Source organism: Selaginella moellendorffii, unplaced genomic scaffold (genome assembly GCF_000143415.4).
Source record: "Selaginella moellendorffii unplaced genomic scaffold, v1.0 SELMOscaffold_23, whole genome shotgun sequence".
In the NCBI taxonomy this organism is placed as follows: domain Eukaryota; kingdom Viridiplantae; phylum Streptophyta; class Lycopodiopsida; order Selaginellales; family Selaginellaceae; genus Selaginella; species Selaginella moellendorffii.
Genome location: NW_003314284.1, coordinates 1,220,020 through 1,349,065, shown reverse-complemented (window position 1 = coordinate 1,349,065; position 129,046 = coordinate 1,220,020). Strand labels below are relative to the sequence as shown.

The following is a 129,046-nucleotide window of genomic DNA, read 5'->3' as shown; positions in this document are numbered from 1 at the left end:
GTTGTTGTTGTTGCTGTTGCTGCTGCTGCCCCGACGGCATCTCCCCGGCCGCTGTGTTTGGCGCGATCCGGGACTGTAGCAACCGAGCGCGCTCGGCAAAGTGCTTTTGCCTGGCGCGGTCAATGTGCTCGTACTCCTTTTTCAGCATGACCTCCAGCTCACCAAAATGCTTGAGCTTTGTCTCGAGCTTTTTTAGCTGGCAACCAACGCAACAAGCATTATAAAGGAGGATATACAAAAGACGACATTTTTCTTCTCCCGTACCTGGTTCTCGATCACACTGGCCACTAGACGTTGCATCTCCCGCTCCTCTTGGTCGGCCAGTAGCTTTGCCTTGACCGCTGCCGCTGCAAGAGCTGTAGCGGCTGCGTTACGGATGCGCTCTGCGGAAGGAGCGTTCTGATGACCAGACTCGTCTGCCTTCTTCTTCTCTGGCTTGGCTTCTTTGTCGTTGTCTGTTTGATCTGCTAGAAAATCCAAAGCAGGCGATTATGAGAAACGCCAAGGACCAAATGCAGTCTTACCGCCACCATCCTCTATGTGTTTCGACTCATCCTTTGGTGCCTCGTTCTCATCCTTTGTTGGACCATTTGACCTGAGCCAAAAAACCTTTTATGACCAATCCCATTTACGGAATAAAGATGACAACCTGTCCAATGAAGGTGGAAGAGGAATTGTGGCAGGATCATCCAAGATAAAAGTAGCTCTGGCGGCCAGTTGCGTGGCAGGATCGCCTTCGGACAGCGCCGCCAATGCAGATTGTGCAGCAGCAGCTGCGACTCGAGGACCGACCATTGCAGCGAGAAAGGCGACCTGTAAAATCACAAATTACTTCTCTTGATGCCAAAAATGGATGAAGACACATACCTGCGCCATTACCGGATTGCCAGCGTCAGCGAAAGCTATCAAGCCGTCGGGACCCGATAAAGAGTCCTTAGATGCTGACGCCTCCATTATGGCCTTGAAGACCGTATCCTCTCTTGCTGCCAGCTTTCCGTCTTCCTCGGTGTGCTTTGAGGCCGCAGTGATGCTTGCGGAAGCCTCGACATCGTCCAGAAAGGAGTCTTCAATAGGCATTTTTATGAAGTGAAGTATGCACTGAGCCTTTGACTTGGTCGCTACATGCTCGGCAATCTCGTTCCAGTTGTCGCCGAACATCTCCAACGCCTCGAGCAGCAGTAGAGTTTCTTGGTCCGTCCAGCCACCATCATCGGAATTAGCATCCGACAAAGCGTCCAATCGGATGAAATCGGATGTCGACATGCCCGGGCCAAACTTTCCATCATTGTAGCAATCCGGACACAAATCAAAGTCTGCCTGCCAAAATGAGGATAGAATTAGTATAGGTGGTGGAAGAAGAAAAAATGATCACTCGCTAGCTATAGGAAAAGCACCTGTTTTTGGCAGTGATAACGCCGCTTGGAGCAGTCGGCAGAGCAAGCATTGCAATGGTACTCGACTGCCGGACCTGGTGTCGATGCCAAGGCTTCCGAAACAAAAGTTTCGGCAAGCGCAGCGACAGGATCCAAGTGAGTCTGGAACGTAGACTTTGTAGGAGTCTCAAACTGGTACAGACTTCCAAGAGGGCTCACGGAATGCGGGACAGCATGTAGCTCCCCGGCATTGTTTTCTTCCACCTTTGGAGGCGTTCCCTGCCAAGCAGGATAAGACTGTCCCGGCCTTGTTGTTACGTGATAGTTGATGAGCCCCCAGTGGTCAAGAAACTCAATGATGCGTCGGACAGAATTGAGATCGCCGACCACCAAGTCCTGGATGTCCGAGATCGCCAAAACCTTCTCTGGATTCTCCCGGTATTTCTGTATGAGAAAGTTCCTGTACTCCATGTAGAGCTCCGGCGTGTTCATTTTGGTCTTCCCGTTGAAAAACTCGGGCAGGCCACGCTTCTCGAGAGTGTGAATGCCAGTCCACGAAAACCATCCTAGAAAACAATCCAAAGTATTAAGTAAGACGTCGCGAGACGATAGGATTTCTTACCTGCGTGAGTTGGAACGATGTGTGCTTGCTGCTTGAGCTGCTTGTGCTGAGCTAGCGATGGAGCCTTGGGAAGAACAACCGGAGTAGAAGAAGAAACTGTGCTGGTATCATCACTGGGCGCCTCATCCGGCACGACGAGCTGGCCGTGTGAGATGTTCTCAATCTGAACGACAGCGTCAGCTCCAGGAGCTCGAGACGAATCGAGCTCCCTGTCCGGATTATTGACGGCCTGCTCGGCCTGGACGGTAGCGGCGACGGCCGGATGGGGCTGCCCAATCTTCTGCTTGGTAACGCTAGGAACCTTGGACACCGTCTCGCCCTTGCCAGGGATCACCTCCAGTGGCTGCCCATTCGCCCCCACGGGAATGGGGGACCTGGATCGCGTGTTTGGCCGCTTCGTCGGGGCGGAAGCCTCTGGAGGAGTGCCCTGCCTCCGCTTCAACATGGCTGAGAGCGCCGAGAATCTCCCAAAACCATCACCACCGAAATCTCGACCAAAACCTCTACTCTGTTGCTACGGATGCCATCGATGACGAGGAATGCGGCCCTGGAGATAGAATCGCGCGGAGAAGACTTACAGAGGGAGCTATGGCGGAGCGCTGCTCCCTTGTCACGGCTGCTCGCTTGCCTGCCGTCGCCGGAGAGGAGAGAGAAAAAGAGCCCTAAATTATGTTACAAAATAACTTTTATTTCTAAACGAATCCAAAGCTTCACGCACAGTGCGTGGTTTCTCGTTCTCTCTCTTTTACTACGCATCTCAGCCGCTACCTGTGGACGAAGATCCGACGGTTCACATACGAACACCTACTAAAAGGAAAACATCGTTAAAAGAAGAAAGATGGACTAACGATACCTCTCTATAGCTATGTACAAACGCCGCAAAAGAGACTCTCTCAGGAGGACAAGCGTACTGCCATCTCCTGGAGAAGCGCTCGCTTTTGGGAAGCATTTATAACTCCACCACACTCGGCGTTCTCGAGAATCTCTGTCATGATCGCAGCGGCGTGGTCTCTAGCATCTTCTTGCGTGCGCTTGAGCATGAAAGCCTTAGAGAAAAACCAAAACGGGAAAGGAAGGAATCAGTCCCTCGGCTAGATCGAGAAAAGAGAAAAGAGAAAAGAGAAAGGCGGAGAAAAAATCGAAAACAATTCTCTGCCCTTGTACCTGTCCGTGGTGTGATATCTCAAACGTGCACGAGTGCTGGATCCAAGGCTCGCCATCGATCTGTACAGGATAGCTAGCGGACATCCATATCTTGATATGACGTCCTTGTCCAAGCCTCCGAGCACGGGACAAACCAACCTGTCAAAGGGAGAAAACAAGCAAGCTGTGTGTCAGACAAGGCACGAACTCTCTATCTCTCCCTCGTACCTGCAGCTTTCCCAGATGCCAAGTCCCACAAATCCCGACCACTTCAATTATCTTGTCGTGCATGAACTGCGGCCCAAACTCGTCTTCGTGCTCCTCTTCGTTCTGCCACAAGTCCACGCCGCCCATGTAGCTGCCAATGTTTGTGAACAAAACGCCTTCCGTGTCCTGTCACGTTAAGAGACGAGGAGCTTCGACTTGCGAAAGAAACGCTCAAACAAACCTCTGGTATGATGATTTCCGAGCCGTCGACCTCGACACGGAGGTGCCAGGGGAGATCAGAGCAAGTTCTGTCCACGATGTCTTTCGCACCCTCCTTAGCATACAGCATTTTGTTGAGGAACTGTACGTAAGAACACAGCTTTAGACTTGATATCATAAACTGCCAGGAGAGAGTACCTGATTGTAAAACTTTTCTGGATTCCCTTCACGAAGCATGTGGATATCTAGAGCCACTTTTGCGTCGCACCCGATCCCTACATGGCAACCACCATCGTATTAGCAATACAAACGAAATGCAGTGAAGAGAACGTACCGAGGTAGTTATTCAGGTACTTCTCAGCCACAATCTCCTCTCCCGGCTTAGAGTAATTGTCAGAGATGCGAACAAGCCATCGATCAAGCATCGAAGCCGCTCCATGATCAACCTCGTGTAGCATGTTGTAAAGTCCACCTTGCCTTCCAACGGCAGCATATCCTCCCCCCCACGAAAGAACTCTGGCTAAGTCGTTCCCAGTTCCTATCGGCAAAATGGCTACGGGAGGAGGAGACTCGTAGTTACGTTTCTCAATCTCGTCCAAAACCCAGCCAACCGAGCCATCCCCGCCGCAAACCAGAATCCGAAAGTGCGCGAAGCCTTTGAAGAACTCCAATCCCGCATCCGGTCCCTGAGCCTTACTAAGCTCAAACACCTGCATCAACCACGAGCAAGAACACGTCCGTAAGGCACCGTCCAATGCAAAAGGAAAAACTCACTATCTAGCTGAAACGCATGCATAATGACCCTGAAAGAAGTAAAGAACGAGCCATACAACCTGTTCGTGCCAGCTGAACGTTCTGCCGCGTACGAAAAACCAGACTCAAGCATCCTGACTGTAACCCGACGCCCAGACTCACCCTGTTTATAGCAGTACCGAGTCAGTGTTCCTACGTTAACAATGCAATAAGCTCTGCACTTCTAAAAGCCGGCCGCGCAACGCAAACACCACACCAGCAGGCAAACTCAAGAAGACGTCGCGTACCTGGACGGGATTGAGCAGCATGTTTAAGTGCCGTCGAAGAGCCGTCCCATGCTGAGCTCCACTCTTGCGATTGATAAACACGAGCAAAGGCCTCGCATCCCCCGGAACTTCCACCAGCTGATACTTTTGCTTCGCCGAGGGACCGTGTACCACCTCCAGCTCGTTGTTGAGCTTTCCATTCGTCACCTCGTCAACTTCCTTAAGTTCTGCCGAGCTGGTTCGCATACTATCTCCATCAGAAATCACTCCGTCGGTGGAGATCCTCGAAGCCTCGGAGGAGCTCGAAGCCAAAGCGTTTACATTTTCACTCGACCTCTTCCCCTTTTTCCTTCGTTTCCTGATCTGTCCACGCACGGACGAGGCCAGCTCGTTGGCTCCCTGAGTTATGGAGCTGATAAGCCCGACCATCCTCTTCCCGGCATCTTTCACCCACAGCGGCGAGACGATCAACCTCTTGTGCATCCCAAGATCACAGAGCTCACTCGAGTTTTTCGAGTGGATGGAGTGGCAATCCACATGAACTAGGCGCTGACACCACATACACCGCCAGATCGCGCTTCCACCCAAGAACGACGCGTTGCAAGGCTCGTCACAGTGCATGCAGTAGGCCCTGTCCTCTGGGATATCATCCACGTCCATCCACCTCTCGACCCACTGGTGGAGCAAACTAGAAGAGGACCCGGCCATGGCGACGCTCTTGCAATCCTTGGCCGCGCTCTTGGAGCAGCCCAGATGCGATGCCACGCCGCAGACGAGGCAGCGGTGGAGCGAGTAGACCGCGCCGGAGGAGACCGAGGAGAGGGATTGCGAGGGAGTGATGGTATCGAGGCAGACGAAGCACGTCGATGGCCGCGGCCGCGAGCTGCTGGATTCCTGGCTCCAGATGTGCGCGGTGCTTGGCGCCCTGACCCTGCCCCTGGATCGCCGCTTGGCGTGAGCTGCGGCCTTCATCCACTGGATAGCCAGCTTGCGCTGCCACTGGATCGCAACATAGACGAAAAAGCCCGCCAGGAGGAGCGTGGCGACGAGCCAAGAAACCGCGGGGAGGATCGACTCGCCGGGCCGCGCGAGCGATGGGAGAGCGAGGCGAGGGAGGAAGTAGATCGGCGCGGCGCCATCGTCCTCCTCCATCGCGCAATGCCCGCAAACCCTAATTCCTGACCCTGGAAGAAAGAGAAAGAGGCCACGTCACTGCCTACGTGCCTTGAACAAAATAAATTCTTCCAAATAGAATATGCTCCCAGGAGAGCCATTTTTTAGGGTTTTGGCGAGAAGACAATGCGTGGCGCTGCCGCGCAGATCTGAGGCGCTGAGCTGAATCCGCCGGCGTCGCGCTCCCGAGATCTCTCGTCGGCGCCTTCGGATCGAGGTAAAGATGGTTTTGGTGGCGGCGGTGCGGGATTATGTGAGCAAGATGCTGAGCGACATTGCGGGGATGAAGGTGTTTGTCCTCGACGCGCAAACGGTATGGCTTGCGGATTTTGTTTTGCTGTTTTGTTTTTTCTTTCTTCTTTTTAGTGTTCCTTTTATTTCGTTGTTCCCTTCCTGCAGCTAGCAATTGTGAGCGTTGCTACAAGCCAGTCTGAATTGCTCCAGAAAGAAGTTTTCCTCGTGGAAAAGGCTGAAAGCACGTCTTCGGAGCCCATGACTCACTTGAAAGCAGTATGCTTTCTACGGCCAACAGCAGAAAATATGCAAAACTTGAAGGAGATCCTCGGCCAACCACGCTTTGGAGAATACCATCTATGTAAGTTCTTCTCTCTTTCTCTTTGAGCGTCTTATGATGATTCTTGATTTAGTTTTCTCAAACATCCTCAAGACAAATTTCGTCCAAAACCTCGCGGATTTTGACCAGCATGAGGCAGTGCAGCAGGTCCAGGTGAGATTTTACTCACGCGCTCTTTTAGTAGTTCTTACGAATGCATTCTCACAGGAGCGATAAACTTTGCAGGAGTTCTATGCCGATTTTATTGCCCTCGATCCATACCATTTTACTCTCAACACACCTTCTAATCATCTCTACATGGTCCCTCTGCTATTTGATCCTACCAAAATTCAGCCGCTCTGCGAGAGAATAATAGAAGGCGTCTCGTCTGTGTTTCTAGCTTTAAAGAAACGCCCTGTTATTCGCTATTCTCGCAACTCTGAGATTGCCAGACGGATTGCTCAAGACGCAGCCGTAAGAATAGATATTTGTTTTTTCTGACCAGATGATCGAGCCTACGCTGTTTTGCAGAGGCTAATGTATGAACAAGAAGCCGCATTATTTGATTTTAGACGAACGGAGGTTCTGCCACTACTTTTGATAATCGACAGAAGGGACGACCCTGTGACGCCTCTTCTAAATCAATGGACTTACCAGGTTTTAATATTCTTTTATCATTTCTTTTTCGCTCATTTTTTTTTTCCAGGCCATGGTGCACGAGCTGATTGGAATACAGGATAACAAAGTGGATTTGAGAGAATACTCACGAGTTCCCAAGGACCAGCAAGTAAGGAGCTCACTTTGGTTCATGTTTTTAAATTTCCTACGCAGGAGGTGGTACTATCTTCTGAGCAAGATCCATTTTTTAGGAGCAATATGTTCGAAAACTTTGGTGATCTCGGGATGAACGTGAAGAAGATGGTGGACACTTTCCAATCGCAGCATAAAAGCAATCAAAATATACAGTCTCTAGGTTCGTTTTCTCTCTGTTTTTGCGCTTTCTGTCTTGGGCTAATTCTAGAATACTACAGAGGATATGGCGAGATTCGTTGAAAATTATCCCGAGTTTCGGAAAATGCAAGGCAATGTTTCAAAGCACGTAGCTCTTATGACTGAAATGAGCAGACTTGTGGATGAGCGGAAGTTGATGTCAGTTTCTCAAGCTGAGCAAGAGTTAGCTTGTCATTCAAGCCAGGCTGCAGCATGGGATGTAAGTGCCCTCCACCTTACACTCTCGTTTTTGTTTTTGTCTGCTTCGCTAATTTTTTTAAACGATTTGTAGGAGCTAAATGCCCAATGGGAGCTACCAGGCGTGACCGATGACGAAAAGCTGCGGCTGGCTATGCTCTACGCCTTGCGGTACGAGAGAGAGAACCCACAGCAGCTGCAAGAACTGGTGGACAGGCTGAATGCGGGACGTAGCAAATACAACTCCAACGTAAGGACGCTCTCTTTTACAGTTTCTGGATAGTAACATCAAACGATTGGATGCAGCTGCTATATTCCCTCTTAAAGCAAGCGGGTGAAGAAAAACGCACAGGAGATCTATTCAGCAACCGGGATCTCTTCAATAGAGCTCGGACAATGGCTCGTGGATTGAAGGTAGCAAATCATTTGAGCAACTGAAGGAACGCTAAAGTGTTGTGGCTTGCAGGGAGTCGAGAATGTATATACGCAGCACCAACCTTTAGTTTTCCATTTGATTGAGAGCATCGTCAAGGGGCGACTCAAGGACGCAGATTACCCGTTCGTCGGTAACCACGCTCAGCAAGGCAAGCCACAGGACGTGGTGATTTTCATCATCGGCGGTACTACGTACGCCGAGTCTCGAGTTGTCGCTCTCCAAAACGCTGCCAATCCAGGGACTCGCGTCCTCCTTGGGGGCACCGTGGTGCACAACTCAAAAAGGTAGACCCAGGCTTGCCGAGCGAATTAAGAACTTACTCCTGTTTGGTTCCAGTTTCTTGAGAGACTTGGAGGAAGTCCAGAGAGTTGGCCGCGCCAGCATCTACTAACAGGAGAGGTAACGAATAAGTTTTGCTTCATTCCTTGGAAGTGTAGTCCCCAGGCAAGCACCCCTTGTGTATAACACTTCCTTATTGAGTCATTTCCTCGAATAGTATAACTAAAGGTTGTTCATCTAATTACCCTTTTTCATATATAGGCAAAACTAAATCCATTTCAGCTTAAGATATGGTGGACAAAAAGTTAAAATATAAAGTTTCGTGATAATGCCCGAATATACCCACCATGCGATTCCATGAAAACCTGGATTTTAAAAACAGCTCTCTCAGGATACGAGCGTCTTAATTCTGTTGCAACGTGATTAATCTAGAGAACCTTCATCCCCTGCTCTGCTATCCGTAACACCCATCAAGTAAAAGGAGTCTCTCTGACAAGAGATTTCATAGAGTGTACTTGTTTTACCAGCATCAACCAAGAAGCAGAGGTCTATATACTGCTCCAAGAAGGCCAAGGAGGTGGGAAGCTCCAATAAGCGATCAAAGCCCACCACTGGAGCTGCTGGAGATGCTGCTGCTGCCTCCATGAAGGGGAATGATGAAGATCAAGGGGGACCTGATTCTCATAACACTTTTAATTGAAGAAGAATTCTGTTCTTTTCACTAATTTAATGAAACTAAAGATGTAATTTGTTTTATAATAAAATTTGTAAGGTACTTTTAACACACCCAGCGTCATCAGTCACACAGCTCTTATAAAGGGTTGTGTAGGACAGGCAGGGTTGACAAGGCTCACCACGTTTTCAAAGAGATGGTTATACTAATAAAATTATAAATCTCAATTTTGCTTTTGTTATTGTTTTTTTGGTTTGCTTAAGCAAACTTGTAAGGGGACTAAGATCATAGTGGATATACCTAGAATATACTTGGATATTCTAGGATATTCTACTATCTAATGGTTGTTATTCATTTAGATTAATTTTGTATTTATAATTTATAAACATGTTTATAATTTATAAACTTTCTTAAACCCTTTCTAGTATATTCTTTTTTATTCAGTTGATATAACTTTATTGGATCAACTGGATTAATAAGAAATTTAGGGAAAATTCAACCATAGAAAGCATGAGATGCTACAAGAAATGAACTACAGGTGCAAATGGGTGTCAGCCAGCAAAGGTGTGTAAAATGCTGCATAAGGATCCGCAAGGGGAATATCTTTTGAGGTGGGAAAGTTGGTACTAAAAGTTGCGAACAACTTGTGTAGGCCATGGAGATTGGCCTGGTGGGAGATAGCCTTCCCAACCTTTTTTAGTTGGATCCTATGATGGAGCTCCTGCTGAAACAATGTTGACTTTCCCTACAACATTTAAAGCTTGGTCATTATTTGTCAAGAAGGCTGAAGCAAACACAACATCACAAGATCAATGCAACAGCAGAGATGCCAGAAGGCTACACTTTTGAATTACACTAAGAGGCAGCCTCCAACCCTAGACACCATTCATCTTCTTAACTTTGAAGAGTGTAATATACACACACACAGTGCCTATAGAAAACTCTAATGTTTTCAATTTTCAATGAGAGGCCTGCTTTGCTAACACACTTTAAGCTGCTATAGTCTTCTAAGTGATTATTAACTTGAACTTCAAGTCTGGAAGTATTGTATTATGCTTCAAAAAATGAAATTGAGAATTTTAACTGTATTGTACCCTAAAAAACTCCATCAAAGTTTCAAAGCTTCTATAGGCGACAAAATCCAAAATAAAATGAACAATAACTTATTCTATTATTAGTAGGGATAAATTTGTAACTCTAAAATAAACTATAGATTTACATTTCACTATTTCCTTATAACAACGTTATGATACAACAATAGAATGATTTGATGATGGTATCAATAAATGCGGGAATGCAAAAGATAGAGTAGCAGTGAATCATAAAAACTGAATCATAATAATAATTAACATTATTAGAAGCACCATTATGGGGTTCACTTTATAGGATACAGATGTGTGTATGGCAACAACAGTAACAATTGTGCGAGCCAATGATGGCATGGAGGTGATCAAGGTGTGAATTCCTCCAGCATGGCTGCTGGCAGAGAAGATTTACAAGCAGTTGGAGAGGTATGGGCTTCATGGTGCCCTTGAAGTGGATGAGGTTTCTGTCATTGATGACAACACAATGTTTGCTGAAGATCACCTCGTCTATGTTCCTCAATCGAGTGCAGCTTAAGTAGAAGGTATGAGCATATGGCATACCTTAGACACAGTGAGTGTTGGTCTACTTTCCCGTACTTCTCATCACTAAATGAATAGTTAATTTCATGTTTACCCTCATTCTTTTGGTCTACTTGTGTGGTTCTGTAGTCGGGTTATAGTTTTCTATGTTCCTTTGACATGTTGTGGGTGTCTGGCATGGTCATGCCTAGATCTAGCTCTATGTTTGAGGTGCTTGCTATGGCCGTTGGTACTGAATTGGTTGTCTTCCCCATCCCTAATAACCTTGTGCCTTGGATCTTTATTTCGATTTGTTTTATGGCTATGGTGGTGCATGAGGTGACCTTGTGCCCATCACTGCTGGTGACCCTAAACAAAAGGCTCCAGGCCTAGTCACAGGTGAAGGGATTATCTATTGCCCGCACAGCAAACCTCATTGCAAGTGTTACAAATGCGAAGAGGGGCATGCTGACATAGAGGGTTTCCATAGTTGCAAGGTCCACTTGAAGAGGAATGAAACAGGAGGCATAGTAAGAATGTAGTTTTCTTTTATCACTTACTACTAGTTTTTGAGGAGATCCAGCTTGAAGGATCAGAAAGAAAAGGAATGAAATGAGTTGTGGGTTAACTGCCTTTACAAGCCCTTGAAATGCCTAGTGAGGGGATCTATTGTAACACCAAAGAGCAATGTGGCTCATGTATATATTACATTACAGACTCTTTATAATGTTCATTAGGCCCCACTCTGTATAGAAAAAAAGTCAGTGCACCATCATGCAAATGACTTATCCATTTTTATTTTTTCTTTTCAATGAACCTCCTCATGCGCAACAAGAGATCACAAAATGGTCACAAAACTACTATTAAGCAAACCGAACGTTGCTACATGTAACACATAACAATTTTTTTATAAACATATGGCTAGTTTATTTATGGATAAAATTCTAGTAAAATTAGCTTAAAATTAGACTTTGATTTAATAAATTTAAAAATTTAGGAGAAAATTTTTTTTAATGGAAATTTCTACAGTTTTATGCAAAGATTCACTTAAATGATTTAATAATAATTTTGTAATGTGAGCTCCAAATATATAACTTATACAATTATATATAATTATTAGTAGAGTGGGATTTTAGTAGCCATTAAATTGGTTTCCTCTGAGATATAATTTAGGGATTTGAAGCTAATTGAATTTTATATTCCATATAGTTTATATCATTTTAAAGTTTTAGCTTTAACTATTATTTGAGACAATAGATATTATATTTTTTTTAAAAAATAAACTTTTAAAAGATTTATTATATGGCTTTATAAATGCATGGAATATGGAAATAGAATATAGAAATATGCATATTGATTAGCCTAAAAATCCTAACTTATATACAAGAGAGAGTGGTCTGGATTAAAACTAATCCGACGGCTATCAAAATTCTATGATATTAATATTAATATACAACATCATAGCCATACACTCTTCATCCCCTCTTCTTGAAATAATGAAAGACAATCAAGATTCTTTAGTGGACAGACTAAAATCCAAAGAAATATCAGGAGGAGGCATTAATGGATATATAGGTGGTGTTAATTGTTCTTGATCCCTTTATATAGTGTTTTAGCCATTGCACATGCACAATTTCTAGAAGATCAACTTGTTAAATATTGTGCCAAATCACATAAATTTGCTATACACTTTGCTGTTACACCTAATATAGTCCATTCCATCATACCATAATATTGAGAAAATAAACTAACACCAAGTCATCCATTTTGTATTTTATAGGTGTATTTTATAGAAGTTATAATGCTGTTGTTGTCCCACTTGTATGTAGCCTAAGTGTTCAGTAGACTCTACTGGGATTAGTGGAAGAATGTTTCTTAAATATTGATCCCACAGATTATTATCAGTAGATCGTAGCAATCTTAAAGGTAAACTCAATTTTATTGGTAGTATCAAATTATGACAATATAGGAGTTTATACAAAGAATCATTAATAGAACTCTGCACCCCTATGATATATATATACCAAAGAGATGGCAAATAACCATCTTAGTCCGAATACTGAAAATGGATGATAAACACTTATGAAAGTTTAGCATGTCCCCAATTGAGACATTAAGATGTGAAATGCCTTAGTTATAAATGCATGACCATTCATTTTGGACAGGATTCCTTAAACACTCAATTGAGAAGGAAATATCCAACAGTAGTTACAAATGCATTAGCAAAACCTCCAACTTCCACCTATTGAGTCAAGTAGTTAGAAGTAATAGCAATATACTATTGAAAAAACTCTGTCATATTGAAATGCCACTAACTCAAATAGATAAGAAATTGCAATTAACTCCAATTGTAATTCTGTAGCATGAGGGGGAGTATTACGAGCTTGGCACTAAATGCACATACCAGATAACATTACATTGCATCTTTGGCTAATAAAAAGACCTACACAACTTTCCAGTCACATAACGATATCTTATATGCTCGCCTAAAATAGCAAAATCATGGTAGGTGTGGAGAAAACATGGAATAATGATCAAAGGCACCACCAGTTGTAAATGATCATCAGGATTTGTCCCCATAAAATAAAATAAAATCATCCTCAAAACGATATTGAGAATGTAAATGCCGAAATAATAAATTATCAACAAGTGATGTAATATTCTCAAACCCATTGCAAAGATTTTAAATCCATGGCTTAACCTTTTGAGCTACACAAACTTTATTAAGAAAATGTAAATCTTGTTCTACACCTTATGAACACTAAACATCAAGTATAATAAATGTCGGCATGGAATCCTTGTCCAAAAAATCCACAGATGTTGGAATAATAGGCTTGTAAAAATATAAGAAGAAAATGAAGAAGGACGAGAAGCTCGAAAAAAGACATTAACATCAACTATACAACTATAAGCAACTAAAGAGAAATATTTGAAAGATGATCCATAGGGGATCAAATGCAAAAGGAAAGAACTTATAAACAAGAGTGCACCTTTTTTTAATTAATTAAGGGCCTTGAAATATTTGGGTTTAAGCAACTTTGAGTTTGAATAATACTAAGTTACATAACCTCCCAAAACTTTTAAATCCAAAAGGTTATAGGAATTCCCTAGGCAATGAACAATATCAAAACCATATATCACCAATTTCACTTTTGCATTTCACCTAAAAAGTGTTGCATATCATTCACATATCTTGGAATTTTGAAAACAACCACAAGTTTGTTATGATCAATTTACAAACCTTCATGAGAAATATGATATCTAAAATAAGTGGTGTCTTTGGATCCAAACATGCACTTTAATCACTTCAGCTTTAAAATAACTTCTTGCAACCAATCTAACACATTACAAACATTATATACACGTTCGGGATTGTTACTTATTTAATGGAAGATAATCAATGCAGAAACAAATAATCCCATTAATTTTTATCACAAGATGAGATTCACATGCCTAAAGACTCTGTTACTTTAGAATAACACCCTTTTTTCAACATCTCTTTAATAGTTACATATGAAATCTTGATCTCTTTTGATGATCAACAATGAATAAAAACTTTGATTAAACGAGCATCCCAATTGGTATAGGATGACATGTTGCAATCTTAGCCCTAAACAGCATGTCAAATTTAAAAAGATTAGTATACTCCTTTATGAGCTAATCAATTGTTGCAACACAAAGACCATCAAAGGGATTAGAAAAGGGAATAAAAGAACAACATGGAAACAAAGGATGAAATAATGGGAAAATAAAAATGATGGAAGCAATAGTAAAAGCGAAGAGATGAAAAGGAACATCAGTGAGAGGAATGAAAAAAATATAAAGAAGCATGAAATAAAAGGGAGAATCCTCAAAGTCATATTTAGCATAATTGCACCACAACCAATCCACACCAAAGATCAAGTCAAAAGTTTAATTTGGCACCACATGCAATGATTGTAACTTCAGTTTGAAATCACCCACATGCACAATTATGTCCGCTTTATCTTGTGCACATGCATGTGTATACTCGTTGCCATAAAGAATGAAAATTGACTTTACTACATGACACAAATGTAGATAGTAAAATGTGGTAACAGATCGAGCAATAGAAGATAAACTCAAATTTATATCAACCAACATGGAAAGAGGAATAAGAAACCTTTTGTTATAAAAATAAATTTAGAAAGTAAATACTGAATAAATTAATGCCAAGTGAACCCCTTGATGATATTCCCACTAAAAAGAGAAGGGGGTCATTAATTTATTCATGCAAGGTCTTTTTATTACTTGTATGATTCTTTGTTTCCTAGAAACATATTGGTGTTTAGACTTTCCACTACAGCAATACCGACAGTAACACCAAGGTCTCCACCGAAGAAATAGAGGTTGCCAATTTGGAAAATGCCGATAATAATGATAAATGTGACCAACTTCATCACACACCCAATAATAGACATCACGGCCATAACTAAGTTCTCGCCCTTGTCCTTGAATTTAAGTAGCAATAGTATCAACTTCCAATAGAACAAGACTATCTCTTATAGAAAGTGGATTTTAAAGATGTGTAGTGAGAAGTGGAAGAGGCAACATTTCATAATATTGTGTCAAACGAAGAACATCGTCAAAGGTGGCGGGAACAAGTGTATGCATAAGTCCTATAAGATCTTAACAAAAGGTTAGCCATAACATTCCTAACTTGATATGCTTTGATATATTTGGCTCTGCACAAAGCAAAAGGCTTTGGAAACGAACACTAAATTGCATCATAAATTTATATGGCCATTGATAAAGATAATACAATTGTTGAAAAGTATCATCACAATCATTGGCATGTCTAAATGCACATTTAAAAACGTCCAAAAGAATGCTTCAATTCTCACGAGTGCCTATGCTCAAACTATTGTACTATTGCAGTTATATCCCTTGGAGACATATAGGAAATTCACACAAATGCCAAGCATTATCTCAAAAATGATATGTAGCAATCACTATAAAGTGATTGAACTAATGATACATATCATCTTTATGACTCCCACAAAAGAACTCCTACTAGTCACAAGGATTGGCACCAAAAGCAAGAGGAATTGTACCATATGCCGTGAAAGCCGCCATCAATTGAGTCTGATTGTTCAACTATAATTGTATAACATCAAGCCATTGCACTAACTCCTGCTCTAAAGTCAAAAGAGGATGAAGCTATTGCTCTATCATGAAGATGAATGAAAAGGAAGATGCAAAAAAGAAGAAATCAAAAAAGCTATAGGGAAAAGGAGATTTAAACAATGTAAAAGTTATATATAAACTAAAATCCAAAATCTAAACACTCCTTAAGGATAGTCAAAATTGTTTTTTTATCGCCACCAATGTGAGTGCATGGAATATAGAAATAGAATACAGAAATGAAACCCTTAATTTTTATAAAGGAGCAAGTGGTCTAGATTGAAACCAATCCAATAGTTATCAAAATTCTATTAAGTTAATATTAGTATATGTCATTGCAGCCATACACTTGGACCTACTAATTATTTTATAATTTATAGTCCTACTACTTTATTTAAAAAAAATTTCAAATATCAAATTCTAGATGAATTGGAATAATAGCTACACTTAGTATATATGTAATACACAATAGATTATTAAAACTAGCAAAGTAATAACTAAATTTTATTGTGTATTTCAAATATTATACAACATTAATAAACCATGCATTTTCTTCTATATCACCTGCATATTTTTATCAATTATTCTAACAAGACTTTAACTTTTCATACATATGTTTTTCCTTCTGAACCGGATGGAGAAGCAAAAACACAATTTTTATGAGAAGCATTAATGTAATGTCTGTGGTAAGGCAAACAATCCACTTCAAAATCCTCTTCAATTTGTAATTTCTTCCTACAGCCCTTCTAATGCCAAAAAAAATTGTCTATGTCCAATGTGTCCAAAGAACTCTGTCAAAGTTTGTATTCAAAATAACTTTGTGTTGATATAGTGAGAAGACAGGAACACTTACAAGAACTCCCATATACACCCGCAGCATCAATAAATTTATGACCCCTCCCAACACCTGGGATGGAATGATGGTACTGCAAAGAACCTCAGAACATCGTCCCACACAGACCTGTTGACAAAGAGGTCATGCTTTGGTCGCCTACACAAATCATCTGCCTTCTTCAAGAAGAAGTCTGTAGCGACCCCTCTGAATCCCGTAAGAACATCTGACGTAAAACCTGTCTCTGCCTCTGTAAACACCAAAGATGGTGCTGAAGTCGAATCATCCACGTCTTTCACAAACTTCAGTGTGTACTCCTTGATAGATTCGGCGCTAGAAAAATCCCCAAAGTGAGTACACATAATAGCTGAGTTTGTCCTTCACAGAGCCTGAAAGCGAATCCAGCATCTGTACTAAATGTCCGCCTGTCCCAGATATTATGGTCTTTTCGAACCCCATTTCATGTAGAGCAAAGACGAGCTTGTCTAGCATCGACCTCATTCACAGTCTCGCTTCTACACCTGTTCTCCAGTATACGTGATAGTTCCTGACATTCGTCTACCCCAACACCGTCCCAGTCTACCAGTCCTTTCAGCTCAAGGAGCATGTCAGAAAAGATGGTGCTTGCTGCTTGAATGTCGGATGAATTGCGGATCAGACCGAGTATTCTTGCCACCATATGGATAGTTGAAGTGGAAAGTATACCTGCACAACACAAACATTTGAACTCCCGCACACACCTTAAAATGTTGCTCCGCCGGCAGGGAAGGAAGACATTCCTTCACCCGTTCCCAAATTTCCGCACAAACGTCCTCAAATATTGCAGACGTTCCGTGATGGCGTTTGTGATGAAATATGGGAACGGGTGAAGGCCCTTTACCCATTCCCAAATTTCAGCACAAACGTCATCAGCGATGGCCACAGAATTAACCACAGCCAAAGGGCAAACAGGATCGAACAGGAGCACATCAACCACTAGAAAGAAAATTGGGGCAAGAAGTAGAAGCCGAAACCATCCTAGCATACCTCTAGAGGATCTCGTGGGACCAGTGACATGAGAAGATCCTGCCCAAAATTGCACTTTGCTGAGACCATCTTCTTTTCTTCGCGCTTCACGCAGAACCATCTTTTCTTTCGGACCCTCAATCCTAGGGCTAAGGCAATGGGGGCTAAAAAATAGCACTTTTAAGGGACATGCAACCTTAAGATTTTATGTTTTTCCAACGCTGACCCTGAGCAAATGTTCTATTTTAAGGATATTCGGTTTAGTCTGTTCATCTGAACATTAGGGCTGGGCGAGTGTGTTACAGCTTAATCTATGGCACTCTTCTATGGGCAAGGTGCTCCATTATCACAAGTGATTGCTTCGTCACCATTTCTAAGCAAATTTCAAAATAGAGATCACTACTGAAATGTGAAAGGTATCTAATTTTTATTTTACTTTTTTATTTTGTTCTCATTGATATTTGCGGGTGAGGTTGTGATGCAGGCTCAAGTAAGAGCTTTTGGATATTGAAGAACCAATTAGCCACTGGTCAGGATACATCATTTTCCTCTTACATGATTTTTTTTTTTTTTTCCCGTTTTTTCTTACTCAGGTGCTTGAATATTGTCATGCCTTTCAGATTGAATCACTTGAAGATCTTAGCTACCTTGAAAACACTTCCAATCCAGTCGTACATCTCAACTAGTGTTTCTCTGGAACGCAATGATCGTGACATATGCCATGTATAGCAAGCAAGTGCTAACTCTTCCGGGGTAAGCAAAGTAAGTCTTGACTTGTGAGATTTCTAACAACTGCAACCTATAGTTTCTTGCAGCAGAGAATATGATAAGAGTGGTCTCACGCAAGACGTGTTGGGAAAACTTTTATAAAAAGCCCGGCAGTGTGGATGACTTACGAGCAGTGACAGATCACAGGATGAAAAGGTAACCTGGAACATGAAAATCACTGGCTTGTTTATGTCTACAGAAATGACAAAGATCAAAGCAGCATGCAAAAGGTATGATCCTTTTCTCTTTCTTTTATAAAACAACACCACAGAGAGAAATAAACACAACACTCACACAAGGCCTCCACAATGCAATATTTTCAGAGCAAAGGCCTCTGCCATATGCTGAGATAGCAAGAGGCAAAGTCTTGCAGAGCAAGGATGAGTGTCCTAGATGGCCAAGGTTTTCTCTCATCGGATTTTAGGTATGGAAAGAACTTCATTTTAGGGCATTGTAAATAATAGGTGGTAGAGATTGTGAAATTTTCAGATCTTAGCATGCCATGTTAGAGGCTTTCACAACCCAAGGTAGAATTGCTTGCTTCTTCTGCCAACTAGATTGCTCTTTATCTTGTTTAATCTGCCCTCTATATTTACTCTTCTTTAAGCATCGTGTTCACATTGCTCCAGCCAGACGAAGATGGGCAAGGGAATGCTGGTGGTGCTGTTGGAGTAGCTATTACTTGTGGTTGCCATGGGATAATGTGCAGAGCTTGGATAGCATTATTTTATTTTCAATTTTAGTATAATTTTTAGATATGTTAATATTAATCATAAAATGGTTTATCTAGAAAATGCATCCCAATCAATTATTATTTGACTTTTAGAAAATAGTTTAAAAACTTTTTTGAACTAGTTAATTGACATAAGTATGATATAAATAGTTATTATTTAGTTAAATTATGGCCACAAATATATGATTGCATATGGGAGCATTATATATTTACATATGTGTGGATTTTAATTTTTGGGTTGTATGCAAAAATATTATGCACATAATCACTTTTAAATTGCTATATAAACAATTTAAACTTCATTGTGTGTATAATATTTTTGTCATAGAGTATGCCATGTATGCATGGGTCATGACATTTTATATTGTCACATAAGACTGATGCTGCATCATCTTAAAGAAAATGGTATCATCACAAATTTAATGTTAATCATGTGATTTGTGCAAAGTGATTTCCATTACCCTCACTAAGAAAACAACCCTGAGCACACAGTGATAGTGAATATAATCTATAGTATCTAAAATATGTTTAAATCTAATTTGTGTATTGGAAAATATTACATCCACAAGCTTGAAATCTAAACTTTACTAATGTGTCAAAATTCTGACGTGAAGTTGAAATTTATATTATTTTGTGGTTACATAATAACAAATTAACTATATATATATATATATATATATATATATATATAAAACTTCCAATGTCAAATTGTACAAAGGAGAGATACCCCAAATTTTATAATAAAATACGTAAAATTAACTTTATTATCAATAATAAAGTACAAGAAAAGGTTTGAATTTTAAATTTTTATAAAGAATTAATAAATAAATGAAGAAATAAATTATCCTTGATTTAAATTAAATTTAAAATCTATAATCTACTAGATAAAAATATGTTAAATAGAAATTCTTAATGCAGCCCTAAGAACTGGGGAAGATGATCCTGATGCAGCCTCAGGCGCGGGCAGTGCTCCAGATTCTTGTCAATCGATCCCGAGTGTAAGATGATATGACTCTCCCTTTTCTGTCCTTATCTTTTCGGCATTTCTTTCAGGATTTCTAGCAAGCAGGAGAAGCCTCTGGAGATTGATTTCCATCTGGTGGAGTTCAACGATGTCCGCTACCACATCCTGGTGAGAAAGAAGCTGTAGAAGGACTTCTCAGTCTAGTTTGGTTTCTTTCTTCTTAGTCCGTTGCCAAGGAGCCACATTACATGACGCTCTCGCTCGGACTTCCACTTCCAGCTCCCGAGACTGTTTTCTCTGGTGATCTTCCACTAGGTGCCGTGGAAGCTGTGCGGGGCGCTTATGGATCTCTCGCACAAGTCAAGGAACCACCGGAGATGGGCTACAACTTAACTCTCCGGATCGATCTTTCGCAGCTTCCAGCAGACGAGGGTATTGCTTATCTTTCTCCAGCTTTTTGAAGAAACTCACTGTGATCAAGTGCTAGAGGATTGCTTGCAGGTTTTGACGAAGTTTGCTTCGGTTCGCTCGGTCGTGCTTGGAGCTCCACTTCGAGAGATTTTGAAGCACCTAGCGATGAACACCGTGTCGCCTGACGCCGACCGCTTGACTGCTCTAATGCACCGTCCCAGAGAATCCTGCTTCCTCGTTCCACAGGTTTTGCACTTCCTTCTTCTTTTGCTCTCCGGAGAATTACAAGTCCGAACTCCAGGCTGACAAAGTGACCGTGATTTTTCCTATGCGTTTCAAGGATGCCAACGACGCTGTTCTCGCCACGTCTTTTCTCCAGGTTTCTCCATTCTGACAATACTGGGTTAAATCTAGTCTCGGTGTGTTACAGGAGTTTATGGAAGCTAGACGAACTGGGGGTTTAAACACAGCTCCTCCATGCCTGTGGTCTTCAAATCCTCCAGCAGAACTTCAGGGAGTTTCCGGTCTCGCCCTCGATGCGAACTGCGGCTTTGTTTCAATTGGTATGTAACTCGAGCTTTCCTGGTGATTAAATTCCACCCCGTGTACAACCAGTTATCTTTGCGAGGCATGTCGAGGGCGACAAATTAGAACGAACAGTGTGGAACCTGTCGACGTTCCATGCCTACGTGAGCTACCATGTCAAGGTCCGTGTTTTGTTTTCCATTTTTTCTCTTCTCTCTCTCTCTCTCTCTCTCTCACTTTCTCAATCTTTTGCTGTTTACTCCTTGCAGTGTTCCAAGGCTTTCATGCACACGCGGATGAGAAGACGAGTGGAGAGCCTTATTCAGGTGAAGCTCTCTTTTTTCCTTTTCACCATTGCTCCTAACTTTGTGGAGTTCTCTCTTTTACGTCCACGCCAGGTTCTCAACAGAGCCAAGCCCGACTTAGAGAAGGATAAGAAGACCGCTCAAGGCCGATCTTTCAAGAGATCAGTGTAAAAGTAGCACAAAATCGGAGTGTACTAGATCCTTACGCGCCAAGGAAACACGTTCGTCCCATTGTAATCATAGCTCTAGATAGATCGCGAAGAAGAAAGTGGTCGCGGAGCTCTCGCTCGAGCGCCTCACATTTCCAAGTCATTTCACATCTCGTGCACAAGCGTTAAAGGTAAGAACGGCCCGGATCATCCCGTACAAGTCTCGTGCGCGTGAGCGTGTTACTTTGAGCCGAATGGAAGGTAGAGCAAGAGGCTCCTCGAGGCAGCAGCAAGATCGCGCTCTCTTGGCTGTGGCGTGAATTCTAAATCCTGGCTGGTTGAATCGGCCGGCGGTCTATTGCAATGTGACGCATTTGTGGAATTCCCGCTCCAGTGAAGATCATTATGGTGTTCTTCCCAGCGAGGAGCTTGTAGTGATCCATCTGGCTGTGGTAACAGTGAATTGTCCCGGCCTGGGCTGCGATCTAACGAGGATTATCTTCGAATTCTCGTATGTGGAGGTGGGGAAGAAGACCATCAACTCTATTTTGAGCTTTTTGCATTCAGCAGCATCCTTAGGAGATTATTTGAAGAACTGGAAGCCAAAGGTTTTACCATGAATGAGAAGCGTATCACCGCAGCTATCATCCAAGGTTTGAAGCCAGTTTTCCAGCGGAAGGTGGCAAAGTGGAAATATGTTATTTGCTAACCTCTTTTTGAGTAGGTTGAGCGGGACATGTTACCAGAGCTTGGCATGACTAGTCCAACCATCATTCTGGATTGCCTATGAATAGAGTGTAAGCGCCAAAGACAGAGGATAAGTTTGCCTTTGGTGCTAGACAATGACGGAGTTAGTGTAGTATTGAGAGCTTGTCCAGCCGCAGATGCACCTCAAGGAGCTAAAAGCCTTACACTCACAAGATGCTAAGCCATCCTGTCACCACATATTTTGCACTCAATCAGATGAGGTGCTGGATTCTCCACCCTGAGCAGCAGCCAGCGCACCCGCAACAGCAAGTGTTACAGGAGAAAGTCCTACAGCAGCCTCTAGCCAACAACTTTAGCCAACAATATTTCCAGAAAGTTGGTTGGTCCCTTACAAGAAAAAAGTGACTTAAAAAGTCAGTGTGCAATGATTTTTCTCATGCCACAATTTTCTCCTCTAGAGGAGTTACTTGATTTTGGTTAACATTTAAAACTTTTTTCCACGTCTCAAGATAATTCCTCTTCCACAGAGCCAATCCAACTTGTAGACATCTAATCTTCTCTGGATCCCAGTGCATATACAGCAAAGGTGTTTCCTGACAGCAAGCTTGAGAGGCTCTTTTGGACTCAGGACAAAATCATTGATCATTTGGAGCTTTCTAGCACGCCACGACATTTGCCTAGGAACTAGTCCACTAGAAGATGTTGTGGCAAGCAACTCTGAGAATAAAGTCTGCAACAACTAACTCACACCGTCCACGCAGGTTCTAGGGCCTCATTCTGCCATTCAAGGTGACCATCGAGACGATCTATAACGTTTGGTTCAAGGAACTCCCCATAGTCGATTGACCTCACTGCCCGCGTCCGCCAGGTGCTGGAGGTAAAATCCGATTTGCAAACACAGATGAGACTCAACAACGCGCAGTGGCAGGATGGGGCCGTCCCTTGGGAGAAATAAGGGAGGTCAATTTTTTATCTTCAACTTCCAGTACACAGTTCCGGAGCATTAGTTTGACGGCGGCGCTAAACAACTGAGAGACAATGAATCGGTGGAGGATGCTAAGCTTTCTCAAACTCGTCAAGCAAATTTTGTGCAATCTGTACGAGCTGGAGCATGCCGAGAGATGGCCGAACATTCCTAAGATTTTGCCAGAAAATTATATGGTGTCAATGTCCCGCTGGGTCCCATGATCGTGTACATTGTTCACGTAAGTACGTTCTCTTTGGTTTTCTTCGTTCTCATTTTTTTCCCCCTTTTGTCTTTTGTGTTGTTTTGCACAGCTGATATTTGAGGATCTCTTGGCTCTAGACATTGATAGACGACTTGAATTATCTTTGCTTGGTGTTTCTGTAGGCAAGATGGCTCTAAATAGTCACCCAAATCTTGATACAAATTGGAACGGACTACAAAGGCCAAGGCGAATACGCGATGTTATGGCCTAGGCGATTGCAGCAGGTGGTACACATTATGATGAGGAACTCAAAAAAATTGGTAAACTATTCAAAATGGCATATGCAATTTTCAAAAAGAATAAGACTTTTGACGCATATTCTGTTATCCCTTAATAAATTTGTGGGTTTCTCTAGGTTCTTACTAGAGCCAAATCAAAGCTGATTTCTTAAAAATACTAGCTCAAAAGTGTACTAGGAGATCCTCCAAAAGGAGCTATTCGCGCCAAGGAAACGCAGCAAGTGATCCATATTGTAAATCAAAGCTCTAGATATAGAACACTTTGCACCAAGGAAATGCAATCTCTAAGTTGATAGATAGATTGCGAAGAAAAAAGTCCTCGCGGAGATTTTAACGAGCTCGCGCGCGCTTGAGCGCCTCACATTTCTAAAGTCCCTTTTGGAGCCCATCAATATCGTGCACAAGTTAAAAGTACGGACGGTCTCGATCATTTCCGTACAAGTCTCGTGCGCGGCATCCGACGGCCATCCTCGTGCCACGCCTCCTCTTTTTCTTACGAGCGCGCTAGGGCTTTAGCGCCTTTGCTGGTAATGGAAGGTAGAGCAGCATGGGCAGGGGAGGATCCGGCGGCAGCGCTGGCCAAGGCGCTGGTTAGATCCTCGAGGCAGCAGCAAGATCGTGCGCTCTGGTGGCTGCTGTGGCGTGAATTCCACATCCTGGCTGGTTGAATCGGCGATTCCCGCGAGGTAGGCCGGCGGAGTAGCTTGTTCTATCGCAATGTGACTCATTTCTGTGGAATTTCCGCTCCAGTGAAGATCTAGAGCGATATTATGGGTGTTCTTCCGAGCGAGGAACTTGTAGTGATCCATCCTGCAGATCCGACTGTGATAACAGTGAATTGCCCCGACAAGAGAGGCCTCGGCTGCGATCTAACGAGGATTATCTTTGAATTTGGCCTGAGTCTCGTCCGTGGAGGTGGGGAAGAGCGTCCTTCTTCTTTCAGTGTTCTTACTTCTTTTGTTGACATTCTACCTTGCACAGATGTCCAAACCGATGGACGGTGGTGCTTGCTGGTGTTCTGGGCGGTGCCAAGAATCACCACCGCGAAGCCCATCCAATGGGGACTGCTAAGAAAACGAATGATAGCAGCGTGCCCGCCCGAGAACCAGGTTTTCGTGCCGGTTGATCCGGATTTCGTGACGAGTCCTCTCAAGCTATTTCTTCTCCAAGTTTACTCGGCAGATCGAGCGGGACTTCTTCATGGTACGATTCAGTCGTAAAGCTGCCAGGATTGTCAATTTATTCTTTTTTTTTTGCTCCTACCCGCAGACATGTCCAGGATCTTGTGGGAACTGGAGCTCACTGTTCACAAGGTCAAGGCTTCTACGTGTCCAGATGGAAAGGTCATCGACTTCTTTATAATCTCTGACAATAAGTGAGTGAGCAATTATTTGAAACATGGTGACCCTCTTTTTCTTATACCTTTCTTGTTTGCCCAGGCTGCTACTTCCATCGAGGGAACGGACACTAGAAGTTTGTGAACGCATAAAGAACTTGATGGGAGGCTTGCATTCGAAATGTGAACTGAAGGAAGCGGGGCCGGAATATGGAGGTTTGATGTGCACTCCTGCATTAAATCTGCCGCCTTCGGTGTCGGAGCTACTGTCCTCCGGTGTGAATTCCCAGCAAAACGGTGACACTCCCAGAGTCACTATCGACGACCTTCTAAGTCCGGCGCACACTCTCCTACAGATATCTTGCAGAGACAGAAAGGGCTTGCTTTACGACTGCTTAAGAGTTCTTAAGGACTTCAACTATCAGGCAAGGCAAAAACTTCGTCGGTTCTAAACTAGCAACTCTCTGTTCCACAGGTTGCTTACGGTCGTTTGTCGATGTCTACTATCGACAAAGGGAGAGGCGAGATCGATCTTTTCATAACTCAAGCTGATGGAAGAAAGCTCGTGGATCCGGAGAAGCAAAAAGCTTTGTGTGAGCGGGTTGTAAGAGACGTTGCTAATCCCCTCTGGGTGACGGTATTGCCTCGAGGACCAGACTCGGAGCTCTTCGTAGCCACACCGATCGAGCTCAGCGGAAAAGGCCGTCCTCGGGTTCTATACGACGTAACTCTGGCATTGAAAATGCTCGACGTCTGTATTTTCCAGGTAAATCTTCCAAAAGTTTCATGGTGTAAGCTTGTTTAAGTTCTGCGATTGATTCAGGCTGACATTGGTCGCCACGCCATCGGTGACATGCAATGGGAGATCTACCGTGTCTTGCTCATTGACTCGGGTGACTTCTCCCAGCGAATGCACGAACTCATTGGCGAGCGAGTGAGAAATGTTTTAATGGGATAGAGACAAAAAGAGCCTGGGGAGTTTGTGGCAACCATTTAAATCAATCTGTACAGATAAACACATGGAAAAACCACAATTATATAAGAAACCACCATTATATAAGAAATGTTATAACTATTCTTAAACACTCTGATTTGATGGTGATTTTTCTAAACATTGGAGTTATAAGAAAAGTTGAAAGAAATAAATTTCCATTACAAAGCACATAGAGTTGTTAAAAAATTTGGCCCACCCTACTATTTGATGCTTAACCACTCTTTTGAGATTAATCATTTAACCCTAGAGCAATCTTATAACCAATGTTTAATCGAAACCATAGCATCTTGACTGTGGCTTATCATATTTCTTATTTATGTTTTAGTTATCATGCCTCCTAGAATATATTTAGATATTCAAGGTATATTCTTTACACCTATAGAGTTTATAAACCAAATCAAAATTTTCTATAACATTTATAAACTTAAATAAACTACTTGATATTTATAAAAACTTTAATGATAATATTTACCTTTTTTATTTTAAAATTTATAAGTTGAAATTTACTTTTGCAATTCATACTTTAAAACTAAAACATTGAAAATGTAAATAGATAATGAACTTGGTGATTTGAATAATTTAAGCCACCCATTCTTTATCTAATGATAAAGTTTTAAATAGCTAGTAAAATTTTCAAATCATAATTTTCTGTAATAAATTTTAGTTTAAAAGAATAAAATCAGAATATACTTACTATAATCTATTCATGTAATATTCAAGCACCCTTGTTATCTATAAAATAAACCTTTGAATTAGTTTGTCATGGATGCGGGATGGACTCAGGCAGAGGAAATGACTCCAGCGGTGGGATGGGATCCGCGCGTGGGTCGATCGTGACCGATTGGTTCCAAAGCAGCATAGGCACTAGATTGCTGGGAGTGGTGGCAGGGGCATTCCAGCGCTTAGCGCTGGAGCTGGATTATTCACCAGGGGCGTCGTGGTTCTACGATATGGATGAGTCGACTGTGTCGGAGCTCAAGTGGAAGATCTGGACTGTGGCAGTCGCCCACGTCCTCCGGGTTCCCGTCCCGGAGGTTTTCTTGCACCTCTTCATCGCGGCCGACTATCGCCAGCGAGGTTGCTCCAACCAGCAACGTTACGGTGGCCGGGAACTACTGTCCTTCGTGCTCCCTTGCCACTACGCTGTACAGAAGCTTGAAGAGGTGAGTTCTCGAGATTTCTTGTGGTAAATCGGTAAAAGAGCTTGTTTCTTTTTTGTCTTTTGTTCGCAGCTCAAGGCGAGAGACATTCAGACGCCAGCCACGGAAGCGATGTCTTCAGCGGAAGGAATTACATGTATGGCTTCTCTCTTTTCCATTTCACTTCTAACCAGTCGTCTGTGCAGATCTTGTGTCGCTCATGTCTAGAGTTCCCTGTACTTTCTCGACGCGAACATGTCTTCTGGATGCCATGCGCCTGTTTGAAGTGAGCCAGGAACTTTGCGTGCTCTTCTTGGCGTGGCTGCAGCTCCAGATCCAAGCAAACAAGCAGCCGTTCGAATGGCTCGACGCTTTCGAAGCTCAAGCCAAAGCCGGCGGCGGGGGGCACCTTGGCAACCTCTTGCTCTTCTTCCTAGACACAGTGCACGCATACAGGTTTAAGGATTCTATCTGCCACCCATCGACAGGGTCTATAACGTTTGCTTGAAGGAACTTCCGATGGTAGAGTGGCAGTCGATCGACCTCACCGCCGGCGTCCGTCAGGTGTTGGAGGTAAGATCCTTAGCTCGACTTGCAAAACACAGATGAGACTCAACAGGCTTCTTATTCTTTTCTTTTTTCTGTTTTTCTGGCAGGAGGTGACTCCCACATTCGAGTGGGACAAAAGCCTTCTTGTAACTCTGGAGCGCTGGGTTCAAAGGAGGTCGCTCGTTTACCAGCACAGGCCTCGCGAGGTTCCATACGTTATGGACTTCACGGATGCAAGCTTGCAAGTTGGCCGTCTGATCTACACTTGGACACTGACGAAGAAGGGGCAGCGCGACCATGCCGAGCTCCAGACGCTGTGCTCGACGGGCAAGTCGATCGTGGAGCACGCACAGTCGGTGGCAGTGGGAAGCAGCGACGAGCGCCAGCTCTACCGTGCCGCCGCTGCCGTTTTCGGCAAGGATTGTAGCGGCCATTTCGTGCAGGTGTGCAGGAACGCGCAGTGGGAGCCGGATGGGGTCCCTTGCTCGCAGTCCGAGCTGGGAGAAATAAGGGAGCTGGCATGGAGAGGGCTGATTTTAATCTTCAACTTCGAGTACAGAGTTCCGGAGCATTACTTTGACGGCGGCCCGAAACAACTGAGAAACGAGGTGCCGTTCGGTGCCATGATCGTCTACATTGTTCACGTACGCACACTCTCTTTGGTTTTTTCGTTGGAATGTGTTTCTGATTTGTTTCCTTTTCTCTTGTGTGTTGTTTTGCGCAGCTGATATTTGAGGATCACTTGGCTCTAGACATTGATCGCAAAACGTCACAAGAATGTGAGTGACATGAATTATATTTGCTTGCTGGAAGTATTTACTAAAGCTGTTTTTGCAGGCACCTTAGCTCTAAATAGTCACGGAAATCGTGATACATATCGGAACAAGAGAGGCATTTTTATTGCATCAGATGGGACGAGGAAGAGATGTCTAGCTCTTGAGAAGCTGATAAACTCTCCCAACGTACAGAGGGCCTTGGGAGCCAGCGCTGATGAAATAGGCGATGCTGTGGTCAAGGCGATTGCAGCAGGTGGTATATATTATGATCAGGAACACAGAGATTTATGGTTTAAAATGGGCACAATATTCAGAGGGGATTATGAGAGGCTCTCAGCACATATTATAGCATATGCAATTTTCAAAGGATTAATTTAAACAAGTATAGATATCTCATCTCAAATGTGAGGGAGCGTTCAAGAGTTGAGCTCAATGGAAGTCACAACAGTTTTTGTCTGAGCTTTGTTGACTTTGGATTGGTTACGTTGATTTTTCATTGACTTTCTTTGACTTTTGAGTATGGTTGGATACTTCCAGTGATCAAACATTAGTTAGGCGGCATGATATTACTTATTATCTTTCCTGGTTTTCATAGTTCTTCTGGCTTACAGCTTTGCATATTCCAGGTGTTGCTTCCCGTTGAGCGCATTGCCCATATACGCGGTGATAAACTCCCGGAAAGTAAGCTCCCTGAAGAGAGGCTTTTCGTCCGGCACCAAGGGCTTGAGAACCGCTTCAAAGCCGGGTGAAAAGAAGAAAGCCGCCGACATTCGTGCATTTCCGGAGCTTACAGTGGCTCGGTGTTCCACACTCTTATATATTCCATTGCTCATCACCTGCGACACCACGGCAACTTCAAAGATGGAAAGGCAAGTTACTCTCTAAGTTACCTCTAGTATATCTCCAATGTTGACGACGAATGCATCCGGCATGGATTTCACAGGCTTCCACTCGCCATTCTTTCTTATCTGGAGACCCTCTACCTCGTCCTGGAGCAGTATGGTGATTCCCACGCCATCCGAGTGAGGACTTAATCCCAGCACAAGATCCGGCTCCGGACAAGGTGGATAGTAATTCATCCTCAGCGATGAATGAGCGTCTGGCCCGAAGGCGTCACCGAAAAGCTCCGGGGGCTGGCCGAGGGCTCTCGACAGTGCAGCGAGGAGCTTCAATGCGAGAGAGCGGACTTGAGCTCCATAAGCTTGGATGGTTTCTCTGGAAACGAATTTGGAAGAACACACAGGTGAATATTTTTTTTCTAGAGAGAGTTTGTTTATCTTACTTGTACTCTGCTGGATGAACAGGCCATGGGAGTGCTACAGGCGGGAGAGCATGGAAGAAAACATCGCCCCAGTCGAGCACGGTGTCTTTGGAAGGTAAGAAATACCGTCCATATCCTTCTCTCCGCAGCTTTGTGGATGATGCCGTGTACGACTCCTTCTCCTCTTGTGGCAGCCTGAAAAACTCGCGAATTACGCCCCTGGCGCTTTGCATCAGCGCCCGTGGAATTCCATGGTCAGTGAGCTACAAGGGCATCTCAAACTTTTAGTCTCAACTCTCAAGTCAAAACCGAGAAAAGAGAGAGAGATCGATCCAAGAACGAAAGATTCGAGAACAAAGCGGGAGGAATGCTAATCAAAGATTACCTGGAAGAACCCCCATTCTCGGCAAGCGTTATCCAGCTTCTGGAGCTCGATCTTGTCACTCAGCTGCGAGGCGTTGATCACTGGGATGTCATCGAGATCTGGCGAGGAAAACTTGGATGGGCGATCGTGAATCGGCCGCACGAAACGCTGTGGCACATGAGCGGTGCCATTTTCGACGAGGGATTGGACTGCAGGAACTCCGGAATCCATACCTTTGAATTGGCTGGTTGTTGAGGTAATAACAAGAGAATCGTTCGAAGCGTTAAGAGGCCTTTAAACTAAAGCCAAGGGTTAGGGTTTTGGCAGGGACTCTGTTTTGTCCTCTCCATGGCGGACGAGCGCGCGGCCATCGCCGCGGCGCTCAATCGATTGCTGGAAATATGCCGCGGCTCGCAAGAGGTACTTCGTCTATGAATGTTTTCCTTTGCTTATGCTGGAGCATGGATCGTGGATCAGGGCGTGGGAGCGAATGTGATTGAGAGTAAAATGAGCGATGTATCGGTGGACATTCGCGTCAAAGCAATCAACATTCTTCTCCAAAAAGTGAGGATTTTTTTCTTGAAGCGATGATTTTTCTCGGATTTATTCGCCTCTCATCCGCAGGGCCAGTGGCAATTGTTGAATAAGGATGGGCAGCTTTTCTACAGGGAACAATCTCGCGAAGAGGCCACCAAGTATGATCTCTTTTCCTTTGAGGCGTCTAAACTTTTGAGTGTGATACAGGCTGAAAGGCTTACAAACGGAAGATTTGCTGGTGTATCAGGCGATCCAAGCTGCGAAGAACGACGGTATCGATGGAAAAATTGTGGATTCCTAAAGCTTGGTTGCTCTTGTGATGGCCAGGAATATGGACGAAAGAGATAAAGCTCTCGACGAACTTGCAGCAGCCTCAAGTGACAAAAGCCATAAAAAATCTGGAAGTTCGAAAGCTCATCAAACCTGTGCCTACTACGCAAGTAAGTCGCGGCAGCTTCGTTTTCAAGAAATCTTGCTAGCTGAATTGAAGTTCTCCCTTGAGTAGAAAGGCAAGAAGGTTTACATTCTCGCCGAATTGGAGCCCTCGGCAAAGCTGACTGGTGGAAGCTTTTACAAAAACCAAGAGTTTGATGCGGAGTTCGTCAATCTTCTCAAGCAGCAGTGCCACCAGTTCATCGCCAAGCAAGTAAGCTATGAATTTCTTTCGATTTCTTTCTTCTTACACGAATGTTCTTCCAAGGCTGGCGGTGCCAATGTAGATCAAGTAGCAAACTTCACAAGGAAGTCGGGGCTTTCGAACGATCTGAGCCTTAAAGATATCAAACAGGTGAAACAAATTCCAAGCTTTCGACGCTGTCGCTCATTGTGACTGGTAGATTTTGGATATGTTGGTGCTCGATGGAGAAGTCGATGAAGTTGGAACTGGAGTAAGTCTTACAAAACGTAGTAGGATCTGGATTCATTTCTTGCTACTTTTTCTTTTCACGCAGGTCTACCGTGCCTCACAATCTAGAATTTCCGACTCGTCTGCGATGACAAATGTGCCTTGCGGTGTTTGTCCCGTAAGTTCTTGCGGAAACTCTTTTTTCTCTCTCTTTGTTTCCATTGTTTTCATTCTCTCAATGCTCGTGATTTTGTCACAGGTGATCCACGAGTGCTCGCCCAATGGAATCATTTCTCCAAAGACGTGCGCGTACTACCAAGAATGGCTCAAGTTCTAGTAACGAAGAAGAGTAAGTTCGTGTAAGACAATGCGAGGGTTTAGGGTTCTTATGATAGGTCTTGGCAGGGCGCCGCGAGGAGGAGCGAATGCTGCGACGCCGCCGGGCGCTGGAGCTCCTGCTGCTCCATCCGCGCGGCACGGTATCATGCTGGCAGCTCGCCCACAACAAGATGCCGCCGTGGGCGGCATTGGTCCCGCCGGGCGCCAAGATGTCGCGGCACCAGGGCCGCGTCGTCAATCAGCTCTTCCCGGTCGTCAATCTCCGCCTCGCGGTAAAGCGCTGCCCCGATGGAGCCCTGCCGGTGGAGGAAGGATTCGTGGTCCAGCAGGGCACCAGGGCGGAGTCCTACTACATCACTCGTGCCAGGAACCAGGCCAAGGGCGTGGTGAGGAGGCTGCTCGAGGCGACCGAGGCGGCGTCGCCGGTGCTCACAGTCGCCGGGAAGAAGGTGAGCATCGTCAATCGCCAGGTTGATCCGGCGGCCGTGGTGAGGGAGCTGGATCGAGCCTGGAAGCCGCTGGAGCGGCCGCTCAAGCAGAAGATCGTGCTCAGGGTGATGGGGGCTGTCCGGAACTGCTCGGCCGGGCTGCATTTCTTCCAGTGGGCTCTCCAGCAGCCGGGACTGGAGGTGGACACCGTGCTCTACAATGGTCTCGTGGAAATGCTCGTCAAGAGGGGCTACTTGGATCAAGCTCTGCGGCTCTACGAGAAGATGAAGAGGCCCGAGTTTGCGAGAGGGGGGTGTGCACCGGATGGAGAGACGCTGGCGCTGCTCGTCCGGCCCCTTTGCCGGTCGAACTTCGAGACGGCTCTCTCGCTCGTGAACGAGGCTCTGGACGGGAGGATGGAAGTTGGCGATGATCTTCTCCACGCGGTGATAGTTTGCCTTTGCAAGATGCAAGGAAGGCTGCCACTGTCGCTCAGGTACTTTCACAGGATGAAGAGCCCCGGTGATGAGACTTACCAGCTCTTGGTGAGGACCATGTCCAAGGAGCAATATGTCTACGAGGCCTACGATCTCATTGTCTCGATGGAGGTTGGCAAGGGGTTTCCCACGGACGACGTGACTTACCACTTGCTCATCGCCGAGTTTTGCCGGAGGAAGGAACTGAGCCATGCTCATGTCCTGCTGCACGACTTCATGGACCGGGGAAGGATCCCGTCGGTGCTGAGCTTCAACGCGGTGCTGGAGCTGCTTTGCAACAAAGGCGACCGGGACGCGGCCGAGAAATCGTGGAACCTGTTCCAGTGCATGAAGAGGATGGGCGTGGCTCCCAACACGGTGACGTACTCCATCCTCTTGCAGGCGCTCTCGAATGGCAACCGGGTGGACCAGGCCATGATCCTCCTCGACGAGATGCTGCGGAGCGGCTGTATGCCGGGCTCCATCACTGGCAGCGCGCTCGTCTCGGCTCTGGCCAGGGCCGACCGGGTGACCGACGCTCTCGACTTGGTACTAAGGATGCACAGGGAGTTTCACACTCGGGTGGAGTTCCAGGCCACCTCCAACACAGTCTACGGCTTCCTCCGGCTCAAGCCGATGAAGACGTGCGTCAGCGCCCTCAAGAAGCTCCAGGAAGTGAACTTCACCCCGGACTTGGCCATGTACGACGTGGTGATCGAGATGCTGTGCGAGCGAGACATGATCAAGGCGGCCATGCTCTACTTCAGCGACCTCAACCGGAGGAGCGTCCCGGACGTGAAGTCGTACGAGCCCCTGGTCCTGGCGTTTTGTCGAATCGGGAAGCTGCCGGTGGCCTACAAGCTCTTTCGGCACATGATCGTGAGGGGGTGCGACCCGAGCCTGACGATCTACAAGGCGCTCATCACGTCCTTCTGCCGCGGGGACAAGCTGGACGACGCGTGCAAGCTGCTCGAGTTTATGTTCAACAAGGACGTGTACCCGGACGAGGAGCTGTACAGGACGGTGCTGGAGGGGCTGGAGAGGACGGGCAATGGACAGGCTTTCGACGTGCTGAAAAACGCTCTCAAGGAGTCGGCGGATGGGAGCCCGGGCGAGGTGATGTTTAAGGCCGTGTTCAAGCTTCGAGGATGCGTGAGGCCGGCCAAGGACTCCAAGGTGAAGAAGGCTCGCTCGCCCGGCAAGAAGCAGCCAGTGGCGCCAGCGGGAGGAGGAGCAAGGATGGAGAACGAGACCGAGGCTGCCGAAGTGGTGGACGTGGTGCCTCCTCCGGACGATACACCGGTGAAGGTGGTGCGCTTTCCAATGAGGTTTAGCGACTCGGACCCAGAGAGCTCGTCCGGGGACGAGAGCGACTGAGTTTTTTGCTCGTCTCGCCCATTTGGATCAGTGCGTTCCTTGTAATACATGTCTGGATCACAGGGACCAAGGGGGTAGACCTACCGACTTACACTCTCTACACTCTCTTGTTCATGGGAAGATCAGCAGTTGCGTTAAACCATCACAATCTCCCAAGACAAGAAAGATTTGTTTGACCGAGATATTAGCCGCCAAAGACAAAGACGACACAGACAGTGCTTGTACAAAGCAACAAACGTTCTGAGAGATGCCCAACTTGGGCATATGCTCTAATGCGGTGGGTGAGGATATTGGAGAGAAGGTAAAAGATTCCATCTTATCTCAAACCATTTGTTTTTCATGGAATTGAGTTTAGAAATGAAAGAAAAAGTCTGTGAGCTCAAGCCAGTAATGAGTTGGGATCTGTGTGGCGTTGAGCCATTTTCAAATATTTATTTGCCCAGAAAGCAACTAACATCCAAGCAAAGACCTGGGAGATGAATATGCAAGTGAGGATATTGGAGAAAAGGTAAAATTCCATTGCAAACAAATGTATATCTAAAGCTTCATTTGTTTTCATGGAATTGAGTTTGGAAATGAATGAAGTAAAACTTTGTGAGCTCAAGCTAGTAATGAGTGGGCGTTAAACCATCATGGGAAAGCAAAGATTTAATTGCCAGAGACATTGCCAAAGACAAGGATGACACACAGAAAACAACAAACATCCAAGCAAAGGCCCGGGAGATGCCGATTTTGGGCAGGCGGTGAGGATATTCGCTGGATAAGTCCATCGCATCTAAAACTAATGTATATGAAAGTGGTTCATGACACAAGCCCATCGTTTTATGATGCTTCTTAGCTCCTCAGTGCTTGTCTTTGCTAATATAATATTCTAGATCCAAATCTTGGCAAGGCTGATCTTATCAACTTTGTAGCGTCACTCTCTCTTTTGTTTTTCTTATGATAAAGAACAAACTCTACGATTTCCACACCGAGCAGAAGGTAACCGGCCGGTGCTTCCACAGCAAAACCAAGCAATTATCCTCGTTCCGAAGCTCCCAGTTCACGTCGTTCTTCTTCACCAGCATCCGGGCGGTCTCGACGATCTCGTCGTGCGGAGCCTCGGCCTCGAATCCGGCACTCCTCATCCTCGCGTTCCAGCTCTCGCGGCTCTCGCTCAGCTCCATGCCGCTGGCCAGCCTCGCCACCACGGACGTGGAGAACAAGTGCTCCATGATCTGCCGCTCCTCGCACTCGTGTCCTTTGAAAGCCCCGCTCATCGAGTCGAGGAAGCTCCAAAAGTGCCCAATCACCTCGACAGCAACAGTGGAGAAGTCGGCGGACGTGTTGTCCGAGTCGTTCTCGCCAACGATCACCAGGTCGGGCTCCAGCTCCACGCGGACAAAGTTTAGAAACTCTTGTCTCTGACTGCTGTCGATGTGGTTGAGCCGGAAGTGAGCACAAACCGCCAGGGCGTCGGGCTTGGCGATCGCGAACGCGTCCCGAGTGAGAGAATGCAGCGGTGTAACGAGCATCCGCAGCTCCATGTTGAGTCCCATCACCTTCGCGAACCTTTCCAGCCTGCTTTTCACCTCGGAGCCAGAGCCGAGCCCCGAGCAAGGATCTTCGACGACGGTGAGCTTGAAAACGCTCGGAGGCCCCGACTGTCTTGTCGCAAGAGCTTCTATCAATGTAGGCCACTGAGTCCCCTGAGAGTGTCCGATGTCGATGACATGTATCGCGTCCTTCCCTTCGAATGCATCCAGTAGCACTCCACTTGTCGCCGTGTAGACCACCTGGTGCCACGGACTTAGATCGTGGAACTTGAGCAGGGCGTTGTGGAAGTTCTTGGCAGTGGCACTTGCGTCCAAGTTGTGATGATATGCTTGAGCGGCGGTTGGCGTCCCTGCGACTTTCCCGAACAGAGCCTTGAGACCGTAAGCTGCCAGCCTCTGGTTCGCGTCACCGGTGAGACATCCCAGATCGTTGAGCACCCACATCAAATGCTGTGTCCGTTGTACGTTGTTGGTTGCAATTGCCTGAACACAATTGTTGAGCAGCTGCAAAGCCCACTTGGACTCTTTCGCGGGCGCTTTGTCCTTAGATGACAGCTTCCCTGGAACTTTGAGTTCTTGACTGCGGTCTCGCTTGCCCAACGAGCTCCAATTCGGAGAGCATACTGGAGTAAGATGTCTGCGTTCGTCCTTGATATTTGAGGTCTGTAAAAGAAAGAACTATTAGATCGATCAATGGAAAAGCCGAGCAGCTTACATCGATGGCTTTAAGTGTGTTGCCCACTTGGGGACCAGACCAAAGTTTGCTGTCGGCGAATTCAGTGCTGCTGGATGAAGCTTCTTCCGAGAAATCTAGAAGACCATCATCATTAATGTCGGAGTCTTCCATTTCCTCCAACCGAAACTGAGGTCCCATATCACTTTCCTGCATCAGCGACCATAGCTCGTCCTGGAACAACTTTGGACTATCCATTGTACTTGCGCTCTGTATGCATCTACAATATATGTCGAGGTCGGCTATACATATGCCACTGTCCCGGCTGCAAAAGTTGACTTCACACTGCTGTCACTTGATACATCCCCGGAATTTATAAAACTCGAGAATATCCTGTTGACAGCCTGCTAATGTAAAAAATAATTCGGTACTTAACGTGGCTGAGAGGGAGTTGGCCGCGGCAGATTCTCCAGAAAACCAATAACAATCCCCGAGGCGCACGGGCAACAGTATCCTGATGGAGCCAGCAGCTGAAAAATACTCGCATTCTCTCCGCCGGGCATCTCGGGAGTTGTCCGTCCGTCCTCGGACACTGCCAGGGGAGATGCATCACGAGAGAATACCAAGCAGTCTCCCCTCAAAGGAGCGAGTCAATTGCTCAGTTCCAACGCGCAGACACACTCGACGTGTGGCGTATGGGGAAACATATCTATAGGCTGGACGCTTAGAAGCCGGTAGCCACCAGCTAAATCGGAGCCATCCTGCAGAAGCGGAACAATAAGCGGAGATAGTTCTCACGGCATCTCTTACCTTGGAGTGACATAGCACGTCAAGGTCCCGAGCACATGTTGCCGGATTGCAGGAAACATACACTACCCTTGCAGCGCCGGACTTCAGGATGAATTGTAGTAACTTCGGATGCATGCCAGGTCGATTCGGATCTGCGGAGAAATGTAACTCTTTTCATCAGGAACATTCCAAACAGCACTACATTGAGAAAAAACCCAACCAGTAATAATGATATCAGGCCGAGGAAAATTTCCTCCGAATCCGGAAGTAAGTTTGTTCAGGTCTCCCTGAATAAATGTCGCGTTTAAAATGTTGTTTCTGTTCGCATTGCGCCGGGCGTTCGCAACAGCCTCCTGGACAAGTTCGTAGCCATAAACATGGTTGACCCTACACATGGAGGTTGATTCAACAAAAAACAGCCACAGTTTATATCTTACTTATTTGCCATTGAGAGGCCAATAGTGCCCGTGCCGCAAAACAAGTCCAGCATATTCATTTCGCTAGAGGCCTCCGTCAAGTTGCATGCTTTTTCCACAACTTCATATAGAACTTCTGCCTACAGAAGAATATTGAGTTAGATTGCGCAACAAAATCTAAGACTAGATTTTACCTGTGATGTGTTCGTCTGAAAAAAAGAGTTGGCAGAAATCTCAAAAACGAGGCCACGCAAACGTTCCGTAATGGCTGGAGCTCCATACAGAAGATACTGTTTTTCACCAACCCCTGTGTTGGCCATTGAGGATGTCACATTATTAACAATGCTAGTCTGCAAGTTGGACATCAGGAACAAAATACAAAAGCATGTAAAAGAAATGTACCTACCACTTCAGAGTAAGTTACAAGCTTCTCTATCAATGGTTTTATCATACGGGGATGGTGCACCGAAGTTACGATATTAACCATCACTTGCAGCTTCCCTGTGTGTTCGTCACTAGGTGAAAACGTATTAGGCAAGACCGAGAGGTATCACTCACAGACTTACTGGCCGGATCTCAGTGTGAGATGACGAAGAAACCCGCTATGCGTCTTTGTATCATATGCTGAAAGATCATTCCGATGAGTTTCGCAAAACGTATGCACGTCTAAGAGTATCTTGAGAAGAAAAAAAAGGAAAAAGCCATAAGAAAGTAGAACAGCATCTTGGCAGTCCCGCTCACCTGGTTCGCAACGTCATGTTGCAGAAGGCATTCTCTAATGTCCAGGATTTTGTCGTAGCTCCCAGGTACGTGGAGCCCAAGCGCAAAGTCCTCCTTAATATCTGGTGACTGGTTCTTCACAAACTCGTTGGGTGGCAGCCATCGAGTTCCAAATGAGAACTCCATCTAAGGGAAGTGCACGTCAGAACGCCTGAATGGAAACAACCGGGACTGCGTACCTGTGTCAGGAAAACGTTCAGCGTTTTAAGCCTCTATGCTAGAGGAGAATTTCACCTTGTTCCTGTAGTGGTACTGATTTGCACAAGGGAAAATCGGTTTCAAGTAGCTGCCACTGCCGGACTCCTCACTCCTCCCAAACCTCCCGACTCGTGAAATGAGCTGATGGACTTGGTCTTCCTTTGCAGCAAGCTGGGCCTCATAAGATAAGTTTTGTGTTCTACAGCCACCGCAGCTTTCAGCGTATTTGCACGGTGGAGTTACTGCATTGTCGTGTGTGACGATCGTCCGCAATTTTAGAGCCTAGAAAACAAAACCATCCAGCGTAAGACGATCCCACACTGTCAGAGAATTTTTCTTCTTTCTCTTATACCTCTGCATAGCTTCCCTTTCGTTTGGTGATGCGCGCTATCAAGCGTTCTCCCGGCAATGCCCTATCACACATGACCACATACCCGGTTTCCAAAACTTTGCACACGCCCTGTCCCTTGAATGCCAGGCTCTCGCAGACGAGCTCCAGCTCCTGGCCTCGCTTGGGGAAGAACGGTACCTTCTTAGCCGGCTGTTCCTCAGATTCCGCTGCTACTGCTGCCCGATTTGCCTCGGATGAATCCTCTATCTGGAGCAGCGTCGCCGACGAGCAAGCACAAGAATGCGAGATTTCGCGCATTCGAGGGCGCGGCCAAGAGAATGGGAATGCGCGCCATGGCGCCGCGACGGCCATCTCTCCCAAAACCCTCGGAAAATATTTCGAGCTTTGAATCTCAACGGCTGCGATGTGTACAAGAGACCTGGACGGCTGAGATTTGCTCGCGGTAGCCAAAGGCGAAGAAATGGCCTTTGCTCTGTGTGGAATTTCTAGGTTATGGCAGCGGCGTCACGAGCGCTATCTCCAGGTACGCGCTCGATCCGGGCACTGTGGAATTTCCTCGCGCTGCGTGGATCTCCCAGCAATTGGGGCCGAAAGGCCGCCAATGCGAGTGATCTTGCCTCGCTTCGCGTTTTCTCGCTGGATCTGGCGAAGTCTCCTCTCTCACACACATTCTTGTGGGATGATCTCGTGCAGAAGAACAGAAGGTATTGGAACTGACGCAGCTCGCGGGCCTGGAAATCCGAGAGGACGTCTTTCTCACGGTACTGTCTCGAGCATTGCGATTTTTTTAGGGTATGGAAGCTTATAGATTGGAATGCAGCTGTGGGAGCTAATGCAGCTAGAAGCGTCACCTGTGTTGATACTCCAGCTTCTCAAGGAATTGGTTGGCACTGGTAGCGGGCTCGATGGATCCACAAACTCCGAGGCAAGTAGGAGCAGGAACTGATAGAGGAAAATCATAGGGACTTAGTCGTAGGGGGAAGAGAGAAAGAGATTAAACAGGAGGCGATGGCGGGTGCTGCCTCAGCACTCTTTCTTTTAGATATGAAGGGTCGGGTTTTAGTATGGAGAGACTATCGCGGAGATGTATCAGCAGCGCAGGCTGAACGCTTTTTTGCCAAGATACAAGAAGGAGAGGTACGTCCAGATTCTATTTTGTTGTTTGGTTGCTCTAGGATGTACTCTTTTTTTTTTCTAGAGTGATTCAAGCTCCCAAGATCCTGTTGTTTTCGACGATGGAGTGACTTATCTTTTCGTCCAGCACAACAACGTGTACGTAATGACGGCATCCAGACAAAATTGCAATGCTGCGAGTCTCCTTTTGTTTCTGCATCGAGTTATCGATGTAAAGTATCCTCATACTCTTTGGAGCTCTTAAGTTACGAGTGCTGGTTGAAATCGATATTAACCTGTGTTCTTTGTTTCTGTTTCAGGTTTTTAAGCATTACTTTGAAGAGCTGGAAGAAGAGTCGTTGAGAGATAATTTTGTTGTAGTGGTAATTTTGTTTTTTCTCCGTGACTCTCCGGTGTTTGTTCTGTTTTCTCATATTTTTCTAATTGCATTTGCAGTACGAACTTTTGGACGAGATGATGGACTTCGGATATCCTCAGTTCACGGAAGCAAATATTTTGAGCGAGTTCATCAAAACAGATGCTTACAAGATTGAAATCACTCAACGTCCTCCCATGGCAGTGACAAATGCAGTATCCTGGCGTAGTGAAGGCATTCGCTACAAAAAGAACGAGGTACAAAAACTACGTTTTAAATTGTCTCGCTTTTATCGTGGATTGCAGGTTTTTCTCGATGTTGTCGAAAGCGTCAACATTCTTGTTAATAGCAACGGTCAGCTGGTTCGCTCAGACGTTGTCGGTGCTTTGAAAATGCGAACATACTTGACGTATGTTTTTTTTTTTTTTTTGCCTTTGATTCTTGCAGTTCTAAGCGGATAATCTTTTGTTTGTCAGGGGTATGCCGGAATGCAAGCTCGGTCTCAACGACAGGGTTCTTCTAGAGGCACAAGGGCGCTCGACCAAGGGCAAAGCCATCGACCTGGATGATATCAAATTTCACCAGTAAGTCATTACACCTATTGTGCTACATTGTAGTCACCACGTTTTGGGGATAGGTGTGTTCGGCTGGCTCGCTTCGAGAACGACAGGACAATATCCTTCATTCCTCCGGATGGTGCTTTTGATCTCATGACATATAGGCTAAGTACACAGGTTGTTACACGCCCTCGATGTTTGAGTTAATTTTCTGACCATTCCTTTGATCAGGTGAGACCTTTGATATGGGTAGAAGCTCAGGTCGAGAGACATTCTCGGAGTCGCGTGGAGTACGCAGTGAAAGCCCGCAGTCAGTTCAAAGAACGCAGGTATTTGAATAGTTCGCATTTTCAGTCTCATATGTTTTCTCTACTCTTTGCAGCACGGCAACCAATGTCGAAATTGAGCTGCCGCTTCCTGCAGATGCCACCACACCCAACGTGAGAACATCCATGGGCTCATCAGTCTATGCTCCCGAGAAAGAAGCCTTGGTATGGAAGATCAAGTCATTCCCCGGCGGCAAGGTACTTCAATCGCTCTCCTTTCTTCTTTCAAACTCTCACGACTTTTTCGCTCAGGAGTACATGTTGAGAGCTCAATTTGGCCTGCCAAGCATTGTGAGTGAGGAGAGTGTGCCAGAGAAGCGTGCGCCAATTCGAGTAAAGTTTGAGATACCTTACTTCACTGTTTCAGGAATCCAGGTGAGTTCTTCGAGCTAAAAGCTCCAAGGTTTTCGTTTGAGTTTGCGTTTGTTTCGCTTGCTTCCAGGTTCGCTATTTGAAGATCATAGAGAAGAGCGGCTACCAAGCATTGCCATGGGTGCGTTACATCACAACAGCGGGCGAGTACGAGCTAAGAATGATCCAATACTAGACGTTGTGATCCTTTTTTCCTTTGTCAAATAAGTTTTTGGGTTTTCCCGCCAAAATTTGAGTCCCTAGGTTTAGGGTTTTTGAGCTGGGGCATGGCGCGATAGCTACGCCATGGAGCAGTCGCAGGAGCTCTACCAAGCGCACAGGCGGACGTTCGTCGATTTCCTTGACCACGATGTGAGTTCTTTTTGCTGCGAGGGAGAGAATGTGAGCTCCATTCTGTGATTTCCAGGCCGGGCATGGCGCTTATGTGGAGAAAATCCGGAGTATGATGTCCCAGGGAAGGCACAGGCTGCTCGTCGATCTTAGCGACCTCCGGAACTTTGACAATGATCTTGCTCGAAGGTCTGTTCTCCCGGAATTGGAATTTTGAGTCGGTGATTTTGGGAGTGGCAGGGTCATACGAGCTCCCAACGAGTACATACAGCCTTTCACTGACGCTGCTAACGAGCTAACAAAGAATGTGGATCCCAAGTACTTGCTGGAAGGAGAGGAGATTCATGTTGGATTCGAGGGCTACTTTGGCTTTCACAAAGTCACACCCCGCGAGCTTCTTTCGCCATTTCTCGGGAGCATGGTTCGGGTGGAAGGGATCATCACAAAGTGTAAGGCTTTGCTGTAGTGCTTTTTTTTTTTTATAGCTTCGTTTCATTTATTTATTTTTAACAGGCTCGCTGGTGAGGCCCAAGGTGGTCAAGAGCGTTCACTACTGCCCGACTACTGGAGATTTTACAACTCGAGAGTATCGGGACATCACTTCCTTTGTTGGTCTTCCCACAGGATCTGTGTATCCGACTAGAGTAAGTTATCATATTTGTTTACCAGATTTTCACTCGTTTATTTTGCTAGGATGACCACGGGAATCTTCTGGTGACTGAGTTTGGCCTGTGCAAGTATAGGGACCATCAAGTCTTGTCTATTCAAGAAATGCCCGAAAACTCAGCACCAGGACAGCTTCCCCGCTCTGTGGATGTTATAGTGGAGGATGATCTGGTCGATGTGTGCAAGCCAGGTGACCGTGTTTCTATCGTCGGCGTATACAAAGCGATTCCTGGCAAATCCAAAGGGAGCATCAACGGTGTTTTCAGGTGAGTCTCTCCCTATCAACTTTCGTGAAACCGCTCATGAGAAGTTTACTGTTGCAGAACCATCGTTATAGCAAATAACATTGCTCAGCTGAACAAAGATGCTTATGCTCCAATTTTCACAAATGAAGATCTCAAAAATATTCGGACCATTGGAAACAGGGAGGATTCGTTTAATTTACTTGCTGAGTCGCTTGCACCTTCAATATGTGGTCATTCCCTGATCAAGAAAGCCGTGCTTCTTTTGCTTATCGGTGGACTGGAGAAAAATCTAGCAAATGGCACGCACATACGTGGGTGAGCACCTCGTACAGAGCGCTATGTAGTTTCTTAACATTCTTTTGTTGCAGTGACATCAATGTCCTCCTGGTTGGGGACCCTTCCGTTGCAAAGTCCCAGTTGCTACGAGCGATTATGAGCATTGCACCGCTTGCAATATCTACTACTGGCCGAGGATCGTCTGGAGTAGGACTCACAGCTGCTGTAACATCTGATCAAGAGACTGGTAGGCCTTTTCAATGGATTTTCATAACTTCTGGATTGACTCTTTTCTTCCTCAGGTGAAAGACGTCTTGAAGCAGGGGCAATGGTGCTGGCAGACAGGGGCGTGGTCTGTATAGACGAGTTTGACAAAATGAGCGACATAGATCGTGTTGCCATTCACGAAGTTATGGAACAGCAAACAGTCACGATAGCTAAGGCTGGCATACATGCGTCACTCAATGCCCGTTGCAGTGTCGTGGCTGCAGCAAATCCTATCTATGGAACTGTAAGTCTTGACGCAATGCTGGGTGACTAATCACTCATGGATGTTTGTTCCAGTATGATCGATCACTTACTCCTACAAAAAATATCGGGCTTCCGGACTCTCTACTGTCACGATTTGACCTGTTGTTTATTGTTCTTGATCAAATGGATGCAGATACCGACCGCAAAATTTCTGAGCATGTGCTGCGAATGCACCGTTTTCGAGCACCCGGCGAAGACGGAGGTAAATAGCGTGCCTAGTATTGTTTTGAATAATGACAATGGCTTTTCAGGTCTTCCCGCCGTAGGTGGGACTGCAAGAAATGTCGAGGACGATGAACATGAATTAGGAACTACGATATTTGTGAAGTATAATCGTTTCTTGCACGGGGAGAAAAGAAAACGTCAAGCAAGAAATGCGCGCGAAAAATCTGCAAAGCGTGAAACATTAACGATCAGGTTTTTGAAGAAGTTCATAAATTATGCCAAGAGTAGGAACGAACCAAAGCTAACTGAAGAGGTAATTTTGTCCTTCTTGCATTTAGTGCTTTATTAGTGCTTTAACTCGCATGCTGTACAGGCATCAACCAAAATCATCAAGGCTTACGCAAATATGCGTATCCGTAGTTCTGACAATAAGGTACGTAAAGAACTGGGTTCATTTTCACATGTTTTCTCCCACAGACAGGAGGCACTTTGCCAATCACAGCTCGCACCCTCGAGACTATGATACGTCTTTCAACCGCGCACGCAAAGCTCAAGTTGCGAGGCCAAGTACGGAGTTTCTTCCTCAGGAATGACGATAACTTCATGTCTCTCATTTTGCAGGTGCTGAAGGAGGACGTGAAAGCAGCTCTAAGAGTAATGAGATTTGCTATATATCACGAAGAGCTAAACGAGATGGAAAAGCGAGAGAAGGAAAGACAACAGGATGCGGAACAGGAAACCCCGGATACAGAGAGGTGTGTTCAATCAATCATTTGCTTTGCGCAGCTCATGCTGATCTTTGTATGCAGGCGAAAACGGCGTAGAAGTCGCGGTGAGACACCCGAGGAGCCTCCAATAACAAGGTGAATTTCATTCACATCTTGGAGTATTATCAATGCTAAACTTTCTTTTCTCAGTAATACTCAACAGCAGGGAGACGCTCCCGACGCTCCTCAAAGCGTTCCAGTTCCAGAAGATGCCGTGGATGAAACGGTTCTCGAAGATGGGGACCATGAAGTTCATGTTTCGTCCGAAAGGTTCTTGCTTATTTCTCCCTCTCCCGTTCTTTGTGCTCGCCTCAAACTTCCATTTCCAGGACCGACGAGTTTAATCTAAAACTAGGACAACATCTCCAATCCAATCGACTGGAGTACATCTCAAAGGATGGGATTGCGGCAGCAGTGAATGCCGACAACCCGGCACCATTCTCACGCGAGGAGATCGATTCTTTGCTCAAGGTAGGCTAGGAAAAAATACCAATCCACTAACGAAGCAATCAATGTGTGCTCTCCAGAAAATGCAAGATAACAACCGGGTAATGGTTGTGGACGATTTGGTTCATGTCATCTAAAACAATGTAACCTATCAAAACGAAAAAACTAAAACTATAAGATTCAAACTAAAACCTTTATAACCCTTTTATAACCGAAACCATAGCGTTAGGGTTTTCCATTTAGGGCTTCTTGTCAACTCGAGAATGTCGGCATTCAAGAACTTCTTGAACAGCCCAGTCGGTCCCAAGACGACGCATTTTTGGGGCCCCGTTGCCAATTGGGGATTCGTCGTTGCTGTGAGATCGATTCTTTTGCGAAATTTTAGCTCTAATTGTGAATTTCTTGCTCGCAGGGGCTTGTGGATCTCAACAAGCCGCCAGACATGATGTCGAGCAACATGACGAGTGGTACATTCTCTTGGGAAATCATTTGAAACTAAGCGCATTTTTCTAGTGTATGAATTCTCTTCTTCTTCCTATCGATTTTCCTCTTTGAATCGTTTTATCTTTTTTCTTACAGTGATGTGTATCTACTCGCTCTTGTTTATGAGATTTGCGTGGATGGTCCAGCCTCGGAACTATTTGCTCTTCTCGTGCCATGCCGCCAACGAGTCGGTCCAGCTCTATCACTTGGCGAGGATCTACAATCACCACCAGTTAAGTTTCTCGCTTAGTTTTCTCGCTGGTTCCAACGTACGATCTTCGTTCTTGGGCAGATCGAAAGGCTCTGCTGCGAAGAGCTGATGGAAGAGATGGAAGTTTTCATATACTATACTATACTCTCATCTTCGTGGGAAGTTTTGGATCTACTGCTATTGCCATCTCTTTTTCCTAACTATTACATTAACAAATTATTAGAAGCATTCTTTCAAGTTTTCCTTCTGTCCCAATATTAAATACAAAAGTGACATGGAAGGCAATCGATTAGATGGATAAAATTCAGGTTAAACTTACTTGAAACTTTCAGGCATTCAAGATCTCTTGAAACATACAGTAGTGAAGGCTCAAACATCTAAGAAGTTTGTTCAAAGTAGTTAAAAGTACAAATTAAGCTAGCATTCAAGTGATTTCACCTTTTTATTTATGTAGATTTAATGTGATCTTTGGAATGTTATCCCAAGATCTAACTAATTAGGTCTTATTTAAATCTGGTAGACCAACTCATTAAAGGAACATGTTTGTGAGAGGCAAAATGGGTGTTACACTGTTTCTGAGATACCATGTATGTGGAACTTCTGACAAAATTACCACTTGCTATAGAACATGAAATTGAGTATATGGAGGGAGTGAAAGTAGTAGCATATTGGTTGGACAAAAGGGAATTACAGGAATTCAAGTGGCAGTTTGATGAGTTAGTCAATAAGGGGTATATCATGAGGCTTTGGTGTTCGTAAAGAAGACAAGTAGATATGCATGTACATAAATTATCAATTGCTGAACAAATACACAAAAGAAGATCAAGTACATATTACCAACAATTAAGGACTTCTTGATAAGTTGGAAAAAGCAAAATAGTTTTCCCAACATGGTCAAGTTAACATGTTGGGATCATGGTAACTTAAAAAGATGTTGATTGTTAGAGACATGAAATACATTTAACTTGACCCATGCCATATAATTTGTGGACAATGGTGATGCCATTGCTCAACTTGGAGCCGATGTGCTCCACACCAGTAAGTTGCCAATGTCCTTCGCACCATGCAGATCCAAAGTGCACACCCACGAAATCCAAGTTCACCAACTGACTATCTTGTTTTGCAACCAGTGTCCAATAGGCGAAGTCATCATCCGTTAGGAAGTCCCACCTGTTCCATTTCCACCACCCCATCCTAGTCATTTTGTCCGAGCCGCTACACTGCATTGGAAAAAACGCATCTTTCGGCAGTCTCTGCCTCGTTTTCCATTCTTGCTCCTCTTCCCGCTGGCGCCACTGGCTGCTTCTTGCCGGGCGAGCGAGCCTTCTTCACTTTCGAGTCCTTGGCTGGCCTAACACATCACCTCGCCGGGGCTCCCATCCGCCGATTTCTTGAGAGCGCTCTTCAGCACGTAAAGCCTTGAGGTCGCTGACGTAGAGCATGGCCGCCTTGACCATGCCTCGCTCGCTGAACTTCCAAAAATTTACTTGAGGCTGCTAGAGCTTTATCTTGGCCATCAAAAAGGCAATCAAGCTTAAGAAATCCAAAACGTTTCTATGGATACCGTCGTCCTTCGCAGCTTGGATTCCTATATCAATTTCAAAATTTTATACTTGTTCTAAAGATCATACTTGACCTCTCCACGAAATTGTTCTTCGGCATATTTTCCAGCAATCGATTGAGAACAAAGTCTTGCTATTCTCTTGTTGATCATAGTGGAATACGGCCTTAAGCTATGGATTCTTGAGTTCCTGCCGTCCTATCCCCTGTCCAAAATGATACCGCTCATGCTGGATTTGAAGATGCTCTTCCCATTGAACGCAATGATGAACGTTGAGCACTTACTGGACAAGGTATTTTGGAGGCCAGGCGGTGGCACTCATTCGTTGCAACTCAAGTCAAAAAGCTGTCTAGTAAGTGCATACTCTTGGCATGCTGGCACGACAAATCCATGCTATCACCTATAGTTGGGAAGACCTATAACCCATATATTCTTAAATTGTTCTTTTGGAAATTGCGTATGCTACAATATATGCAGCGAGCCTCTCATAACTCCATCTAAATATTTTGGCCATTTTAAACCATAACTCTTTGTGTTCCTGATCATAATATGTACCCATAGCATCGCCTATTTCATCAGCGCTGGCTACTTCTCAAGAGCTAGACATCTCTTCTTAGTCGCATCTGATGCAATAAAAATGCCTCTCTTGATCCAGATTGTATCAAGATTTGGGTGACTATTTAGAGCCACCGTGCCTACAGAAACAGCTTTAGTAAATACTTCCACCAAGCAAAGATAATTCATGTCACTCACATTCTTGTGACGTTTTGCGATCAATGTCTAGAGCCAAGTGATCCTCAAATATCAGCTGCGCAAAACAACACACAAGAGAAAAGGAAACAAATCAGAAACACATTCCAACGAAAAAAACAAAGAGAGTGTGCGTACGTGAACAATGTAGACTATCAGGGCGCCGAACGGCACCTCACTTCTCATTTGTTTATGCCCGTCGTCAAAGTAATGCTCCGGAACTCTGTGCTGGAAGTTGAAGACTAAAATCAGCCCCCTCCATGCCAGCTCCCTTATTTCTCCCAGCTCGGATTGCGAGCAAGGGACCCCATCCGGCTCCCACTGCGCGTTCCTGCACAGCTGCACGAAATGGCAGCTAAAATCCTTGCCGAAAACGGCAGCGGCAGCACGGTAGAGCTGGCGCTCGTCGCTGCTTCCCACTGTCACCGACTGTGCGTGCTACTTGCCCGTCGAGCACAGTTTCTGGAGCTCGGCATGGTCCCGCTGCCCCTTCTTCGTTAGTGTCCAAGTGTACATCAGACGGCCCGTAAAGTCCATAAAGTATGAAACCTCGCGAGGGCTGTACTGGTAAACAAGCGAGCTTCTTGGAACCCAGCACTCCAGAGGTACAAGAAGGCTTTGGTCCCATTCGAATGTGTGAGTCACTGCTGCCACCACCTCCTGCCAGAAAAAAAAAAAAAGAACAAACAAAGCCTGTTTCTGTTTTGCAAATCGAGCTAAGGACTTTACCTCCAACACCTGGCGGACGCCGGGGGTGAGGTCGATCGATTGCCACTCTACCATCGGGAGTTCCTTGAACCAAACGTTATAGACGTTGTCGATGTTCTCCCTGGTTGGCAGAAAGAATTTCTGAAACCTGTATGCGTGCACGGTGTCTATGAAGCAGATCAGGTCGCCCCCGCCGCCAGCTTTGGCTTGAGCTACGAAAGCGTCGAGCCATTCGCGCGGATGCTTGTTTGCCTGGACCTGGAGCTGCAGCCACGCGAAGAAGAGCACACAGAGTTGCTCGCTCACATCAAACAGGAGAAGGGCATCCAGAAGAGAAAGTACAAGGAACTCTAGACATGAGCGACACAAGAGTTAGAAGTGAAAAGGAAAAGAGACAAGCCATACATGTAATTCCTTCCGCCGAATACATCGCTTCAGTGGCTGGCGTCGGAATATCTCTCTCCTTGAGCTGCAACCAAAAAATAAACGCTCTTTTACCGCTTTGCCACAAGAAATCTCGACAAGTCACCTCTTCAAGCTTGTGTACAACCTAGTAGCATGGGAGCACGAAAAACAGTACTTTCGGGCCACCGTAACGTTGCTGGTTACCTCGCTGGCGCGTGAAATTGATTTCCTCGTTGAAATGTGGTCCTTTTATTTTCTTCTCCTTACAGTACTCGCTCTTGTTTATGAGATTCGCATGGATGGTCCCGCCTCGGATTTATCTGCTCTTCTCGTGCCATGCCGCAAACGAGCTCTATCACTTGGCGAGCCACCAGTTAAGTTTCTCGCTGGTTCCATCTGAGGCTCTGGCTGAGATGAAAGTTTCATGTACTTATCATTCTAAAGTTTGGTCTTGTAGATTCTTCGATCTTTCACTCTTGAATGCTAGCCTATCATCTTCATCGGATCTACTTTGCAAACTCTTTTTTGTTTTCTGGATCTCTTGAAGGTCAAGTAAGGATGTTTATCCAACTAATGGTTTGCTCGCGCCAGTAATGGAGATTCGCCTTATCACTGTCCACGTCACTCGTGTGTCTGATAATGGGACAGGAGACACCCACGTCTTTCTCTCACGAGCACTCGTCTTTTAGATGGCCAAGCTAAGTACCAAAGATATGGTTTTGTGATTATATCTCCTAGAACAAAGGAGGAACTCATTCAGGGTTTGATGCAGTGAGCAAAGTATGGCTCTCGCAAGGGGAGCCCTTACGCGTTGTGTCGGTGACTCCAATCTGAGGTTGAGAGCGCCGACTGTGAGTCCGATTAGATTGGTCGGTGGTGCTCTCCAAGTTCCAAAGTGTGGATTTCCATGTCTCCAAAGGTTTGGTTTTTTTCCTTTCTTTTCCTTGGTTTCTCCTTATACATTTCCTGTAGGCGCCAAGCTTCTCATGTAACGCATTTTACGCACGAGTTTGGACAGAACCATGTCCAAGTCGTGGAAGGCGAATCCCCGCAGCCGGATGAATCACTGTCAGATGGTTTGCTATCAGAGCTTCAGGTGAATTATACTATAGGCTGCGAGACAAATCTAATGCTTTGGAATGCAGGTACAAACACTAGAAGAACAGGCGCGAATCTCTGCAACTCCTGCTCATCCAGAGAGCTTGTTTGGTAAGCAACTCCTCCAAAATTTTGGAGTTTCTTGTTCCTGGTTTGGCTTGTGGCTTTTCCTCTCGCTTTAACTCTGGACCTGGGTGCCTCCTCTTGTTGGCCCCCAGCCATGTATGCAACTTATGTTGCTGCGTGCTTCATGGAGCGAGTATGGCGATTTGGACTGCCTGCTGTGATTTCTCTCCTATCCGATACGTTGTTACCTGTGGCAATGCTCAGCTTTGTTGGCCAGGTAATCCCAATGCTCATAGTGTTTTTTTGGCTCGTTGATTGTTTGCATACCAGCTCTGTATGGGATACACTTTCTTTCCTGCCTACTGGAGCACGCTTGGCACTTTGCTCTTCCTGCGGTTATCGCAATTCTGCACCGCAGCTTCCTCCCCGTGGCTGCGGAGAATTTCGTAAGCCAGGTAGTTTTTATAAGTTTGATCCTGTGTTTTCTTTTCTTTTACGTACAAGCATTGTGTGTTTAAAGCCCGCAAGTTTTCGTCACTTCACTAACGCTACTTTGGACACTGCTTGCAGCTGGTCATCTTCGTCGGTGGCCCTTGCGTAGGAGCGTTCATGGATTCCATGCCAAGGCCTGCATCGTTTAACTTTCTAAGCATTGTTCAGGTATGCACGCGTATTGTGGATTTAGTCGTATGAAACCTTCGTATTTGCAGACTTTCTCCATGGTCGTCTCTGCTGCCGTGGTAGTTTTCGCCCTTCGTGGTGGAGCAGCAACAGCGTCCACAACGTCTGGACTTCTCCTGAAACCTTGGTTCATCATTTTGATGACCTTCGGTGCGTTGGAGCGGCTGGCTGGCCTTGCGTGCGGCGTTGCTTTCGAAAGGGACTGGGTCGTTCAGGTAATTTCCAGTCTCATTCAAGAAAACTGCTCGATATCTCAATCACGATTTTGCTCGGTTTTGCAGCTCGCAGGATCAAATCGGTCTCTGGCTTTAGCAAATGCAAATGCGATACTGAGAAGAGTTGATCTAGTCTGCGAGGTATAATAATGTTCTCTTTCGTGACTTTTCAATGCTGAAGCTTTCTTGATTTTCAGATAGCTGGTCCGCTTCTGTTTGGAATATTGTTGTCGAGGTATACTCCTGTCAAATGCATTTGCATTGCCGCGGTAGCAATGGTTACATCTCTTCCTCTCCTGGTAAGGTAAAATCTTTAAACTTTTGGTTCTTATCAATGTTGTTATTACAGATATATCTTGTTCATTGTACATATAAGCTTTCGAAAGGGGTACTAGATCGCCCCAAAACGCGTAACTGGACCGAGTCCAAAGGATATCAAGATCAATCATGTAAGGCTGCCTTGAATTTCTACTGCCGTCTAGATAACTAACTGTTGTCTTCTTTTTTTCCATATTGTCCAGCCGAGGAAGGCTTTCGTGCCATCAAGCGTGGATGGATTCAATACTTGTCACAACCAATTCTTCCAGCAAGTGTCGCTTACGTTCTCTTATACTTCAATGCCGTCCTTGGACCTGGAAGCCTCATGACGTCTTTCCTAACGCAGCAAGGTAAAGCTTTACACAGAGCTCTCTCGCTCTCTTAAAAAATTGTTTTGCCTAGGACTGAACCCGTCGATCATTGGAAGCTTTCGCGGGATGTGTGCACTGATGGGTTTCGTCGCCACATTCGTCTCTTCTGCAGTGATAGGAAAGCTCGGGGTGCTCAAAGTAAGTAAACTCGATTGAGTTTTGCAAACATTGCTTAGATGTTTCCACCTCGCAGGCGGGATTGACTGCTTTGGTATTCCAAGCGGGGCTGCTTGCTCTGGCTGTTGCTGTCTACTGGAGCACTCAAGTGAAACATCAGGCTGCCCTCATCACATTCTTGGTTTTGATAGTAAGCTCTCCTTTTTTCGTGTTTTTTTTTTTCGCTCTACTAAAGATTTCTTCTCGGTGTTTGCAGGTAGTTTCAAGGCTGGGCTTCTGGGTCTACGATATGGTGGACGCGCAAGTCTTTCAGACAGCGGTGCCAATCTCGCAGGCCAACCTGGTAGGAACCACGGAGGTATCGCTAGCGAGCCTCGCAGAGCTGGTTATGATGGGAGTGGCCATCGTTGCGAGCGAGGTGAATCATTTTGGTGGCCTCTCGGCGCTGTCGATGGTGGCGGTCGTAGGGGCTGCTGCCATCTACTGGAGATGGCTCGCAAATCCAAGCCCAGAACAGGCTCGATTGTTTCCGGGTAGCAGGGACCAAAATCTAGTTGAAACTTCGCCACAAGTTTGCGACGAAGTGACCATTGAAGCTTATGAAGCTTAAATTCTTTTTTTGCTTTTCTTTTCTTTTCTCTCATATAAGCCGAAAAGAACGAGCTTTTGTTATTCCAGGAGGGATGTGCACCATTCTGGCAGGGAGGGAGAGAATGCTGGGGTGGAGCTTTCAAGCTTTGCTGCTCTTGAAGCTTGTTTGGATACATTTCTTCAGCCTAGATATATTAGATATGTTTTAAGAAGATTCTCCAAATCCATGCGATGGAAGGGCTTAACTGTGCAAGTGGCGCAATTTGATCGGGATGTGGGGCTTGTGGTTGCCATCCTAGCGGTGGAGCCACAAGACAATAACCAACGTAAATCATTATCTATTTTCAAGGCTGATTCATATTTACACTCCACTCGACATTCTACATGGTTATCATGTCCAAAAATTGATAGAACTTCCAGTGTTCTGTAACTCCATGGTACACTGTTGTCTAATTTCGTACACAAAAACGCGTACGGAATTAGTCGCGCGCTCTGGCTCTTTGCGGTCCAACAATACAACCAAAATCTTCATAGAGTTATCACTGATCTACATCAAACCATGGATGGAGAGAACTTGTGTTCATGGTGGCCATCTCTGATTGAGCTCTCTCCTTTCGTTCCTTCTCTAGTGAGGTGGCTGTCGGTTTTGTCCCCAAGCCCAACTGTGACTATCCAAGGTTTGTACAGCTGTTTGGAGACTTTTCAGATGTGGCATTCGTATCCATTAACTCCGCTCCATTCATCCAAGCACAATAACTCCCAGACGTAGGTGGTGGATTTTGATTGAGCTCTTTCATGCATGCTGCGCATTTGTTGGGCATGGTCACATTCTCAAGGCCCAGATTTCTCAATGGCATGACCATTTGGGGCGGGGAATTAAATCTTTTCTCGTTTGCTTACCAGGAGACAATTACTGTGGTCAGCGCGGAGAGTTATACGTATGCGGCACGCGTATGGACTGCTCCCTATATTCGCATATGTATGGACGGGAATCCAGCGGCCCTGAAAGCCATGGTGCGTATGTTTTAATGGGCGCGGCGCCTGCGTGGCCTCATGTCAAAGGCGGTCACGGTAGCCGGCTAGCACAGTGAAACGAGAGCTCAAAGAACGAAAATATCGAGTATAAGAAGAGAACCGCTTCCTTTGGTTTCTATGGTTCTTGCTCTTTCGATTTGCTTTGCTCGGTCATGCCTCGCTCCAATCCTGTTCGATCGTCCAGGGCAGCACGGGCAACTGGCATTGCGGCGCCACCGCAACCAATCGCCGCCGCCCGCCGGCCCATATACTTCGTACCGAGTCCTCGTCGAATGAGTTACTCGCCGTGGAGGTACTTGCGAGGGGATTCCAGCTTGCTCCAGGAGATTTCACGGCCCCAGATGAAGATACCAACATCAAGGACGCACGGCGCAGGCGTTCAGCGCGCAAGGGTACGTAGATCTCCATGGCCGTCACCTCTATATTCTCTCCAGCTGCCCATTATCCAACAGCTCCTTCCCTTGATGATTGTGATGATCCTGCGGCCGCATTCACATTGCCCCCGGTAGCTTCAGCAGGGTCGTTGGCGCCAAGAACAAAGCGACGTCGTCTAGCACCGCCATCACCAGCGATGGGGGGTGGTCAAGATCATCATCCGATGATCGCCGAGAAAAAGAAGGAAGCCACCTCCATGGTCACTCGGGCCGCAGCTTCTACGATCAAGACTTCGTCTTGCAGCTCGAGCTCAAAGATCAAAAGGTCTAGTTGTGCGAAGATCGCTGCTCGACCATCCAAGAAAGAAGAAACGAGAAAGAAGAGGAAGACGCCGACGCGCGCGAGGAGATACGCTAAAAAGTCGTCCCGCTACGTTGGAGTCTCGTACTACAAGTGAATCGAGCGTTGGGAGACGCATATTTGGTGAGTATGTTCTTCCTTACAGTTTTTTTTTTCAAATGAAAGATCTTCAACATTCACGCTGATTTTTAATTTATCGTGATGATCAGGGGTACGAATAAAGGCAAGCAAATATACGTTGGTTCATGCAGCAATGAGGAAGCCGGAGCCAGGTTAATTTGTTTTTCTCCTTCTTCTTAAAGATGTTCACTCGCAGGATTTATGACCGAGCTTACATCAAGTTCCGCGGCCAAAACTGCCCAAACTTTCCCTACTCGGATTACGTGCACGAGATCCCCCAGGTATGATCATATCAACGTTTCTACTTTGGCAAGATCTAAACACTTGGATTTTCTCTGCAGTGGATCAATCTGCCCGACAAGGAATTCATCACCATGCTACGTCAAATGAGTCGCGGCAAGTCGTTGATCTGGTTTACACCCGACCTTCTTGGAGGTGACGCTGGCTTTCCACGCACGAGGGAGACTCGGCCTCGAGCATCAAACTATCGCGGAGTATATCGTCTCAAAAAGTCAAAATGTCAAGAATGGGCGGCCTCCATAACGTGAGTAGAGCTCATCCCTCTAAACCTCTTGAGATACCATCTAGCTACCTGGATGTATTGCCATGATCAACTTGAAGAGATCACAGCCAGCACCCAAGCTTTTGACCATCACCATTCTAACACTGTTTTCATCTTTGGTGCAGGCTGGACTCTCGTGCGATTCGACTGGGTGAGTCTTTTCAGGAGCTGAACTATAATATTTGGTTTTTTATTGTTTGTTTTGCATTTCCAGGGGCATATGGGACACAAGAGGAGGCAGCAAGGTAAACCTCTCGCTAGTTACTATTTTACTACCAGAATCTAACTTCGTTTCGACAGGACCTACGACTGAGCAGTTATTAGATTCTTTGGCAAGGCTAAAGTACTCAACTTCGCATATGAAGACTACACTGATCTACACTGATGGGATGCCACAGGTGATTTTTTTTGCATGTCCTGATTGAGAAACTAAAACGATGTTACAGTGGCTCACTTTGAGCAGGGAAAAGTTCATTTCCAACATACGGAATTCTGCACGGGCAGATAAAAGAAAGCTCAAAGTACATACAGCTTAAAGAGCTGAGGAGAAGAGGAATGATGTGGTAAACGAAGGAATGCCACATAGACGAGAAGAGGATTGGTGCTTGTGTGATACACGAAGGAATGCCACATGATACAGAGGAAGCACCAACCATATCAGAGGAATGAACGCTGTGGGTGGAATGGACGAGTCGAATTTGCAGGCCAAAATCCATAAATAAATCCAGTCAAATTAATTTTTTCATACTCCAAATAACAAGATCTCATGGATCAATCAATCCTGTTCCCGCTCTATCGCTACGTGATTCCATGCCAGAAAGAGACATCGTTTCCTGGGGTTCTATACCCGCGTGAACTTCAAAGCTAGCGACAAGATCACGAAGCTCCCTTGCGATCCCCCGGGAGTTTAACCATATCTCCTGCTCGCAAACGCGCATAAGACAAATCCCAAGTTGTCTCTATGAATCCCGCCTCAACTTCTCGGCCTCCCCGGGGCCGAGTAGATGTGGGACAGGAAAACTAATAGGATCGCTGGGCTGAGCTCTAGGATGCGATCGGCGGCTCGTTTTCTAACGTGGGGATTGTTGTGATTCGACCACGCACTGAGCAGCGTCCTCCACGACACCAAGTCCGGCTGGAATGGCATACTTGAGCCTTCCAGCGCTGAGCATATCCAAGATCACCACATAGTGCTTGAAAGTTGGCTGCTCGTCACTAGACACGGAGTAATCCCACCGTGCTTCACCAGGCAAGCGTCACAGCATCGGTGGCGATGCCGTTCAACTGCATGAAACTAAAGAGTGAGTGCTATCCCATGCTGGGCATATGAGGAGATCGTCAGGTGATGGAGTCAGGAGAAATGCATAATGCAACACCCTCTCTTACATGGTTACCCACTCCTCACATTGCGTCACGCTTAATCACACCCAACCCTAAATGTTTAACGACTAAATTTAAATTAGTAACGTTAAATTATAATTTTGTAATCAGACAATGAATGAACTATAATTTATAAGCATAGCTTGGCTTAGGTTTTTCTCAGTGTTCCTTTTTATATTTTCTTTCTTATTTTTATCATTATCTTTAGTATTATGGCTAAATTGGAACATATAAATCATGCAACAGGACAACTGTGTTGCCTTAATGTAACACTAACTGACACAACACCCTCAAAAAGTATTCTTACTTTTTCTGATCTTATTGAGAGAACTAATAATATACTAGAACAATCTTTAATTTATAATAATGAAGTGGAATGCAAATCCAAATAAGCAAATGGGCCCACCCTAAATAAAAAAGGGTACTGCATTCTACATGGAAGGCTTGCTCTCACATTTGCATAAACACGACCTTGGCAGACTTGAGGTTTCCGACCTTCCCATACATGTTGACAAGTGTCGAGTTGAGCAGTGGGGAGCCATTGAAGCCAGCGAGCCAAATATGTAACAGCCTTTGCCACAGTGCTCGGACTTGGCATCACGGAGGCAGTAGCAGGTGTCAGGGAGTGGAAGGAAAGTGGCCTCCATAGGCTTGTATCCTTCGAGCAGCATCGCTCGGTAGAGATCTAGCATCTTTGTGATGCATTCTGGGCATATCCTGTGATCATTGCATTCCACGACACTACATCTCTGGACGAGCTTGAGTCGAGGACTTACTCGGGCTGACGCATTTTCCATACTATTGATGAATTTGACTTGCGTATTTTCCAAAAGACAAAACCACAGGTCACTTCACCAGAGAAGGGATCAAAGGATTGAGCTCTCTCCTTTGTACATGCAGCTCAAAGAGTTGTATATAGTCTTATAGATCATATCGTTGTCCAGGAAATCACATTCCTGTCCAGGAAGCAATCGAAGAGATTTCACGCCAATTCAAGATTGCCTAATTGTATGGTAGAATGCCCGTTGCGGGCATACGCTCCCAGCAGCAGATTCCACGAGAAGCCATCCTAGACGATTGAATTGAAGGCGGCACGGGCGCCCTCCACACTGCCGTGCTTAAGTGATCCACGACAAAGGTCTCGTCCTTTGCTCTTTTCTCACTGCTGCTCGAGGAAACTTTGGTGAATGCTCAAGAACTTCTTGAATAAACCAACTTGTTTTTTTACTTGTCTTACCTTTTAAGTAGGTTTTAAAACTAATTGTATGTATGAGTTCTATTGATTTACATGTTTGAGTGGATTTTTTGATGGAATGCCACCAATGAGTCGGTCCAGCTCTATCACTTGGCCAAGTTTCTCGCTGGTTCCAATGTTCAATTTCATTTTGGAGAGATCTAAAGGCTCTGGCTCATGGAAGACGCTGTCCTTCTTTTCTGATGCGGCAAGGTAAGCTTTACGATTCGCTCGGCCCTCTCTCTTCGCTCAGCAGGACGTCGAGAAACTCGGGGTGCTCTTGATTTTGCAAAACGCTTGTTTGAATCTTTCGTGCATTGTATGCTGTGGTGTTCCAAGCGGGGTTGCTTGCTCTGGCAGTCGTGGTCTAATTGATCACTCAAGTGAAACATCAGGCCGCCCTCATCGCTCTTGTCTCTTGTTTTTTGTTCTTGGCAGACAGCTAGCTAAAGGTAGCATTTTTTCTCTCTCCAGCGGCCATGGTGGACGCACAATCTTCCAGACGGTTCCAATCTCACTGGCCCTCGCAGAGCTGGAGATGATGGGAGTGGCCATCGTTGGCGCCACCTTCTTGGCTCTGTCTCGTGGAGGCCGCCAGCATCTATTGGCGGCACCGGGTTTTATACGACATAACTCTTACATTGAAGCTGCATTTCCCAGGAAGCTTCATGGTGTAGTGTAAAATTCTTTAATTTCACAGATGTGATAACTTGATAGTCTACTAAAACAAAAATAGAATGCGCTGCTTATTTTTCTTTGTTATGCCCTAACTCGGAAATAGTTGTTGTTGTTGTGTTGGTTTTTCAGTTCTCTGATTGATTCTGGCTGTCACCACACTGTCGGTGACATGCAATGGGTGAGAATCTAGTTGAAACTTCGCCACAATTTTTTTTAAGGATATCCTACAGTTTTGGAATGTCAACTTCATGAGGAGTGTTTCAAGTTGATAACTTCTGTGCCGGCAAGGGAGACGTTGCTTGGGTTCCATACTTATACCCCACAGCTCCGCTCGAAAGGCCAGAGCCAGCCTCTCGAATTCTAGAGCTCCCTCCCGCGCAAATGGGGGTTTACGTCTTGAGTACCATCGCCATTGCCATCGCGATCTTTCTCTGGAAGTTGAGCGTTCGCCCAAAGCTTCGGCTGCCCCCGTCTCCATTGGGGATTCCGCTCATCGGACACTTGGCTCATCTCGCTGGGAAGGACGCCCACATCACTCTCCAGAGGCTCTCCAACAAGCTGGGACCGATCCTCTTCTTGAGGCTGGGATGGACCCGTGCGATCGTCGTGTCGAGCGCGGAGATGGCGAGGGAGGTTCTCCACACGCAAGACGTGGCGTTTGCTTCCAGGCCCTACATGGTTGCTGGAGAGCATCTGGGCTACAACTTCCGGATCATGGGGATCGCCCCATACGGCGAGCACTGGAAGAACATGAGGAAGCTGTGCACGCTCCAGCTCTTCACAAGCAAGCGCATGGATTCGTTTGCGAGCGTGAGGGCCGCTGAGGTCTCGCTTTTGCTGTCCGCAGTGGCTCGCGAGAGCTCGGAGAACGGCGTCGTGGACGTGAGGAAGCTCGTCTCCATCTTCATCTTCAACATCATCACACAGATAGTGATGAGCAAGAGGTTTCTCGGGACCGGCGATTGCGAAGAGTCGAGAGAGTTCAAAGAGATCGTTGCCGGCATCGTTGACGTTGCTCTACAGTTCCACGTCGCGGACTTTGTGCCGGAGAGACTGCGATGGATCGACTGGACAGTCCCACAGCTCAAGAGGCTGGCCGCGAAGAAGGACAAGTTCTTCCAGAGAATAGTTGACGAACACAAAGCCGCGCGTTTGCAGGCCAACGCGGTGGAAGACTTCACACACGTCATGCTCACGAACTACGCAGACGACGAAGAGCTTATCAAAGCAATGGTGCAAGTAAGCCATGAAGTCCCCTCTTCTCTCTCTACTGGACTAATCGATTCCATTCTCGCAATCGCAGGAGATGCTCAATGGTGGCACCCACACCACCTCCGCGACGATCGAGTGGGCTGTCACGGAGACGATCCGCCACCCAAGAATATTGGAGAAGGCCCAGCAAGAACTCGAGGCAGTCGTGGGTTTGCACCGGCGAGTGGAGGAATCCGATCTAGAGAAGCTCCCATACCTCCAGTGCATCGTCAAGGAGACGCTCCGGCGACACCCTCCAGTCCCGCTGCTCGTCCCTCACATGTCGACACAGGCATGCAAAGTCGGTGGCTATGACGTACCCAAAGGCACCACCCTCTTTGTCAATGCTCACGCAATCGGGATGGACCCAAGCTACTGGGAGAATCCACTCGAGTTTCTCCCGGAGAGATTCGCCGGGACGGCCGTGGACGTCCGGGGCCAGGATTTCGAGCTTCTTCCATTTGGATCTGGGCGGAGGTCGTGCCCGGCCATGACGATGGGTCTCAAGACGGCTCAGCTCGCGGTCTCGAGCTTGATCCATGCGTTCGACTGGAGCGCAGAAATCCCGAGAGCTGTCAAGGATCTCACGATCGATGAAGGCTTTTGCTCTCCTCTCTGGCCAGAGACCCCACTGCTCAAGGCTGTTGCTACTCCAAAACTCTCCAAAGATGCATACTAGTCGCCTGTGACTTTGCGAGCCTTCATATGTGCCATCTACAAGAAATAAAAAGTTACCACTTCGACTTGGAACGAGAAAGACAATAACAATTAAAACTTGATTCACGACTGCGCTTATATACTCACTTCTTGAAGACCCAGGCTTCTCTCGCGTTCCTCGGTGCAGGCCCGCGAGAGCTCGTCGTGGACGTGAGGAAGCTCGTATCTTCAACATCATCACACATATCTTGATGTTTCTCGGGACTGGCGATTGCAAACAGTCGAGAGAGTTCAAAGAGATCGTTGCCGACATCGTTGACGTTGCTCTCTTCCACATGGCAGACTTCTTGCCAGAGGCTGATCAAAGGCTGATCATGAGAACCACCTCCATGACAAAACAACTATCAACAACAATCGACTGGACAGTCAAGGTTGGCCGCAAAGAAGGACAATATCTTCCAAGCAATAGTTGATGAGCACAAAGCCACGAGTTTGCAAGCCAACTGGAAGACTTCACAGACATCATGCTCACGAACTACACAGACGACAAAGAGCTTGTCAAAGGGGCAAATAAGCCTTCAGGCTCGATTCTATTCCTGCAATGGCAGGAGCTGCTCAAGAACAAAACTTACTTGTTTAGTCATCAGCTACGTATGGTCATTGACTTCGTTCCTAGCGATCCTGTCACAGACAAGAATGTACTGGATTACATTAGTGAATGGACAAGCAAGAGACACTTACATACTCTTCTTCTGCTCGTACCAGTCGATGAAACGCGCCATTCCAGACTGGAAAGAAGTGAACTTTCCAAGTGCGTAGAGGTGTGAAGGAGGTACATACTCTACCTCCCACGGCGGTGGATTTGCATCCTCAACCTCGACGAGTTTTGCTTCTTCCCCGAGATTTTGGCCACCACTCGAATTACGTCCTTGAACGATAAAGCTGGCGTTGGAGTGCCGATGTCCACGACGGTAACAGCACCAACGACATGTGTGAAGTCGAGAATCATCTTGATCATAACCGCCACTGCATCGTCGATGTAAATGTAGTTCTGCCTTCCTGGCCACTGGTGATATCCTCCACGAATTTGTAATACGGGTAATCGGTTCGTCCAAACTCTCCGTAGACTGTACTAAATCGCCACTCCACCACAGAAAACGGTAACAGGACAGACTTGGCTGCAGCAAGTAGCTCACCGGATAGAGAAGAAGGGATGTAGAACCGGTTCGGACTGGCGAAGAACACTGACCTCACAGACCTGTCCGCAGTTGCGGCGTCAAGAATGGTCCCGAGAGTAAGCTGGTTGAGTGGAAGGCACCAAGGATGCTCCTGCTGAGTGAAGTCCACGATAGCATGGGGCCGTGCGAGCTTCACACCGCTGGTGGCGAGAGCCCACTTAGTCACATTCCCATACAGGATGTGCATTCCAGCACTCTCCAGCAGCTGTGCTCGCTCGTTGCGCTCGGCATCGATTCCCACCACCTCTATCTTTGGCCGAGTGTTGGCCAACAAGCCGAGGGACAATTTATAGCCCAAGAAACCGCTCGCCCCAATTACGAGCACTCTAAACGGCTTCTCTTCTTCTTCCCTCTCCTGGAGTGTGATCGAAAGCATGGCTATGAGCAGCGCAACCACAGCCAGGCAATAGAGGCTCGTCCTGATGAACTTGATACCTGGCTGCCTTGGAGTGTGTGGGTAGACCGCTGACGAGCGAGAAAGACGATTTATCGCCATCGCTCGCATCGCCGCTTCCAATCCGCGCATTGCCGTTGCCATCGCCCGGACTCCCGTGGCCATCGTTCTGCTCCTAAGCCCTAAACCGCGGAACTTTAGGGCTCTTCGATTCCCGCCAATAGCTTTCGAAATTGGTTTAAACACTTTGATTTCAATTGTGGAGTTATAATCGCAAGAAGCGGTAAATCTCCCATTGCATGTCACCGACGGTGTGGTGACAGCCAGAATCAATCGGAGAACTGAAAAACCAACACAACAACGACAACTATGTCCAAGGACCCAGTGTGGAGTTAGGGCATAACAAAGAAAAATCTGTCCATGGAATGGTTCCGGAACATCAAGCAGAGCATTCTATTTTTGTTTTAGCAGACTACCAAGTTATCACATCTGTGAAATTAAAGAATTTTACTACACCATGATAGCTTGGAAAGCTTCCTGGGAAATGCACCTTCACTGTAAGAGTTATATCGTATAAACTTTCTTCCATTGATCTGGCCTCCATCAATCATAATATGTGGAAAAGAAATCAGAAAAGGTCAAAGTCCAGCATTCTAATCGCACAAAATCAGTAAAATGAAGGTCTTTTATGTTTTCTATTCCTCTCCAACCGGGTGACTCGCTATCAATCGACAAAAGTCCGCGGATTAATATTTCAGTGTGATCAGTTATAATCTAAGTTTGTCCATTTTAGTAACTATTTATATGCCCTATTTAGTCCTTTTTGTTTCATTAGGGTTTAAAATTATGTCTCCCAACACAGTGTTGCTTTGTGTCTTTGTCCTTGTTTTACTTGGTTGGCTGATCTTCCAGATGAGAAAGAAAAAAGAATATCGGGTTTTGATTGTGGGTGCAAGTGGGTTTCTTGGTAGCCAGCTTGCTTTGGGATTGGAGGCACACAAGCATCCCAATCTACGATTTCTGGTGACGGGCTTGGATGTGGAGCGTTCAGAGAGGTCCCCTCTTCTTGAGAGTAAGGGTATTGAAGTGGTTTATGGAAGTGCCACAGATCCAGAGTTGGCCATGGCCGTGATAAGGAGTAAGAAGCCAAACATTGTAGTGGATTTTACACAGCAAGAGCATAGTTGGAATTTGGAGGACAATGAGAGAACTATGAAGTCACTGCTTGATGCGGCATGCAGTGTTCCATCCATGCAAGGTTTCTTTTTTGCAAGCCCAAATCGCTTTTACATCCCTTCAAGCCGTTCTGCGGAGAAGTTAGTTGAATCTTTGGCACCAAAGCTACCATTTCCAGTTGTGGAATGGAGGTTTAGTACAGTTTATGGGAGCTATGGTCGTCCAGATTTTCCCTATTACAAGTTTGTTGATCAGATATTGCATAAGACTGATGTTCCATTATGGGAGCAAAGGAAAGGGCGACAAAACTATATATACATTGATGATGCAGTAGCTGTGATGATCAATAGTATTCTATCAAGTCACAGCATGGGACAAGTGAATTTATATGATATTGGGACACCATGGCCCCCTATTCCATTTAAAGGAGTGATTAAGGTTGTAGAAACGCTTACAAATCTTAAAGCTTGGATTGTTGAAATTGAGGATGAGAATCCAGGCCCTTATGAGATTGCATATGAGCCTCCTACAAATCTATTGCTTCTTAAATCTTATATTTCATTTGAGAAAGGTATGCATTCATTTATAAAATGGTTTCAGGAGCATAAAATGGTTGAAAAAGTATGAAATTTTTCTTTTCCACTGACTGCAATCTAAATTAAACTTATATTAAATATTAAGTTTTTTTATCACCAGTCCTCAATGGTCCTAATCTAAGTTTGTTGCCAAGGAGCCACGCTCATTCAGATGTAATCTAAGAAGTGGGTTTTAACCAAATTTCCTTGGCTTAGTATGGTAGCTCCCCTTTGAGAGATTTGAGAACATTGTGTCATTTGACACAAACTACTTTACCGTCCCAAAGAATTGTCCTTTTGTTGCTCTTCCATGTGTGTGTCTTTTGTTGCTTTTCGGAAAAGAGCAAGCTCTAGACTGACAAAGTGAATATGATCTTTCCAATTTTTTCAATGTCAACAATGCTGTTCTTGCCTAGGTTTTTCCAGTCTCTGTATTAGAACTTTTCTAGGAGCTTATAGAAGCTAGAAGCTTAGCTTATAGAGCCTTATTTAGGTGAACTATTCTCATGAAGCATTGGTGTTTCATTTTCTCTCCTTATTGAAGTGTTTCAAAGTTTTCATATGCACACACAGATGAGAAAAAAGCCTTATTCAGATGAACTATGCTCATGTGAGATCCTGGCCAACATCTTAGTCAACCACTTGGGAATTGTTCATCCCAGCAAATCTTCAAATACAAGAAGATTCTATAATTACCCTCTAAAATATATCACAAATTCAGAAGACTCTGATACTAATGAAACTAACAATATAATTGGAGGCTAGATGTGAAGTAATATGAACCTTTGGTCCAAGAAGCCTACAAGTGATCGTGAGGGGTGTGCCTGGCAATCTATAAGTCACTCAACAAGGCTTGCAAGGTGCTCTAGTTTATGTTCAACAAGGGCGTGTACCCAGATAAGGAGATGTTGCAGAGGAATCTGAGGATTCAGTAAAATTCAGTTGATGTGCCACATGTATTTATGCCTATATATGACAATGTTATGTAAAATTATATATCATCAAACTAGTGGGTCGAGGGATTGCTAATCGGTAAGAATCTTTATTGCATTCTAGCAGCAGATTGGAGCAATCGCGTGGATTGGAGGGGGTTTCTTATGTATGCCGCAGCTCTGGTCTTCCATTCTCGTATCTACATGAAATGTAGTAGGACTTTTCTTTCTTTTTCGTTTTCTTGGCTGAGATCCTTGAGTGTGTTCCCTGTGTAGTAAAATGGAGGGTTGCATGCTGTCGATTGCGATGTCTCACTTTTCTGTTTTTCTTGCTCATTCTTTGATGGAAGAACTTGAAATCTTTTCAAGGCTGTTCTGGGTGGAACCATTGAAATGCCAACGATCATTCGTGTTGAAGGTAGGCTATACTTTTCAAGGACATGTGGTTTTGCGGGGTCAAGCCTGGTACTCAACCTGGTCTGATACTTGTGACGATTTGAGAGTTTAGTTTCAATCCTCTGTCTTCCACAGGTATCAAAGTCACGCAACGACACGCTAATGGTGATCAATTCGTACACTTCCGCGTAAACATCCCAGTGTAAGTTTCTGTTTTACTTGCGAGTGTTCTCCGCTCTGTGTTGATCTTGCTTCTCTTGATTCTCCAGAATGAGTGATAGGCAGCGGCAGAGATACATTTTGTCCTCTTGGATCTCTTTCTTTTCTCCAGCTTTTCCCAACTTCCACGTCCATTACAAAACTGATATTTACTACGCGCATCAAAAGGTTGCATCCGATAGGAACTTGGAGCTTGACAGTAACGCTAACACAAAATGGGGCATGGCTGACACTAGTCCACTTACAGACAACTCCATAGACGTTGAGCCTTCTCCAAAGGTATCCAATCCTCCTTGAGTTTCTTTGCAAGGAATTTTTTTCTTTCTCTTGGAAGTGTGCTAATTTTTTTGCTTTTGTTTCAAAGCCTGAAAATCAGCTGATTCCAAGGTAGAGCTTTCTAAGCATGCTGGAACTGCAGTGTTCCGTTTGCAGCCGCTGAGGAGGCTCACGCAAAACCGAGAAGCAGCTCGCAAGTGCTGGCTAACGAGAAAGGTGTGTTTTCTATAGAAAAAATAATTGTCAGTGAGTTCTAAATCTTTGAAGTGGTGTCCAGGCGTATGTGCAGCAACTAGTGAAACCAACTTGATCGACAACAGGCACTCCTTTAAATTCATAGAATAATCTACTTTGGAGGCTCGTCCAGCGAGAGGAAACAACATCGATACAATGCTGCAAATTTTGGTCAGTCCAAACTTCTAAACTTCTGAAAGTTCATTTCGCTAGGTGCTTTGGCATTTGACATGGAGTACGTGTAGAGTAGCTCTCTAATTTCCAGGGACACATTCAGTGAGCAGCCCATCCAGCAATGCAGCGGTGTAGTGATCTAGCTCGAGCAAGCAGCGTAGCAAGTCAGCGGTGCAGCCACAAGCAAGCAGCGATCCAGCTCCATCCAGCAATGCAACAGTGCAGCCACGAGAACGCAGTGATCCAGCTCTAGCGGCCAATCCAGCTCCAGCTGAGATCAGCACTATCCTAGCACATTGCACAATTCCAACGCTTGTAATTGAGTGACAGTCTAGATTTCAACATGGTTATAAATTTAAAATTAATTATAATTGAGTTTCTCACAAACATTTCATTCGAAATTCATTGATAATGAATTTCAGTTTTTCTCTAGTGGTCTTAAAGAACACTCTCAATGAATCAACGGCCCGAGTGAGGTGATGTTTAAGCTTGGGGGATGTGTGAGGCCGGCCAAGGACTCCAAGTTGAAGAACCCTCGCTCACCCGCCAACGGGAGGAGAAAACGAGACAGCCGGGAGGCTTTGTCCGTGGCGTCTTCGGCATTGTCCAGACACCGAAGGTGGTTTAGCGACTCTTTTTTATTGGAAGAGGTAGCTGTTAATGCCGTACAATCACACAGATTGTGTTTTCTCGACCATCTCTTTGTCTGCCGAGCGGAGATGGTTTCTTAAGGAGGATATAATTCTAGTCGCTTGTTCCAAATCAGAGCTCCACATTTCCAGTCGCTTGTAGCAGCTCTACATTTCTAGTCGCTTGTAGCAGCTCCACATTTCCAGTCTCTTGGAGCAGCTACATTTCCAGTCACTTGTAGCAAACCACAGCCCTACTGAAGAAAGCTCCATCGAAGTGTTTGGAACCAGCCAGCTCTACATCCTGAATTACTGTTTCCTTGGTAAGCTCTTATGACTTCATCAATCCATATTTTTTGTTAGCTATTGAACCTATACTGTTAGGCACACGATGGGTTTCTTACAGCATGCCTACAAGTCCAGTAAGTCTGGGTATTTTCTAGATGCTTCAATTCAACTGATCTAAAACCTTGTCTTGCAGCCCTGTTTGCATCTATGTTGCTTGCCGCATTTGCTATCAACCTCGACTTTACTCTTGAGAGCGTACCCCAACTCTTCATAACATTCAGCAGTTACAAAGGTGATACTACGAAGCTCTTAGTAGTAGTGGATACGGGAAGTAGATTCACATGGGGCAAATCAGAGTTGCAAGAGAAAGCATTACTCTCTACATCATTCTCAGAAGAGCAGTGTGACGATTTTGCAGCTGATTGGGAGGAATACAGGTATTTAGACAAGATAGGATTTGCAAGATTAATGTGACTTATGGAGCTGGCAATAACTTTGCTCGGTCATGCCTCGCTCCAATCCTGCTCGATCGTCCACGGCAGCACGGGCACCTGGTATTGCGGCGCCACCGCAACCCAATCGCCGCCGCCCGCCGGCCCATGTACTTCGTACCGAGTCCTCGTCGAATGAGTTACTCGCCGTGGAGGTACTTGCGAGTGGATTCCAGCTTGCTCCAGGAGATTTCGCGGCCCCGGATGAAGATCCCAACATCAAGGACACGCGGCGCAGGCGTTCAGCGCGCAAGGGTATGGCCGTCACCTCTATATTCTCTCCTGCTGCCCATGATCCAGCAGCTCCTTCCCTTGATGATTGTGATGATCCTGCGGCCGCATTCACATTGCCCCCGGTAGCTTCAGCAGGGTCGTTGGCGCCAAGAACAAAGCGACGTCGTCTAGCACCGCCATCACCAGCGATGGTGGGTGGTCAAGATCATCATCCGATGATCGCCGAGAAAAAGAAAGCCACCTCCATGGTCACTCGGGCCGCAACTTCTACGATCAAGACTTCGTCTTGCAGCTCGAGCTCAAAGATCAAAAGGTAAAAGTTGTGCGAAGAGGGAGATCGCTGCTCGACCATCCAAGAAAGAAGAAACGAGAAAGAAGAGGAAGACGCCGACGTGCGCGAGGAGATACGCTAAAAAGTCGTCCCGTTACGTTGGCGTACTACAAGAGAATCGAGCGTTGGGAGACGCATATTTGGTGAGTATGTTCTTCCTTACAATTTTTTTTTCAAATGAAAGATCTTCAACAATCACGCTGATTTTTAATTTATCGTGGTGATCAGGGGTACGAGTAAAGGCAAGCAAATATACGTTGGTTCATGCAGCAATGAGGAAGCCGGAGCCAGGTTAATTTGTTTTTCTCCTTCTTCTTAAAGATGTTCACTCGCAGGATTTATGACCGAGCTTACATCAAGTTCCGTGGCCAAAACTGCCCAAACTTTCCCTACTCGGATTACGTGCACGAGATCCCCCAGGTATGATCATATTACCGTTTCTACTTTGGCAAGATCTAAACACTTGGATTTTCTCTGCAGTGGATCAATCTGCCCGACAAGGAATTCATCACCATGCTACGTCAAATGAGTCGCGGCAAGTCGTTGATCTGGTTTACACCCGACCTTCTTGGAGGTGACGCTGGCTTTCCACGCACGAGGGAGACTCGGCCTCGAGCATCAAACTATCGCGGAGTATATCGTCTCAAAAAGTCAAAATGTCAAGAATGGGCGGCCTCCATAACGTGAGTAGAGCTCATCCCTCTAAACCTCTTGAGATACCATCTAGCTACCTGGATGTATTGCCATGATCAACTTGAAGAGATCACAGCCAGCACCCAAGCTTTTGACCATCACCATTCTAACACTGTTTTCATCTTTGGTGCAGGCTGGACTCGCGATTCGACTGGTGAGTCTTTTCAGGAGCTGAGCTATAATATTTGGTTTTTTATTGTTTGTTTTGTTTTTGTTTTGCATTTCCAGGGGCATATGGGACACAAGAGGAGGGAGCAAGGTAAACCTCACTCGCTAGTTACTATTTTACTACCAGAATCTAACTTCGTTGTGATAGGACCTACGACCAAGCAGTTATTAGATTCTTCGGCAAGGCTAAAGCACTCAACTTCACATATGAAGACTACACTGATGAGATGCCACAGGTGATTTTTTTTGCATGTCCTGATTGAGAAACTAAGACGATGTTACAGTGGATCACTTTGAGCAGGGAAGAGTTCATTTCCAACATACGGAATTCTGCACGGGCAGATAAAAGAAAGCTCAAAGTACATACAGCTTAAAGAGCTGAGGAGAAGAGGAATGATGTGGTAAACGAAGGAATGCCACACGATACAGAGGAAGCACCAACCATATCAGAGGAATGAACGCTGTGGGTGACGAGTCGAATTTGCAGGCCAAAATCCATAAATAAATCCAGTCAAATTAATTTTTTCATACTCCAAATAACAAGATCTCATGGATCGATCAATCCTGTTCCCGCTACAAATGCTCTATTGCTACTTGATTCCATGCCAGAAAGAGACATCGTTTCCTGGGGTTCTATACCCGCGTGGACTTCAAAGCCAGCGACAAGATCACGAAGCTCCCTTGCGAGTTGTCTCTATGAATCCTAAACTTTCGTGCCTCAACTTCTCGGCCTCCCCGGGCCGAGTAGATGTGGGACAGGAAAACTAGTAGGATCGCTGGGCTGCAATCGGCTGCTCGTTTTCTAACGTGGGGATTGTTATGATTCGCACTGAGCAGCGTCCTCCACAACACCAAGTCTGGCTGGAACGGCATACTTGAGCCGAGCATATCCAAGATCACCACATAGTGCTTGAAAGTTGGCCGCTCCTCACTAGACACGAAGTAATCCCACCTGTGTTTCACCCCGAGAGTACCCAGGCAAGCGTCACAGCATCGGTGGTGATGCCGTTCAACTGCATGAAACTAAAGAGTGAGTGCTATGCCCACGAGGAGATCGTCAGGTGATGGACTCAAGAGAAATGTATAATGCAACACCCCCTTCTCTTATGTGGTTACCCCCTTGCCACGCCCACTCCTTGCTCTTTCTATGGCACTCTGTGTCACGCCTAATCACACCCAGCTCTAAATGTTTGATGACTAAATTTAAATTAGTAACCTTAAATTTTAATTAGTAGATGGGTATTTTAAAGACTATAATTTTGTAATTAACAAATATAATTTATAAGCTGGTTTAGGTTTTTCTCATTATGTTAACCCTAGCTTATATACAAGAGTGAGTGGTTCGGATTGAAACTAATCTAACGGCTACCAAAATCCCACTACGCTAATATTAGTATACAACATCGTAGCCATACACTTGGCCCTCACATCATCCCCTCCTCTCAGAATAATGGAAGACCATCAAGGTTCTCTTGTAGATGGGCTGAGATTTGGAGGAATGTCAAGAGGAGGCATTGGCGGATTTGTAGGTGGTATTAACTACTCCTGATCCCTTTGTATAAAGCGTTTCAACCGTTGCACATGCACAATCTTTGGAAGATCTGTCTGTTGGACGTCATACCGAACCTCATAAATTTGTGGTCCAACTTGCCGCAACACCGATACGGTCCTTTCCACTGCGTAAGGAGCCCCTTAGATAAACCATGTACCATAAGATAGGGAAAATAGACTAACACCAAATCATTCACTTTGTACTCTGCATGTGGACGATGATGGGAGTTTTACTGCCGTTGTTATCCCACTTGTACGCGGCCTAAGTGTTTGGCAGACTCCATTCGGACAAGTGGAAGAATGCTCGTCAAATACTAATCCCACAACCTAGCATCCATAGCTTGTGGTAATCGCAAAGGTAAACCCAACTCCATTGGTAATATTAAATCATGACCATATAAGAGTTTATATGGTGAAGCACCAACAGAATTTTGCACCTTTGTGACATATGCATACCGAAGAGACAATAAATAACCATCCCAATTCGAATGCTGAAAGTTTACATACTTCGCAATCATCCCCTTGAATGTCCGAACGAGCCATTCCACCAGACCGTCTGATTGTGAATGATAAGCACTCGTGAAAGTGTGGCGTATCCCCAACCGAGACATCAAAACATGAAATGCCTCAGCCATAAATGCGAGACCATTATTCGAAAGGATCCGCTCGGGACAAGAATGCTGGAACACCATTCGATTGAGGAGGAAATATCCAATAGCAGTTGCAAAGGCGCTAATAAGAGCACCAACTTCCACCCAACGAGTCAAATAGTTAGAAGCAATAATAACATACTCATTACCAACAATCAACCGTGGAAAAGGTCCCATAAGATTAAACGTCACTAACTCAAACGGACGGAAAACTGCAATTGACTTTAACCATCCTTCCATAACTCAAGGGGGAGTATTACGAGCTTGGCACCAAACGCAGCTACGCACATACTGGATAATATCACGTCGCATCTCCGGCCAATAGAAAGACCTGTGCAGCTTCTCGATTACACGACGATGTCCCATATACCCACCTAGAATAGAAGAATCATGGTAGGCATGGAGAAACCGCAGAACAAAGATAGAAGGCACCACCAGCTGTAAATGATCATCAGGATCTGTCCCCACAAAATAAAAAAGGCCGTCTTCAAGGCGATATTGAGAATGTAAATGCCGGAAAGGTAAGTCATCAGCAAGTGATGCAAAATTCTCAAACCCATCTTGAAGCCTTCGAATCCACAGCTCAATCTTTTGAGCCTCACGAACCTCATCAAGAGAAGGTAGATCTTGCTTTGTGCTTTGTGGACACTAAACGTCAAGTACAGCAACCGCCAACGGCACAGAATCCTTGTCTAGAAAATCCACAAAGGCTAGAACAACAGACTCGTCAGAAATATGAGAAGAGAATAAAGAAGGAAGAGGAGCTCAAGAAAAGGCATCAACATCAGCTAAAGAACTCCCTAGGCGATGAACAACATCAAAATCATATATTTGAAGCTTCAAAGCCCATCAAGTAGTACGACCAACCAGGTTCTTCCGCTTCAATAATGAAGTAACAGCAGCATGATCACCTTCAAGTAACATCCGAGAACCATGTAAATATGTATGAAGTTTTTCGAAACCCCAAATTGCTGCTAAACACTCCTCTGTCGTGGAGTAGTTCATTTCCGCTGGTTGTAATGTATGGCTTATATACATAATGGGATGGTGCTGACCAGGCACACTCAAGCTCTCTACATCAACGCACCTCCAAGACCAATGTTAGAAACATCCACGCACAAAATAAAAGATCAAGTGTAGTCAGGATATGCTAAAACTAGAGGAGTTGTCAATAGCTCTTTGAGATCCCCGAACTCCCGCTCACAATCCAGAGACCAGATGAAAGATGATGTTGATGACTTCAACAACGTTTGCAACGGTGCAGTGCGATTAGAAAGATGATCCACAAAACGACCGAGATACTACACCTTGCCCAAGAAGCGCTATACATCATTCACACACTTCGAAGTAGGGAACTTTAGAATAGCCACAAGTTTGTCAGGATCAACTTGCAAACCCTCATGAGAAATATGGTACACATGATAAGTTGTATCCTTGGATCCAAACACGCACTTCGACCGCTTCAGATTTAAACTAACATCACGTAGCCGATCCAACACTTTACAAACATCACTGTAAGCGACTAAATTTTCCATTCTACTTTAGTCACTTAACCACACCTCTGACCACTTGGAGGAGTCTCATTCACAACCTCCATAAGTCCAATCCAGGACTTGGGACTTGCTAGCCCCGAGAATGGCATCCATGCCACTCAACATTTGCACTTGGTCCAAGTGCACCACATGTCCGATCCCATGACCGACACTCAAAGGTACCACCGACATAGCAGCCCGTTACGCTAAGGCCATGCCCAATCACCTTGGCCACACTGGTAGTCCAATACCACTTGCATCACCGTCTTGGCTCTCCAAGACTAGGCAAACCATCCGTGAGTGGTCATCTCAGATCCACTCCTTAGCATCCTTAGGATGCCCACCGACAAGGGGAATAGCCTTCCCCAATATCCCTCTGTCAGTCCCCACTAAGACCCTTTCTGCCCCTGGCCGTGTTTGCCAACACTGCCACTGGATCGAGACCCACAGGCCCGACCACTAAGTCCCACGGTCCTCTGGGACTTCCTCACCACACGACTGTGTCCTTGGTCACTACCCCAGAGGACTGCTCCTCTTCCTTTCCACAGTCTGGGCCTTTGGGACAACATTTCGGAACACCGTGGCCTTACGCGAGCCACCTGGGTACTCTCCTCGCCTTCTGCCCTTGGGTGCTCTAGCCATGGGCTTAGAGCGGGTTCCGTTGAGCCACACCAGGTATCCAAGTAGGTAGTGCCACCCACACTTGGACTGGGAGCATCGGCCAGTCGATCTCCCGGGGGAACTAGAGCCGGCTCTTGAACACTTCACCAAGCTACCCTGCTTGTCGGTCTGTGTTCACTCTAGTCTTGGACTTCCCAGTGGGCAGCTCATCACCCAACACTGGGTCCGGCCTTCCTGGGCCAAACTGGCCTTTCCTGGCCAAACTGGCTCCACTGCAGTCCTCCCCCTACTATACTTTTGGAGCTCACCAAACCCCCCAGGGTCTGGGAGACGAACGCTTTGGGCTTTCACCCTCTCAGGCTCCGGACTCGGACTCGGACTCGGACTCGGACTCGGATTCGGACTCGGACTCGGGCTCGGGCTCGGGCTCGGTCTCGGCCTCGGCCTCGGTCTCGGTCTCGGTCCCGATCTCGGTCTCGGTCTCGGTCTCGGTCCCGGTCTCGGTCTCGACTTCGGACTCCATCTCGGACTCCATCTCGGACTCCATCTCGGGTCCATCTCGGGTCCATCTCGGACTCCATCTCGGACTCCATCTCGGGTCCATCTCGGACTCCATCTCGGACTCCATTTCGGGTCCATCTCAGGTCCACCTCGGACTCCATCTCGGGTCCATCTCGGACTCCACTTCGGACTCCAACTCGGGTCCATCTCGGGTCCACCTCGGACTCCACTTCGGACTCCATTTCGGACTCCATCTCGGGTCCGTCTCGGACTCCACTTCGGACTCCAACTCGGGTCCATCTCGGACTCCACTTCGGACTCCAACTCGGGTCCATCTCGGACTCCACTTCGGACTCCAACTCGAGTCCATCTCGGACACTCCCACGTGTCATGTGTTGGTCCTTTTGGGTCCCTTTTTGGAGCTTCGCCTTTTGCTCGCTTCGTGCTCGTTCCTCGAGCACTTCGTTGGGAGTTCCACTCCCGCTTTTGACTTTTCAAGTCGGAGCTTTTGGTCCAAACGTGTTACGCTCGTTTGGCTCTCGCTTCGGCCACTACCATGTGGCGCCCTTCCGGCTCCACTTTGGGGCCTAGGGATTTTGTGTCTCACAACCCCACCACCCATAGACGAAGTTCGATGTCCTCATCGAACGGTGAACCATTTTATAAAGTAACACCCGCATGTGTTACCATTTCCATCCTTGGCGCGTAGCCAATATTTGTCAAATGGTGTGACATTGAAGGCTCACCATGCCTTCTCCATATTCGTCAATGGTTGGACATTGAAGGCTCACCATGCTTTTTGCATATCCTCTAAGGAGGGTAGTCTTTCCAACTTAGAGACTGATTGGACCACATATAGTGGTTCTCTCCTTTTATTGGTTTAGTTCTCGCTAAACCTGTTAGAGACCCTTCTCTAAGTCAATCCCACTACTCCTTCTCGAGTAGTCTCAATTTCCATCGATATAACCTTTGCACTTTGGAACTTTGAATTTTGACTTCTTGGAGTCAATTTCCTAGGTGTCTCTGACACCTTGCCTTGCACCTTTTGTGCAACTCCACTTCCCATCCTAGGAAGTTCTCTACTCGAGGGCACCATCATCCTCTCTTCTATTTCGTGCCAAAGTTCTAGTTATCATACTTTGTGCTAGGGCTGTTCATGGCCCTATCATTTGGCTACCTTACCGCTCCCTCCCTTGAAGCTTCCACTTTCGCCAAATCGGAGCATTTCGGAATTCATCCTTGGAAACACACTTCCTTTTCTGGAATTTGTTAGCATCCAACACATTAGTGTTCCTCGCCTAACTTTGTCACTTGGATTCCTTCCAAGGGATTCCACGGCCCTATCTTGGCCACTCATCTTTTGCTCCTATCCGTTGATTGTTGCACCAAGCAACATTGAATCTCTACCTCCCTCCTTGAGGTATTCTTGTGATTCCTTAGCAAAGGCTCTGCTTTGCCAAGACTAGGGTGTTCGCCCCTAGTAAGTCTCTTTAGCATCTTCTGCTGTGGGCTCTATCCACGGCCCAACTTTGTGACCCTCCCATGGGTCTCTTTAGAGACTACTTTCCTTGGACACACTATGCCATCGCAATGACATAGCTCATTTCCCTAGGGTGCTTTTCCCACTTGGTCACCTTGACCAAGCCACACCATCATCAATAGTTCAAATCAACACTTTGAACTAGGAACCTTATTCCTTAACCCAAACAAGGACCTTGTCCTTATTTAGCCACAAGATCACCTAGTGATCTCACCTCGGCACTTTAACAGGTTTGCCAATAGGTACTAGGTCTTCCAGACCTTTAATTTGTTAACTACGACCCCGGGGGCATCCCCCACACTTGGCGGTGCGCCCAAGCCAGCCCTTCCGGCCAAGGGTCCATAACAACTGAGATTAGGTGTCCCCATCTCACTCACCACGTCCTTGGTGCCACACGCACCAAAGCGTTCAAGTTAGATATGCCGAGCTTTCACACTAAGCAATCTAACCGTGCATCACGACTCCGAGGCATCCCTCGCTTGGCGGTGTGCCCAAACCAATCTCCCCACTGAGAGTCCATGACCACCGAAATATGAGTGTCCTCATATTCCAAACCATCACCACGCCCTAGTGATTTGGGACTCGAACCCAAGCACTAGAGGGTCGGGACTCGAACCCAACCTCCGTATATGCATCTACGGACGGCATCACACAAGATGCCTGGCGTGACTCCCCACGCCGGTGCACCAACTTATTTTTAAAGCGCGCTACAGATCACAGCTTAGGAACCTAGTTCCTCCACACTGCCGAGTCCTCTCACTTGACATGTCTGTGATCATGCATGGACTCCTCCATGCTCGGCCCCATGGCCCACCCTTTTTGAAGTTATCACCTTCAACTAGGGTATTTGTTCCCCCGACGTGCCAATCTCGCTTGGCAAGTCCTCCGACCACTGTAACATGGTTCCTGCATAAGCGTGAAAGTCCTTGACCATCGACTTTCGTTCAAAGCCCTCTCCTTGAACACTCGGGAACTACTTCCCTAACCTTGATAGCCTTGCCTCATGGCAAGCTTCAAGACCACGCTTCTGCTGCGCCACTCTGATTTCGCGCGTTCCATGAACCATTTACACTTGGCCTTTCTAGGTACTAAGCTACCTAGAATCGTCTTTGGGAACCTTGAAGGAACTCTGTCCCTCAGCTTGCTAAGGCCTCCCTTTTTGCAAGCCTTCCAAATTGCCATATAGTCTAACATGGACAATTCCATATTTTAGACTCTCCATGGCATCACGGTTGCTAGCGGCAACACCCTCGAGCCCCCACTTGATTCTCCACTCCCAACTGGCATAACCAACCTTGGTTATGCCCTTTGATTCCTACGGTTCGGTTCTATCCCCTTACTTCTTGCTTTTTGGCTTCACACCTTTCCTTTGGTCATTCTCCTCCAGACCAGGAGGATAGCTTTGCACTTTCTATCATGCTTTAGCAAGTATTCTTAGGGATGAACCTACCCAATAGCCTAGGGAGTGGTTCCTCAATCCGGGTATACTCACCTTATAATCCCACACACTGGGATTACATTGTTGCTTATGGGCCTTTACATGCCCATCACTAGCCTTGCCAAAATTCCATTTTTGGTTTTGTCCAACTCGGGTAGACAGTCCTGTCCTGTCTCCGCAACCTTGGACATTTGGATAGCACCTTCTATCCATCATTCGCTAGGGACTTAGTCCCTTGGGCTTTATCCATTGCCCTCGCGACATCAAACACCACCTTCTGGTGTTTTAGAGTGTTCGAGTGTCCCAATGATGGCTTTCTTGACAATGAGTATTTCCTTTTATGACATTGACTTACTATATCGCAACACAAGCAATTTATCCCCCGTAAGAGTATATCCAACTTCCCTATGCTATTAAGAAGTTTTGGGTAGCTACCTTCTACCCGTTTAACCAGTTATTTTGCACCTCTTGCTTAGTTGCCTTGTAGTTGTCAAGTACTACAACTCATTGCTTGGTGCTTTCACACCTCCATCATTATCTGGGTCACCACACTCCAACTGCATGCTCTGCAGCTTAGGCTATGCTATTCCCATTTCCATTGGGATTCCTTTGGCAAGGGGTTCTCATGAACCCACCAACATAGCCTCAAGGTATCACACCTTAGCACATTTGGTGTCTCCACACCATCGGCTCCACGAGCCTACCTCTATGACATTTCCCCTTCGTGTCTAAGTCTTTGCCAAGACCAACACCGCTCTTTCTCATGCCAACCATCCGTTAGCACTGCACCATAGAGGTCACACACAACTTTATGTCAAAGTTGTTTTCTTCTGGGAACACCTTTCCCATAACTTTAGCATGGCACATTTTGCCATCGATGAGATACCCTCTGTTCTCATCCTTGGATCCTATGATCCCCCCCCATCCTTTGTGGGGTACAACACACCTCAGTCCAAATGCTTCCATCAGTCCTTTTAGGACCATCCGTTGACTCTACTTGAGTCATCCAGCAGTTTTGGACTTGGTTAATCCACAGACCCGTAAGGTCCTACTTGTGAGGCACTAGCTCACTGGAATACACTTCTTGCATTCCTGTCCTACTCAAAAGGACTATTTTCACAAATGTTACTCCGACACTTGATTTTGTTCTCAAGGGGCAACCTTTGCCCCTTAGGACTACTTGTCCATGTGATGAGAACACCAACTCATCCACTTAATACACCCCCAACTCCTTGGGTTGTTCCAGCATTTATTAGAGGTAGCCCCGGCTACCTTTTCAAGGACTTGAGTCCTCTTCCGTATTTGACCTCCCACGGTCATTACTTCTGGTCTCACATTCATGAGCACCAACCTCAACTATATGAGGAAAATCTTGTGACTCCTTTATTGCTTTGGAGTCTTTATCTTTCCCGTGATCCCAACTATAGTTGTTTACCACAACTACATTAGCCAGTTTGCTAAGTCAAATGCTCATCTGGATCACATCCTCAACTCTTTGAGGAAAACCATATACTGTTCCCAAGATCCCAAAGTCGTTCCATTATTGGCCCTTTTCTATCCACCACCTTGTCTACAAGTTCACACATGAACTGTAATGGAGAGCCATATCTTCCCGACCTGCTACTCCTCAAGGATAGGCCCACTTCTCGGACCTTCCGTTGCCAACACCAGTGGTGATATACTTGAGCACCAATAAAAGTCGGACTAAGGAACAGCTCCGATACCAAATTGTAAGCGACTAAATTTTCCATTCTACTTTAGTCACTTAACCACACCTCTGACCACTTGGAGGAGTCTCATTCACAACCTCCATAAGTCCAATCCAGGACTTGGGACTTGCTAGCCCCGAGAATGGCATCCATGCCACTCAACATTTGCACTTGGTCCAAGTGCACCACATGTTCGATCCCATGACCGACACTCAAAGGTACCACCGACATAGCAGCCCGTTACGCTAAGGCCATGCCCAATCACCTTGGCCACACTGGTAGTCCAATACCACTTGCATCACCGTCTTGGCTCTCCAAGACTAGGCAAACCATCCGTGAGTGGTCATCTCAGATCCACTCCTTAGCATCCTTAGGATGCCCACCGACAAGGGGAATAGCCTTCCCCAATATCCCTCTGTCAGTCCCCACTAAGACCCTTTCTGCCCCTGGCCGTGTTTGCCAACACTGCCACTGGATCGAGACCCACAGGCCCGACCACTAAGTCCCACGGTCCTCTGGGACTTCCTCACCACACGACTGTGTCCTTGGTCACTACCCCAGAGGACTGCTCCTCTTCCTTTCCACAGTCTGGGCCTTTGGGACAACATTTCGGAACACCGTGGCCTTACGCGAGCCACCTGGGTACTCTCCTCGCCTTCTGCCCTTGGGTGCTCTAGCCATGGGCTTAGAGCGGGTTCCGTTGAGCCACACCAGGTATCCAAGTAGGTAGTGCCACCCACACTTGGACTGGGAGCATCGGCCAGTCGATCTCCCGGGGGAACTAGAGCCGGCTCTTGAACACTTCACCAAGCTACCCTGCTTGTCGGTCTGTGTTCACTCTAGTCTTGGACTTCCCAGTGGGCAGCTCATCACCCAACATTGGGTCCGGCCTTCCTGGGCCAAACTGGCCTTTCCTGGCCAAACTGGCTCCACTGCAGTCCTCCCCCTACTATACTTTTGGAGCTCACCAAACCCCCCAGGGTCTGGGAGACGAACGCTTTGGGCTTTCACCCTCTCAGGCTCCGGACTCGGACTCGGACTCGGACTCGGACTCGGATTCGGACTCGGATTCGGGCTCGGGCTCGGGCTCGGTCTCGGCCTCGGCCTCGGTCTCGGTCTCGGTCCCGATCTCGGTCTCGGTCTCGGTCTCGGTCCCGGTCTCGGTCTCGACTTCGGACTCCATCTCGGACTCCATCTCGGACTCCATCTCGGGTCCATCTCGGGTCCATCTCGGACTCCATCTCGGACTCCATCTCGGGTCCATCTCGGACTCCATCTCGGACTCCATTTCGGGTCCATCTCGGGTCCACCTCGGACTCCATCTCGGACTCCATCTCGGACTCCATCTCGGGTCCATCTCGGACTCCACTTCGGACTCCAACTCGGGTCCATCTCGGGTCCACCTCGGACTCCACTTCGGACTCCATCTCGGACTCCATCTCGGGTCCGTCTCGGACTCCACTTCGGACTCCAACTCGGGTCCATCTCGGACTCCACTTCGGACTCCAACTCGGGTCCATCTCGGACTCCACTTCGGACTCCAACTCGAGTCCATCTCGGACACTCCCACGTGTCATGTGTTGGTCCTTTTGGGTCCCTTTTTGGAGCCTCGCCTTTTGCTCGCTTTGTGCTCGTTCCTCGAGCACTTCGTTGGGAGTTCCACTCCCGCTTTTGACTTTTCAAGTCGGAGCTTTTGGTCCAAACGTGTTACGCTCGTTTGGCTCTCGCTTCGGCCACTACCATGTGGCGCCCTTCCGGCTCCACTTTGGGGCCTAGGGATTTTGTGTCTCACAATCACGAACATGTTACTCCCATGTCCCCTCCGAGTGGATCAAGACATCATCAATGAAGTTAGCAGTCACCTCTGACATATCGCAAAAAACCTCGTCCATCATCCGCTGGAAAATTGCTAGAGCATTGTTCAAACCAAATGGCATCACCAAGAACTTGTACAAATTAAATGGTGTACGAAAAACAGTCTTAGGAATATTTTCTTTGGCCATCGATACTTTCCAGTACCCAGAAGCAAGATCTAGCTTGGTGAACCAACGATTTCGCCCCAGACGATCCAAGAGATCAGCAATATGAGGAAGAGGGTACACATCTGGGATCGTCACTTCGTTTAACGGACGATAGTCGATGCAGAAATGAATACTCCCATCAGGCTTTGTCACAAGATGAGGTTCACATGCCCAAGGACTCTGTGACTTCCGAATAACACCCTTCTCCAACATCTCTTTGACATTTGCACATAAAATCTTGATCTTCTTGGGTGACCGATGACGAACGGGAACCTTGATTGGACGAGCATCCTCGGTTGGAATTGGATGACGTGTGGCAATCTTGGCCCCAAACAATAGGTCAAATTCAAAGAGATCAGAATACTCCTTCATGAGCCGGTCCACCCCTGCAACACAAAGATTGTCAAAGGGATTGGAAAAGGGAAGAACAAAACATGATGGAAATATAGGAGGAAATAGTGGGGGAATAAAAGTAATGGAAGCAGAGGTAGAAGAAGAGGGACAAAGAGGTACAGAAGTGAGAGGAATGGATGTAACATAAGAAAGTATGAGACAAGGGGGAGAAGCCTCAAAATCACACTTGGTATGATTGCGTTGCAACTAATCTATACTAAGAATGAGGTCAAAAGTTTGACTCGGCACCACCCGCAATGACTGCAACTCAAGCTCGAGATCGCCCACACGCACAACCAGGTCCACCTCATCCCGTGCACATGCATGCGTACGGCCGTTGCCATAAAGAATGAAAATTGGTTCCACTGCACGACGCAAGTGTAAACGGCAATGTGTGGCAACAGGTCGAGCAATAGAAGATAAACTCAAACCTGTATCAACCAACACGGAGAGAATAATAGGAGACCTCTTGTTATAAAAATGAGATTGGAAAGTAAACACTGGATGAACCGGTGCCGAGTGAACCCCTTGATGATACTCCCGAAAGAAAGATGGAGGGGTCACTGACTTATTCGCGCAAGGTCCTTCCGTTACTCGCACGACTCCTTGTTTCCTAGATGTATCTTGGTGTCCAAACCATCCATTGCAGCAGCACCAACGGGACGTTGCTGACACCAAGGTCTCCACCTAGGAAATGGAGGTCGCCAATCCGGAAACCGCCGACAACGCTGATAAGTATGACCAACTTCATCACACGCCCAACAGCAAACATCACGACCACGACTACGTCCTCGACTTTATCCTTGGACTCAAGCAATAGCAGCATCAACCTCCATTGGAACAGAACCATCACCCAAAAGAAGTGGAGCTGAAAGACGTGCAGCAAGAAGTGGAAGAGGTGACGTCTCATAATGTTGTGCCAAGTGAAGAGCATCGTCAAGGGTGGCGGGAGCAAGTGCATGGACAAGTCCGACCAGATCTTGACAAAGTGCTGGCCACAACATTTCTAGCTTGATCCACTCTGACATATTTGGCTTCGCATGAAGCAAAAGACTTCGGAAACGAACACCAAATTGCATCACCGACTCAGATGGCCTTTGGCGAAGATGATACAATTGTTGGAAGGCATCATCACAGTCATCGGCATGTCCGAAGGTGCGTTTGAAGATGTCCGGGAGAACACTCCAATCCCCACGAGTGGCTGCACTCAAACCATTGTACCACTACAACACTGTCCCTTAGAGACACGTGGGAAACTCACGCAAATGGCGAGCATTGTCCCAAGAATGATATGTGGCAATCACTGTGAAGTGATTAAACCAATGGTACACATCATCCCCAGGATTCCCGCGAAAGAACTCCGGCCGAACGCGAGGATTGGCACCAAGAGCAGGAGTGGTACCACGTGTCGTGAACGCCACCATCAATTGAGTTTGGTTGTTCAATTGCAAATGCATAGCATCAAGCAATTGTACCAACTGCTACTCCAAAGTCAAAGAAGGAGATTGTTGTTCTTCCATGAAGATGAACGAAAAAGAAAGAGCAAAAGAAGAGAAAAAAGCTAAAAGGAAATGGTAGATCTAGACAATGCAAAAAACTAAATCTAAACCAAAATTTTGAAAGGAAAGAACAAAAGGAAGGATATAAAAAAGTTAGATTTAGATGATGCAAAAGTTAAATCTAAACTAAAATCCCAAATCCAAGCACCTTTCAAGGACAATCAAAGGTGCCTTTCAACTCTACCAATGTGAGTGTTTGGAATATGGAAAGGGAATATAGAAAATATGTATATCAATAGCCCAAAAACCCTAATTTATATACAGGAGTGAGTGGTCCGGATTAAAATCAATCTAACGGCTACCAAAATCCCACTACGCTAATATTAATATGCAGCATACACTTGGCCCTCACATTTCTTATTTTTATCATTCTCTTCAGTATTATAGTTGGGTTCCAAATGTATAATAGGGATAGTGGGTGGAATATATAAATCATACTAAAAATAGTATTCTTACTTTTTCTGATCTTATTGAGAGTATGAGTACTTGCCCAGTAAATGCTAGGTGGTTTACAAAGAGGTGGACTCGTGGAGAGTCTTCAACCGGATGGAGAGGCACAAAGTTGTCTCGTGGACAATGCTGATGCTCAGATACGTCCAGGCGGAGCAAGCACTAGCTGCATTAGATCTCTTCTCGTGGATACAGCAAGTCCAAGTCATGGTACCCGATGCTCCAACTTACACTGCTACGCTCCGGGCCTGCAGGAGCTCCACAGCTCTGGAGACCGGAAGGGCCATCCACCAGCAGATCCATCATGCTGAGATGGAAGTCAAGGTGGTCGTCATGAATTCTCTGCTGGGCTTCTACAGACAGTGCGGCTGCATGGCAGAAGCTCTTGAAGTTTTTGACTTGGCAGCCAGCGTGGGATGCAATGCTGTGACTTGGAACGTGATCATCGCTGGCTACTGCCACCAGGGAGACGTAGCCTCGGCTCTCAGGCTCTTCAAGCAGATGCTGGAGGATCACTAGCAGCATACTTCAGCTTCTTTAGCTTCCCTTACTTTGACAGCTCAAAGAACTCCTTTGATGCCTTCAGATCACACACACAGGTCACTCACAGACCTTGCATCACCCACACCCACTGCCATGGTGCCAGTCAGCTCCAGGATTTGAGCACTCTTCATTTCTGGTGCACTCCCTCACCAGCCCTGCCTGTGGTGCTGCTCATGCACCACATGCAAGCGAGTTTATCCCGAAAGGAGCTTGGATTGTGTGCACAACTACCATTCTACTCACCCCTGTTATCCCCGTGAGCACCTCCTCTAGGAGCTTACAGACACACAGACTCTCATGGGAATGCCCACACAACTACATCCAAGGAGAGCAACTATGGAGCCCTAGGAGTGCATGGTGTAACACTTGTCACCACACCCTCTTCCCTCCCTGGCCACACATGCATCCCACCCATTGGCCACCACAACATTGAGCCAATATTCCGCTAACTATGGCCACTGGCCGTGGCCTGGGCCTAGGGTGGCCTCCCTTTCCCAAGAACCATGGCTTCTGAGGCTGCCCTAGGTCCAGGATCGGACAGCTGCAGGGGTTTGGGCCCTTCATTCTTATTATTATAGATACTAAAACAATCTTTAATTTATAGTCATGAGGTGGCATACAAATCCAAATAAGCAAATGATCTAGCATCTTTGTGATGTATATCCTGCGATCATCGCATTCCACGACACTACATCTCTGGACAAGATTGAGTCAAGGACTTTCTAGCATCGCTTGGGCTGATGCATTTCCATACTATTTATGAGTTTGACTTGCGTATTTTCCAAAAGAAAAAAACCAAAGGTCACTTCACCAGAGAAGGGAGCAAAGGATTGCTCCTTTGTACATACAGCTTAAAGAGTTGTATATAGTCTTATAGATCATATCGGTGTCCAGGAAATCACATTCCTGTCCAGGACGCAATCGAATAGATTTCACGCCAATTCAAGATTGCCTAATTGTATGGTAGAATGCCGTTGCGGGATACGCCCCCAGCAGCAGATTCCACGAGAATAGACGATCGAATTGAAGGCGGCACGGGCGCCCTCCACACTGCCGTGCTTAAGAGATCCACGACAAAGGTCTCGTCCTTTGCTCTTTTCTCGCTGCTGCTCAAGGAAACTTTTGTGAATGCTCAAGAACTTCTTGAATAAACCAAGGAAACAAACTTGTTTTTTTACTTGTCTTACCTTTTAAGTAGGCTTTAAAACAAATTGTATGTATGAGTTCTCTTGTTCTTCCTATTGATTTACATGTTTGAGTGGACTTTTCGATGGAATGCCACCAACGAGTCGGTCCAGCTCTATCACTTGGCCAAGTTTCTCGTTGGTTCCAATGTGCAATTTCATTTTGGAGAGATCTAAAGGCTCTGGCTCATGGAAGACGCTGTCCTTTTCTGATGCGGCAAGGTAAGCTTTACGATTCCCTCGGCCCTCTCTCTTCGCTCAGCAGGACGTCGAGAAACTCGGGGTGCTCTTGAAAGTAAGCTCTCCATTGATTTTGCAAAACGCTTGTTTGAATCTTTCGTGCATTGTAGGCGGGATTGACTGCTTTGGTGTTCCAAGCGGGGTTGCTTGCTCTGGCAGTCGTGGTCTAATTGATCACTCAAGTGAAACATCAGGCCGCCCTCATCGCTCTTGTCTCTTGTTTTTTGTTCTTGGCAGACAGCTAGCTAAAGGTTGTCTCTTGTTTTTTGTTCTTGGCAGACAGCATTTTTTCTCTCTCCAGCGGCCAGGCTTCTGGGCATGGTGGACGCACAATCTTCCAGACGGCAGTTCCAATCTTACTGGCCCTCGCAGAGCTGGTGATGATGGGAGTGGCCATCGTTGGGCGCCACCTTCTTGGCTCTGTCTCGTGGAGGCCGCCGGCATCTATTGGCGATTCTTCTCAGGTGAAGTTGAAACTTCGCCACAATTTTTGTAAGGATATCCTACAGTTTTGGAATGTCAAAAAATTCCAATTTGAACGTTCATGAGGAGTGTTTCAAGTTGATAACTTCTGTGCCGGCAAGGGATGACGTTGCTTGGGTTCCATGCATCACTTATACCCCACAGCTCCGCTCGAAAGGCCAGAGCCAGCCTCTCGAATCCTAGAGCTCCCTCCCGCGCAAATGGGGGTTTACGTCTTGAGTACCATCGCCATTGCCATCGCGATCTTTCTCTGGAAGTTGAGCGTTCGCCCAAAGCTTCGGCTGCCCCCGTCTCCATTGGGGATTCCGCTCATCGGACACTTGGCTCATCTCGCTGGGAAGGACGCCCACATCACTCTCCAGAGGCTCTCCAACAAGCTGGGACCGATCCTCTTCTTGAGGCTGGGATGGACCCGTGCGATCGTCGTGTCGAGCGCGGAGATGGCGAGGGAGGTTCTCCACACGCAAGACGTGGCGTTTGCTTCCAGGCCCTACATGGTTGCTGGAGAGCATCTGGGCTACAACTTCCGGATCGTGGGGATCGCCCCATACGGCGAGCACTGGAGGAACATGAGGAAGCTGTGCACGCTCCAGCTCTTCACAAGCAAGCGCATGGCTTCGTTTGCGAGCGTGAGGGCCGCCGAGGTCTCGCTTTTGTTGTCCGCAGTGGCTCGCGAGAGCTCGGACAACGGCGTCGTGGACGTGAGGAAGCTCGTCTCCATCTTCATCTTCAACATCATCACACAGATCCTGATGAGCAAGAGGTTTCTCGGGACCGGCGATTGCAAAGAGTCGAGAGAGTTTAAAGAGATAGTTGTCGGCATCGTTGACGTCACTCTGCAGTTCCACATCGCGGACTTTGTGCCCAAGAGACTGCGATGGATCGACTGGACAGTCCCACAGCTCAAGAGGCTGGCCGCGAAGATGGACAAGTTCTTCCAGAGAATAGTTGACGAGCACAAAGCCGCGCGTTTGCAGGCCAACGCGGTGGAAGACTTCACACACATCATGCTCACGAACTACGCAGACGACGAAGAGCTTGTCAAAGCAATGGTGCAAGTAAGCCATGGAAGTCCCCTCTTCTCTCTCTACTGGACGAATCGATTCCATTCTCGCAATCGCAGGAGATGCTCAATGGTGGCACCCACACCACCTCCGCGACGATCGAGTGGGCTGTCACGGAGACGATCCGCCACCCAAGAATATTGGAGAAGGCCCAGCAAGAACTCGAGGCAGTCGTGGGTTTGCACCGACGAGTGGAGGAATCCGATCTGGAGAAGCTCCCATACCTCCAATGCATCGTCAAGGAGACGCTCCGGCGACACCCTCCAGCCCCGCTGCTCGTCCCTCACATGTCCACACAGGCATGCAAAGTTGGTGGCTATGACGTACCCAAAGGCACCACCCTCTTTGTCAACGCTTACGCAATCGGGATGGACCCAAGCTACTGGGAGAATCCACTCGAGTTTCTCCCGGAGAGATTCGCCGGGACGGCCGTGGACGTCCGGGGCCAGGATTTCGAGCTTCTTCCATTTGGATCTGGGCGGAGGTCGTGCCCGGCCATGACGATGGGTCTCAAGACGGCTCAGTTCGCGGTCTCGAGCTTGATCCATGCGTTCGACTGGAGCGCAGAAATCCCGAGAGCTGTCAAGGATCTCACGATCGATGAAGGCTTTTGCTCTCTTCTCTGGCCAGAGACCCCACTGCTCAAGGCTGTTGCTACTCCAAAACTCTCCAAAGATGCATACTAGTCGCCTGTGACTTTGCGAGCCTTCATATGTGCCATCTACATGAAATAAAAAGTTACCACTTCAACTTGAAACGAGAAAGACAATAAAAATCAAAACTTGATTCACGACTGCGCTTATATACTCACTTCTTGAAGACCCAGGCTTCTCTCGCGTTCCTCGGTGCAGGCCCGCGAGAGCTCGTCGTGGACATGAGGAAGCTCGTATCGATCTACATCTTCAACATCATCACACATATCTTGGTGTTTCTCAGGACTGGCGATTGCGAGAGTTCAAAGAGATCGTTGCCGGCATCGTTGACGTTGCTCTCTTCCACATGGCAGACTTCTTGCCGGAGGCTGATCAGAGGCTGATCGTGAAGACCACCTCCACGACAAAACAACTATCAACAACAATCGACTGGACAGTCAAGGCTGGCCGCAAAGAAGGACAATATCTTCCAAGCAATAGTTGATGAGCACAAAGCCACGAGTTTGCAAGCCAACTGGAAGACTTCACAGACATCATGCTCACGAACTACACAGACGACGAAGAGCTTGTCAAAGGGGCAAGTAAGCCTTCAGGCTCGATTCTATTCCTGCAATGGCAGGAGATGCTCAAGAACAAAACTTACTTGTTTAGTCATCAGCTACGTATGGTCATTGACTTCGTTCCTAGCGATCCTGTCACAGACAAGAATGTACTGGATTACGTTAGTGAATGGACAAGCAAGAGACACTTACATACTCTTCTTCTGCTCGTACCAGTCGATGAAACGCGCCATTCCAGACTGGAAAGAAGTGAACTTTCCAAGTGCGTAGAGGTGTGAAGGAGGTACATACTCTACCTCCCACGGCGGTGGATTTGCATCCTCAACCTCGACGAGTTTTGCTTCTTCCCCGAGATTTTGGTCACCACTCGAATTACGTCCTTGAACGATAAAGCTGGCGTTGGAGTGCCGATGTCCACGACGGTAACAGCACCAACGACATGTGTGAAGTCGAGAATCATCTTGATCATAACCGCCACTGCATCGTCGATGTAAATGTAGTTCTGCCTTCCTTTGCGTTGCTGCCACAGCTGGACGTCTTGGCCACTGGTGATATCCTCCACGAATTTGTAATACGGGTAATCGGTTCGTCCAAACTCTCCGTAGACTGTACTAAATCGCCACTCCACCACAGAAAACGGTAACAGGACAGACTTGGCTGCAGCAAGTACCTCACCGGATCGAGAAGAAGGAATGTAGAACCGGTTCGGGCTAGCGAAGAACACTGACCTCACAGACCTATCCGCAGTTGCGGCGTCAAGAATGGTCCCGAGAGTAAGCTGGTTGAGTGGAAGGCACCAAGGATGCTCCTGCTGAGTGAAGTCCACGATAGCATGGGGCCGTGCGAGCTTCACACCGCTGGTGGCGAGAGCCCACTTAGACAGGATGTGCATTCCAGCCCTCTCCAGCAGCTGTGCTCGCTCGTTGCGCTCGGCATCGATTCCCACCACCTCTATCTTTGGCGAGTGTTGGCCAACAAGCCGAGGGACAATTTGTAGCCCAAGAAACCGCTCGCCCCAATTACGAGCACTCTAAACGGCTTCTCTTCTTCTCCCCTCTCCTGGAGTGTGATCGAAAGCATGGCTATGAGCAGCGCAACCACAGCCAGGCAATAGAGGCTCGTCCTGATGAACTTGATACCTGGCTGCCTTGGGGTGTGTGGGTAGACCGCTGCCGGGCGAGAAAGACGATTGATCGCTATCGCTGGCATCGCCGCTTCCAATCCGCGCATTGCCGTTGCCACGGATTCTCGTGGCCATCGTTCTGCTCCTAAGCCCTAATAGCTTTCGAAATTGGTTTAAACACTTTGATTTCAATTGTGGAGTTATGATCGCAAGAAGCGGTAAATCCCCCATTGCATGTCACCAACGGTTTTGTGACAGCCAGAATCAATCGGAGAACTGTAAAACCAACACAACAACAACTATTTCCAAGGACCCATGAAGACCGGAGTTAGGGCATAACAAAGAAAAATCTGTCCATGGTATGGCATCAAACAGCGCATTCTATTTTTGTTTTAGCAGACTACCAAGTTATCACATCTGTGAAATTAAAGAATTTTACACTACACCATGATAGCTTGGAAAGCTTCCTGGGAAATGCAGCTTCAATGTAAGTTATGTCGTATAAAACCCGGTGCCGGCCTTTTGCGGGAGCTCAGTGTGGCTACGAAGAGCTTCAAGTCTGGTCCTCATCGATTAGCTAGCCACGTTTCATAGAACCCGCTACACTAAACCTTTGTGCTGTCCGGATCCACCAGCTTTCTTCCATTGATCTGGCCTCCATCAATCATAAATAATATGTGGAAAAGAAATCAGAAAAGATCGAAGTCCAGCATTCTAGTCGCACAAAATCAGTAAAAATGAAGGTCTTTTAGGTTTTCTATTCCTCTCCAAGTTTGTCCATTTTAGTAACTATTTAGTCCTTTTGTTTCATTAGGGTTTAAAATTATGTCTCCCAACACAGTGTTGCTTTGTGTCTTTGTCCTTGTTTTACTTGGTTGGCTGATCTTCCAGATGAGAAAGCAAAAAGAATATCGGGTTTTGATTGTGGGTGCAAGTGGGTTTCTTGGTAGCCAGCTTGCTTTGGGATTGGAGGCACACAAGCATCCCAATCTACGATTTCTGGTGACGGGCTTGGATGTGGAGCGTTCAGAGAGGACCCTTCTTCTTGAGAGTAAGGGTATTGAAGTGGTTTATGGAAGTGCTACAGATCCAGAGTTGGCCATGGCCGTGATAAGGAGTAAGAAGCCAAACATTGTGGTGGATTTTACACAGCAAGAGCATAGTTGGAATTTGGAGGACAATGAGAGAACTATGAAGTCACTGCTTGATGCGGCATGCAGTGTTCCATCCATGCAATGTTTCTTTTTTGCAAGCCCCAATCGCTTTTACATCCCTTCAAGCCGTTCTGCGGAGAAGTTAGTTGAATCTTTGGCACCAAAGCTACCATTTCCAGTTGTGGAATGGAGGTTTAGTACAGTTTATGGGAGCTATGGTCGTCCAGATTTTCCCTATTACAAGTTTGTTGATCAGATATTGCATAAGACTGATGTTCCATTATGGGAGCAAAGGAAAGGGCGACAAAACTATATATACATTGATGATGCAGTAACTGTGATGATCAATAGTATTCTATCAAGTCACAGCATGGGACAAGTGAATTTATATGATATTGGGACACCATGGCCACCTATTCCATTTAAAGGAGTGATTAAGGTTGTAGAAACGCTTACAAATCTTAAAGCTTGGATTGTTGAAATTGAGGATGAGAATCCAGGCCCTTATGAGATTGCATATGAGCCTCCTACAAATCTATTGCTTCTTAAATCTTACATTTCATTTGAGAAAGGTATGAATTCATTTATAAAATGGTTTCAGGAGCATAAAATGGTTGAAAATGTATGAAATTTTTCTTTTCCACTGTTTGCAATCTAAATTAAACTTATATTAAATATTAAGTTTTTTTACAATGGTCCTAATCTAAGTTTATTCAGACGTAATCTAAGAAGTGAATTTTAACCAAATTTCCTTGGCTTCGTATGGTAGCTCCCCTTTGAGAGATTTGAGAACATTGTGTCATTTGACACAAACTACTTTAGCATCCCAAAGAATTGTCCTTTTGTTGCTCTTCCTTTTGTTGCTTTTCGGAAAAGAGCAAGCTCTAGACTGACAAAGTGACTATGATCTTTCCAATTTTTTCAATGTCAACAATGCTGTTCTTGCCTAGGTCTTTCCAGTCTCTGTGTTAAATCTAGTCTCATTGCATTAGAACTTTTCTAGGAGCTTATAGAAGCTAGAAGCTTAGCTTATAGAGCCTTATTTAGGTGAACTATTCTCATGAAGCATTGGTGTTTCATTTTCTCTCCTTATTGAAGTGTTTCAAAGTTTTCATATGCACACACAGATGAGAAAAAAGCCTTATTCAGATGAACTATGCTCATGTGAGATCCTGGCCAACATCTTAGTCAAGCACTTGGGAATTGTTCATCCCAGCAAATCTCCAAATACGAGAAGATTCTATAATTATCCTAGCCTCTGACATGGAGTGGAATATTTATGATATATGGCAATGTTATAAACTTATAACCCTAATTTACAAAGTAAAACTATATATCATCAAACTAGTGGATCGAGGGATTGCTAATCGGTAAAAATCTTTATTGCATTCTAGCAGCAGATTGGAGCAATCGCGTGGATTGGAGGGGGTTTCTTATGTATGCCGCAGCTCTGGTCTTCCATTCTCATATCTACAAGAAATGTAGTAGAACTTTTCTTTCTTTTTCGTTTTCTTGGCTGAGATCCTTGAGTGTGCTCCCTGTGTAGTAAAATGGAGGGTTGCATGCTGTCGATTGCGATGTCTCACTTCTCTGTTTTTCTTGCTCATTCTTTGATGGAATAACTTGAAATTTTTTCAAGGCTGTTCTGGGTGGAACCATTGAAATGCCAACGATCATGCGTGTTAAAGGTAGGCTATACTTTTCAAGGACATGTGGTTTTGCGAGGTCAAGCCTAGTACTCAACCTGGTCTGATACTTGTGACGATTTGAGAGTTTAGTTTCAATCCTCTGTCTTCCACAGGTATCAAAGTCATGCAACGACACGCTAATGGTGATCAATTCGTACACTTCCGCGTAAACATCCCAGTGTAAGTTTCTGTTTTACTTGCGAGTGTTCTCTGCGATTCTGTGTTGATCTTGCTTCTCTTGATTCTCCAGAACCGTGAGTGATAGGCAGCGGCAGAGGTACATTTTGTGCTCTTGGATCTCTTTTTCTTCTCCATCTTTTCGCCACGCTTGCTTTGCTTGGTTTGTCTGATCCACAGCCAATTACAAAACTGATATTTACTACGCGCATCAAAAGGTTGCATCCGATAGGAACTTGGAGCTTGCATCCACGCTAACACAAACTGGGGCATGGCTGACACTAGTCCACCTACAGACGACTCCATAGACGTTGAGCCTTCTCCAAAGGTATCCAATCCTCCTTGAGTTTCTTTGCAAGGAATTTTTTTCTTTCTCTTGGAAGTGTGCTAATTTTTTACTTTTGTTTCAAAGCCTGAAAATCAGCTATAGTTTCCACTGTTCATGACAGCAGATTCCAAGGTAGAGCTTTCTAAGCATGCTGGAACAGTGTTCTGTTTTGCAGCCGCTGAGGAGGCTCACGCAAAACCGAGAAGCAGCTAACAAGTGCTGGCTAACGAGAAAGGTGTGTTTTCTATAGAAAAAATAATTGTCAGTGAGTTCTAAATCTTTGAAGTGGTGTCCAGGCGTATGTGCAGCAACTAGTGAAACCAACTTGATCGACAACAGGCACTCCTTTAAAATCATAGAATAATCTACTTTGGAGGCTCGTCCAGCGAGAGGAAACAACAACAATACCAATGCTGCAAATTCATTTCGCTAGGTGCTTTGGCATTTGACATGGAGTACGCGTAGAGTAGCTCACTAATTTCCAGGGACACATTCAGTGAGCAGCCCATCCAGCAATGCAGCGGTGTAGTGATCTAGCTCGAGCAAGCAGCGTAGCAAGTCAGCGGTGCAGCCACAAGCAAGCAGCGATCCAGCTCCATCCAGCAATGCAACAGTGCAGCCATGAGAACGCAGTGATCCAGCTCTAGCAGCCAATCCAGCTCCAGCTGAGATCAGCACTATCCTAGCAACAATTCTAACGCTTGTAATTGAGTGACAGTCTAGGTTATAAATTTAAAATTAATTATAAGTGAGTTTCTCACAAATATTTCATTTGAAATTCATTGATAATGAATTTCAGTTTTTCTCTAGTGGTCTTAAAGAACACTCTTAATGAATCAATGGTCCACCAAGCTAGGATAATAACATAAAGAAAAAGCCCTACAATCAAATGATCACCCCTTTAATTAATTAACTTAGGGTGCAAGGGATAGGATCTTCAATTTGATTCTCGTGGTTGACAAATGAGGCAAGAATATTTTAAAGAAATATTCAATATAATGAATCTAAAGGGAGAACCAAAATTTGGTAAACCTTAATAGAAGGCTTATAGTGATTAGAGGGTGGCTTAAATATGATTGTGGATAATCATTCTCTGACAAAGGAAAGATTATTATGCATCAGGTTAGGATAATAGAATAAAAAAAGGGCTTTGATCACTCTTTTAGCCAATTGATAGGATTTTAACATTAGATTGCAGAGCCTTTTTTTTTATTCTCCAATACCAATGTTAGGATCTTATCCTTTACACCCTAAACCAATTGAGTGAGATGATGTTTAAACTTGGGGGATGTGTGAGGCTGGACAAAGACTCCAAGTGCGATGATGGACTATCATTCCTGGATGAAGGGAAGATTGTTATGCATTAGGTCAAAATAATAGAATAAAGAAAAAGCCCTACAATTCCCCTTTAGCCAATTGACTTAAAGTGTAAAGGATAGAATCCTTACAATACCAATATTAGGATCTTATCCCTTACAACCTAAGCTAACTAAGTGAAGTGATGTTTAAGTTTGGGGGATGTGCAAGGCTAGCCAAGGACTCCAAGTTGAAAAACCCTCACTCACCCACCAACGGGAGGAGAAAACAAGACTGCCAGGCCGTGGCATCTTGGGCATTGTCCAGATGATACACTGAAGGTGGTTTAGCGACTCTTTTTTAGAGGTAGCTGTTAATGCCGTACAATCATACAGATTGTGTGTTCTCAACCATCACTTTGTCTGCCAAGCGGAGATGGTTTCTTAAGGAGGATATAATTCTAGTTGCTTGTTGCAAATCAGAGCTCCACATTTCCAGTCGCTTGTAGCAGCTCTACATTTTTAGTCGCTTGTAGCAGCTCTACATTTCTAGTCGCTTGTAGCAGCTCTACATTTTTAGTCACTTGTAGCAGCTCCACATTTCCAGTCTCTTGGAGCAGCTACATTTCCAGTCACTTGTAGCAAACCACAGCCCTACTGAAGAAAGCTCCATCGAAGTGTTTGGAACCATCCACCTCTACATCCTGAATTACTGTTTCTTTGGTAAGCTCTTATGACTTTATCAATTCATATTTTTTGTTAGCTCTTGAACCTATACTGTTAGGCACACGATGGGTTTCTTACAGCATGCCTACAAGTCCAGTAAGTCTGGGTATTTTCTAGATGCTTCATTTCAACTGATCTGAAACCTTGTCTTGCAGCCCTGCTTGCATCTATGTTGCTTTCTGCATTTGCTATCAACCTCGACTTTACTCTTGAGAGCGTACCCCAACTCTTCATAACATTCAGCAGTTAGAAAGGTGATACTACGAAGCTCTTAGTAGTAGCGGATACGGGAAGTAGATTCACATGGGGCAAATCCGAGATGCTAGAGAAAGCATTACTCTCTACATCATTCTCAGAAGAACAGTGTGACGATTTTGCAGCTGATTGGGAGGAATACAGGTATTTAGACAAGGATAGGATTTGCAAGATTAATGTGACTTATGGAGCTGGCAATACAGGGATAATTGGTTCCATGGCTCAAGGATGGGACATAAGGATTGGGGACGGTGATAGAAATTTGTTACTGCCGAAAGGTTATCTTCTGAAAGCAACTCCATGGGGGAGATTACGTGTTATAGAAGGTGTTTTATCTCATGGATTACACAGATCATCATTCTTTACTCAGATAACTCAGATGAGCTATATTAAAGCGATGGAAATCTGTAGTATATATAACAGGACAACTAATTCTTTGAACGGAACCATGCGATATAGATCAATGTTACCTGATCCTTCATTTCAAACGCTTCCAATCACTAGATTTATCCGGGGAAATCATTGGGGCGTTAGAATGGTGAATATATTCATAGAAGGCCATAAAGTAGAGTGCAACATAGATACTATATTTGATACAGGGAGCTCTTTTTCCAGATTGGGTGGGGATTGTTATCGAGATGCCAAGGACATGTTTATTGCAAAAATTTCTTGGCCAATCTACAAAGCGCCAACAAATTATTCGATTTCCAACAACGATGAAGATTTACAAAACAACCAACTATGCTATGATTTGCAACAAGAGAACTTTTATCATTGGGCACAAGTGGAAGTACCCATTACTTTGCTGGAGTTTGAGGACTCCGCAATTATGACATTATCACCAACATCAAATTCTTGGTCCGTGCAGATAAAAGACTTGCATGTTATAGATTACTGAAAACCACACAAGATCAGCAATTTCAAGTATTGGGGAGCTATACTATGCAACAACAAATAGTATCATACCATTATAAAAATGGTAAGCCCACTATTGGGTTTAGATCAACAACGAGTTGTTGAAAAGGGTATAATAAATATTACGCCATCTTAAAGTCTTAACCTTGATCAGTGGAGGCGGCGTTTCGGGTCCACTTTCTCCTCGTCAACTTGAGATTGGCTGCCTGGGACTATCCCCTGGCTCTGTTCCGGGATGCCTTCCGGATCGGCGTCACAGCAGCGGCTCCAAAGACGCTACTTGCTCCGGCTAGGTCCTGGTGATTGTTGTATAGACTGGAAAGGAAAAACGTCAGAGGTAGGAATGAAAGCTGTCTTACCACCCACTCCTGATAATCCAATCGCAGTGTAAACTGCAACGTTACCGCTAGTGCGGTCATTCTTACTGGGTGCGGTCTTGGGAATTGCAGAGAGAAGATCATTCAGCAAAAATCTACTGAGACATGTGGTACCTATGCGGATGACACCATCCTCACAGCTGATTTCCACCCTCCCATCTTTCACAAGGAAAGACAACGCGAAGATGTTCTCGATTGTTTGCGCAAAGAAAACGAGAGCCTCGAACCGCACACGCTTGTCAGTCCGCAAAATCCTGAACATGGTTTCAATGTTTTTGTCTGTCTCAGTACTCATATTTTCAACTAAGACAAGACTTAATGGTGCTGAGCCCATGAACTCGGGGGCCTCGGAGCCGAGCTTCATCCAATCAATACCACCGCCGTCTTTGCATTTATGGATGGCCACCGAGCAGAAGTCTGGACCACCATTTTGCTGCATGTCCTTCAACGCAAGCTAAAAGATCGCGTATAGCTTCCCAGGTCGGCTAACGTGAGGAAAGAGGGATGAATCACCGGAACAAGCTTTGTTATAAAGACTATCCACGCGCCCAATGAGCACACTGATCGTGGAAAGAGCCGCAGGGCCGCTTTGCAGACGCAGGCGTTACTGAGGAGCGTTCTCCCTCCAGGAACTGCTAGCATCACTATTCAGAATATTGTACTGATTCTTTTGAGATATTTGGATTCTGATCCCCCAAATTCATGCCCAGTTTGGGCATATGCTGCAGACATGGTGTTCCAAGACACCTGTGTACGAAAAAACCCGCAGAAAAATAACTCCACGACCTCGCCATGCCATCTATTTGTGTATGCTTTCATAATTGCATTGAACTTAGCAGAATCTCCGTTTTCACTCAAAAACTCAAAAGTAATCTTAGTCTTGCGCAGATGCCAAAACAGGGCATATTTCCTAGGCATAGAATCAAAAGCTCTCGAGCGCTACGAAAATTTCCATGGCTTATACAAACATCAAGCATTAGCCCCCATGAAACATGTCAACAAGGGTCTCGTCCTTTGCAGGAATTCTCTTAAGTACCAACTCCATTGCATAAGGATTAAAGCAAATTTGGAGTTACATAATTTCTCTTTCTTTTTCTTTTGGACAAGAGAATTTTCACGACGCACTGCTTGACATCACGATCCAATGGGGTGGAACAAGTAGTGAAATCTTCCTCGACGTATTTCTGCCGGTCCTGGAAGATGAGCTCGTCCCCCAAATCTGGTATGACGAAGACGAGCTTGTAACACCGCGGCGCCGCCAGGCCCCGCTCGCCGTGCCACCGATCAAACTCCTCGATCGCCTGATCAACAGCGATGTGATGTACTGGACGCTTGGAGCTCACAGTAAACACGAAGATCGAATCCGGAAGCTATCACAAAAAAAGAACTTTTATCAAGAACAAAATAAAAAGAAAAGAAATAACGAACCTTGAGATGATACGTCCAGGGGAAGAACAGCTCGACACTCTTCGTCACAAAACCACCATCGCTTCTCAGCAAGACAAGCTTCTCTTCCAAACCTTCGATGGTCTCGAGAGACTTGCACTGGAAAGTTCCACCCCGGGAGAGAACCTTGAGCGCGAACTTCTCGAAAATCTGCGACGCCAGTCCGTCGAAGAGCGTTCCTCTGCAATTAAAGAAGTGTCCAAGGTAGCTCTCCACTCTCCGTCGTCGCCGCAGCTTCTCAAACGCCAGGCTCTGTATGAACACCGATCCAAGGACGAGCTGGAAGTTCTCGCAGGGAAGCTTCAAGCGCCCAAAGCTCCACCGTGGGAGCTTGTAGTGCACAAGAATGCCGTCCTCGGCGCTCACGGGGGCCATCTCCCAGTCCGGATCACCCACAGCGCTTGCGGCAGCATCCATCACTCGGCGTCTCAAGCCATCGGTCGACTCATTCTTGCAGAGCACCAGGCTGGGCAGTCCTCCAGCGATCCCAAACCGCGCAGCCAGCTCCTCGTCGCTAAATCCCAGCTCCAGCGCCCGGTTACACGCGAGGAGCTCGCGCAGAGACCACGCCTCGAGGTGGCAGATCTTGCCAAAGTCTTTGGCGAAGTTGTGGTATCCTGCCCGGTTTGGATTCGCGCACTGGAGCGTAGGACCTATGTGACCGACGTTCCTGGATGGTCCATCCACGATCAACCACGCAGTTTCTCCGTCCCAGCCCTGTGGAACGTAGTAGCACGGCCCGGTCCAGACGAGAGGATCCTCGAGAGAGAAGTCGTAGAGAAACCACTTATCGCGATCGTCATCGCCATCGCCACCATCGCGATCGAGGCGGTGGATAACTCGCGTCTTTCGCTGTGCGAGCTTGTAGAGCCAGTACAAGGCGAAGTAGCTCTTCCCAATCCCGGGAGTCCCAACGACATGGAAGCACCGCCAGCGGTCTTGTTCCAGCTCGCGCTCGATCAGCTCCTCCAAGAGGAGATAGTTTGGATGGATCCAAACGGCCGATGTCGCTCCTCGCAGCTCCAAGATCCCATTCTCCAGCTTTGCCGCCGCCAGATCCCTCGCAAACCTGCGCTGGGCGACGTCGTCGTCACGGTGCATGATCATGAGGTAGACGTGCCTCCCTCTTTTCAGGATCCGTGCGTCCGCCCGGGTGTCCTGGATTTCCATCCATCCCTTGCGCTCTAGGGTGCAAACCATGACACTCGGGCGATGGCCCATAATCCTGCCCAGAACGTCGCGCAAAAGCATTCCATCCCTCGCCCGGAACGCTGCCGCGGTGGGATGCGAGACGGTCGCTTCGGGGCTGGGGTAAACACCTAGGCTCGGCGAAACATTGGCATACCACACTAGACACTCGCCATCGTCCATAGCAAGAACTTCTTGAATAAACCCTAAACCCAAGTATTTTCTTCGCCAACTAAGTTTCTCGTAGTTTTCTCGCGATCGTCTTGACAGATTTGCCGCGAAGAGCTCATGAATGGAAGACACGTCTTTTCTAACGCAGCAAGGCTCGGCTCGGCTCTCTCTCTCTCTCTCGCTCGGCAGATTGGAAACTTCCGAGGGATGTGTGCGCTGCTGGGTTTCGAAATGGATCGAATCGAGGGTCCATTGATTTTGCAAAACGCTTGGTTGAGTCTTTCGTGCGGGGATGATTGCTTAGCGGGGGGCAGTCGTGGTCTATCTTCTTAGTTTTGATAGTCTCAAGACGATGGTGAGCTTGATCTACGCGTTTGGCTGGAGCGCAGAAATCCCGAGAGCCGCACGACCGATGAAGGCTTTTGCTCTCCTCTCTGGTCAGAGACCCGCTGTTGCCACTCCAAAACTCTCCAAAGATGCATACTAGTCGCCTGTGACCTTGCGTCAAAAAAGCTTTGCCAAAATGTTTGCCAAGTTACCAAGTAATCGTCAAAAAGAAATCGCGATCGAGCCATCAGATCCTGGGCACTTACTCTCTCGTGGTTAAGACTTTACAAAATGGCTGTACAGGGTTGACAACTTGGCGTCGTTGATCAGTTAACTCTCCAAGCGGAGGCGGCGTGATTTCCTCGGCCGCCTCTGGCTCCCCTCTTCTTCTTCCTGCTCGTTAGCTTGAGATTGGCTGCCTGGGACTGTCTCCCTGGCTCGGTTCCGGGATGTCTTCCGGATCGGCGTCACAGTAGCAGCCGCCGCGGACTCGACTCGGTCCGGCATTAGCTCCTGATTCTCGTCGAGTGATTGATGCATAGTCTGGATGGAAAGGGAAAGCGTCAGCCAAACCAGAAAGAGGGACATAAGTTGTCTTACCACCCAGTCCTGATAATCCAATCGCAGTACAAACTGCGTGTTGACAACGTTACCGCTAGCGCGGTCATCCTTACTGGGTGCGTTCTTGGGGACTGCAGAGAGAAGAGATCATTCAGCAACCAGAAAGTCTGCTGAGAGACATGTACCTATGTGGATAACACCATTGTCACAGCTGATCTCCACCCTCCCGTCTTTCACAAGGAAAGACAATGCGAAGATGTTCTCGATTGTTTGCGCAAAGCTCTTCCTTTTTAAAACGAGCGCCTCGAACCGCACACGCTTGTGAGTCCGCAAAATCCTGAACATGGTTTCAATGTTTTTGTCCGTCTCAGTACTCATATTTTCTACTGCTTCGACCTGGAACGGAGAAAGACAAAAGAAAGAAAGAAAAAAAATCAAAAAAATCAAAAAAATCAAAACTTGATTCACGAATTCGCTGATATACTCACTTCTTGAGGACGGGTAGAAGGCCCAGGCTTTTCTCGCGTCCTCGGTGCAGGCCTTTTTCTCTGCTTCGGCACAATGTCCATAGGCCCGACCCTTGAAAACGCGACATTTCGTTAAGACATGATGGTTCAAACAAGGACAAGACTTACATGGTGCTGAGCCCAGGAGCGTCACAGATGAACTCGGAGGCCTCGTAGCCGAGCTTCATCCAATCAATGCCACCGCCGTCTTTGCATTTATGGATGGCTACCGAGCAAAAGTCCGCTGACGTTGGGCCACCGTTTTGCTGCATGCCCTTCGCATATTGAACAACGCAAGCCGAAAGATCGCGTATAGCTTCCAGGTCGGCTATTTGCTCGCGAGGCCTCTCCACTACAAAAAAAAAGAAAGAAAGAAAAACAAAAACGCGAGGGATGATTCACCAGAAAAGAGATCACAATGAAGGTTCATACCTTTGTTATAGAGACTATCCACGCGCCCAATGAGCACATTAAATTTCTGGGAGTCACGCACAATGTCATCTTTCTCGCCTACGAACAAAGGAATAAGTGATCGTAGCGTTTGAAAGAAAAAAAAAATTAAAAAAAGAAAAGGAAAGAAAGAGAGCGCGCACCTGATATTTCACTTTTGAGATCCCTGTAACACGACCTGATCGATCGTAGCTCCGACGCGGACATTTGGGGGCCAGACCCTCCCTCCTGAGAGGCTTGCGTCGGCGCTGGAGTGCCGAAATCGCCAGCGCTACTCCGCCGTCTGGCGCTCCCCATCCTGCTGGACTCACCTCTCGCCATGGCGCGCCCCGCCCACGAAAGCTTCAACTAGAATCCAGGGCGGCAAGAAATTTTCATGAAAAAAACGCTAGGCTATGGTTCGAATCCTGCCCTAAAAAAAAGCTTAGAGAACTCAGGGGGCTGGGGTTCGAATCTCCCGCGCTCCCAGAAAATTTAAGAAGCTGACGGCTAGGATGCTTTTGCTTCGGCCAGTACCACGTGGCACCCTTTTGGCTCTTTCTGCCACGTGCCGGGCTAATTCTCTTCTCGCGTACCCACTGCTTCTAAAAGCCGAGTCTCTGATCAACACTTCAGTCCATGGTATAATCTCCACCCTGCCCAAGAACCTCTCTAAACTTTGAGCAATCTCTCAGCTTCCATAGCTATAGCAGCCGCTGGAGAGCCATCGACATGAAAACTTCTGTAACGTAGAGGTGCAAATACCATCAGCGAGAAAACCTTGGCTCACCTTTAAGACTTGGTGAATTGGCGGCGGAAAAATAGTAGAGTCTAGCATTTGTGAGTGGTCAAGGCCGGCGGCAAGGAGAAACCAGCCGCGGTTAATCAATCGCTGTCATTATTGTCCACAAGCTACAAGCTTGGCGGTGATTACGCTCCGTAAGGTGACATTTGTGCTCCTTGAAGTGACACCCCAGCTCCATCTTGCAACTGTTGCATTGAACAGATTAGAGAAGAGTTTCAGAAAGAGCAAAAGAAAGAGCTACCTGTTGTTCTTGAGTCCACGTATAAGCTGGCATTTGGGACATTCTATAGTATGGTTCCTTGAGATCAAACTTTCCAGAAGAGCTCTGGATGGTTGCACCTTGGCCAGCCCCGGCTCCCCATGATGTGGCTACAAGAGAAGCGGATTTCAGAGGATTCAAGACGTTTTCCAAGCAAACAACTTACTTGACATGCTGAGATTTATTGTATAGCTCTGAGCACTGTGCGCCGACAAATGCAACCGCGTTGTGATTGTCTGTCCGGCCATAACGTACAAAGGTTGAGAGAGCACAAGCCTCAGTTGATACCAATGCGTCGTTGGTGCTCCAGGGGCCGTTGTCAGCCATCTCGGGATAGTACTGCAAATAACGAGAAGATCAAGCATGTTTTAAGAAATTCCTAAAATGCATCCTTACCTTCCATTGAAGAGGACGTCAAACCAGCAGGCTATGCCGTGAACTCTTGCAGCCATTGTTGCTGTAAAGGTTAAAGGAATGACAATGTCGTACAAATCTTCTTCCTAACAAGCTGCAGTCAGATGCATTGCCACAATTTCCAGTACAAAGCCGATATTTCATACCTTCATGGAAGTCAGATCAAGAGAATGCATGGCTGGAGGCGCAACGAGAAGTCGTGGATCAAATGCATCAACTACGGGCTGCACATACTATTTAGACCACAGCAACAATGAAGAACTGAATAGTGGTACCTGAGAAAAATAGCCTTGAAATGCGGCATTATGCAAAGGGGTCAGGTCTACACCGTAGTAGCTCTGTTGTTGCCAAAACAGTGCCTGTCGATACACCAGGATGCAATTTAGAAGACTATCCTCAAGATAAGTGTACCTTATTAGCAATCTCGACGAAAAGGTATTCATCGCTGAAGGGAGCCATGTGGATTCTGAGAATACAGGTATCCCACTGAGAGCAAGTATTGAGGGACAAAAAACTCACCTCCCAAGACCAGGAAACATTTTCCCGCCAGGGACCAAAAACCGGTCTCTAGCGATGATATACGACTCTAGCATTCGCTCGTTTACAAGCAAAGTTCCTGCAATAGCAAAAAGAAGGCTGTAAAACACACAAGCACCTCCAAGAGCTCACCCATGGGCTCGGAAATAAGAACATCTGCTTTTTCCGGAAGTTCGACATCTTCCACTTTACCGTGAATTACCTGGCCACAGTGACATGAGTTTAAGGTTGATAAACCTGCAATGCTTACTGTTATGCGCTGAGATAACACATGGTTGCCAGCAATCAGTTTTCGTGCATAATCTGCCATGGATGAAGCCTCTACTGCGTAGACATGCTTCGCACCAGCCTTCGACCAAAAGACTTAGAAACACAAAAGGAGATTCTCGAGAAGTTAAAGTAACTTACCTGAGCAGCAAACAGAGATAATATGCCACTTCCAGCGCCGACATCAACCACAACTCGGCCCTGAAAGTCCGCACGATTCTCCACCACAGCGGCATAATAAGTGCCTGGTCATAATAAAAAGAGAACCCTGACTTGAAAACCGAATCGCATTGTTTCGCTGAGAAAAGGGAAAACCTGTTCTCACGTAGTCCTGTAACATATTTTGTTGATGGAGGAGTTGTCCATAGTAGTGGAAATACATCTTGGCAGACGACGCTTCGATCTTCTTATCAAACTTACTGGAATCCTTCGCGACTTCTGTAGAGCCATTAGGCAGTTTCATTGCTGCAACAGAGACATCGTCCTCAGTAATGACTTCTGTTTCAAAAGATAGAAAAAAACCCTTATTCGGGCTGTGGATCGCATCAAAAAATGTGTCGCTCGACTCTTCTGACTTGAATTCCGCGGTAAACGTTCTAGGATACACAGCCTACAAAATATCTAGCATCAAAGCACTAGAGGAACCAAATACTCTACCTCGTTTGCTTCATCCTCGACAGTATTCACAATCCAAAGCTGAGTCGATGGGCCTATTCTAAAAATCTACCAGCCAAAGGAAAAAAATCAATAACAAAATTAGATAATGCCGTGAAGGCTTACCTGACAGCGCTGCAAGTAAAATTGCTCCTGGAAAGGAGCTGGAGCTTCATCCCTCTCTGAAAAATGCCCCACAAACTCCACAAACGAGCCGCGCTGATCGCAGCGCAGCCTGGCCGTGACATCGATTCCTGATGCTGCCGCCGCATCTCTCCCCGCTCCCGAGACAAATCGAATTCTTATGTCATTGAAGGCCCGCAGCTGCGGCGACGCGAGCATTTGAGCAGCAGCAAAGCGCCGAGCCGCACCCGCTCCCTGCGCTGAGTACAACCAAACCCTAAAATAGGGCGTAGGGTTTTAAGATAGAATCTCAATAACCTGGCAGAGCATATTCTATTGTAAACCCTATTAGGATCAGGCGTGGAAGATGTTATTTATTTCGTTCTCCAACAAAGTTACAAAGTTATGAGTTTTTTATTTGTATAATGATCTTCTTGTTTTCAATCCAAAGATCTTTAAAAAGTTTATGGATATTGTAACTTGTTCTAACAAATAAAATGTGCATCTAGATGAATTTTACATATTAATGCAGTTGACAAGAATTATTATACTCCTTGGGGTAATGTGCATTGAGAAGACTTAAAAATTAAGGCAATACACCATCAAAATATTTATCCATAAATATCAATAATAAATTTTGAAATTTTATCAAAGCTCTACTATCTTATTACAGATATCATAAAAAAGAAATTTTAAGCAATAATACTGTACAAAGGTTTGTAGTATTTTAATAGCATTTTAAAAAAATTAAATTGATATAATATTTATTAAGTTCAAATTTATGAACTTCAAAGTAAATAAATATATAAATAATAAAATAAAATAAAATAAAAAGGGTTGAAGTAATAAAAGTTGCAGAGTGAAATGCTTTTCAGGATAAACAAACACTGCGTCTCAGTTTTGATGGACCCGAGGCTAAAATTGAACGTAAAAGAGTTGGGCCAAGTTGGTCGCCTGGAAAACTCAAACCAAGAAACACAAGATCAACAAAACGAAAGAAGGGAAGAAGGGAAGTTAGAGACTACCTTTGGATTGCTGGAGAGAGCAATCCTCTGGAGCTTCAAGAGAGCTACGTTGACGTTCTGGAGGAACGTCTCGGGTTGAGCCAGTGCTTCCTTCAGGGAGATTATCTTTTGGAGTGTGTTGGAGGGAGGTTGTTCCTGGATTGTAACTTTTCCAAAGTCCAGCTCTACGTGTCCACTGGCTCTCACACCTCGCAGTGCCAAAACTCCGATGCTACTGATAAGTAAAACACTGAGAAAAACGTAGCGCAGCCAGCTCCTACAAAAGATATATAGTTAAAAATGAACGAGAAGAGTTCTTCCAAGTACGTACAAGTATAAGGCACCATAAAAGCACGCCAAGAACGCCAGTGTCTTTGGTGGCTCTTTCCATTCTTTAAGTTTCTTAAGCTCCATCGCTAGCAAAGGGGACATAAGTTCCCGCCAAAACAAAAACACGACACTAAAACTTCCACCGCTAGAAAAGGTGGCGTACCTTGAAAAGATAAATGTTTTCTGGAATTCCTGCGATTATAGCCCCGTCAATGGTTGCTTTCGTCAACTCAAGCTCCCTGTTTTGCTCCTTGCATTCCTCCACTGCCCTCTCCAGCTGACTCAAGCCTCCAACTATGTGATTCGTTCCCAGAACCATGCCTCCTCCCAGTCTTTGCCTCCAAAATGCTATGGACTCTGCGCGGTTCTACGTCTCTGAGTCCATCCATTTTCGAAAGTAGATGCTACCATCCGTGCCAACTATATAGCCGCTTGAAGTGAGTTCGTTGTTTTTCGGGACCTGCGAGTTCTCATGAGAGCTTAGCTCCATCCTGCCACCCCAAAAGTCTACTGCCAGCGATTGAAGAACCAAGAACCCAGCTGGTGTGCTCGAAACATAGGAATACTGGAGAAGTTTCTCTGGATGCTCCGGTGCTTTCTTTAAGGTAGCTTGCAAAGCTTGAAACCTTGCTATCCCAAGCAGCGCACTGTTTATGGCCCTTCTCCTTCCAGTCTTGGAGACGTAAGCGTATTCTGGAGAAGTTTCGCTCATCTTTGGAGCATACTCTCGAATAAACCTGTGCACCATCATCATTTCTAGAATGAACAGGTACCAAATTTCCCAGCGACCTCTACCTGTGAAGTCGACAAATTCCAGCACCCATGGATCGTCCTTGCATCAAAGTACAGATATTACACATCACTTAAGTCAAAAACGTTCTCACTTTTTTGTGTTCTCGTTCTCACAGATATATTCATAAAAATTTTAGTAATATAACACTTAACTATAAAATTTATAAATTTAATCTCAAAATAAAAGTAAGGTAATATTAGCTTAGCTTGAATCTTAAATGCAAATAATATAAATATATAATTAATAAATTATAAGATATTAAATTTTACGAAATATTTACTTTTACAAAAAGTCAATTGCATGTGATAAATGTGAGTTAGAAATGAATTGCAAGATAACAAAAATAAAATAGAATACATATGTTCAACACTCATGTATTACAAAAATAAACACTCATATTTATTTATAAATATATCAGATCATCTATACATTTATGAATACTAACTTTAAAGTAAGTTAATGCTTTTGAATAGTCCCTCAAGTGGGTCATATGTAGTGCTAGTGAAAAAGAGTTGAGAAGAGCATTAATCTGCACATAAATACTTGCAGTGCTATAATTTTATTAATACTAAAAGCTATAATATTAGTAAAACAAACAAATTATTTATTTAGTGAATTATATAAAATTAATTTTTTATACAACTTATTTATGTTTTTATTTATTTTATTGTGATGTATATATGTAATAACATTTTGTGAGGTCCAAATATATGGCTACAATGCCCTATACTAATATTAGTATAGCCCAATTTTGATAGTCGTCGAATTGGTTTCAATTTGTATATAAATTAGAGTTTTAGGCTAATTGATATGCACAGTTTTATATTTCATTTCCATATTTTATGTATTCACATTAGTGGAGATGAGAGGTAGCTTTGATTGTCCCTAAGAAGTGGTTTCATTTAGGATTTTGGTTTAGATTGCACTATCTAGATTTCCCTTTCTTTATAACTTTTTTATCAGTTGATGGTAGCATGTAAACTTTTGAGTTTAGACTTCCTTGAAAGTTAACCAACCTAGTATTATTCAAACCCAAGGACATTTAACCCTACTATTAACTAATTGGAAAAAAAAGTGCACTATTATTTATGGGATTCTTTATAATCTACCACACTTCTTTATAAATTCACACTCTCATGAATGGAAGTTGAGAACCACAGCCTAAAAGCCCCACTCTTTTGACACCTTATTCTTGGGTTGAGCCCAGCTGGAGCAAATTAAACCTACTAAATGTCAATTAACATATAGTGTGATTTTTTTATCCAACCAACAAAATTGAACTTGAGACAATGTAAAACCCAACCTATTTAAACCCAATGACACTTAACCCTGAATATCCCAAGATTCTTAACTAATTAGAAAAAAGGGTGCACTTTTATTCATGGGTCTTTTCGCTTTATATTTAAATCTTTGTGGATCATTTCTCGAGTTATTTTCTTTGGTTGTTTATACAACATTGTGTGGTATAACTCCTTTTGCTCTTGTTGCTAATCCTCGTATTTGGCCAAAGTTTTACCATGTGAATCTTGGGGATGATATGTACTATTGATTAGATTATTTTACGGTGATTGCCACATATCATTCTTGGGATGATGTTTAGTGTTTACATGAGTTTCCCACGTGTTTCCAAAGGACAATACTATAGTGGTATAATGGTTTGAGCTTGTGCAGATTGGAGCATTTTCCTAGATATTTTCAAATATGCATTTGGACATGTTGACGATTGTATTGATGCTTTCCAATAATTGCATTATCTTCATCAAGGGCCATTTGAGTTAATGATGCAATTTGGCATTCGTTTCTGAAACTTCATACTTCGTGCGAAGCTAAATATGTCAAAATGGAGCAAGTTAACAATGTTGTGGCCAACATTTTATCAAGATTTTGTAACATTTATGCATGCACTTGCTCCAGCCACCCTTGATGATGCTTTTCACTTGGCACAATATTATAAAATATCAATTCTTCCACTTCTTGCTATACATCTTTTAGCTCTAGTTTTTATGAGAGATGGTTATGTTCCAATGAAGGTTGATGTTGCTACTACTTGAGTTCAAAGACAAGAGCGAGGATGTGGTTAGGCTTGTGATGCTTGTTACTGAGTATGTGATAAAGTTAGTCACACTTATTGATATTGTTGGTGTTCTTTGGATTGGCAACATTCATTTCTTGGGTAGAGATTTGTTGGTGCTGTTATAGTAGAAGGTCTAGACACCAAAATGCTTCCAGGAAATAAGGACTTGTGTGAGTAGTATAAGGTCCTTGTGCGAATAAGTCAGTAGCCCCTCTATTTATCTTTTGAGAGTATCATTAAGGGGTTCATTCAGCACCAATTCATCTAGTGTTTATTATCCAAGCTTGTTTTTATAACAAAAGGTTTTTATATTATTCTCTTTATGTTATTTGATATAGATTTGAGTTTATTTTCTATTGCTCAGCCTATTGCCACATGTTGCTATCTATATTTATGTTGTGCACCAAAGCTAGTTTTCATTTTTTATGGCAACAGTCGTGCACATATATGTGCATGGGATGAGTTGGACCTAGTTGTGCATGTGGGTAATCTTGAGTTTAAGTTACAATCATTGCAAATGGTGTCGAGTCAAGCTTTTAACCTCATCCTTGATATGGATTGGTTGTGTGGCACAATTATGCCAAATGTGACTTTAAAGCTTTTTCCCCTTGTCTCATATTTTTTTTATTTCTTTCATTCCTCTCATTTCTATTCCTTTTTATCCTTTTGTTTTTACCTTTGTTTCCATCACTTTGGTTTCCTTATTATTTCCTCTTATATTTCCATTTTTTTCTGACAGTTTTTATGTTGTAGCAGTTGACTGGCTCATAAAGGAGTATATTGATCTCTTTGAATTTGAGCTATTATTCAGAGCCAAGATTGCAACATATTATCCTATTCCAACTAGGGATGCTCGTCCAAAAGTTCCTATTTATTGTTAGTCACCAAAAGAGATTAAAATTTTATATACAAACATTAAGGAGATGTTGGAAAAAGGTGTTATTTGGAAGTCACGAAGTCCTTGGGGGTGTGAACTTAATTTTGTGACGAAGCTTGATAGGAGTATTTATTTTTACATCGACTATCGTATATTAAATGAGATATATACCCTCTTTCTCACACTACTAATCTCTTAGATTGTCTGGGGAGAAGTTGTTAATTCACCAAATTAAATTTTTCTTCTAGGTACTAATAAGTGTAGATAGTAGAGAAAGATATTGTTTTTTTCATACATCTTTTGGTTTGTATGAGTGCTTATTGATGCCATTTGGTTTAAACAACGCTCTAGTGATTTTCTAGTGAATGATGGATGAAGTTCTTTACGATATGCCGGAGGTGATTTAACTTCATTAATGATGTATTGATACACTCGGAGGGGACGTGAGAGGAACATATCCGTAAGTGTTAGATTGGTTGCGGGAAGTTAGTTTAAAGTTGAAGAGCTAAAATGATTAAAGTGCGTATTTGGATCTAAGGACATCACTTATCTTGAGTACCATATTTTTTGTGAAGATTTACAAGTCGATCATAATAAACTTGTGGCTGTTCTTAAATTCTTTACTCCTAAGTGTGTGAATGATGTGCAATGCTTCTTATGCAAGGTGCAATATCTCAACCGTTTTGTTGATCATTTTTTTGATCATATTGCACCATTGTTAAAGTTGTTCATATCATCTTTCATGTAGTCCATGGATTGTGAGCAGGCATTTATGGATCTTAAAGAGCTGTTGATGACTCCTTCAGTTTTAGCGTATTCTAACTACACTCGACCTTTCATTTTGTACATGAATGTTTTTAATATCGGTTTTGGAAGTATGTTGATGCAAAAGAGCTTGAGTGTGCTTAGTTAGCACTATCCTATTGCATACATTAATTGTACATTACAACTAGCAGAGGTGAACTACTGCACAACAGAGAAAGAGTGTTTAGCAATAGTATGGGGTTTTAAAAGACTTCATTCATATTTACATAGTTCTTGGACATTACTAGAAGTGATCATATTGCAGAAGAACTTGGTTGGTCGTACTACTCGATGGGCTTTAAAACTTCAATTATATGATTTCAATGTTGTTCATCACCTAGGGAGTTTTATAACTGATGCTAATACCCTTTTTCAAACTTTTCTTCCTTTTTCGCTCTCTTCTCATGTTTCTAATGAGTTTGTTATTCCAATATTTATGGATTTTTTGGATGAGGATTTTGTGGTGATTACTATACTTGATGTTTAATATTCATAAAGTGTGGAGCAAGGTTTACCTTATTTTAATAAAGTTCGTAAGGCTCAAAAGATTAAATTGTGGATTCGAATGCTTTGTGATAAGTTTGACAATCTTGCATCACTTGTTAATATTTCAGAATTTATATTTTTAATATCACCTTGAGGATGATCTTCTTTATTTTGTGGGGACAGATCTTGATGATCATTTATGACTGCAAATGCCTTTAATATTTATTCTATGCTTTCTCCATATTTACCATAATTCTCCTTTTCTAAGCAGGCATATGGGACATTGTTGTGTGACTAAGAAGTTGCATAGATCTTTCTATTGGCTAGAGAGGGATAAAATCAAACCATAAGAATCGAAGAGCATAACCAAGGGTGGTTATGCATGATATTATCTAGTATATCTGTAGTTATATTTAGTGCCAACTTTGTAATATTCCTCCTTATATTGCAAAGGATGGTTAGAGTCAATTGCAATTTTTCATCTATTTGAGTTAGTCGCATTTAATCTAATGGGGCTTTCGATGTGGCTAGCCTTGCCCAATGCCGTGATTATGTAGTTGTAGTGTTTGACGGTCGGCTACTAGCAATATATATGTTATTATTGCCTTTGACTATTTGACTTGCTGGGTAAAAGTTGATGCTCTTATTAGTATTTGAACCTACTGTTCCTCAATTAAATGGTGTTCCAACATTCCTTTCTAGAGTGAATTCTTTTGATTAATAAAGATGGTTTGGTGGAACATCTCATTCAAAATTTCAAATGAATAATTGTGAAGTATATGAACTTTCAGCATTCGGACTGAGATGATTATTTGCCATCTTTTCGGTATGCATATGTTATAAGGGTGCAAATTTCTATTAGTGCTTCACTATATAAAATTTTATATATTCATGATTTGATACTACCAAAGAAGTTGAGTTTATTTTGTGATTGCCACAAGCTACCAATGTTAAGTTTTGGGATCAGTATTTAATGAGCATTCTTCCACTAATCGAAGTAGAATTTGCCAAATACCTAAGCCCCGTATAAGTGGGACAACAATGGTGTTATAACTCTCATCATCATCCATTTATTGAGTGTAAAGTGGGATGACTTAATATTAATTTTCCCAATTGTATGGTATGTGGTTTGTCTAAAGGGCTTTTTACTTAGTGGAAGGGACTGTATCAGATGTTGCAACAAGTTAGACTGCAAGTTTATAAGGTCTAGCATAACATCTAATAAGTTGATCCTCCAAAAATTATGCATATGTAATAACTAAAACACTTTGTATAAAGGGATCAGGACCAACTAGCACTATCTTCACATCCACTAATGCCTCCTCATAATGTTCCTCTAGATCCTGACTTGTACACTTGAGAACTCTGACTGTCTTCCATCATTCTAAGACGAGGGGATGATATGAGATCCAAGTGTACAACTATGATGCCACATATTAATATTAGCATAATAGGATTTTGATAACCATTGGATTGGTTTCAATTTGAACCACACACTTTTATATATATAAGCTATATAAGCTATTAAATTGTGCTAATTGATGTGTATATTTCTGTATTTTATTTCCATATTCCATGCATTCATAGTTTATGATATTTCATGATCAAACTAATTGATAAAAAAATTCTGAATTTGTCTTTTAAATTTTTTTTGTTAAACACAGTTTTATACCACTTGTTATGAAATAGATGCAATCTAAATTTAATTGAAAATGACTATATAGTATAGTATGTTTATCATCAAAGAAAATATATTATACAGCAAGCTATATCAAGATACTGTTTGAGTTTTATTATAAATTATATGATAAAAAAAGTTTTATAAGTTAATACAAAAGAGATACCACTATTTATTATATAATTTTTATGTAACTATACATTGGGATTATTTATTACTACTACTAAAAGTGTCAATCATGAAAGCTAATTAATTTTAAACTAACTTCCTAAAAGCTAACACCTATTTTTACATTGTTTTGTATGGAGGCATCATAATAATATTAAGGGTGTATGAAAAGCCAATTCGAATAGAAGACTGTAGAAAGATAATATTAAATATTAATAATCAACACTTTTATTACATTAGAATTTAATGGCTGATACCACCTTAAAGCCTCCAATTTTATAAACTCCATGTGACTTTGATCTATAAAACATAGCTAAAAGTGTATTGAAACCTTAATAAACATAATTTACCTTATTGAGGTTGGAGGCAGCTCACAAAATCCTCTGAGCCAGTGTTTGAAGAAATTATGTTCTTTAATCCGATGGAAAAAATTATAAATACTAAAACTTTAGTACATTAAAATAATATAGTTTTTTTTTCTTTGCTTTTAAAAATCTGAAAGAGGAAGGTATATATTTAAAGTATTCTAGTATGCTCCTTAATTTAGTTTTTTCCTTGTAAACTTTTCTTTAATTATTTTTTTTAACAATAATATTATTACTTATCATCAATATAAACCTATATACCATCCATATCAGTGAGGATTGTCATATAAATCTGATTGATAAAGTGTTCATCCTCCCTATATACTGAGAAAGAAAGGTTTAATCACCTATGGAGTTTTACCTCTCTAGTAGGATGGGAAGATCAATAATTATATTTAAACTTTAGCCTCTACATTCTAGTTCCTTACTTGATACTTTTAACATGGTCCTTGGAGAACATTCTCTACATATGGAATTTGTGTGAGCAATCTTGCACATAATATTTCTAAACATTAGACCATAATTTAGAGCTTTACCATGAAGGCACTTGTATTCATCAGCATTACATAAAGCTCTATTTTATTATATCATAATGTATATGGTTATTTTAAATTCTATCATCACAATGTATATAAAAGATTTCTTTACAAGATCATCATGCTTTATAAAATAATATTATTATATTCTTGTTTGTCAAAAGCTTTTTCTCACATTGAGAGGGCTCTTAACACCTTTTATACAGGCCAATTTAGCCCAATAAGGGTTGTTAGATTTTAATATATTAATTGATTAAAGAATATTTTAAATACTACTTTCATGGAATTATATTAAATAATATTTCTTTATACATAAACTTTATCTAATTTCCAAATTATAAATTTTTTAAATGAAAAATTTACAATTAAAAAGCTTCTATTATCATTTTTAGGATATTATATATAATAAAATATTTATTAAAATTTTAAATAATTTATTAAAATTCTAATTTACTATTTTATTAATAAAAACAATCGACTATTTTGTATTAATAATATTTTAGATAACATTAAAAAATAGAAAATTATTTTTCAAAGCAAACCAATCATTTTTCATAACACAAAAAAATATTTTATATATTAGGGCTCAAGAATGTACCATAAGAATAAATATTGTTTCATTATCTATAATATATATTCACCATATTTAATACATTAGTAACTATGACATTGCATAGCAAGTAACACCAAATATTTCTATATATATCAAGAAGTATTAATTGAAAAGGTATGGCACATATCACATATATATATATATGTTTGCTGCTGCTAGTAATGTTTATAATTTATTTTAGTAATAGACTTAATTAAGTGAATCTATAGATAAGATTGTTGGTGCTAATAAAACTAAATTATGGATGAGTATTACAAATACTATTATTGTAGAATAAATTCCACATATAGAAATTTTTATTTTTATTATTGTTGTAATGTTTTTGTTTCTTTTGTTTTATAGGATGTTTGTGGTAGATTTGAAGCCAGTTCCTTAAATAAAGATTAAAATGTTTATGAAAATGTTAAAATTGTTATATTGATTGCTACTACAAAAAGTAGAGATGGAAGATTTAGCAATGTTATGCTTGATCTTTCAAATGGTATATCAAATATTGGTGGAAGGCTGAATAGAGAACTTGATTTCACCAAATCTTGGGAAATAAACTTTATTCGATTAAGTGGTTCTATATTATATGCCAGGGTTTCATTCAGACATATGGACATTTATTTTACAAATAGCTTTCTAAGCCTTTTACGGGTGTATTATGGCTGTATTTTATTTGATGTTTGAGGCAAAAGCCATATTCTCCAAAATTCTTTATTCTTTTGCCCTCCACCTTCTTTATGAACTGATATTGTATGACTTGCATATATTAATAGAATAAATTACTAAAATTAATACATATTTAATATGAGTTTATAAAAAAGTTGTTTTGATGAGAAATACAAAGATTTTTCCTGATGTTGACATTCAACTATGTATGGAACAAGATAAAGTTTGAGGACACTTATGCCTCAATTTTAATGTTGGAAGACATGTTTTATGGTGGTCTAGTGTGTATTTTATTAGATAGTGGGAGTGATTGACAACTTTATTTCAGCAAAATTTGTTAAGGAGCATGACTTGATGACACAAGGAATTCTTATATACATGGTGGAAAGTGCAAATACCCCTACTCAACATTTTAATGCTTATGTAGAACAGTTGGAAATGTTAATTGGCAAAACCATACTTGTGGAGACTTTTTATCTTATAAATATTTATTGTGTGGATTTCATTTTTGGGATGCTATGGTTGATAAAGGTGGATTCGAAGATAAAGTGGAGTATTAAGTATGTTTCATTGGAGTATAGTGGCATAAAAAATGTGTGGTTTGGAGACGGAATACAACTTTTAATTGTTATATTGTCCACTCCATCTTTGAAATAAACTTGCCATAATAGAAAAACATTTTTTTCGTTACTTTTTGTTTGTTTATGACTTAAGGGACCAAAGCATTTGTAGGGGAGAGGTAGCAGTATAGAATATACTTGAGGAGTTTTTCAATGTTTTTTCATCTAAACTTCCTTATAGGTTATTTTCATTACAAGGCGTGGAGTATAAGATTACATGGAAGCTAGGGATGAGGCCAATTTACTAGTGTTTATTTCAATTGAATTATACAGAAGAGCAAGAAGTTTAATGACAAGTTAAAAAGTTATTTGAGTTTAGATTTATTCAACCAAATAAGTCTCTATTTAGTGCCCCAATTTCACTCGTGAAGAAGAAGGATGTTTAAATATGGATATATATTGACTACCATATTGAACAAGAAAATAATGAAGGATAAAATGTTGATGTTACATGTAAATGATATTTTAGATAAGGTTAGTGAAATACAAATGTTTACTAAAATTGATATGAGAAGTGGATATTATCATATTGCAATGGATGATTACGTCTATCTCCAAGACAGCATTCAACATGAGCTTCAAGCATTTTGAATTCATAGTTATATTGTTTAGTTTAGTATGAGTTAATTAAGTGCAATTTTTATTAGAGGAATATGAAAGTCAATATTCTCAAGTATTGCAAATCATATGAGCTTTGTCAATGAGTAAAGATGCCATGGGAGAAGTCGAGAGACTTTTGTAATTTTTATTTATTCCTTAGTGTAGTATTTTTATGGACTTTATCATTTGTTTGCCACGAATACAAAGGCAAAAAGAGCAATTGTGGGTTATAGTGGATCATTTGATGAAGTATGTGTAGTTGTTAGCACTTCAAAAGAATGTCATTATCTCAGACTTAACTATGGTCTACTTGGAGAAAGTTTTTCATGATTTTAGTTTGAAAAGGACATCATTAATGATCAAAATTCAAAATTTATTAGTGAATTTAGAAGAGCTTTACAAAGACTATGCAAGTGCCTTTAAAACTCTTCAGTGGAAATCAACCTCAAATGGATATAGATGAAGTGTGTGAATCAAGTAGTGGAAGATATATTACACTATAGTATTGATCAAAAGCAAGGACAATGGGATTTATATATTTCATTGGTGGAATTCGTCTACAACAATAGCTAATACAGTAGAATTAAATTAAGTCTTTACTTTGCCATATTTGGAAGGCATCTCTGAATAATTGTGGAGTTGGGATTGCATTTGAGCATGGATGTTCAAGATAAGCCTGACTAAAAAGTGATTGATTTGGTCACAAAACTTGATGAGATTCTAGTGGTGTGTAAATAAAATTTGTAGGCAGCTTAGAATAGAATTGAGAAGTTTGCCAATTAAAACAGCTAATTTCAAGAATATAAAGTAGGTGATCTTGCATTTATATATATGATCTTCCCATCAAGTGAACGGTGGAACACCTTAGTGCTTTTATGTAATAGGAAGAATGATAAATTTTCTCATAGATATGCTGATCTATATAAAATGTTGGAGTATATTGGTAAGGCAATTTATTAGGTGTGGTTGCTAGCTAGGGTGAAAATTCGTTTAGTATTTTATGTCAACTAATTGACAAGTGTACTATCTCGAAGTGATGCTTAGCCCAGCTTAAGATGACAAACTAAACCAATGTTTCGTAGTAGACATAATCTAGTATGAGATAAGTTTTAGATATATAGTGTATTTTAAATAGGCAACGTTCATTGTCAAGCTTTTGATCTTCATTTGCACACATGAATACATGAATACTCTATCAAGCAGTTAATTTAAATACATGAACTCAAAGACACATGTTTCACATGACCCTCTATAACTCTTTGAAAGAAATGTACTTGGAAATTTTCCATACAGTGATAGAAAACTCATCAGGCTCTTATAGTCCTACATGAGTTCCAGTTTTGATTGTTTCCCCAATTCCACTGGAAGCTGAACAGTGCTAGAGAGTGTTTTCTTTTTCATCTTGAGCAAAGCTTCCAATCAGGCTTACAAGGCATACTTGAGATAATGTTTTACTTAATCTTCTAGAAAACAGTATAAACAAGAAGAAACAGCACAAGAATGGAAAACCAGTTACTTGCACTTTGAGTCTAAAATTGTAGGCACTGCTGCTTCCATGACCTCAGTAGTAACCTCCTCAATCTTGCATAACATTATAACCATTAAAACAACACATATACAGTGTTCATGTAGAGAAGAGATCACTCATGAGAGAGACTTACAGCCTACTACCACTGCCAGTAACATTCCCTTCCAACTTCTAACTTCAAAACACTAATCTAAATTCTAGAATTTGAATGTAATATGAAAATAAAATATGGAGTTTCTTTCAAGACTTATTGTCATATAAATTCAAGAAGTACATAATTATTTTTTTTTCATGTAGAGGCTCGGTCTAATACACAGTCTCATCCTCTAGGTCTCAAACTTCAACTGTTGCATGATGAAATATCACCATTGTGATCATAGATTTGTGATGCATACTTGAATGGAGTTTGGGACCAGCTTTGCTTCCTATACAAACGAGAGTTGGCTTGCTTGCTAGAGTCACGTCGTGGCGCTTCGATGGCTCCCCTTGTGTGCCTCACCTTGTGGGCTTCCTGTGCCCACCGGCCGAAGGAATCGGTGCTCAGCTGCTCTGGTGGCAAGCAAGTGCAGCATCCGTCCAGGTGTTACCCGATCGGTGATCTAGACGTGGAACTCTTTAAGACGCGGAATGCGGATCAATCGACACAGGATTCGAAAGAATGTGGAGTGTGCTGCTCGTTCAGATCAATCGAGAAAGAGTGAAAAGAAAAGAGGGAGAAGTTCCATACCTTGTCTCTGGTGGATGTAGTATCTACCTTGCAGCCAAACCAAGTTACAATCTCCTTAAGATATACAACTATGGAAGATAGACCAAGAGCTTGAGTAAGATTCCTCAAAAAAGGTGATCATTAGTACAACTCATCCTTGAGACAAGAATTTTGTTGAGGGGAAGAATTGTTAAATGCTAACTTTGACTTTATAGTCAACTTGGGTTAAAGGGAAATTTAAGGGTTTATTAAGGCATTCTAAAGCGCCCTCAAGAAGAGGCATAACATAGTCTAGAGAGATTATATCTTTGTTTTTTAGCATTAGGTCCTAACATTGGTATAAGAAAAGTTATCAAAATGAATGTTAGAATTTTATTGTTGATGGTGATGTTGATGATGGTGCCGACAGAGCTATAAAGTTGTTTATAAATTATAAACTCTTAATTAAAATCAATAAAAGATGCAAGATGAGATACATGGCATGATAGATACTATGTATGGGCATATTGAGGCACTTGAGGTTAGACGGGGTGGCATTCCAAGTAAAACTTCTTTAGTGGATCAATTTAAAATTTTAGCTTTTTCCAATGATCATGGCATTGATGAGTGTTTGGCTTTATTGGCTAATATGAAGAAGTTTTTAACTACCAGGGGAATTACAAATGAAAAGGCTTTAGTGGTTATTCTAATGGTTTTGCATGATATAGGTCTTCGATGGTGGAATTAGTTTCATAAATTTCATATTGCAAATAAGAAACCATTAGTATTTATTATGGATGAGTTTGAAGTTACTTTTATTTACGTTTTGCCTCTCATTATAATGTAGAGAATGTTTGCATGAAACTTTGACATTTTCAATAAGGGAAAATGATGCTTAGGGATTATATTGAGAAGATTACTCACTTGATTAACTGTGTTCCAATAAAAAAATTAAATCAAAACAAATCCTACTTTATTAATAGCTTTTATATTAAGAGCATGTGGCAACAGTTGCATTATTCTCAACCTACAAAGTTTGAAAGAGCTTTTTGATGTGACTTGTCAACTTGACAATAACAAACATAAATCTTATAAGTATTTGAAGAGTTCTTTTGCTGAGAATTATCATGATGATCATCATGGACACAAGGATTGAGAACAAACATCATAAACTAAAGTCAATGGTGGCTACTTTAGATGCAAAGGGGTTGAAAAAATAAAAGTTCTTTGTGAAGAATTATAAATAAGGTTATTATCATTATGTTTGGACACTACAAAGTTGATTGTTTATAATTGAAGAACAAGCAACAAAGAAAAAAAAAATGGCTAATCTTCTACTAATGGTAAATCAAATACTAAAAAATTCCCAAACACTTTAGAGATGTTGTAACGTTAATGATGCTCTTACAATAAAATGCTAAAGAGTCACTTGAGTTAATATGTATATACATACAGCCTTCTTGTTTAAAGATCCCGATTTTTAAGTGGTTATTAAGCAACTTCATGTACACAAGCATCAGTAATGATGTTCTGATTACATACAACGAATTTTAAACTTAATGACTTGGCATAACTTTACCTTTGTTTTGGGTGGTAGATATAAATATGATCTGTACAACCTTCTTGCTAAGGTAAAAATCAATGAAGTTTATGAATTGAAAGTTCTTGCCAAAATCAATCTTCTTTTGATGCAATTGTTGTGATTAATGTAAAATGTAAAAGAATTTTCAATTTAATCTTGTTCAAAGTGAATTGTCACAAACTCTTGACATTGTGTTAGACATCGTTCTCTGAAGTGTCGTACGGATCAACACATTGTTCTACATTATCACGAGATTTTGTATCATGAGAATTTATGACTACCTTGTATGTGTCCTCTGAGATCACTGAGTGGATAGAGTAAAACTCATACATGCTAAGACTATCAATCATCAAATCACATTTTTAATCTATATAGCCCAGGAACAATTATAAAAGAAGTTGATAACTATTTTCAAAATTAATGCTGCCATTACCCACTGGAGGCCATCAAGAGGATGATGAACAATGGTTTCAAGACAAGTCCAGCAGTGGTTTGCATTGTTGCTGCTCCACCACAAAAGCGTAAAGTCTTATAGAGTTTGCAAATGCAGAATGTCATACAGATTAAGACACAATATGCATGCATAACCTGAACAATTAAACGACACAGGCAGCCTGGAACCTATGCAAGGACCACCAATAAAGATGACAAGCTTCCAGTGGTGTTAGAGATAAAACACTTAGTAAAAAATATGATCCAAAATTCTCTGCAGTCACTGGAATTGCGATAACCGCTGTGCAAAGTGCCATGGAACAATGCACAATAGATACAACATTTTTATCTAACATACAAATATCTATTCTTTGCTAGAATATAGTACCATATTCATTTGCACCTATAAGGTTGATTTCTGAAATCCCAGGAGCACTCTTTTACTTCCAGTACTCCAAACAATCTGTGCCAATCAAGCTTGAGAACACCTTGTGGATCACGCTTTACCAAAGGAAACACCCTCTCCTTGACCCAAACACTAAGAGCTGGCCCATCCATACATCCCCTTCGAACTTGAATTGCAAGAGCAATCTTAAATGCCGATGAATTTGAGCGTCTTTACATGGAAACTAGAGCTTACATGGTCTACATCAAGGATGGGTCTTTATCTCCAGCATGACCACTTGCTGCGACACGAAGCAGTACGCAACTACTGGTCAAACAAATTGCACTAATTAGAAGGGCTCGGCGTGAAAACGCTTGGTGATGTTCGCGCAGGGGGATGGATGGCATGTAAGGACCACGTGGATTTTCTCTTCCAAGAGCGATCTCCAAATGAGAGTCGCATGGATGCCCGTGTGGTTAGCTTGTCATCAAGGTCGTGAGGATCTATGACGTGGTGACCGTAGAACTTTGGTTACAAGAGGTTTTTTGTTCTTCTCAAACTCTTCTTGGATTGCAATTTGCGTGGCACAAATTAAGAAGAGAATCAGCTAGCACACAAATAAAGTGCTGACTAACATTGACTATTTCAGCTTTGCCATCATGTTTATTGTTTTGAGAGAAGAACATGGATGTAAATATCTATACAACATGTATGTAGTTGGACCAAGTGTGATTTACCCAACACTGTTCTCCAGTTTCAAGCTCATAAGCTGATTTACCTCGGCCGCAAACTCAAGAGGCAACTCGTTGAAAACTTCGCGGCAAAAGCCACCGATGATCGTCGCCACTGCCTTCTCCGGCTCGATCCCCCTCTGCTGGAAGTAAAACAGCTGGTCCTCGCCGATCTTGGACGTAGTGGCTTCGTGCTCCACTCGAGCACTCGGGTTCTTGTCCTGGAAGTGATAAGATCAGAAAGAAACCTCGATCAAAACCACGAGAAGCAGAAAGCTAATGGAGCTTTTGCATACCTGCGTGTAAGGATAAGTATTGGCGACGCAGTTGTTCCCGATGAGCATCGAGTCACACTGCGAGAAGCTCCTCGAGTTGTCCGCGGTGGGCTGGATCTGGACGAGGCCCCTGTAGCAGTTCCGGGACTCTCCAGCAGATATCCCCTTGCTCACAATCCGGCTCCTCGAGTTCTTCCCGACGTGGATCATCTTGGTGCCCGTGTCCGCCTGCTGCCTGTTGTTGGTGACGGCCACCGAGTAAAACTCTCCCACCGAGTCGTCCCCTCGCAGTATAACGCTCGGGTACTTCCAAGTGATGGCCGACCCGGTCTCGACTTGCGTCCACGAGATCTTCGATTTCTTCCCGGCACACAGCCCCCGCTTCGTCACGAAGTTGTAGATTCCTCCTCGCCCCTGAGCGTCACCCGCGTACCAGTTCTGCACCGTCGAGTACTTTATCTCGGCTCCCTCGGCACAGTAGAGCTCCACAACCGCTGCGTGGAGCTGGTTCTTATCGTAGGACGGGGCAGTGCATCCCTCCAAGTAGCTCACGAAGCTCTTCTCGTCGGCGATGATCAAAGTCCGCTCAAACTGCCCGGTTTCCAGCGCGTTGATGCGGAAGTACGTCGAGATCTCCATCGGGGAGACGGTGTTCTTGGGGATGTAGCAGAAGGATCCATCGCTAAACACAGCAGAGTTTAGAGCGGCATAGTAGTTGTCCGCGACCGGAACCACGCTGCCCAAGTACTTCTTCACGAGCTCCGGGAACCTGTGGACGGCCTCGGATATGGAGCAGAAGATCACCCCGGCAGCCTCGAGAGTTTTCCTGTGCGTGGTGGCGATGGAGACGGAGTCAAAGACGGCGTCCACGGCGACGTTGGCCAGCCTCTTTTGCTCCGTGAGAGGGATCCCGAGCTTCCGGAACGTCTCCAGGAGCTCCGGATCCACCTCGTCCAAGCTCTGCTTCACCTCCTTCTGCTTTGGGGCGGTGTAGTAGCAGAAGTCCTGGAAGTCGATCTTGGGATAGGTGTTGTCCGACCAGCTTGGCTCCTCCATCTTGAGCCACTGGCGATAGGCGTTGAGGCGGAACTGGAGGAGCCAGTCGGGCTCCTTCTTCTTGGAGGAGATCAAACGGACAGTGCTCTCGTCCAGGCCCTTGGGGATGGACTCGGACGCCACATTGGAGACGAATCCCCACTTGTAATCCCTGTCCAGGAACTGCCGGATCGTCTCATCGCTGCTGCTGCCAGTGCCGCTACTGCTAGGCTTGATTTCCAGAACCTCCGGCGGAGGGACTTCGGCGCGAATCGAGCTGAATCGCCTGCTCTTGCGAGGGATTTCTAGAGATTTTCTTACCTGGTACAGCCTCCCTCCCAGGAAGCCGATCGCCGGCTGCGGCATTCCAATCCATGGCTTGCTCGAGGCGGCCGCCGCCTCGGAGAAGCAATTGAGCTGCGTCATCGTCGGCGCCATTGTTTGGAGAGAGAGCCCTAGAAATGGGACACGTCATCGTCTTTTAGGGTTCTTGGGCGGCACTATTAGGGTTTCGCTGTCGCGAAACGCGATCGCTAGCTGGGCAGGGTTTGGGAGCGGTCGTCGGAGATGGAGGACGAAGAGTGGAACGAGGAGGAGGAGGAGGAGGAGGGGAATGCGGACTTGACGCTGGGAATTCTGTCCAAGGCTCTGGGAGCTCTGTCCAAGGCGCACAGCCAGCGCGCGGCGGAGCTCTCCAGCTCTCCCTCGGATCCGGCGGAAGATGTGAGCAAAGTAGACGAGTCGAAAGAGATAACCGATCTAACTCCAGACAGGGATGGCGCTCTAGAGATTGTCAAGGAGAAGGGAGTGAAGAGGCGAGATGCCGGCGAAGAGGGGGACGAAGACGATGGTCTAGAGAAGCATGGGAAGTCTTCCAAGAGGAACAAGTGTGTGGATTATGGGAAGGGAGAAGTGGAGGACAAGAGCAATGCCGAGAAGAGATCGAGGAAGAGAAGCAAGGCCAGAAAGCCCAAGGTGAGCGCAAAAGTTTGCGATTCACGGAAGGTCATCGCCTTTTTTTTTCACGTTTTTTTTCTTTTTTGAAGGACGATGAGCCAGCAGTTCTAGCAACTGAGACGAAAGAAGTAAATCCTCCGCCAGAGAATCTGGCATTCCGGAAGATCCTGGTAGAGCTTTGGTTTTTGTTGGTTCTTCGGTTTTCTTGCTCACATAACTTTGCGAGCATTCTTTTTCTTTTGTGTGTAGCGTCAACCTCGTTACTTTGATGATCCGGAAGATATCGAGGCGTCGCGAGCGACTTGCTACAACTGTGGCGATCCCGGGCACCTCGCTTTCGAGTGCACGGCTCCAAAGCCATGCTACGTTTGTGGCGACTTTGCTCACGATGGAAGGCACTGCAACCAGGTAAGCTCCTTGGAAGTCCATCGAAACCAAAGCAAAAATCTTCGGGCCGGTCGCAGCAATCGCAATGCTTCAAGTGTGGAAAAACCGGCCACCAAGCGAGAGCGTGCCCCGAGAAAGGCAAGCGAGGACGAGGAGGAGCCAGGCAGGAAGAAGGCGTTTGCTTGCTGTGTGGCAACTCGGGCCATGGATATGGCTCGTGCCGAGGAGATTACGAAGCGTCCGACTTGGAGGTACTCACAGACCTTTGCACTGCTCTTCCGATACGAAGAACAACACGATCTTGCTCGCTGCTGTGCAGGCAATCCAGTGCTACGTCTGTAAAAAATTTGGCCACCTTTGTTGCCTGGACGGTCTGGGAGACGCCCCGAGGCTCGCCTCGTGCTACAACTGCGGTGATACCGGTCACTCTGGCATGGTGAGAACTTTTCTCTTCTCTTGTCCTTTGTAGCTCCGGTTTTGATGCTCTCTATCCAGGCCTGTACGAGAACGAGAGGTAACTCCTTCCCTCCAACGCCCAAGACGCAATCAGCGAAGAGCCAAGCAGCGAAGAGCCAAGCCGCGAAGAACCATAGCACCCCAGGCGCGAAGAACCACGGCACTCCCACTCCGCAAGCGGCACTACCGCCGCCGCCGCCGCGGCCCTCAAAGCAGTGCTTCAGCTGCGGTGAAGAAGGCCATTTCTCGCGCGAGTGCCCGAAAGTAAACGACGGCGCCGCCACCCCGGTCGCCACCCCGGCTCCCGCCGCCACCCCTCGCCGGGGCGAGAAGTGCTACAACTGTGGTGGCGAAGGCCACTTTGCCCGCGAGTGTAGCAATCCCCCCTCGACCCCGTCGTGCTACAAGTGTGGCGAGACCGGTCACGTTGCTCGACAGTGTAGTGCCCAGCCGCAGGTCTGTCGCTTGTATCAAAAGCACTGAGATGGAATTCGTTTTCTCGTTGCTGCTTGTGCAGGCCAAGCGTAACCCGGAGCCGGAGACCAAGCTCCCTCGCTGGATGGAGATCCAAACTAGAGACGATCGGCAGCAGCAGCAGCAACTTAATGGCCTGTTGACGCCGCAGAAGATGTATCACAGAGTCGCCGATCAGGACCAACGTAACAGCAAGAAGCAGAAGGCACTGGCGGAGTTTGCACAGGAGAAGTCGGCCATTCGGCTGCCAAAGTGGTGCGCAGTAGAAAGCGCCGAACAGAGGTGAGCTGCCGTTTTTGTTGATCTCTGCAAATGCAGATCCCCGATTGATTAATTGCACACCTGCTATGATACAAAACCACCAAAATTGCAGTTACCCCTGGTGGTAACTTCCCGCTTACAAATCGCCGCTTTCGATCCTTTCCAGCAAGTCCGTCCTTGTTTTACGCTTCCAGTTGTTCATGGACGCTACCAGGTTGATGAGGTTGATGATTTGTTGCTTGGAGTACTCCTGTAGGAAGAGAGAAACTGTGAGAACTGTATACTGATGGAGGAATGGACTCACCGGATGAGATTTAGCCCAGTACAAGTATTCTGTTTCGGGAAGATAGAATGCCTGACGAGAAAACAACTCGTAAGAATGTCCAAAATGCCAAAAATGAGCAGACCTTTATGTAAGCGTCCACGATCTGGAGGTTTGCTTTCAGTTTCGCGGGAGCAAGATGTTGCAAGCCGTTTATTAGAACCTGCAGCAAGCGTTGCTCAATACTCGCAAGAAACGAAGACAAAATGTCCATGCCTGAAGGTCCAGAGACATGACCGCACGTCCCTCGTTATTACACCTCCTTACTCTCGAAAGGCCTTCCACGAGTGTCTCCGCCAATATATCCACTCCGTATTGCAGGAGGAGTTCATGGACCTGAAACGCCGTCAGATAACATACAAAGTTTGTAATGGCTTTTACCTGTCTGGAGACGCCGGCGTTTGACAAGCGCACAGTATACTGCTTGAATTCGCCGAGAAGTGAATCTACATATCTGCATCCGGAGTTCAGATTAACAACACTTCCCTCGCTCTTTGAGACGTCTTACCCGTTGTGCTCCATGCCAAGCTCTTTGAGCTCCCATCTTGTATTGGATATACGATCGACATATGATCCTATATTCAGCAAAAGACGAGCACCTGTCTTGTATACGTGCTCTCTCAAGTCTATGGATGCATCGACCTGACAAAAAGAAACAAATCAGATCCAAAGCAGTTGTTTCAAGTCATTATACCGTTCTGGCAAAAAACTGGTCTACAAATGGTAGAGCATTTTGATGCAGTAGCGATTGAAGATGCTGACGAGAATTTCTTATAAGCGTGGCAAGAAAAATGAGCGATTCCGCCGCAACCGTACGCTCCTGTCAAGTAAGTATGAATTAGCAACCACCTGTGGCTGCTAAATGAAAAACACCTTAATGGCGAAAAAATTGCTGGGAGAAACCATGCCTCCCAATCCTTGTGACGACATCTCAAAAACTCCAGCATTCATGGGTTGAGGATGCCCAGCAGCATATTTCAACCTTTGCTCTTCCAGCTGCTGAGAGATTCTAACCAACGCTCCTCTGAGACGACCGGAAATTACTAGAAACAAAAGTACTTTCAGAAACAGATTGAAAGAAGTGTTCTTACCAGAAGGAGAGTCAGAAGGCGCTCTCCCACTGAACAAATCACGTTGTCCGAATGTTTTGAAAACAATAAAAAAGTAGAGCTCAAACACTTGGCTAAGGCCCTATTAAGCAACCACAAGATATAAAACCACCCGCCGTATGCAAACTAGTACCTTGAAAACTTCCAGACTGATAGGCTCCAATATTTGCATGAGCCTTGCATATCTATCAATGGACCTGTCCGGCAAAAGATAAAAAACAACGTAACAAGATTTTTCAATCAAACAAGCGCCAAACCTGAGCATGTTTATGGACGAGCTGGTTAATGTTATTCGCTCATCATCACCAGCATTGGATTTGGTTTCCAGCCGACCGGGACGTTGACTGTCCTCGTCAATAAAATCCGCCAGAAGATCTTCGTTTTCTTCTTCTTCTTCTTTAGGGGTCACATTGCTCGGCATTTTTCCGTGGGGAGAACCGTCTAGTTTTCCCGAGCTCACGTCTGCAATTCTCGACTCAGTAAATGGATTCCCTTTCCTTAACCACTCGGTGAATCCCTGCTGCACCTCCAACTTTTCACCAGGCTTTAGCATCATGGACTCAGACGTGGTTGACGCAACTATCGGTGCACCATTTCCTGTAAGTCCGGCTAGATTCAGTGACTTGAGAAAACCGGAGGGAACTCTTTGCCATGGTTCCTTTTCTAGCATCATACGTAAGACCTGCCGTCGGAAAAACACCTCAGAGCGACGTCAAAACAGTTCGGGAAATTACCTCGAGGTTTTGCCGATGAAAAGCTCCAAAATATTTTTCGCTCTGCTTCACCAGTTTAGCTCGCAAAGGTATGGCTTCGGCACCACTGAAGGCTTCGCCAGCAAGAATAAACTTGTTGAGCAGATCAAGGTTCAGTAAGAAATGATGAGCACTAGCTGCACAGAACGCATCAGAAGATAGAAGTGCAGATACTCTTCGCGCAGCAAGCTCCCAGACAGTCTTCCTCCCCTTTTCTAGCCCTTTCCCAACCGCTCGTGCCACCTCCATCCGCAGCCTGTTTCTAGAATCCAGCATATCTTCAGTTAATGCTGGTCCATTTTGCATCCTTCCACTGACAGAATCGTCTTTTGTTCCTGACTCCAGGGACGAGCTATGACGGTGCGCTGCTTGAACAGGCTGACTCAAGCTTCCTTGGCTACGGCTCCGGTGAAGCACACCGTTGGATACAGCTGATGTCTAAAAAGTAAAAAATTCTACGTTCAGAAGCATGTAAAATTCAATTCAAACCTGAAGTTTCCAATCGCACGCCATCATTCGGAAATAAGAGCATAGTATATCATAGAGTAGTTCCAGAGTTTGAAAAGGCAGGGACGGTAACTAGTGTCTGGCAATCTCAAGCATAGATCATTGTATGGTAATCTGAAAAATATCCGAATGTTAAATGACACCTTAGTTCCTGTCTGCTCACCTTCCCCTTCTCTGAGCTGCTTGTAATTCGTCTGTCTGTGCAAGGAACGTCAAATAAGGCATACATAATGTAGTAGGCAAAATAAACCTGAGGTAGATACTCCTTCAGGACCGAATGTGTCCTTGCTACAATGATCTGAGCATAAAAAGTTTGTGTCTTATCAGAGAGTCCTGGAATATCGTCTATCATGGCATACGCGTCAATAACCTGCAATCATAAGCATCAGCGGCGTGAAAAGAGACGAAAAAGTTATACCGTCATATATTTTTCAACGTTGAACTGTCTACAAACATCAAGTAGAACTTCATCGACCTTTACAATAGTTTTTTGCAACCATTCCTGTGAAAATGAAAAACACTTATACATGAGTTACAACTTGTGCAAGAGCAGTTCTCACCTCGATACTATGATTCATGTCCTGCACAGCTGCAAGCCCCGACATTTCTTCAAGAAGTTGTAAACACTCTGAGCACATTTGTAGCGCCTTCAAATTCAGAAATTAATCATCAAAGTGCAAATTTGAAGTGGAAACAGCTTACTTTGCCGTAATTGCCTTCCTCAATGGTGCTGTCTAGCCGGGACTTGATGTCTATTGCATGTTGTATTCTTTCTAGAATAGGAAGCATATCCTAGACATTCGGTGTTAATCATATTAGTATTGTATGACAACAGAAAATACAGAGAAAACGTACCATTAGAACCTGTTTCTTCCGAACGTTTCCAGCGACTACAAGGTCTTGAGAGACTTCATGTATTGCAAGAGACAAACGCCTGCGACCATTCTAAAATAGATGTTTCTCGGTCAGAAAATATAGTTCAACTATTACGCAACGAGAAGTACCTTACATATGATTTTTGAGACTTGTAGATCTTTCTCCACTTCAGTGACCATTTGCATTCCTTTCACTGCATATAACAGTCAGTAAGAACAGCAACATGATCCACACTGGCACAAACCCATTTCTTCGTGATGTTCCATAACCTGAATTGAAAGTTTCTCCGTTATATCATCAAGCTGCAACATCCTTTGAGATACCTGAAAGAGTTTCAAGGCAACTATATAGAACGAGCTGTCGAAAGAAAAAGCGGTATTCACTTAACCTTGTTTTCGAAAAACTCTTGAGTTGGTTGCTCGGGTAAGTGCTCCAGAAGATATCTCACCGGATCGAAGTCCTGGAAAATAGATCGAAACGTTCAGTAACACTGATTTGCCAGTGAAGCTTTGCTCGCCTTTTCGAAATACTCTTCTTCGAGAGGTTCCGCAATTTCACCTCTCTTCTTCGCACTGTACACCGAGGGCGTCTCTCCAGAGGTTGATGCGATCGAAAGACGATCATGAGGAGGGGTAGCAGCGATGCTCTTGGCAATAGCCGCAGCAGCCGCAGCCCTGGCGGGGATCTGGCAAAGTAGAGTCCACACACGTCGTTCAAAAGATCTGGACGAATTTATCAAACCTCGGGCCTGTCCGAAGAGGAAGACAGTATAAAACTCCGAGCTCGTCCAGCTTTCACAGACTGGAGGAACTTCTCCCCGATATTCTTGAAATCCATGCTTCCCTGTGCGAAGACGATCACATTGTGCTCCCCAATTGTAATGCCAGCGCCTCAGCTGGATTTTCAGCCTAGATCCAGCTCCATGCATCCCTGCCCCTCAAAATATCCCAAAATTTGCTGCTAAAACTCATCTCTGATCGATTTCCCAGCTTCACCGAGGCAGATCCAGCTCCCTGGAATCCATGCGCCGAGATTTACGATCCTGGCGCCATCAATGCAGAACCTAGGGTAAAAGAAGGCATCGCTTCTCGGGGAGATCCACACGACACTGTAGCGCCTAGGGTTGGCAGCCGCCAAAATCCTCGTCCTTCCCGGCGAAAAACGAAAGGTCTCACCTATGCAAGAGGCACCACAGCAATGCCAGGGGAGACCCAGTCACTGGTTCGAATCCCATAAAGCAATAATTAACCGTTTCCCAATAAAATAAAGATTAGGAATGTTAAGGAAGGAAAAATATGCTGCCATCTGTCGCAAATCCCATGGTCCACGTAAGCGCAAGAAATAAAAGATCTTTCCATTTATTCGTATTTTAGGGTTCTTGACGCGGAGGAGACGTGTTTGCGTCCCTTGCACAGATCTAGTCGCGACCAGCTGCGCCTTGCCATTGCTGCTGAATTATGGCTGCTGGACTCACAGGCGCCGCCATTCTGGGAAGAATTCCAGGCAGAATCATCCTCAGCGATCCAGCGCCGCTGCCTCCTCAACAGTCCTTTCAATCCTGTGAGTTTTGCCATGGGCGCGGGAGGCTCCGATCGACGAGTTCTTTCCCAGGGATTAGCCCTCAGAGGTTCCAGCAAAGGAGAGGAGCTACAGTGATATCGGCAGCAATGGCAATGGCGGCCACGCAAGAGGCGTTCGTGCCCAGCAGGGACAGCCGCCGCGAGCACCTGGAGCAATCCTTTGTGGCGGCGCCGTCCCCAAGGA

General features: G+C 44.8%; 26 protein-coding genes across 34 annotated transcripts in view; 15 read left to right on the top strand and 11 right to left on the bottom strand.

Annotated features, from left to right (window-relative positions):
* Positions 1 to 2,608, bottom strand: part of LOC9655963 (SWI/SNF complex subunit SWI3C) — a 3,213-nt gene extending 605 nt beyond the window's left edge. The window contains exons 1-7 of one of the 2 annotated variants that reach the window (XM_024678823.1): positions 1,996 to 2,608; positions 1,395 to 1,939; positions 868 to 1,317; positions 650 to 813; positions 525 to 595; positions 265 to 467; positions 1 to 196 (exon numbers count right to left, since the gene is read on the bottom strand). The exon at positions 1 to 196 is cut by the window's left edge and continues 605 nt beyond it. In XM_024678823.1, the coding sequence (XP_024534591.1) occupies positions 1 to 196; positions 265 to 467; positions 525 to 595; positions 650 to 813; positions 868 to 1,317; positions 1,395 to 1,939; positions 1,996 to 2,440 (2,074 nt within the window). In that variant the 5' untranslated portion in view covers positions 2,441 to 2,608. The remainder of the gene's footprint in view (positions 197 to 264; positions 468 to 524; positions 596 to 649; positions 814 to 867; positions 1,318 to 1,394; positions 1,940 to 1,995) is intronic. The other variant, XM_024678824.1, reaches the window with a different exon arrangement.
* Positions 2,609 to 2,665: 57 nt separating this feature from the next.
* On the bottom strand, positions 2,666 to 5,758 carry LOC9656704 (diacylglycerol kinase 1). Of its 2 annotated transcripts, none has more exons than XM_002973859.2 (8): positions 4,605 to 5,758; positions 3,899 to 4,274; positions 3,763 to 3,839; positions 3,587 to 3,706; positions 3,367 to 3,531; positions 3,160 to 3,297; positions 2,849 to 3,041; positions 2,666 to 2,802 (listed from the first exon to the last, which is right to left on the bottom strand). In XM_002973859.2, exons 1-7 carry the CDS (start codon positions 5,733 to 5,735, stop codon positions 2,889 to 2,891), a joined length of 2,160 nt encoding a protein of 719 aa, XP_002973905.1. In that variant the 5' UTR covers positions 5,736 to 5,758; the 3' UTR covers positions 2,666 to 2,802; positions 2,849 to 2,888. The 2 variants fall into 2 exon arrangements, with proteins under 2 accessions (XP_002973905.1, XP_024534593.1); XM_024678825.1 differs by having other exon boundaries at positions 2,666 to 2,799.
* A 103-nt stretch (positions 5,759 to 5,861) lies between these two features.
* LOC9655962 (vacuolar protein sorting-associated protein 45 homolog) lies at positions 5,862 to 8,545 on the top strand. The gene is made up of 12 exons (XM_002974065.2): positions 5,862 to 6,069; positions 6,156 to 6,351; positions 6,404 to 6,483; positions 6,556 to 6,783; positions 6,841 to 6,966; positions 7,016 to 7,096; positions 7,141 to 7,282; positions 7,341 to 7,519; positions 7,592 to 7,747; positions 7,804 to 7,911; positions 7,964 to 8,217; positions 8,270 to 8,545. The coding sequence occupies exons 1-12, from the start codon at positions 5,980 to 5,982 to the stop codon at positions 8,322 to 8,324; spliced, it is 1,695 nt and encodes a 564-aa protein (XP_002974111.1). The 5' UTR covers positions 5,862 to 5,979; the 3' UTR covers positions 8,325 to 8,545.
* Positions 8,546 to 19,892: 11,347 nt separating this feature from the next.
* Positions 19,893 to 21,486, top strand: LOC9656702 (actin-related protein 2/3 complex subunit 2A). The gene is made up of 9 exons (XM_024678838.1): positions 19,893 to 19,967; positions 20,023 to 20,101; positions 20,158 to 20,365; positions 20,421 to 20,590; positions 20,646 to 20,723; positions 20,775 to 20,907; positions 20,960 to 21,051; positions 21,139 to 21,195; positions 21,268 to 21,486. Exons 1-9 carry the CDS (start codon positions 19,906 to 19,908, stop codon positions 21,343 to 21,345), a joined length of 957 nt encoding a protein of 318 aa, XP_024534606.1. The 5' UTR covers positions 19,893 to 19,905; the 3' UTR covers positions 21,346 to 21,486.
* Positions 21,487 to 23,998: 2,512 nt separating this feature from the next.
* Positions 23,999 to 25,921, top strand: LOC9655961 (ACT domain-containing protein ACR9). 2 transcript variants are annotated; one of them, XM_024678994.1, is made up of 7 exons: positions 23,999 to 24,185; positions 24,255 to 24,414; positions 24,481 to 24,702; positions 24,769 to 24,874; positions 24,939 to 25,260; positions 25,311 to 25,601; positions 25,659 to 25,921. In XM_024678994.1, the coding sequence occupies exons 2-7, from the start codon at positions 24,270 to 24,272 to the stop codon at positions 25,791 to 25,793; spliced, it is 1,221 nt and encodes a 406-aa protein (XP_024534762.1). In that variant the 5' UTR covers positions 23,999 to 24,185; positions 24,255 to 24,269; the 3' UTR covers positions 25,794 to 25,921. The 2 variants fall into 2 exon arrangements, with proteins under 2 accessions (XP_024534762.1, XP_002974109.1); XM_002974063.2 differs by having other exon boundaries at positions 24,000 to 24,185; positions 24,250 to 24,414.
* A 2,848-nt stretch (positions 25,922 to 28,769) lies between these two features.
* Positions 28,770 to 30,204, bottom strand: LOC9656701 (protein SRG1). The gene is made up of 4 exons (XM_002973857.2): positions 29,940 to 30,204; positions 29,576 to 29,817; positions 29,184 to 29,508; positions 28,770 to 29,129 (listed from the first exon to the last, which is right to left on the bottom strand). The coding sequence occupies exons 1-4, from the start codon at positions 30,147 to 30,149 to the stop codon at positions 28,899 to 28,901; spliced, it is 1,008 nt and encodes a 335-aa protein (XP_002973903.1). The 5' UTR covers positions 30,150 to 30,204; the 3' UTR covers positions 28,770 to 28,898.
* A 1,201-nt stretch (positions 30,205 to 31,405) lies between these two features.
* LOC112347672 (pentatricopeptide repeat-containing protein At1g63400-like) lies at positions 31,406 to 34,300 on the top strand. The gene is made up of 3 exons (XM_024678955.1): positions 31,406 to 31,477; positions 31,559 to 31,648; positions 31,705 to 34,300. Exons 2-3 carry the CDS (start codon positions 31,621 to 31,623, stop codon positions 33,918 to 33,920), a joined length of 2,244 nt encoding a protein of 747 aa, XP_024534723.1. The 5' UTR covers positions 31,406 to 31,477; positions 31,559 to 31,620; the 3' UTR covers positions 33,921 to 34,300.
* Positions 34,301 to 34,789: 489 nt separating this feature from the next.
* On the bottom strand, positions 34,790 to 36,405 carry LOC9655959 (nodulation-signaling pathway 1 protein). The gene is made up of 2 exons (XM_002973856.2): positions 36,171 to 36,405; positions 34,790 to 36,118 (listed from the first exon to the last, which is right to left on the bottom strand). Exons 1-2 carry the CDS (start codon positions 36,384 to 36,386, stop codon positions 34,877 to 34,879), a joined length of 1,458 nt encoding a protein of 485 aa, XP_002973902.2. The 5' UTR covers positions 36,387 to 36,405; the 3' UTR covers positions 34,790 to 34,876.
* A 57-nt stretch (positions 36,406 to 36,462) lies between these two features.
* LOC9656700 (uncharacterized RNA methyltransferase CT0009) lies at positions 36,463 to 39,040 on the bottom strand. Its single transcript, XM_002973855.2, has 10 exons — positions 38,664 to 39,040; positions 38,348 to 38,593; positions 38,075 to 38,239; positions 37,900 to 38,009; positions 37,740 to 37,848; positions 37,528 to 37,683; positions 37,355 to 37,473; positions 37,138 to 37,304; positions 36,939 to 37,069; positions 36,463 to 36,889 (listed from the first exon to the last, which is right to left on the bottom strand). Exons 1-10 carry the CDS (start codon positions 39,012 to 39,014, stop codon positions 36,779 to 36,781), a joined length of 1,665 nt encoding a protein of 554 aa, XP_002973901.2. The 5' UTR covers positions 39,015 to 39,040; the 3' UTR covers positions 36,463 to 36,778.
* A 58-nt stretch (positions 39,041 to 39,098) lies between these two features.
* Positions 39,099 to 41,637, top strand: LOC9656699 (AP-1 complex subunit mu-2). The gene is made up of 13 exons (XM_024678755.1): positions 39,099 to 39,186; positions 39,357 to 39,424; positions 39,484 to 39,800; positions 39,862 to 40,008; positions 40,097 to 40,159; positions 40,233 to 40,409; positions 40,458 to 40,561; positions 40,629 to 40,736; positions 40,790 to 40,886; positions 40,941 to 41,038; positions 41,092 to 41,233; positions 41,288 to 41,410; positions 41,478 to 41,637. Exons 3-13 carry the CDS (start codon positions 39,672 to 39,674, stop codon positions 41,580 to 41,582), a joined length of 1,293 nt encoding a protein of 430 aa, XP_024534523.1. The 5' UTR covers positions 39,099 to 39,186; positions 39,357 to 39,424; positions 39,484 to 39,671; the 3' UTR covers positions 41,583 to 41,637.
* LOC9656698 (DNA replication licensing factor MCM3 homolog 2) lies at positions 41,612 to 45,031 on the top strand. The gene is made up of 17 exons (XM_024678754.1): positions 41,612 to 41,758; positions 41,814 to 41,926; positions 41,978 to 42,186; positions 42,251 to 42,381; positions 42,431 to 42,669; positions 42,727 to 42,963; positions 43,017 to 43,171; positions 43,227 to 43,435; positions 43,489 to 43,657; positions 43,707 to 43,933; positions 43,994 to 44,053; positions 44,098 to 44,187; positions 44,242 to 44,375; positions 44,430 to 44,483; positions 44,538 to 44,657; positions 44,717 to 44,858; positions 44,915 to 45,031. The coding sequence occupies exons 1-17, from the start codon at positions 41,693 to 41,695 to the stop codon at positions 44,969 to 44,971; spliced, it is 2,412 nt and encodes an 803-aa protein (XP_024534522.1). The 5' UTR covers positions 41,612 to 41,692; the 3' UTR covers positions 44,972 to 45,031.
* A 57-nt stretch (positions 45,032 to 45,088) lies between these two features.
* LOC9656697 (mitochondrial pyruvate carrier 1) lies at positions 45,089 to 45,750 on the top strand. Its single transcript, XM_002974059.2, has 4 exons — positions 45,089 to 45,190; positions 45,247 to 45,301; positions 45,414 to 45,549; positions 45,610 to 45,750. Exons 1-4 carry the CDS (start codon positions 45,098 to 45,100, stop codon positions 45,635 to 45,637), a joined length of 312 nt encoding a protein of 103 aa, XP_002974105.2. The 5' UTR covers positions 45,089 to 45,097; the 3' UTR covers positions 45,638 to 45,750.
* A 3,855-nt stretch (positions 45,751 to 49,605) lies between these two features.
* Positions 49,606 to 52,490, top strand: LOC9656696 (solute carrier family 40 member 3, chloroplastic). 3 transcript variants are annotated; one of them, XM_002974058.2, is made up of 13 exons: positions 49,606 to 49,871; positions 49,925 to 50,048; positions 50,098 to 50,161; positions 50,447 to 50,571; positions 50,687 to 50,776; positions 50,827 to 51,012; positions 51,079 to 51,153; positions 51,210 to 51,311; positions 51,362 to 51,461; positions 51,534 to 51,680; positions 51,733 to 51,839; positions 51,895 to 52,008; positions 52,075 to 52,490. In XM_002974058.2, exons 1-13 carry the CDS (start codon positions 49,735 to 49,737, stop codon positions 52,426 to 52,428), a joined length of 1,725 nt encoding a protein of 574 aa, XP_002974104.1. In that variant the 5' UTR covers positions 49,606 to 49,734; the 3' UTR covers positions 52,429 to 52,490. The 3 variants fall into 3 exon arrangements, with proteins under 3 accessions (XP_002974104.1, XP_024534749.1, XP_024534750.1); XM_024678981.1 differs by lacking the exon at positions 50,447 to 50,571 and adding an exon at positions 50,269 to 50,393; XM_024678982.1 differs by lacking the exons at positions 49,606 to 49,871; positions 49,925 to 50,048 and adding an exon at positions 50,269 to 50,393 and having other exon boundaries at positions 50,101 to 50,161.
* A 1,360-nt stretch (positions 52,491 to 53,850) lies between these two features.
* On the top strand, positions 53,851 to 55,263 carry LOC112347718 (floral homeotic protein APETALA 2-like). Its single transcript, XM_024679060.1, has 6 exons — positions 53,851 to 54,263; positions 54,389 to 54,451; positions 54,496 to 54,580; positions 54,641 to 54,843; positions 54,987 to 55,106; positions 55,260 to 55,263. Exons 1-6 carry the CDS (start codon positions 53,851 to 53,853, stop codon positions 55,261 to 55,263), a joined length of 888 nt encoding a protein of 295 aa, XP_024534828.1.
* Positions 55,264 to 57,554: 2,291 nt separating this feature from the next.
* LOC9655958 (cytochrome P450 71A1) lies at positions 57,555 to 60,083 on the top strand. The gene is made up of 5 exons (XM_024679059.1): positions 57,555 to 57,688; positions 57,914 to 58,153; positions 58,283 to 58,331; positions 58,442 to 59,392; positions 59,457 to 60,083. The coding sequence occupies exons 1-5, from the start codon at positions 57,555 to 57,557 to the stop codon at positions 60,081 to 60,083; spliced, it is 2,001 nt and encodes a 666-aa protein (XP_024534827.1).
* Positions 60,084 to 60,626: 543 nt separating this feature from the next.
* LOC9656695 lies at positions 60,627 to 61,858 on the bottom strand. The gene is made up of 3 exons (XM_024679058.1): positions 61,438 to 61,858; positions 60,803 to 61,292; positions 60,627 to 60,742 (listed from the first exon to the last, which is right to left on the bottom strand). The coding sequence occupies exons 1-3, from the start codon at positions 61,856 to 61,858 to the stop codon at positions 60,709 to 60,711; spliced, it is 945 nt and encodes a 314-aa protein (XP_024534826.1). The 3' UTR covers positions 60,627 to 60,708.
* A 5,239-nt stretch (positions 61,859 to 67,097) lies between these two features.
* LOC9656692 (AP2-like ethylene-responsive transcription factor At1g79700) lies at positions 67,098 to 68,914 on the top strand. The gene is made up of 7 exons (XM_024679057.1): positions 67,098 to 67,630; positions 67,877 to 67,939; positions 67,984 to 68,068; positions 68,129 to 68,331; positions 68,475 to 68,495; positions 68,658 to 68,745; positions 68,852 to 68,914. Exons 1-7 carry the CDS (start codon positions 67,098 to 67,100, stop codon positions 68,912 to 68,914), a joined length of 1,056 nt encoding a protein of 351 aa, XP_024534825.1.
* A 15,378-nt stretch (positions 68,915 to 84,292) lies between these two features.
* LOC9655957 (cytochrome P450 71A1) lies at positions 84,293 to 87,010 on the top strand. Its single transcript, XM_002974053.2, has 4 exons — positions 84,293 to 84,423; positions 84,721 to 84,905; positions 85,069 to 85,982; positions 86,048 to 87,010. Exons 1-4 carry the CDS (start codon positions 84,293 to 84,295, stop codon positions 86,672 to 86,674), a joined length of 1,857 nt encoding a protein of 618 aa, XP_002974099.2. The 3' UTR covers positions 86,675 to 87,010.
* Positions 87,011 to 87,068: 58 nt separating this feature from the next.
* On the bottom strand, positions 87,069 to 88,469 carry LOC9656691. Of its 4 annotated transcripts, none has more exons than XM_024678875.1 (3): positions 87,394 to 88,469; positions 87,285 to 87,333; positions 87,069 to 87,206 (listed from the first exon to the last, which is right to left on the bottom strand). In XM_024678875.1, exon 1 carries the CDS (start codon positions 88,091 to 88,093, stop codon positions 87,494 to 87,496), a length of 600 nt encoding a protein of 199 aa, XP_024534643.1. In that variant the 5' UTR covers positions 88,094 to 88,469; the 3' UTR covers positions 87,069 to 87,206; positions 87,285 to 87,333; positions 87,394 to 87,493. The 4 variants fall into 4 exon arrangements, with proteins under 4 accessions (XP_024534643.1, XP_024534642.1, XP_024534641.1 ...); XM_024678874.1 differs by having other exon boundaries at positions 87,069 to 87,187; XM_024678873.1 differs by having other exon boundaries at positions 87,069 to 87,333.
* Positions 88,470 to 88,818: 349 nt separating this feature from the next.
* Positions 88,819 to 92,208, top strand: LOC9655956 (UDP-glucuronate 5'-epimerase). The gene is made up of 6 exons (XM_024679056.1): positions 88,819 to 88,881; positions 89,216 to 90,050; positions 91,280 to 91,332; positions 91,576 to 91,671; positions 91,847 to 91,906; positions 92,137 to 92,208. The coding sequence occupies exons 1-6, from the start codon at positions 88,819 to 88,821 to the stop codon at positions 92,206 to 92,208; spliced, it is 1,179 nt and encodes a 392-aa protein (XP_024534824.1).
* A 6,350-nt stretch (positions 92,209 to 98,558) lies between these two features.
* Positions 98,559 to 100,523, bottom strand: LOC9655954 (non-structural maintenance of chromosomes element 4 homolog A). The gene is made up of 7 exons (XM_002973851.2): positions 100,032 to 100,523; positions 99,871 to 99,948; positions 99,568 to 99,790; positions 99,421 to 99,511; positions 99,118 to 99,328; positions 98,972 to 99,063; positions 98,559 to 98,914 (listed from the first exon to the last, which is right to left on the bottom strand). The coding sequence occupies exons 1-7, from the start codon at positions 100,207 to 100,209 to the stop codon at positions 98,702 to 98,704; spliced, it is 1,086 nt and encodes a 361-aa protein (XP_002973897.1). The 5' UTR covers positions 100,210 to 100,523; the 3' UTR covers positions 98,559 to 98,701.
* Positions 100,524 to 100,704: 181 nt separating this feature from the next.
* On the bottom strand, positions 100,705 to 103,211 carry LOC9655953 (probable histone-arginine methyltransferase 1.3). The gene is made up of 15 exons (XM_024678925.1): positions 102,930 to 103,211; positions 102,807 to 102,872; positions 102,672 to 102,759; positions 102,465 to 102,614; positions 102,291 to 102,394; positions 102,133 to 102,231; positions 102,015 to 102,084; positions 101,865 to 101,961; positions 101,757 to 101,811; positions 101,621 to 101,704; positions 101,492 to 101,569; positions 101,328 to 101,431; positions 101,098 to 101,270; positions 100,914 to 101,041; positions 100,705 to 100,857 (listed from the first exon to the last, which is right to left on the bottom strand). Exons 1-15 carry the CDS (start codon positions 103,143 to 103,145, stop codon positions 100,798 to 100,800), a joined length of 1,572 nt encoding a protein of 523 aa, XP_024534693.1. The 5' UTR covers positions 103,146 to 103,211; the 3' UTR covers positions 100,705 to 100,797.
* Positions 103,212 to 119,767: 16,556 nt separating this feature from the next.
* Positions 119,768 to 121,653, bottom strand: LOC9655952 (UPF0051 protein slr0074). The gene is made up of 2 exons (XM_002973849.2): positions 120,168 to 121,653; positions 119,768 to 120,092 (listed from the first exon to the last, which is right to left on the bottom strand). The coding sequence occupies exons 1-2, from the start codon at positions 121,617 to 121,619 to the stop codon at positions 119,874 to 119,876; spliced, it is 1,671 nt and encodes a 556-aa protein (XP_002973895.2). The 5' UTR covers positions 121,620 to 121,653; the 3' UTR covers positions 119,768 to 119,873.
* A 25-nt stretch (positions 121,654 to 121,678) lies between these two features.
* Positions 121,679 to 123,855, top strand: LOC112347622. Its single transcript, XM_024678742.1, has 7 exons — positions 121,679 to 122,156; positions 122,228 to 122,308; positions 122,388 to 122,546; positions 122,603 to 122,776; positions 122,845 to 122,961; positions 123,021 to 123,437; positions 123,499 to 123,855. Exons 1-7 carry the CDS (start codon positions 121,749 to 121,751, stop codon positions 123,739 to 123,741), a joined length of 1,599 nt encoding a protein of 532 aa, XP_024534510.1. The 5' UTR covers positions 121,679 to 121,748; the 3' UTR covers positions 123,742 to 123,855.
* Positions 123,749 to 128,481, bottom strand: LOC9655951 (syndetin). The gene is given in 24 exon segments (XM_024678741.1): positions 123,749 to 123,966; positions 124,021 to 124,071; positions 124,124 to 124,201; positions 124,255 to 124,374; positions 124,420 to 124,492; positions 124,547 to 124,680; positions 124,733 to 124,858; positions 124,912 to 125,229; positions 125,281 to 125,344; positions 125,405 to 125,829; positions 125,882 to 126,337; positions 126,389 to 126,462; positions 126,465 to 126,520; positions 126,570 to 126,604; positions 126,657 to 126,776; positions 126,825 to 126,908; positions 126,967 to 127,053; positions 127,109 to 127,198; positions 127,262 to 127,351; positions 127,411 to 127,475; positions 127,527 to 127,605; positions 127,671 to 127,742; positions 127,800 to 127,967; positions 128,024 to 128,481. Coding segments are annotated over 24 exon segments (3,075 nt in total). The 5' UTR covers positions 128,120 to 128,481; the 3' UTR covers positions 123,749 to 123,852.
* A 190-nt stretch (positions 128,482 to 128,671) lies between these two features.
* The window catches only part of LOC112347660 (5-amino-6-(5-phospho-D-ribitylamino)uracil phosphatase, chloroplastic-like), a 1,255-nt gene continuing 880 nt past the window's right edge, over positions 128,672 to 129,046 (top strand). The window contains exon 1 of the mRNA XM_024678896.1: positions 128,672 to 129,046. This exon is cut by the window's right edge and continues 880 nt beyond it. Coding sequence (XP_024534664.1) covers positions 128,740 to 129,046 — 307 coding nt within the window. The 5' untranslated portion in view covers positions 128,672 to 128,739.

What these genes read in the sequence shown, in the direction of transcription:
- LOC9656704 (XM_002973859.2), bottom strand. Translation starts at nt 5,735, where the DNA reads ATGGAGGAGGACGATGGCGCCGCGCCGATCTACTTCCTCCCTCGCCTC. An exon ending in TGCTGCTCAATCCCGTCCAG is followed by an intron (nt 4,275 to 4,604) that starts GTACGCGACGTC and finishes TGGTTGATGCAG; the next exon opens with GTGTTTGAGCTTAGTAAGGC. An exon ending in GGCATCTGGGAAAGCTGCAG is followed by an intron (nt 3,298 to 3,366) that starts GTACGAGGGAGA and finishes TCCCTTTGACAG; the next exon opens with GTTGGTTTGTCCCGTGCTCG.
- LOC9655956 (XM_024679056.1), top strand. Translation starts at nt 88,819, where the DNA reads ATGTCGTATAAAACCCGGTGCCGGCCTTTTGCGGGAGCTCAGTGTGGC. An exon ending in GTGGCTACGAAGAGCTTCAA is followed by an intron (nt 88,882 to 89,215) that starts GTCTGGTCCTCA and finishes CTGATCTTCCAG; the next exon opens with ATGAGAAAGCAAAAAGAATA. An exon ending in ATCAATTCGTACACTTCCGC is followed by an intron (nt 91,333 to 91,575) that starts GTAAACATCCCA and finishes TGCATCCGATAG; the next exon opens with GAACTTGGAGCTTGCATCCA.
- LOC9656700 (XM_002973855.2), bottom strand. Translation starts at nt 39,014, where the DNA reads ATGGCCGTCGCGGCGCCATGGCGCGCATTCCCATTCTCTTGGCCGCGC. An exon ending in CTCACACTGAGATCCGGCCA is followed by an intron (nt 37,849 to 37,899) that starts GTAAGTCTGTGA and finishes GTTTTCACCTAG; the next exon opens with TGACGAACACACAGGGAAGC. An exon ending in ACGTGCTATGTCACTCCAAG is followed by an intron (nt 36,890 to 36,938) that starts GTAAGAGATGCC and finishes CCGCTTCTGCAG; the next exon opens with GATGGCTCCGATTTAGCTGG.
- LOC9656702 (XM_024678838.1), top strand. Translation starts at nt 19,906, where the DNA reads ATGATCCTGATGCAGCCTCAGGCGCGGGCAGTGCTCCAGATTCTTGTC. An exon ending in CTTGTCAATCGATCCCGAGT is followed by an intron (nt 19,968 to 20,022) that starts GTAAGATGATAT and finishes CATTTCTTTCAG; the next exon opens with GATTTCTAGCAAGCAGGAGA. An exon ending in GCAGCTTCCAGCAGACGAGG is followed by an intron (nt 20,366 to 20,420) that starts GTATTGCTTATC and finishes ATCAAGTGCTAG; the next exon opens with AGGATTGCTTGCAGGTTTTG.
- LOC9655961 (XM_024678994.1), top strand. Translation starts at nt 24,270, where the DNA reads ATGGGTGTTCTTCCGAGCGAGGAACTTGTAGTGATCCATCCTGCAGAT. An exon ending in CCTGAGTCTCGTCCGTGGAG is followed by an intron (nt 24,415 to 24,480) that starts GTGGGGAAGAGC and finishes TACCTTGCACAG; the next exon opens with ATGTCCAAACCGATGGACGG. An exon ending in TTAAGGACTTCAACTATCAG is followed by an intron (nt 25,261 to 25,310) that starts GCAAGGCAAAAA and finishes TCTGTTCCACAG; the next exon opens with GTTGCTTACGGTCGTTTGTC.
- LOC9656695 (XM_024679058.1), bottom strand. Translation starts at nt 61,858, where the DNA reads ATGGCCACGGGAGTCCGGGCGATGGCAACGGCAATGCGCGGATTGGAA. An exon ending in GTGGGCTCTCGCCACCAGCG is followed by an intron (nt 61,293 to 61,437) that starts GTGTGAAGCTCG and finishes GTTCTTCGCCAG; the next exon opens with TCCGAACCGGTTCTACATCC. An exon ending in TACGAGCAGAAGAAGAGTAT is followed by an intron (nt 60,743 to 60,802) that starts GTAAGTGTCTCT and finishes TGTCTGTGACAG; the next exon opens with GATCGCTAGGAACGAAGTCA.
- LOC9656699 (XM_024678755.1), top strand. Translation starts at nt 39,672, where the DNA reads ATGGCGGGTGCTGCCTCAGCACTCTTTCTTTTAGATATGAAGGGTCGG. An exon ending in CCAAGATACAAGAAGGAGAG is followed by an intron (nt 39,801 to 39,861) that starts GTACGTCCAGAT and finishes TTTTTTTTCTAG; the next exon opens with AGTGATTCAAGCTCCCAAGA. An exon ending in TTCTGCATCGAGTTATCGAT is followed by an intron (nt 40,009 to 40,096) that starts GTAAAGTATCCT and finishes TTTCTGTTTCAG; the next exon opens with GTTTTTAAGCATTACTTTGA.
- LOC9655953 (XM_024678925.1), bottom strand. Translation starts at nt 103,145, where the DNA reads ATGCTCGCGTCGCCGCAGCTGCGGGCCTTCAATGACATAAGAATTCGA. An exon ending in TGTTATCTCAGCGCATAACA is followed by an intron (nt 102,085 to 102,132) that starts GTAAGCATTGCA and finishes CACTGTGGCCAG; the next exon opens with GTAATTCACGGTAAAGTGGA. An exon ending in TCGTCGAGATTGCTAATAAG is followed by an intron (nt 101,705 to 101,756) that starts GTACACTTATCT and finishes GTGTATCGACAG; the next exon opens with GCACTGTTTTGGCAACAACA.
- LOC9655952 (XM_002973849.2), bottom strand. Translation starts at nt 121,619, where the DNA reads ATGGCGCCGACGATGACGCAGCTCAATTGCTTCTCCGAGGCGGCGGCC. An exon ending in ATACTTATCCTTACACGCAG is followed by an intron (nt 120,093 to 120,167) that starts GTATGCAAAAGC and finishes TATCACTTCCAG; the next exon opens with GACAAGAACCCGAGTGCTCG.
- LOC9656691 (XM_024678873.1), bottom strand. Translation starts at nt 88,093, where the DNA reads ATGCACATCCTGTCTAAGTGGGCTCTCGCCACCAGCGGTGTGAAGCTC.
- LOC112347622 (XM_024678742.1), top strand. Translation starts at nt 121,749, where the DNA reads ATGGAGGACGAAGAGTGGAACGAGGAGGAGGAGGAGGAGGAGGGGAAT. An exon ending in GCAAGGCCAGAAAGCCCAAG is followed by an intron (nt 122,157 to 122,227) that starts GTGAGCGCAAAA and finishes TCTTTTTTGAAG; the next exon opens with GACGATGAGCCAGCAGTTCT. An exon ending in ATGGAAGGCACTGCAACCAG is followed by an intron (nt 122,547 to 122,602) that starts GTAAGCTCCTTG and finishes GGCCGGTCGCAG; the next exon opens with CAATCGCAATGCTTCAAGTG.
- LOC9656697 (XM_002974059.2), top strand. Translation starts at nt 45,098, where the DNA reads ATGTCGGCATTCAAGAACTTCTTGAACAGCCCAGTCGGTCCCAAGACG. An exon ending in GTCGAGCAACATGACGAGTG is followed by an intron (nt 45,302 to 45,413) that starts GTACATTCTCTT and finishes TTTTTCTTACAG; the next exon opens with TGATGTGTATCTACTCGCTC. An exon ending in AGGATCTACAATCACCACCA is followed by an intron (nt 45,550 to 45,609) that starts GTTAAGTTTCTC and finishes GTTCTTGGGCAG; the next exon opens with ATCGAAAGGCTCTGCTGCGA.
- LOC9656696 (XM_002974058.2), top strand. Translation starts at nt 49,735, where the DNA reads ATGGCTCTCGCAAGGGGAGCCCTTACGCGTTGTGTCGGTGACTCCAAT. An exon ending in GGATTTCCATGTCTCCAAAG is followed by an intron (nt 49,872 to 49,924) that starts GTTTGGTTTTTT and finishes CATTTCCTGTAG; the next exon opens with GCGCCAAGCTTCTCATGTAA. An exon ending in AGGATATCAAGATCAATCAT is followed by an intron (nt 51,462 to 51,533) that starts GTAAGGCTGCCT and finishes CATATTGTCCAG; the next exon opens with CCGAGGAAGGCTTTCGTGCC.
- LOC9655954 (XM_002973851.2), bottom strand. Translation starts at nt 100,209, where the DNA reads ATGGCGAGAGGTGAGTCCAGCAGGATGGGGAGCGCCAGACGGCGGAGT. An exon ending in CTTCTACCCGTCCTCAAGAA is followed by an intron (nt 99,329 to 99,420) that starts GTGAGTATATCA and finishes TCTCCGTTCCAG; the next exon opens with GTCGAAGCAGTAGAAAATAT. An exon ending in TGGATTATCAGGACTGGGTG is followed by an intron (nt 98,915 to 98,971) that starts GTAAGACAACTT and finishes CTTTCCATCCAG; the next exon opens with ACTATGCATCAATCACTCGA.
- LOC112347672 (XM_024678955.1), top strand. Translation starts at nt 31,621, where the DNA reads ATGGCTCAAGTTCTAGTAACGAAGAAGA. An exon ending in AGTTCTAGTAACGAAGAAGA is followed by an intron (nt 31,649 to 31,704) that starts GTAAGTTCGTGT and finishes AGGTCTTGGCAG; the next exon opens with GGCGCCGCGAGGAGGAGCGA.
- LOC9655958 (XM_024679059.1), top strand. Translation starts at nt 57,555, where the DNA reads ATGCCACCAATGAGTCGGTCCAGCTCTATCACTTGGCCAAGTTTCTCG. An exon ending in AGGAAGCTTCATGGTGTAGT is followed by an intron (nt 58,154 to 58,282) that starts GTAAAATTCTTT and finishes TTGGTTTTTCAG; the next exon opens with TTCTCTGATTGATTCTGGCT. An exon ending in CTGTCGGTGACATGCAATGG is followed by an intron (nt 58,332 to 58,441) that starts GTGAGAATCTAG and finishes TGTGCCGGCAAG; the next exon opens with GGAGACGTTGCTTGGGTTCC.
- LOC9655962 (XM_002974065.2), top strand. Translation starts at nt 5,980, where the DNA reads ATGGTTTTGGTGGCGGCGGTGCGGGATTATGTGAGCAAGATGCTGAGC. An exon ending in AGGCAGTGCAGCAGGTCCAG is followed by an intron (nt 6,484 to 6,555) that starts GTGAGATTTTAC and finishes TAAACTTTGCAG; the next exon opens with GAGTTCTATGCCGATTTTAT. An exon ending in GTAGCAAATACAACTCCAAC is followed by an intron (nt 7,748 to 7,803) that starts GTAAGGACGCTC and finishes GATTGGATGCAG; the next exon opens with CTGCTATATTCCCTCTTAAA.
- LOC9656701 (XM_002973857.2), bottom strand. Translation starts at nt 30,149, where the DNA reads ATGGATTCCGGAGTTCCTGCAGTCCAATCCCTCGTCGAAAATGGCACC. An exon ending in GAGAATGGGGGTTCTTCCAG is followed by an intron (nt 29,818 to 29,939) that starts GTAATCTTTGAT and finishes ATGCCCTTGTAG; the next exon opens with CTCACTGACCATGGAATTCC. An exon ending in ACATTGGAGATATACTAGAG is followed by an intron (nt 29,130 to 29,183) that starts GTAACTTAGAGA and finishes GTGGTGTCGCAG; the next exon opens with GTGATGAGCAATGGAATATA.
- LOC9656698 (XM_024678754.1), top strand. Translation starts at nt 41,693, where the DNA reads ATGGAGCAGTCGCAGGAGCTCTACCAAGCGCACAGGCGGACGTTCGTC. An exon ending in GATCTGTGTATCCGACTAGA is followed by an intron (nt 42,382 to 42,430) that starts GTAAGTTATCAT and finishes TTATTTTGCTAG; the next exon opens with GATGACCACGGGAATCTTCT. An exon ending in GAGGAGCCTCCAATAACAAG is followed by an intron (nt 44,484 to 44,537) that starts GTGAATTTCATT and finishes TTCTTTTCTCAG; the next exon opens with TAATACTCAACAGCAGGGAG.
- LOC9656692 (XM_024679057.1), top strand. Translation starts at nt 67,098, where the DNA reads ATGCCTCGCTCCAATCCTGCTCGATCGTCCACGGCAGCACGGGCACCT. An exon ending in ACGTGCACGAGATCCCCCAG is followed by an intron (nt 68,069 to 68,128) that starts GTATGATCATAT and finishes TTTTCTCTGCAG; the next exon opens with TGGATCAATCTGCCCGACAA. An exon ending in ACACTGATGAGATGCCACAG is followed by an intron (nt 68,746 to 68,851) that starts GTGATTTTTTTT and finishes CTGCACGGGCAG; the next exon opens with ATAAAAGAAAGCTCAAAGTA.
- LOC9655957 (XM_002974053.2), top strand. Translation starts at nt 84,293, where the DNA reads ATGCCACCAACGAGTCGGTCCAGCTCTATCACTTGGCCAAGTTTCTCG. An exon ending in TCCTTTTCTGATGCGGCAAG is followed by an intron (nt 84,424 to 84,720) that starts GTAAGCTTTACG and finishes TGTTCTTGGCAG; the next exon opens with ACAGCATTTTTTCTCTCTCC. An exon ending in CTATTGGCGATTCTTCTCAG is followed by an intron (nt 84,906 to 85,068) that starts GTGAAGTTGAAA and finishes TATACCCCACAG; the next exon opens with CTCCGCTCGAAAGGCCAGAG.
- LOC112347718 (XM_024679060.1), top strand. Translation starts at nt 53,851, where the DNA reads ATGGCCGTCACCTCTATATTCTCTCCAGCTGCCCATTATCCAACAGCT. An exon ending in TCCCGCTACGTTGGAGTCTC is followed by an intron (nt 54,264 to 54,388) that starts GTACTACAAGTG and finishes CGTGATGATCAG; the next exon opens with GGGTACGAATAAAGGCAAGC. An exon ending in ACGTGCACGAGATCCCCCAG is followed by an intron (nt 54,581 to 54,640) that starts GTATGATCATAT and finishes TTTTCTCTGCAG; the next exon opens with TGGATCAATCTGCCCGACAA.
- LOC9655959 (XM_002973856.2), bottom strand. Translation starts at nt 36,386, where the DNA reads ATGGATAGTCCAAAGTTGTTCCAGGACGAGCTATGGTCGCTGATGCAG. An exon ending in ACACACTTAAAGCCATCGAT is followed by an intron (nt 36,119 to 36,170) that starts GTAAGCTGCTCG and finishes TTTCTTTTACAG; the next exon opens with ACCTCAAATATCAAGGACGA.